The sequence below is a fragment of the Alosa alosa genome, chromosome 6, assembly GCF_017589495.1.
Source record: "Alosa alosa isolate M-15738 ecotype Scorff River chromosome 6, AALO_Geno_1.1, whole genome shotgun sequence".
Lineage (NCBI taxonomy): Eukaryota > Metazoa > Chordata > Actinopteri > Clupeiformes > Clupeidae > Alosa > Alosa alosa.
The window spans coordinates 33,701,471-33,825,304 of NC_063194.1; the positions used below are offsets into that span (position 1 = coordinate 33,701,471).

A 123,834-nucleotide genomic window follows, 5' to 3' on the forward strand; every position below is an offset into this window, starting at 1 on the left:
CATTACACCAAGCATCACATCAGCTAACATTTTGATAAAATCCATTCCCTAGTTTGTAACGTTATACATTAACGTTAAACTCAAAATGTATGTGCTACATAATTCAGCATGTATGCAGACATACATGCTGAATTATGTAGCACATAGGCCTACATTTTGAGTTTAACGTTAACAACCCTTTTCCCAGTTTATGAAGTTGTGCGTCTATGAGCAAATAGACGCACAACTTCATAAACTGTATGATATGTTGCCTTAGACTACGGTAGGCTAATGCAGCTACTGCTAGAGAGACTAACAGACTAGATAGATAGATAGGCCTACTTTAGTCATCCCCAGACGTGTATCGTGAAGTCCTGCATGGATGTGATGTCCTGCAGCCAGAGTGCTCTCAACTCCGCTGCCATGTGTGAATAAACAAATGTCCCCCCCATGTCCCCGGTATAACGTTATTGTGGGTCCTTAGAAGGTATTTGAAATGACCAAATGCAAATGTCATCCGAGGGACCTGACGGTGAAGTCCCCAGAAAGTCCTGCACCAGACGTCACGCAATAACCAAACGATAACTTGCTCCGGACGTCAATAAGGTCACCGGAACGTCCGCTAGAGAACATGACGTTGGGGACCAATCGGGGACGTAGTGAATGTCGGCATGAGGTCCGGGGGACGTCCTGTGTTTGTCAGGGAATACACTGAATACACTGAATACAGTTTCTTCCAGTAGCAGCAACTGGAATCCATGCATTTCCACGGAATTATTTTTGGAATCTGATCCCTTATCATACCTGTTCATTCTTACTCGTGGCTGGACTTGTCGTGACTAAATTCAAGATGGCTGCAAACGCTAAACTTCGTGAAGACACTGTCTGTATAAATCGTCTTGTAAGTAAACTACCAGTGCTTTTTTAAAGTTCTCAATGTCTCGTTTTAAATGTCAGGGCCCTTGGAAGTCTACCAATGAAGTGTGGAGATACACTGAGCCTCGTAAATGGTGTAAAACAGTGATTTATTTGCATGGTTAGCCCGATGCGAAAGCACCACCATTGAAAAAGCTGTTGGTAGCATCGGCTAACTAGCGCCAGATTTTGGAGTGCAGGGGACAAGCCAAGATGGGCTATGAGACATACGTTCACACTCGGTATCATGTTTCTACACACTTTAGGTCAATATCACACCGGAATTCTCCTTTAAGACATTGGGCTGTATTTTGGAACTCGTTTTTCACCCGTGCAAAGTTTAATTCGGTATTTTGCACGTTTATTTTTTAAACATTGCGCCCAGGGGTGTGTTAACAACCTAGGGAGGGGCCTGGCGCGTTGTCTACAAATCGCTATTGTACACCACCTAAACCTGGTCAGAAGTCAATGGCGAGTTGTTCATATGCTATTTTAAGAGCGCATGTCAACAGTCATATTGGCAGGTGCACCATCCTTCTATCATTCATGAACGCACACCAGCGCACGTCCATGCAAAGCATTACAAATTGCACGATTACAATGGGAAACATAATTAGAACAAAGATATTACGAAATACTGTACATCTCATGGTGAGTAGTTATTCACCATCATTTGCAAATTGGTAATGATGGTTAAAAGTGATTAGGGGAGAGGCGAGAGACACGTATGGAGCACAGCTGAAGACGCAGTCACGAGATTTAAGCAACTCCTCTGCAGGATAAATGTTGTTTTATTCAGTCATTTGAGCAATAGGGTAAGTGTTGCTTTTTCCAGCCTATGTTGTCAGTCAATAGTTCAAGTAACTGCATAACTGTCTTGTCGTTGACTGACTCCTTGGTGAAGTTAGTTTCACTTTGCCAATGAGTTCAAATAATAGACGAGTGCAAATGCGTGAAGGCTATGCTAGGTTTTAGTAAAGCATGGTTTAAGAATGACTATTCCATACGGTCTCGCAAGCAGCCTCCTTCAAATGCGCCGTTGAATGGCAACATACCGATGCATTTATTTGACATATCGCGCGTTGCGCCGTTAAAGGGAATGACAGATGTCATTCTCATTGGTTTAAAATTATGTTACGACCCAAACACACCCATATGACTGATTAAAAAACCTAGGAACACCTTGTTGCGCCATGCGCTCCACGTTTGATAACGAAACCCCTCCCAATGTGAACTGGACATCCTACTAAATTTGAATAGACTTTTGAGGAGTGACGATGCCATGAGTGACAGAATGTCATGATAGGGCCCATTAACACATTTAAGACATTAAGACATTTAAGACATTAAGACATTAAGACATTTAAGACATTAACACATTAACACATTTAAGACATTAAGACATTTAAGACTACTAAAAAACTAAAACAGTGACTGAACACCATGACTTTCACTGTCTGAGTTAATTTCCTGCAGAATACTAGCACTAATCCACTGCATGTGTTCGTTTGTAAACCACTTGCTGGTTTCATGATTAGTTACTTCAGTGGACTTAAATTCTCAGCTGCCGCTTCATGGTTACTGTACAGAGAGAAAAGGCTTCAAAGAGCTTACCACTGATGTCTTTTCCCAGAATGCCTTTGGCTTCCTTCACAGTGACCATCAAGCCATACGCAGGAGACTGAGGGAACAGGGTCATAGATTGGTTTGATGCGGTCTGCTGTATGCAATACAGTATGCAAAAACAGCCCTCCTACTGTCATGGCCGACTGGTACAGTGTGTCTGAGGGCAGCATGTAGCGTGTCCTTAGCGTGTACACCCTCACCTGTGTCTCCTGCACCTTTCTCAGCAAACTCTTATGTTCTTCATCTGTCATGTTGAATGCCTGAGGGGAGGAAAAAGAGGTTATAGCTTCTCTGGCCTGGATGGACAGAAAATGTCTGTGGGAGCTTTTCAATGTATTGAGTTTTTTGTGTGTGTATAATTCACCATTTGTGTGTGTGTGTGTGTGTGTGTGTGTGTGTGTCAAGGCCGTAGTCATGATGTCAACATTGGGGGGGGAAGAGAAGGGTGGAGAAGGCCCAGTAAGCCCATTCAGTAATCCATCCCTGGACCTGTATTATGACTCCATTTGTCTTCAAAATGTATACTTTAAAAGGAATTACAAACTAGAGTATCTTTGTTAACCTCTGTATTACACAGAATGTGGTTCTTTGACTTATTACTTACACCTGATTTTTTTTTTTAAACTAAGGCTTAGACTCATAGGTTTGGACCTTTATAGCCTAATAAGATTTTGTCTTTTAATTTAGATTTTATTATACTGGCGGCTAATCACACAATTTTAACATAGTTTGAAAGGGACAGGATTCAGGAATAGGCTACTAAGACAGGCCCCTCTTCTGTCTGACTCACCTCATGTTACCCCCTGCATTATAGACTGGCTTCTGACAGAAATTATGTTTTGTGCAAACATGTAGAAACACTAGGCCTACTACAGCCTTTAACTGGTGAATGGAGGAGCAAATTACTTTCTTTGATTCACATTAACTGTAGGCTATCACCACCAGTGCAAGTTTTTTCCATGTGCCGTCGCCACATTTAATTCCTACGTTTTGCCTGCATGGATGCGCGACTGAGTGCGCATCTAAATAATATGCAAGATGCAACAACCATTTCTAAGAGGCCTATAAACGTCAATTTCTGGCATTACTACTAGCATATGAATGCATTATTTATGTTGAAAGACATGTGAAAGAAATGAATGACTCAGGCTTGCACAAATTCATCATTTAAAATAAAATGTTTCACTTTCGCTATCATTGCGAGAATAGTTAGCTACAATATGTTTCAAAGTTCCCTTTGAGTCTGTGTGTGTGTATATAAGTAAGTATAAGTATATATACTCTTTTGATCCCGTGAGGGAAATTTGGTCTCTGCATTTATCCCAATCCGTGAATTAGTGAAACACACTCAGCACACAGTGAACACACAGTGAGGTGAAGCACACACTAATCCCAGCGCAGTGAGCTGCCTGCAACAACAGCGGCGCTCGGGGAGCAGTGAGGGGTTAGGTGCCTTGCTCAAGGGCACTACAGCCTGCAACCCTCCGGTTACAGGTTCGGAGTGCTAACCAGTGGGCCACGGCTGGCCCCGTGTGTGTGTGTGTGTGTGTGTGTCTGTGTGTGTGTGTGTGTCTCGAGTTCACCTGCTGAATGTAGTGATAGAGCTGGTCGTCGGTGTGGATCTCTTTGGTAGCTGGTTTGCCATGCCTGTGTGCAACAGTGTACAGCAGCTCCTTATACAGGGGCTTCAACTGTAGGAACAAACAACAGAGAGAAAGACAGAGAGAGAAAGAGAGAGAGAAAGATGGAGAGAGAGAGAGAGAGAGGTGGAGAGATCTCACTATCACCCAGATGAAACGACATTCAATTATGTCAATTATGTAATTCAAAGTATCTATTCATACAGCTTTCCAACACAACGCAACACTGTAACTGCAATTACTGAAAAGTCTAGCAACTACTTTGCAATTATTTGTCCACCATTAAAAACAAATCAGTGAGGAGACTCGATTTATTAAAATACTGTTGTTATTTTAGGGTTACAAAAACAGAGAGATGCTATTGGCAGAGAAATGAACCAATGGGAAGGTCACCTCCTGCTCCTTGTGGCGCCGTGCAGCCTCCTCTGGATTCTCCGTCTCCTTAAAGTCCTGTGGAGAAGAACATGCTTATGATTGGCTGTGTGGCAGAGGCTCCCTTTAGAACAACGATAAACAATAAACAATACATTAGCACTGTAAGATATAGTAAATCAACCAAATAAGAAAATCAACCAATAATAAACATTATCCGAGGATCAATTACAGTAAAATAACTAACTGAAAATAAAGAAATGCTCTATAATAATATAATATAACTACTAATAATAATGATATTTTAAAAGATACCATATATCACCTCTATGACAGTGCTCCACTGTAAGCATGTGTTGTGCAATAAGGTTACACAATATATGGCATTACAAAATGACTGCAGAAACAGTCAGCGCATTCAGAGCCAACAAACGGCAAAACAGAAATCAGAGGATAGGTTCCCTTTAGTAGGCTGGTTCCACGAGAACCAGAGGATAGGTTCCCTTTAGTAGGCTAATGTATGGTTCCACAAGAACCAGAGGATAGGTTCCCTTTAGTAGGCTAATGTATGGCTCCATGACAACCAGAGGATAGGTTCCCTTTAGTAGGCTAATGTATGGCTCCATGACAACCAGAGGATAGGTTCCCTTTGGTACTGTATGGCTCCATGAGAACCATAGTACTGTATGGTTAGTAATGATGGTAATCCATCATTATCAGAGAGAGAGAGAGAGAGAGAGATAGAGAGAGAGAACTGACCTTCTTGTCCTTTATCTTCCTGGTTTGCGCCAGTTTACGAGCAGGAGAACCCTGTGGGGAATAGAACATAGTTGTGCCTCACCTTCACTACTATGGCAACAGAAGAGAGGAGAGGAGAAGATAAGAGAGGAGAGGAAGAGAGGAGAGGAGAAGATAAGAGAGGAGAGGAAGAGAGGAGAGGAGAAGAAGAAACTGGAAGTGTACCTGTCTGCGGCGGGTCTTGGTGAGTCCTGGGTCTGCACCATGTCCCTGTTTGAGCAATGAAAAGGAACTGACATATTAATTCAGTGATCTATGCCCTCTCCCTAAAACACACTTACATTATGATTACACACACACACACGCACGCACGCATGCACGCACGCGCACGCACGCATGCACACGCACACACGCACGCACACACAACGCACACACACACACAGCATGAGGGCCAGACCAGAACATTGTCTAGAACCAACACTTTTACACAGGAACATTGGCTTGATGGAGCCAACATCAGTATATATATATATATATATATATATATATATATACCTCACCGCAGTGCAGTAAATGGAAGCTTTTGATAGCGCACACCACCAACGAAAAACTAGGGTGACAAGATGTGCTCTTTTTCTAGGACATGTCCTCTTTGAGTCCTTAAAAATCGTCCAGGAATTTGTTTTTTGAGCCTCAAACGTGTTTACAGTAAATTTGCATTGTGTTTCTCTCTGTCGTTCACAAATGAGTTCAAAATAGCCTTTTGAGGCAGTTTTTTTCTGGTGTCCTCTTTTTCACAAACCAAAAAGAGGACACAATCAGGTCACCCTAGAAAAACAGAAAACCACTAGGACAAACCACTCAGGGGTATAGGCTACTCTGGAACCATCCGTAGGTCACTAATTTGTGCGTTATTTACGTTTGATTACATTTCAGATGATGGTGCTTGTTGGTTTCCTGTAGTATTGCGTTTTTTTTTCTTTATTTATTTTTCTATGTCCGTATATTGGAGGGGACATTATATTTGAATATTGGGGGGGACACGTTCCCCTCAATGTCTATGGTGACTACGGCCCTATGTATACCAGTATACATTTATATATATACAGTATATATACATATATATACCAACAAAATGCCTTAGAGTGGGGGCAAAATTAGTATTAGTGGATTAATTTGCATAACTTTTAATGTAACCTCTGTCATCTGAATACTGAGAAATACTGAGACTTTAATGAACACAAAAAGTGTGTTTTTGAAACTATGCGTCATTTTTGTAATGCATTATGTAGGAAAAACTGGCGTTATGGATGTGACGGTTTCACGTTATGGATGTGACGTGTCTGAACCAGTCCTCGACAAACTACATAAAACACATAATTAAGTAGTGAATTTTGATATGAAACAATTGAAATGGTAATCATGAAAAACTAGCGATGACATTATTGCTTCCTCAGTGCAGTATATATATATATATATATATATATATATATATATATATATATATATATATATATATATATATATATATATACTGTATAGAGAGAGAGAGAGAGAGAGAGAATGGCTGCTGACACAGTCTCATAGGAATCTGGCTCTAATTTGAGATGACAGAATGTAACCTAACTGCTTATGGTGCTAAACTGAGGAATACACAGATGACTAAAGTGTACTGAAGGCTTTTCACCTAATCGGACATAACAAGGTATCAGTATAGTGTGTTACATTTGAGGAAGGTCAACTCATGAGTGGATCTATGACATACCTTCATGCATCTTTTCCAAAATGTCACAATTATAATTGTATATATTTGTATATATTTATAATTATATATTTATATTAAAATTTGTTGCTAAAAACAGAGTGTCACTGCATGACCTCATATTGTATCTGTGGTCCACAGTCAAGCTCATGAAATAATACATTAAAAGAACATTCAGTTAAGAAGATAGAAGTACAACTAGATTGGTGAATATGCTATCTTGATGGAGTTTTCAAACAAAGTAGTGGATTTGTAACACTACAGTTGTCCAGGCAGGTTTAAAGCCCTTGTTTCAATGCAATTTGTCAAGTGCCTCTTCATGTTGAATAGATATGGCATGACATACTCCTCTCCTCGGTTCAGAGGCACGGGTGTCCAAACATAGCACAAACGCCACAGGGCCTACATATGAGTGCAGGACAAACACGGAACAGATGTAAATGCAAATGCATGGCCACCGCTGAGTTGTACCAGGCCACTTCCTTGTTGGAGGCCATCTGAACTAGCCATCACAACATCACAGAGCAGCGTATCAGAGAAACATGGCTTTTCCAACGAGGCGGTAAGGCCTTGAGGAGCTGACTATGACCTGGCTCAGAGTAAGGCCACCTGCTACAGGTGGGACACCATCCACCTGTCCCAACCCATCAGCGCTTAAACGTCTGAAATGAAGCAAAACTGAAATTGCCAAGCTGTCCCGTTCAGTAAGTCTTTTTTTTAACAGGCACTGAGACCAAACATGATTCTAACGTATCACAAATACAGCATACAGTGCCATGGTGTGATTTTAATGCTATTGGTGGTAGTGTGGTGTGTAACGCTTTCTTGGTGATACCACTTGAAATGATTTGACAAAAAAACAAGCAAGAACTGCTATCTTAACACCACCCCCCCCCCCCCCCACACACACACACAATTGTCATAAAATGTTAGTCTTCTTGTCATTTGATGGTCACAACTGACACTTCCATGCTGTGAACTTGCCTGCTCAGGAGGGCGGAGAAGTGCATCGCTGTTTGTGGTCTCTCCATCCTCTGCTGGCACCATGCTGGAGCCAACGACGCGCAGTCCTCACACACAGTCCCGTTGCCCAGCAAACTCCAGTAAGATCAGCTCTGATGATGTATCACCACTGGCGCTGATGGATAAACCCCACGCAATGGTGAATAGGACAGAGTAAGTAGACTCACCTGCTAGACGGACAATGGACAGCGAGGAGCGAGTCCGAAAGTGTCTCTGGGCTTTGCAATCTTCTGATGTCGTCTGAGAAAGCTTTCCTCCAACACTGATAGCCTACAAGAGCGAGGCTCTGGCAGATGGGGTGTGGTGGGAGGGTGGTTTTGGGGTGGAGGAAGTCAGCACTTCCTGTCGAAATACATGAACCTGTGACTTGCAACTGTTTTTTCTTCTCCACGTCAGTGTGCAGTGATGCAGTCATTGACCCACACAAACCCGTTGTGTGCTCTCTTGATGACTCCGGGACATCTTCACAATTACTGCAGTTTTCCAGCCACTATTAAGAAATACAATGTTGCCATAAATAGTGATCTGCTTTACCACTTCCTGTTCAAAATGTTGAGTCTGTAGACGTGCAACTGCGTCTTCTGCTTTAGTGCTGTCTTGCGCGGCTGAGGTGCAACGCTATCTTTTTCAGTTTTGCTGAAGCATCTCTTATTGCTTCATCTCTCATTGCTTCAGTCTCCCATGTTGTGACTCCAGCGCAGTCTCTGATTCAGACCGTCGCAGAACAAACCCTCTGGCATGGAGGGATCGATTGAGCAGTCCGAGATAAGGCCTCCACTCTGTTTGCACACTACCTCATTCTGCCTGGTTGTTTTCGTTGGTGTTGTTGCACATGATTGGCTGCAGAGAGGCCGTGGATGTAAATCTGATTAATGCCTTATTTGCATCCCAAGAGTGGCTGCATGATAGTTGCACAGATCTAGTCCAGATCTGGCCCTTATCAGGTTGAGGCAGATGAAGTTTAACATCAACATAAGGCATAATCTCTGTGGGTGTTTCTCCGAAATAATTTGAAAATCACGTCACCAGACAGACTGAGACAGACAGAAGAAACATTTAGCATGGAAACAGACCCACCCTAAAAGAGAGGGAGACAAATTAAATATTTCATCACCACAGTACAGGGACAAAGCCCTATCTGTTTAATATATTCAAGCTGTCCTTGAATCTAAAATATTACTAAAACTTGAATGGAAGAAAGTAACAACATATTAAGATATGGATTGTAAGAAAACATTTCAATAAGTTTCAAACAGGTTGGACCAATTTGGCAGGGTAATAAGCATTGCTGTTTTGAACTTGTGGGCTATGGGAATTCCATCAGATCAATGTTCAAATTTGTGTCTGATGCATTTCAACAATTACTTTGATACCAACAGCCTGGGAATACCCATATGACTGGGAATACCCATATGACCTTTCAGCAAATTTGGAATTTGCTCTGAAGGTTCATCTGGCCAAGAGGCCATTGAAGCCCCTTTCCAATGTCCCTAAAAACACAAGCACACAAATACAATTGGCAATCCGGCATGGACATGTATTTCTTTGGAATTGAGTAAACAACTGCATTTAAAACCTTCATTTACAAGATGGCTATACTTTTGAAACTATTTGGTAAGAGTTTAATGTACCAATGTACGTTTAATTTCACTGCTAGTTACGCCCCCTGCTGGAAGTCGTAAGTCAATGAACCTCTTTTAGACCCACTTCCAGTTGTACACTTGTGAAGGTCTGGGTTTTTCCAGGCTAGATGCCCACTTACTCTGGGTAACCTATCAATGCTATTGAGGCAAAATGCTCTCTGAGGTAACAGCCCAGGCAAAATGTACTGTGAAGTTCTGGTAAAATTGTGCATGGTAATCAACTCTGTCAGTGCTTGAATCTTCAGTTATTTTCCTGGGAGGCCTGACTGAGACATTAGGGAGTGAATTTATAAAGCAGAATTTGAGATTGGCTGTTGGCTCCTCTTACTTTGAGGTTGAACTAACTAATTTATTAATAAACCTCCATACAGGGGAAATCCCTGTATAAAACCTGTAAAACCTGACACACAATTCAATTCGCATAGGCCACTTAGGCTATCAAGTTGCTATACTGTCCTACAAAGGCAAAATACTTGCCAAAGTGTGAAACTGTGAAAAAATACTTTAAAGTTTATTTGTTGTCAAGCCAAATGTATTATAGGTAGAAAAATGGAAATCTGGCAATTACCTGTTTTAATAAAGATAATGTGTGTACATAAAAAATTATTGGGCTCAAACTTGACCTTTGACCCTTATTTGGAAGTTACTGTAGCCTGTAACCTACTCTGCCTATTATTTGCCAACAAATAGAGTTGTGCCAAAATGCAGTAACTTCCATATTACTTTGCACAGGAAAATTGGCTTAATGAAACCAACAATCAGGCTGATTATGTTGGACAAAGAGAGCCAGAAAAAGGAAGACAGAGAGGGAGAGGGAGGAAGAGACTGCTAAAACTGTTGCTGAAATGACAAACATTTGATGGGAATCTGGCTTCAGTTTCAGGTGACAGAACATAACCTCACTGCCTTTAGAGAACTACACAAATTACTAAAGTGTACTGTAGCATAACGTCTCTGACTGAAGGCTATATAGCCAAGTCAATGGACACACACAGGACACAGGCCTAGGCCTATACTTTGAAGAAGCATTCCTCTGATTTTAGGCATGGGCCTACCTTCATGCATTTCTTCCTACAAGTGTCAGCGTTTTACATGTAATAATTACATTCATTAAGACATGTTGCTTAAACAGGGACTTGCTTGTTAACTTGGTCAGAAATGTATATATATTTCGATGTTATGCGTAGTCTGCTTCGATGTTTTAGTATAACGGGAACATTCGGGAAACATCCACAATGTTAGCTAACCTATGATGTCATATGGTGGGTGTGACTTCGTGCCGGAAGTGCAGGTGCATTTAGCGTTTCACGTTCCTTGGTTTGAGATCAAAACAGTCCATCCATCGACCACTTACTGCGACATATGCACTGAAGATTCTTGTTTCCGGAGCTCGACATTTGGGCACCAAACCATGGCCCTAAATAAGAATAGCTCAGAGTCTGGTGGCGTCATCATAAACAACAGCGAAAGGTAACGGGGATATACTGTTGGAAACCATAACTCGTGAGGATGGGCATTCATTGAAGCTAACGTCAGACTTTGCTAGCTAGCGTCTGTTAACTTTCTAACCTAGCCTGTAAAATAGCTAGCAATACCAAGCTAACGGTTCTCTCAGCATCCATCTAGCAGCCTATAATGTGGATGATCTGAGTGGTTAGCTTTACCATTTTCTTTTCTTTCAATTAATTAGGACACTGCATACAAACTGTAACTTATAACTTTTTTTTATCATGGCCGATGTAACAGCTTAAACATTAACTGATGGCTTGCTAACGCTGGGCAAAGGTAGCCAGTTTGGGAACTACCAATATAGAATCTGCCATATCAAGAATGCACTTTGCCTATTCATTGTGACCAAGTGCGACTGTCTCCAGCTATTCACACATTGAGCAGTGTCAGTCGGGACTCGGGAGCCTGATATAGAATGTTTTATTCGTTATCAAAATTCTCAAGCTACATCATGTAACGTTAAGTCATGTCCTATGATTCCGTCAAGATCCAATGAATATTAGTAGTAAACCTATTACAGGTGCCTTTTGTAACTAGCCAGTCAGCCAATGATGGTGTTCCTGTCATTTAAGCTTCTTAGCTGCATTTTTCTAGAATCCTTTTAGGTGCCGTAGATAGTTGGCTTGTGTAAGGTTAAGAACATCAGTGTAGATACTGTTATTTAAACAAATATCCATCACAGGTGTCATATGTGATGTGGTCATGTGTTTGTGTTAGTCATGGGTTAAATCACAACCAGAAAAACACTATATGGCTGCTAGTCAATTTCATCTAGCCTAGTTATGTTACCTAGTTTTAGACATTAGACATAGATCCTATTATTTGGTAAATGCTATGCAGTAGCCTAGGAAAGTTCCAGAGCCTAATGTTGTACACGTTTCATTGGAAAGACTGATTATTGCAAAACAAAAACATAATATTTATTTTAGCTTTTATTTGGCACGTTCCTTACTGAACATGAATAATTGGCCCAGGACTAATTTGATTTTGTTCCCTAAATATGTGTGTTTATATTTTTAGTGTCTTGATGAGCTATGAGAATGTGGAGCTGGCTTTTTGTGAAGCAGACCGTCTCCCTGATGCCTTCAAGAAAAGCAGGAAGGGAAGTGTCTACCTTACCCCATACAGGGTACGTTAATGAGGCACTTACAGTAACTTCATTTGCAGCTGTCTATATCAGTTCTTCTTTCCTTCATCAGACACACTCACACACACACACACACACAAGCACATATGCATCAGCACATATGCATCAGCCCCACACATGAACTTGTGCACTTAACTTTGCCTACATAACACACACACACACAGTTTGTCAGAGTCCCTGTTTGTGTTGTGCGTTAGGTAATCTTCTTGGCGAAGGGGAAAGAGGCCTTGCAGTCGTTTATGATGCCCTTCTATCTGATGAAAGGCTGTGAGGTCAAACAGCCTGTACTGGGGGCCAACTACATCAAGGGGACAGTCAGCGCAGAACCAGGGGGTGAGAAACACACACACACACACACACACTCTATCATACTGTATGCACCAAAACTAGCTTACATATGCACAAAAACATATTTTTTGCACTCTCATTCTTGCTTGTGAATGAATAACCACATATACTGTATATTCACTCAGAAATAAACACACACACATGGCCACACATTCACATATGTAGGCCTGTACCTGGTGGAATGGGCAGACACACTGACCACACACTCAGTCACTTCACGCAAGAGGTAAAGGCAGAAATGATCAATTTCCTGTAAAAATGCTACTTCATTCAAACTACATAACAGAAAGCTGAGCAGTATAGTTTCAACCATGACACGTCATATTACATCACACCTTCACACCTGTGAGAGTTGCCACTGTTGCTCCTGGTACACGGGTTCAGGCATAATGGCCTTTTCTGAAAACATGTTCACCAGAGGGGAATTTTCCTGGATGCGATTTCCCAGCAACACTGAGGTTGGTGAAACACCGGCGTGTCAGAGCAGGTGCTAGACTGTGCTGGGGAAGCTTTTTCACAGTGACCCACATAAAGGCCAGGGCTTTCATACGTGTCCTTATTTATGGGTCCATAGAGTCAAATACAGTATGTCCAAATTCTCACACTCCTGCGTCTCCCTTTCTGTCCAGGGTGTGTGTTTAAAAAAAGCTCTCAGACTGAGTCAACCGCTATTCCAGTGACCGACCATGTGGCTTCAGGAGGAGGAGGGGAGGAGGAGGGGAGAGGCATCAGTTTTTAAGCTCAGATAGACATCACTTCAAATGTCAATCAACATTTTGCCTCGGCAGCACTGGAGGGAGGGGTGTCATTTTTAAAGCTCAAATATAGTCCATATTGCCTTTTTGGCCAAATTTGGAACCGTGACTTGTCATTGTTACCCACATCGTATTCATTATGTCGATAGAGACCATATGACAGCAACGATCATGTGGACTCACTCTCAGTTGCAATGGTTGCCGTTTGCACACCTAAGTTCAAGTTTAGAAATTACCACAAAAAGGAACCCTTCAAACACTTCATTATAAAAACTAATAGACTGAGTACAATATCAACAGATGCACTGTATCCTGGTCAGTTCCCTGTGTCTGCCTGTGTTCTGTTTTTTTTTTTAATTTTATTTATTTTTTTTAATCTGGGTTCGATTTGTTTGGTCTTCTGCAGGAGGCTGGGAAGGCACTGCCACCTTCAAGCTGATCTTCTCTGCAGGCGGAGCCATCGAGTTCGGCCAGCACATGCTGCATGTGGCCGCCCAGGGTAGGAGGGCCATGGACACTTTTTCCTCTGAACGTTTGTTTGTTTTTGTTTGTTTCCTGTCTTCCCTGTGAAGCTTATTGGCCCAGTTGTGCACAAGACTGTCAGCTTCTTGACAAAGTCCACTCTTTTTTTTTCCATAAGATGATGGAAGAGAAGAGTACTTTGTATGTTTGTTGTGGTTTGGATATACTGCCACCTGCTGAATTCTGTAGGTACTACAGCATGTTGGAGGACACTGCAGTGACTTGTGTATTGGGTTAGCTGGGTTAGGGTTGTGTGGGTTAGGATGGCTCAAAATCAGCTGACGACTAATGCAGGTCAGGGGGCGTATTCACAAAGCATTTTATCGTACCACTAGGAGTACTCTTAAACCACACTAAACGTTTTTGCTAGGAGTTTTCTCTTAAAACCTATTCACAAAGCCACTCAGACCTACTCTCAGTAAGGAAAAATGACAACTCCTAAGATAAGAGAAGAGCTCTGTTGCTATGGTTGACGTCATTCCTCATGCATAAGCTTGTTTGAAGTGACCACCTTCATTGGCTGATGATTATAACGCGGGAATGATGACAAAAACCTCCCCTACGGTGATGAGTGACAGGATGAGAGGAGGATTTTTTGTGAAGTCTTAGTGAGTTATGAGTCCTCTCAACTTCTTTTAAGCTATCCCAGACTTAGCTGCTCCTTTTGGGGCTAAAATGCTTTGTGAATTACCTACTCTTAGTCAAAAAAATGAGGAGTCCTAAAGTTACGAGTGACACGCCCATTATTTTTAGGAGTTTCTCCTAAATTCGCCAGTTAGGAGCTTCTCAGAATCTCAAAGAGAATTACTGTAGAATTCCAGTAATATCCAAGAAAATTCCCTGTAAATGTAACTTTGTGTTTCCTGTGTTGACCCTGCAGCATCCAAAGGGCAGCCAGTTCTGGGCGACTTTGGAAACTGTCCCTACATGGCAGCCAATGGGGCGTGTGCTTACCCCCCTCCTCCAGCCAATGGGATGTACGCCTCTGGGCCCCCCCCTGGCTACAGTTACCCCCCAGGTACGAACACATTCCATTCCAACCCTCTCTGCCTGTGTTCCAGTCAGCTAGTTCAAAAACAAAGAATATCGTTGTTGTCTTTCATATGATTAATATTCATTTTTTTAGTATATTTGATTACAGTAATGCAAGTAAACATTAAGCATAGTCTGTTTGGAGACACAACCAAGATCTGCATAATCATGCACAAGTTTTTATTTCATTGTTTGTCATATTTGTAATTAAGATTTGATGGTGGTAGTAAAATGGATAGTATTTGGCCTCTTGAGTGATTGTCTGACCCCACAGGTGGGTTCTATCCCAACCCCCCAGCGTTCGACGGTCCTGCCGCCTACATGCCGCCCCCGCCGTACTCCGCACCCCTGGGCCAGTCGCCACAGGGCCTGGACCTGCCCCGAACACCCGCCGGTAAGAAGCACAGCCCCCGGGCAACTTACGCGCACAGCTTTTAAACGCGTTCAGACACATACATAACAACCAAGTGTATTATTTGCAGTCATACGGCTCCCACACACCGTTGCGTACGTTGCAGTGCTGGAGACGCCAAGATCCCATTCACATGGGCTCATCGCCATGGGCTCACGCTGAGAAGTTCACAGTTGCTGCACCGGCCAGGGCCGTTGCCCAACTGAATTGTGGGGTCCGTTCAAATTACAACGCGTTGCTCCGGCGCTTATGCTTGAGAAGTTCACTTTTTGCTGCACCGACGGACGGCACCAGACAATCAAATTACAACAACAACACATTACATTTATATAGCGCTTCCATACTCAAATTACAACAACAACACATTACATTTATATAGCGCTTCCATACTCAAATTACAACAACAACACATTACATTTATATAGCGCTTCCATACTCAAATTACAACAACAACTTACAACAACACATTACATTTATATGGCGCTTGTGCAAATTACAACAACAACACATTACATTTATATGGCTTCATACTCAAATTACAACAACAACACATTACATTTATATAGCTTCCATACAAATTACAACAACAACACATTACATTTATATAGGCCCATACTCAAATTACAACAACAACACATTACATTTATATAGCGCTTCGATCAAATTACAACAACAACACATTACATTTATATAGCGCTTCGATCAAATTACAACAACAACACATTACATTTATATAGCGCTTCCATACTCAAATTACAACAACAACACATTACATTTATATAGCGCTTCGATCAAATTACAACAACAACACATTACATTTATATAGCGCTTCGATCAAATTACAACAACAACACATTACATTTATATAGCTTCCATACTCAAATTACAAAAGCAACAACACATTACATTTATATAAACCCGATCAAATTACAACAACAACACATTACATTTATATAGCGCTTCGATCAAATTACAACAACAACACATTACATTTATATAGCGCTTCCATACTCAAATTACAACAACAACACATTACATTTATATAGCGCTTCCATACTCAAATTACAACAACAACACATTACATTTATATAGAGCTTCCATACTCAAATTACAACAACAACACATTACATTTATATAGCGCTTCCATACTCAAAGCGCATCACATGGATGGGGGGACCTCACTAGTAACCACCACCAATGTGTAGCACCCACCTGGCGGTTACGGTTATACCTTAAGCTACCGTCGGGAACACCCACTGGCATGCGTTGATGGAACGCAACTGTGTGTGGAAGCCATTACAAGCAGTCTTCCAAGCAGCCATTACAAGCAGTCTTCCAAGCAGCCATTACAAGCAGTCTTACGAGCAGCCATTACAAGCAGTCTTCCAAGCAGCCATTACAAGCAGTCTTACGAGCAGCCATTACAAGCAGTCTTCCAAGCGGTAGTGTGAGCGTATCTGTGTTTTCCAGTTTGAAATCAGTGAGTGTTTCATGTGTCTCACTTATTTTATCCACTTCTGTTGCAATTCTTCCCCCTCTCTCTCTCTCTCTCTCTCTCTCTCTCTCTCTCTCTCTCTCTCTCTCTCTCTCTCTCCCTTTTCTTCTCTCTGTAGCTGAGGCTAAGGCAGCGGAGGCGGCGGCCAGTTCTAACACCGTGTCTCCATCTCATGTGTATCTGCCAGAGGTGAGCAATAACACACACACACACACACACACACACACACATATCTCATGTGTATCTGCCAGAGGTGAGCAATAACACACACACACACACATCTCATGTGTATCTGCCAGAGGTGAGCAAACAACACACACACACACACACACACACACACACACACCTCATGTGTATCTGCCAGAGGTGAGCAATAACACACACACACACACACACACCCACCCTGCACCTACTGCTGCTTACGCACTCCCACTCAACACCCACTGGCACGCACGCACACACACATCACAAGCCAAGCAGTCTCACACGCACACGTGCACACGCATGAATGCAGTCAGGACTTGGGCCTGTGGTATGCTAACTGAGGCTAAGCTAGTCCTTACCCTGAAATGGGTCAGGCCCAGGTAGAGCCACGGATCTGTTTCAGGCGCTGCTGAGTGCTCAGGTGTTACTCAGGTAAAAGTGAGGTCATTAACCAGACACTTGCAGTGTGCCGAAACGATATCCATTAACCTGAGACCACAGAGGATGGAAATCAAGGCCGAAGGATAGAAGATTATTAATAAATAGCCTAGCCTAAATGACAAAGCAAATAGCCTAGTAGTATAATGAAATACACTACGGACTGGTGCAGTGTCTTTGCAACTTGTTTTACATAATCTGTATGAAGACACATAGCCTACGTTTGTAAATAGGAGAAACAATTCAATTTGATTTAGGCTACAATGAAAAGTTACATTTAGTTTACATGTTGACAATGAATGTTTTTTGTTGTTGTTGGTGGCATATTGCATCCCTTAGTTACAATGCACAATTATTCTCTTGTGATTGAAAGCTGTAGATGTGCATTTCAAAACATTGCGATGTGAAATTCCACAAAAAGCGTCTTTCGAAGAGTCCTTCGAAGTATTTTTGGGGCTTTTTTTTTGCCTTTTATTCAGATCGGATAGTGAAGAGACTGACTGGTAGCAAGTGGGAGAGCCAGATTGGGTGAGATTGTGAAATGACCCGGGTCAGATGCTAACCGGGTCAGATGCTAACCCGGGTCAGATGCTAACCCGGGTCAGATGCTAACCCAGATCCCCATGGGCCCTTGGACCCGAATGTGTTACGGGCGCTGCAGTCAGTTGCGTCACAGCGCCCCCTCGTTAGTTTTGATTATGATGTCATACGTTTTTATTTTACGCAGTCTCTCAGTTTGTTTTTCATTTTTGTCTTCTGTCTTAGTCTTCTGTTCATTTAATAACTTGGAACTTGGAATTGGAACCGTATCCTATAATTCTTGAGTTGGAATTTTAATAAAGTATGTAGTGTTGTTGGTCCTACATGCCAAATGAAAACTCGGTGTTGAATGTAAGTGTAATTCAGTCTTGTGTGTGTGTGTGTGAGAGAGAGAGAGAGAAAGGGATGAGACAAAATAGTGAATATCACCAGATGTTTGTGATATGTGATATGCTAGCACCAAATATTGCTATTTTTTTACTAAAACTGGGTCAAGGCGAGCAGAGCAGAAGGCAGCAGGTCAACCACAGAGCAACACACACACACACACACACACACACACACTTAGACACACACTACACACACCCCACACACACACACACACACTACACACACACACACCCACACACACACACACTTAGACACACACACACACACACACACACACACACACTTAGACACACACATACACACACACTTAGACACACACATACACGCACACACACACAGACACACACACACACACACACACTACACGCACACACACACACACTTCAACATCATTGACGCAGGTTACAAACACTGCACAGTACTGGACAGCTCAGTGTGGGTCCTGTAAACAGTGAGAATACAGTGTTGTGCTGTGTATACTAATGCACTGTGCATACTGCATACTGCATGCTGCATACACACTGTACTCCTACTACCATACGTATAGTATCACTCCTCTGCTAGAGTCCCTCTCGAGGCCCATGGACTGATCCGCGGCAGCTGAGGATAAAGATGTAAGGGGCAGCCGTGGCCTACTGGTTAGCGCTTCGGACTTGTAACCGGAGGGTTGCCGGTTTGAACCCTGACCAGTAGGCATGGCTGAAGTGCCCTTGAGCAAGGCACCTAACCCCTCACTGCTCCCCGAGCGCCGCTGTAGTTGCAGGCAGCTCACTGTGTGTTCACTGTGTGCTGAGTGTGTTTCATTAATTCACGGATTGGGATAAATGCAGAGACCAAATTTCCCTCACAGGATCAAAAGAGTATATATACTTATACTTAATGGATGTGGATGTTAGAGTGTGTTGTGTAAGTGGAGCTGCGTAAAACAGTCAATGTTTGTGTTTTTCCCTCTTCTTATTATTTTTATTTATATTATTTCTCCAGGACAAGCCTCCCCCCTACTCCCCACCTGAGGACAAGAAGAACCAGTAGAGGAGACCTGAGCCACGGTCACTTCCTGACCAGCCCAGTCCAGCCAGCACCCTCCCTTCCTCCCCGATCTCTTCAATTTCTCCTTCCTCCCCTCTCTCTCTCTCCCCTCAGGCCAGAGTCTGTCATCCCTCTCTCCCTCCCTCCCTCACCTTTCCCTCTTCCCTCGCTTTCTTTTCGCATCTCTTTCTTCTCATCCAGACTTCTCTTCAAGCTTCACTGGTGCCGCTCCTCCTCCTCCTCCTCCCTCCTCCCCATCTTGTGATTTGGAATCTGGAACTAATGAGACTGGAATTCTGCCGTTGCTGTGGCAACGATGCAGAAAATAAAGATGGCGGTGGTTGTAGCTAGTCTGGTTGTGGAGCCAGAGACCCGATAGAGAGGGCTAGGCAGATGTCACCATGTCTGAATGACCGGTGGCCTGACCGCCTGGCTTGCTGTTAGTGAATGTACACGACAAGAATTTTATTTCATTTTAATTCTTTTCATTTCATTTCATTCATTTTATTCTGGCTGCTTTGTACCAGATCAAAATTAACACTAAACCAGCTATATTCAGTATTGTCATACTGTTTGTGAATCGTTTGTCCATTTTGTATGTATGTATTGTTAGGAGTTCTTGGGGATTGCCGTCTGGGACCAATGCACTAATGCATAGTAAAAGGCCAGTGTTGAATTATTGTCGTCAGATTGCACGCATGAGGGAACCACTGGCGTTCTGAGACACGGACGCTGATCCAGGATTAGAATTGAAGTGTGGAATGCTGGGAGGATTAATGTCGGTGGGAAGCATGCGTGTGCAGCTGGCATCTACTCCACTTAACCCCTCACTTACCCCCCTTCCCCCCAGCTGGATGAACTCTGACCCCTGGGCAAGCATCACAGTACACATCGCACTGGGGCATTCTGTCTGTCTGTGTTTATGTGTGTTTCCTCTATGTACAGCACCTGAGCATGCTCTGTGCGTGTGCGTGTGTGTGTGTTTTCCTGAATGCCTCTGTGTGTTGTGATGTGTCGTTTGCGTGAAGGCTTGTCCTTCACCTGTCCAGCAGAAGCAACCTGGCTAGAGGCTGACTCCAAAACAGATCCGATCCAGCTCCGGGCCACACCTGGGCTGAGTCCGGTCGGCACCACGGACAGCTGCCGGGTTTGAGCCACCCGCTCTTTGCACTTTAAAAACGCTACGCTACGCAGCAGTGACCAAACTCCCTCCTAACCCTCCCTCCACTCCCTAACCTCCATCTCCACCGCTCCTCGTTGTAAGAGTGATAATATATATCTGCTATATTTATTTCCATTCGAGATGACTACAAACATGTCGTCATTTATTTGAATGTCGAGCTGTACCAGTCTAGCATGGGTTTTGAACTGTGACAATAACTCTGCATCAGTTTGGATTTTAATAAACTAAACTTGTGTGAAGTGAAACAATGCTTGTGGATTTCTTTAAGACAGCAGTTTATTCATTCATTTATTTGTTTGTTTGTCATCCAGCAAACTGTGATGGGGATCATGTTTTCTGTTCCCCAGGAGGCAACATTACAGTACTGTGCCGTTACTACTTGAGTAGAACACTGTTTGGTCTGGAGAGAATGTCTGGGGAAGAGGACAATATAGCACGGGAGGTGGCTCTCATTGTGTGTGTGTGCGCGTGTGTGTGTGTGTGTGTGTGTGTGTGTGTGTGTTGCTCTCACAGAGCCTTCCCAGTAGAGTCACTGTCTATGTGCAATGCTGTCCTGCCCCCCTCCCCTTCGGCTTGTGTCCACTCAGACCACAGGCTCATGTGTTGGCCCGGCAGACAAGGGGACACCTGGGGGGTCTAGTGCTGATGGACAGGGGTGTTGCACCTCTGAGGTGGAGATCTACAGAAGGGGGTTTCTACAGGAGTCATGAGTTTTTTTTTGTTTTTTTTTTTTTTTTTGTCCTTTTCCTTTTGTCTTGTGTTTCTTCAGAAGTGTTCATGAGTTTTTTTTGTGTTGTGTTTTGTCATGTTTCTTCTTCTTGTACCTGCTCACAGAGATGCTACGCACACGATCCCTTTTTTGTTGTTGTTGTGCAGTGTTTTCCCACAGGCCCGTGGAAGCACGTTCGTTTGTTTTGCTTTTCAGAAACGATTGTCTCGGCCTGGTCAAGCCAGCTCAGTCCAAAACCAGGGGGGTCCGATGGTCGTCTTTCCTCCTGGTCCGCCCCACCGGCCCCTGAGGTGGTCAGGGGAGGCAGAGTGTGACGCTGACGCCCTCTCCGATCCAGCATGCCGGAAACAGCTCCTGGGTGAAGACGCAGTGGAAGGCGTGCAGCCTTGCCTGCCCCTCGCCGTAGTACGTCAGCGTGCCGGCCTCGTAGTCCAGCAGCATGCCGATACGCAGCGGCTGGTGTGGCGGGTTGTGCGTCGCCGCGGCGACCGTCTCCCGGCGGCCGGCGTGCCAGGCGCTGAGCTGCCGCTCGTCCAGCTGCAGGCTCCAGGAGAGCTCGTTCATGCCCACCATGCACTGCTTGCCCTTCTCCTTGCGCGGGATGGCCTGGTAGGTGACGCCGAGGTAGGCCCAGGGCTTGGACACCTCCAGCTCCCAGTAGTGGCGTCCGCGATGGAAGCCCTCGTGGCACAGCACCTGCCAGGTGTGGTCGAAGCGCGCCTTGTCCACCGGCACCGGCCACGGACCCGTTGTCAGGTGCTCCGCGCGGCGGTTGCTAAGCGACAGCTGCAGGTGGGAGTTGGCCGTTCGGGGGTCGAAGGTCAGGGAACAGCGATCTGTGCGGAAGAGAGGGGGGTTAGGGGTCGCACATGAGTGGACACTTTCCCAATAAAAACATGATTGACATCAAAACGCCAAAATCGGAGGGATTAAAGTCATTTCAATGTCAATTTTGCTGTTGCGTATTTTTTTTTCTCTCTAAACTAAGCACAAAGGCACTGAGCTCTGGTGAAATGAGACTTACACTCACTCAGTCCTTCCCTGCCCCCGGGGTAGGAGGGGGTGGCAGGGCTCGGCACGACGGCCAGCGTAGGCTTCTTGTCCTGAGGAGATCCTGCAGGCACAGCGGCATCAGAGGTTACATAACGAACTGGCACACGGACACAAGGCGGCATTCTCTCTCTCTCTCTCTCTCTCTCTGTTCCTGGTTTTTCATCCTCTGATTCTCTTTCTGCGGTCTTTATTTCTCTCTCAATCTCTCACTAGGGCACATTATTCAACCCACCACCCTTCCAAAGTTAGGAGACTAAAGAATATGCACAACAAATTTCAGTAAAGCAGAAAACACAAATACACAAACATTTCATTCAAGCACCAGTTTACACTCAACTTGAAATATTCTTATTTCTCAAAATAGTTGTCATTGTAATACATAATAAAAAGATGCATAACTGCAGAACTACCTTTAAAATGAACAACTACAAGGCAGTCAGTTCAAACAAACTGTCTCAACAAAAACTATTTACATTCCATTTTAATGTTACTAGTGCTTAAGGACTCTCTCCCCCTCTCTTTTTCTCTCTCTCTCTCTCTCTCGTTCCCACCTTGTTTGTCCTGTCCGATAGCAGTATCCATGGCCTTTACCAGGTCCTCCAGGACCAGTTTGGATACTCGGGTGAGGATGTCGGTGACACCTGCCAGTCTGTCCTGCAGATTGACGTTGACGTCCACAGGAACGTCTTGCATCTGAGGTACCTCCACCAGTCGAGACTCCTGTGGTACACACACACACACACACACACACACACACACAAAGGGAAGGAGTGTATGATAAGACACTGGCTCAGAGCAGTGCAAACCAGATGGAAAGTGAAACCAAGGTCATATATTACACATGGTTGAAGGAGGATGGGGGAGTCACACTCGTGCAGTCAATCATTGAAAATGATCTGTTTGAATTGTACCGGTACATCTACCAGGCCCACTTATATACACACACGTCACATGAACACACACGCAATATACAAAACCACTCCACATGAACTATATACACAATATACAAAACCACTCTGTGTGTCTGACCTTTATGAACTTACTGTCTGGTAGAGTTACAGACACACACACAAAGACTAGTATGAACTTGCTTGCTGTTACACGCACACACGCAGAGACCTGTATTAGTTTACAGTCTGGTAGTGTTAGATTCACACCCTGACCTGAATGAGCTTGCTGTCTGGTAGCCACACACACACACACACACACACACACACACACACACACTGACCTGGATGAGCTCTGTACATGCTTGCTGTCTTGTAGCATCTATCTCACACACACACTGACCTGTACATGCTTGCTGTCTTGTAGCATCTATCTCACACACACACACACACACCAGACACAGAGAGAGCGAGAGCCTGACCTGTATGAGCCTGCTATGTGGTAGTGTGTTGACCTCTGCGATCTGCTCGTGGCTCTGCTGCAGTCTTTCTGAGCGCTCCTGCAGCTCCTCGAGTCGCTCCTGGGCCTGGGTCAGCGCCGTGTCCTGCTCCTGGGCCAAGTAGCTCTGGGTCACCTCCTGCTTCTCCTGCAGAACCTTCAGCAAGTCAGAGAACCGCAGGTCCATCCACTGGGCCGTCTGCTGGTACGACACCTGCACCATCCCAACCCAACCAGAACACACCAGTTAGAGCAACACTCCCTTGGGCCCTACATGTAATTTGACTGACAGGCAAAGTGACAAGCAAAGGTCTGAATTCTAACTAAAACTAATTTAATAACCAGGCTAAAAATCAGTTTGCTAATTTAACACCATGTGTTAGACCTTAACCACAAATTATGTGTTGGCAGACTTTGCACTTTGCCAACCTTTTAAGTTAGGCCCCCTTGTTTCTCCAACCCACCCCAACAAGAACACGCCAGTTAGAACACTCCTAATTTGTTCACCCCAGCACCACAACAACGACAGCAGCAACAAAAGGCCACTTGGAGGATCACTCCTCTTCATTAAATATGGGGGGATGGAATCAAAACCGGCCAATGAAACCCTTCAATTAATCATATAATTAATCACGATAAAAGAAACTCTTATGAAACATGATTAAGGGCATGATGAAGTGCCCCCCATTTCCAACACATAGTTTCGCCCCTGCTTCTCTTGTTTCTCCACCTCACTCAACATGCAAGCAGCAGTAGGAACACGCCAGGGGAACGAACACTTCTGTCATTTCTACAGCACGTAGTAAGTGGTATACTTGATTCTGTTCAACTAAAGGAAAGTGTCGTGGAACACCCAGAACTTTACATGCAATAGTTCATAAACTAATATGCAATTTTCATATAAAGTTCTGAGAGTTACACAACACTTTCCTTTTGTTGAACTGAGCGTATACCGTCAGTGAGCACCTCACCAAGTGTGCATTTACATTCTGTTTAAATACTTGATTCTGTTGACACCAGGTCTAGAGACACTAGTAGAATCAGTCACTGTCTGTTTTTCCATGACAGAGTCTCACTTAGTGTGTACAACACATCTAAATGGTGTTCTTTCTCTCTCTCTCTGACTGACACACACACACACACACAAACACAGAAACATCTCACACACTTTAGCATTGGCGATGTTCTCCCTGAGCTTCACAATGTTTTTCTCGGTCTCCTCCATGTGCTTTTTGATCTCCACGGCCTTCTTCTTCAGGCCAGCCTGTTAAAGCAATTTGTCCTCATATATTTAGCATTGTGTTCCTCAGTGTCCACTGCCAAACAGTAAACATAATTGTAAACCTTTACTAATGTGCTACATCAGTCTTAACTATATAACAACATGATTATTACTTTATTTATACTAGTGGTGTGTAATACATGCCTAATGTGCCTGCATGGTTTATTACTGATAAATTATGGAAAAATATTAATTTCTTTAATTGTTGTTAGTACTTCTGGTTATATTACCTCTCTACTTCTCCTCTCCTCTTCCACTACCACTTGTTCATGGTTTTTACAGGCAGTGATGGCGCATTCGTAGCACACGCATCTCCCTTCGGTCCTACAGTAGATGACCAGAGGTTTGTCGTGCTGACCGCAGAGCTCCAGCTCCAGATCGGGTCGGTCTGTCCTGGACACCGAGGGCAGCTCTCTGGAAACGGACACCGTGGCTTCAGTCAGCAGCGAAAGGGAGTAGTTCCTCTTCAGCGCCGGTCTGGTCGGAAACTCTTCGTTGCAGAGCGGACACTGAGTCACAATGCCCTTTTCTTCCTTGGTGTCCCACAGCTTACTGATGCATTTCTGACAGAAAGTGTGCCCGCACGGGATGGTAACAGGCACTCGAAATTTCTCAATGCAGATGGCGCAACACAAATTGTCAGACTCCATTCCCTTCTAAAAAAAGCATCGAGTTCTGTAACGTTATGAAAACAAAAGAAAAGACAAATCACTCGGACAATCTTATAATAATGTGAACAGAGAATGAACAGAGCTGGCCATTGCATTTGTATGGTCAATCAAAAGACAAAGGTCTTTATCTGGTTCGAAAACATGTAGAAGCTACAGTGTGACGTTTAGCATTAAGGTCAGTTGTTTTTTCCCCTGACAGAATATGAAAATCCAGCTAATTCCCCATCAATGACGTTGCTAGGAGAGCGCTAGCTAACAGTTAGCTACATTAAATAGTTTGGTTACGTTAATGTTTTTGACCGGTGGACCGCTCAGTCAGCCGAGAGGATACCATGTGTTATTTGTTACTTATTTTCAGAAAATTAGCAAGGTTAATAAACAAATTGTGGCTACCTCGATACCTTACCAGCTAACATAGCTGGGCTAGATAGCTTGGATAGCTTTTTATGTCTGCCTGGCATCCTCAGCAGCACGCTTTGTTCAGCACCATTGTAAGATTAAACGAAGAAGGACGCATGTTTTGTTGTCTTTTTCTCAGAGATAGCTGCTTATAGACTATATTTTACATATTTTTCGATGATATGTTAACTTACAGGGAACCCTGAATGATGGACATCTGATGTTGATAGTTACTCCAGTCTCATCCCCCAAGCCAACAGATGCTTCCATAAATGACGTAAAACATTACGCAAATCAGCCGTACGTCTTTGCCGTAAGTCGATTCCAAAAAAAAAAAAAAATCGATTCCAACATGGCCACCACCATGAGCATGAGAAGGTTAATGTGGATAACAGCAGATGTATGCGTCAACGTTAATAATGTAAGAGGACTTGGAACGACAGGTATGTACTTTCATATATAAGTTTTTTGTGTCTGTGTCAAATGCGTTGATACCACGCAGAGACAGACCCTGGCCTGCACTGCCATAATTTAACGTTACATAGCAGTGGATGGTGTGAGGAGGGATGGTACGAAAAACACCAGTAGAGTTTCTCCTGCTTAAGCAAGATTTAATCTTTAGCAAAGTACAAAGTACCAGCTATCTGAACAGTGCACGTGTCTATCTTGGAATTTCAGCCTCTTTATGTCGGAGAGTTCCTCCCCAGGGACCTATGCCAAATGAAGACATAGATGTAAAAGACCTTGACTCACTAGAGAAGTATCGTAGCTATGCACGGTACATCAGAGCAGCCCAGGAGGCGAGCAAGAAACCAATGTGGTGGAAGACGTATAGGCAATACCTAGATGCAGAAAATCCTAACAAAGGTAAGACTTGGCATTTTAAATCAAAGAGGAATTATATCTGTTGTCATCTGAAAACAAAATGACATACACCTGTTTCTGAATGTGCAGCTGTTATCAATCTCGCCCATTGTGACGTTTGCACCCAATCTCGCCCATTGTGACGTTTGCACCCATGTTTCCTCGACCCCTGCAGATGTAGAGCGCGTTGACGTAGGTCTACCTTTCAGACGGCCATCACGTCTGCAGGAGGTAAGGGAGAGAAACCGAGTGATGGCAGAGAACAGACGCAACCCCGAGTTGGAGAGAGCTACACGCCTGCGCACATGTATGTGTCCTACTCCTAACAGGAGCGCTTAGACTCCTCATTTACACACACACACACACACACACACACACTGACAGCGTCAGTGTTGTATTACTATCACCACACCAGCTTTAGCCTCAGACAAGGTGGCAGATAATATCTTATTCTTTTTTTTTATCTAATAGCTCAGTAATCCATATTAACATTATCTCAGAGTCAGATTATTTATTTGACTCTTAATCGTTTATTATAATACCATACCCATAATAATAGAAAATTCAAACACTGATACAGGTAATGGACCTGCACAGGTTTATATTCACAGGAAGTAGACAGAGGGGTAGGCAAGACCCTAAAACACACCAGAAAAAAAAACACATTGGGACACATATCAAAACACTGACTCTGATAACAGAAAACACTAACATAGGAGGTAAATCATGAGGATGCTCTAAATGGGGAATTACACAGATTAATCCACATTAAACACTCACTCTAACATTTGTACATGGGTTACTCTGTTATTTTACAAACACACAGACCTCACACACTACTTCTGCATGTTGCATTATGCTAAATTCATCCTGACCTGACTGTAATGTCAGACAGACAAAATGGTTGACCTTCGACTTTTGTTTTTGCATCACGTGGGCACACCCCATATAGGAGACTAAGGCGGGGGATCACATTAGCCAGCAGCGAATGTAACGCAACGCAATGGTCAGACCATAATAAGTTTTATCTTGTTCCTAAGCAACACAAGCAGTTTGTCAATTGAATACGCTCGCGTTGCGCTTTGAAAGTTGAACCAGAGACTTTCTAATGAGGTGACACAGCGCTCAAAAAAGGGCTAGTTTGTAATGGCAGTATGGCCGTTGTCTACACATATCACACCCCCTTCCTCGGCAAAACGTCGACATGTGAATACATTGAGCCAATCATATGGTGTGTTGTGAAGACATCGTGCCAATCATGTGTTGTGAACTCGCAGCTGGAGCAAGATTGGTGTCGTGAAGCCTTGCTCACGCGCATTTCTGCCGAAGAGGATGCCCGATGAGTGCCCAAAAAGCATTGCAATATGGCCGCCGAGTGGAGGGACTTGCCTAAAAGGACTTTGGTTGAACCAAGTTCAACGCTCAGCTTGCTCAACCCTAGCGTTACGTCAACGTTGCCACCGTTCTGCTGCCGAACCATAGAGAACAATAGGAAACCTGCCGCTTGCCGCAGTCTAATGTGATCCCCGCCTAAGTTTTGCCTTTCAGTCAAGCTGTGGTTAAAAGAGTGCTGTGATCCTGAGGTTATAGGAGTACTGCCAGTCAGAGGCCCTTTCCAAAACAAGTCCCTACCCCTACCCACTGAAGTTTTATCATCACCTGTTAGGGCAGCCGTGGTCTACTGGTTAGGGCTTCAGGCTTGTAACCGAAGAGTTGCCGGTTTGATCCCCAACCAGCAGGAAAAATGTGGGCAGGGGAAGTGGTTGAGCACTGCTCTCCCATGCCCACATCCACGGCAGAAGTGCCCTTGAGCAAGGCACCTAACCCCTCACTGCTCCCCGAGCGCCGCTGTAGCAGGCAGCTCACTACATCGGGATTAGTGTGTGCTTCACCTCACTGTGTGTTCACTGTGTGCTGAGTGTGTCACTAATTCACAGATTGGGGTAAATGCAGAGACACAGATACACAGAGTATATCTACTATACTCTACTTATACTGATGCTGTCCACTTGCCCTGATTCCTGGCCCCTGCAGCGTAGCGACCCACTACTTGCCCTATGACAACTCCTAATCCCTATGGACAATTCATTCCCTACACTGGACTGTTTGAACTTTCTGACACTAAATAGGATTCATACATATCTTACTGGATATGTAACCATCCCACCTCTTTGTAACATACACCTCAGGTGGCTTTAAACACCATGTTCTATTCTCTACACCTAACTAACCTAACTAACTCAGGCCCTTGAGTCGTGGATCTGCTCGAGGTTTCTTCCTATATGTATCTCCAATTCTAGGGAGTTTTTCCTCGCCCCTGTTACTCATGGGCCATCTCTGAATGTTTAACACTCTGTAAAGCGCCATGAGACGTGTAATGTTTTGGCGTTCTATAAGTGAAATTAAATTGCAAATTAAATTAAATTCCCCTTGGTTACTTCGGGACGAACTTTACTCTCCCAAATGGAAACAGGTTATGACGCGAACTAATGTCTGTATGACCCGTATCCCATGACTGCTGTAATAATTGACACACACCCTCAACAAGTAGGCATCGGTGTTCACTTGGTGTTGAAGGGTTTATAGTACACTACCACGTAACAGTGATTGTTTTCGGAAGGCCGAAGTAACTAGTTTTGGAAAGAGCCAGAGTGTGCCACCTTGAGTTGGAGTATGACCTTGGGCTAAAGGCTGAGGCTGTGACCTGACCCCCAGAGAAGAATGTTGGCCCCCACAAGACCATACATCAGTTAAAGTTGCAGTCAAGGATTTTACGCAATTTCAAGCCCATACATTTTTTGTCATCAACTCCTCACAACCGCTAGCTGCCTATTCTGTCACTTTTTTTTTTTTTTTTTTTTTTTTTTTTTTTTTTTTTTTTTTATACAATGTGTGGAATTTCTCTGGGAATACTGAAGTTAGGAGTGAGCTACCTCTCTGGCGTGCTTCATTTGGTCCTTGGTTAAAATATAATGTATGGCTTTTTTTTTTGCACAAAAATGTCTGCTAAAACATTTAATAATAACATACAATATAAACATAAACACAAACAAACAAATGTGACTTCCTGCACAATCCCTGACTGCACCTTTAAGATTGTGCTTTCAGACCACCCAAAATGTTATAGAAATTCTCCAGCATTGCCCTCTAGAGGGAGCTCTCTCACAAGCCAATAATTTACCTAAAACAACTGTACAACATAACCACTACAAGCAAACTTGTTTACCTACTGTATATCAGACATAGGTCCAACATTGGCCCTAAATTCTACATATTGATGTTTATATTTACAAAATGGCTTGTGTGCTTTTTGAAGCAAATTATATATGTTTATAGAATTGCTATCACACATTACATTATATTACATTACATTTAAAACCTGAATGTCTTGTTCTGCAGATGTCCGCACTAAGAGTTCACAGTCAAGATGTTGTTTGGGATCTTCAAAAAGCGTCTAAAGACTACTCTGTTTACCTTGTATCTAAACTGTTAGTATTACTGTAAATGTAGTGTTTATATAAACAAAAGCGCTGGTTAAGAACTATGACCCTAAACATGCTATTTGTATCTTAAGGAGATTAAAGGGATTGGACAGATCTCATTGTTGGGCACACGACTCCAGGGCTCTAGAGTGGAATGTGAGTTTGAGGAGGCCCAAGTGGTTAGATGACTGGGGTGAGAGATTGTGGGAGAGTTTCGCAGGCTAATTTTGTATTGGCATTGTGTCTTCATTCCATATGGTGTACAATCCCTGGAGATATCAATCTGAGAGAAAGTTCATGATTTGGGAAAGATTATTAAAAGACTGTAGTCTTGTAACTAATTCACCCCCTTCAAGCTTTACTCAAAAGACTGCAATCTTTCAAGAATCTTTCCCAAATCTTATCAAAATCTTTTGGTGTTAAGGATGGCTTTAGATGCAGAGCGGGAATGACAAAGTCTACAGTTGGGTGGACAGCCATTCACAGAGATCTCTACACTTGTGCTTCCTCTAGGCAGGGATCGGCAACCCGCAGTACACCCCTCTCTCTTGTCTCTCTGGCTTGGTTTAAAAAAAGAACCAAATCAGAACAAAGAGCAGGATGACGTGGCCAGAGCAAAACGGCAAATACATCCTTCTTCGAAAGGAATGACTTAAGTGCATTGTTGACTTAAGTGCACTCAACTTTCAAAGAAAAGCACAAGTCCAACTCCTCCAAAGTTGACGCCAACGCCGATTCAAACAACCGCTCTTCGTTCGCCATAGCCACCTTACTTTTTGTTCACCGTCGCAGGACTGTCGTCATCCTGTTAAGCCCGCCTTAAGACTCTCTAACAAAATAGAGCGCTGTGATTGGATGACGTCCACGGCGTCAGCCAATAGAAATCCCTATGGTTTGCTACTAGACGTACCGGCTGAGCAAATTAATTTGCTGCCGCTAGGGTGCTTCTAGATTTCTAGGCTACATTGCCTTATAAAATGTGTAAAAAACATGTTTATTTCAAGCGTCATAGGCTATGTCATATCCTTGTGTCCCTTTAACTATGCTGTGTCTTGAGTGGACAAGCAAGCAATGGTGTCAAACGTGAAATGTAATGTTGAAGACGCCTTGAAAGTCATTACACGTCTCATGGCGCTTTACATCATTCTGAGAGCGCAGATATCAGTGTTTCCCCTAGAAACAGCGGTGCTGTTGATCGTAGGAAGCTAATTCAGACCAAATAAGCTAATTCAGACCAAAAGGCTGAAGACCGTTTGTATTTAAAGGGCTTAAATATTGTTGTGGCCTTTTTGGTCAAAAAGGTTGCCGACCTCTGCTCTAGGGAATCGATCTCTGTGCTCACCCCCACAGGAGCGATCTTACAGGCCGCAGAAAGGTATGGCTCACCTGTAATAAGAAGTCATTTTGTTGAACAGAGAGGCAGCAGAAAGGTATGGCTCACCTGTAATAAGAAGTCATTTTGTTGAACAGAGAGGCCGCAGAAAGGTAGGGCTCACCTGTAATAAGAAGTCATTTTGTTGAACAGAGAAGCAGCAGGCAGATGTGGGTCATCTGTAATTAGAGGTCATTTTGTTGAACAGAGAGGCCGCAGGCTGATGTTGCTTGCCTGCAATAGGCCTTATGCACGAAAGGCTCTTCAGGTAGCTCATTTGTTTCCAGTGGAGCCAGGTGTGTTTGAACCTGCCGCTATTGTTAATGCCACTGATCATTTTTTAGTTTATCTGCAGCTCTGACAAGAGTGCAGAGCCCTTGCACTTTTCTGGGAAAAAAAATAACAATGGAGCTGTTATCTTCTTTGTTGTGACCAGAGTGCTGTCCTAGAGTGCTGTCCTATGTTACAACTTATATTTTCAGAATAGCTCCATTTTCAGTTTGAGCTAAAGTAGCATTATGAAATGGTCAAGGTCGTCTTCATGAATGTGTGGGAACAAAACAAATGTGGGGTATCTTGTGTCTAAATCAGGCTGGGTCCTGACTCTCACTTGTAATGTTTTTCCTTTCCCTGACCAAAAAAGGTTAAACCAGCAGAGTTCCTCATGGTGTCCTTCCAACACTTGTACACTTCTTGGAAGTTGCCCGCATACCGCCTCCCATGGCCGAAACTGGTATTATGACACCTGTTGGGCTGTGGCTAGTTCCTGATTAATCCATTTGTTGCTTAGACAAATAATGAAAATAATGAAAAGTGTTTTTCCTAAATCCCAAATTATTTAAAGTCCTAAAATATCTGGTTTGTCTGCACACCAAAGATATTTACTTTACTTTCATAGAGGAGTAATCAGTTCAAGTAATCACTGCCTTATCAACCCTTAATCTTAAATGGATGGTTTCTCAGGTATACATGCAGTTTAGTGTCCCAAATTATTTTCCAACTTCTTTGTTTTCAAGTAGCAGGGAATTCACGTGGAACCGTCGCCAACTCTATACACGATGTGATTGGCCTGATCGAAGTTTCATTTTTCAGCTCGCAAGCCAACGGAGAGTTGCTAGACTACCCTGGCTGCAAATTACATTGGCTGCCACCAGGGTGTGTCTAGATTTCTAGGCTAACAATCTGCGGGATCTAAGACTGAACGCCTCTAAGTCAGAATCCCTTCCAGACGTAGCGATACCCATGCGCCTAAGTGCTTCGGTTGGTCTGGAGTAGCCCGGGCCCTCGGGTCCGGGTGAGCAGAGCCGTTCGTGACTGGGTCGGGGTGCGGCCGGAAAAGCGCCGCACCTCTCCTGACACTACACCGCATGTTCGTGAAGAACCTGGTGCTAAATCACTCGTAGACGACCTGATTCTGGGTCAGGGTTTCGTACGTGGCTGAGCAGCTCCAATGCTGCGATCCATTGAAAATCAAACCCTCGATCCAAGCTTTTGTCTGCAGCAGCAGACCCCAGGAGAAGGGAGCCTCCTGGGAACAGGGTCGTCCTGCCCTTAGAATAATGCACATTTGCAGCAAAATGACTTATGAAATGACTTTTTGAGCAGCAAACTTGTCACACGCACATTAATTGTTATAAACCACATGTTAAACAGATTGTTTAACTGGTTCATAATTAAGGACACTTGTATAGGGATTTTGGGACACTAAACTGTACGTAGAATCTTCCATGGGGAATTTGGGACTCTAAACTACATACTGATTTCTCATAGATGGACTTTACTTCGGCGCGCTGCCAAGTATTTTGTGACCCATTTTAGTTTGCACATAGCTAAAAAGTGATGTGCACCATCAGATATTTATACTGAATACTGAATGATTAGATGTAATGAATTAATAATGTTTCAAATCTAATTAAGTGTGTCTGTGTGTCTGTGTCTGTTTCTCTGTGTCTGTGTCTGTGTCTGTGTGTGTTTTCAGTTCAGATCCCTCTGGACCGTGTGAAGGAGGAATGGGAGAGAACCAACGGGCCTTATCACATCCAGAGGCTGGCGGAACACTACGGAATCTACCGGGACCTCTTCCCCATGGCCTTCTTCGTGCCACGAGTGATGATGCGTGTGAGCTACGGCGAGGATGCCAGCACTTCTGTGCACTATGGCAACCAATTACCAGCGTCAGTGGTAAGATTTACGTAGACATGGTGCTGAAGAGCTTTCTGTGTCTAAAATGGTGACCATTCATTGGGGCAATTAGACAATTCTATTTTTAATTTACTTCTTACTTCTTTGTGGAGTATTGGCATACGTTTTACATTTTTATTATTATTGTTTTTTATGCTATAATCCATTATGTATCATTGTAGGAACAACTTTTATCAGCCAGATGAACTCCAACTCGAACCTTGATGAATCTCTCTCGCCTTTCTATAATAGGCTGGTGCCCCTCCCAAGGTCACTTTTGAGGCAGAAGAGGGCTCGCTGTGGACACTACTACTCACTTGTCCAGGTACTACCCAGAGAAGGACACACACACTATACACACACCCCCATCCCTGTCATGCATGCTTCTCATGTCAACTCAGACGCAGGAGAAATGTGTGCTGTAGTGGATTGATCACAAAAAATCTTCCCAAACCTGATTTATTTTAGTGCACTTCTGACTTGGCCACAAGGGGGCAGTATGTGTTAAGGCAGATCCGAGGTAGAATTGATGAGCTGCCAGGCCTTTGTGACCTAATTCTAAATATATTCTATACAGTACCTAGGGGACCTCAGTCAGTCTTTTTTCCCCTTTCTGATCCCACAGATGAACATCTGCAGGATGGGGACCAGGAGTACGTTCACTGGCTGGTGTGAGTGTTACTGGCCAGTAGCCTGCGCTTGTGTCTGCCTGTCTGTCTGTGTATTGCACAACCAAGTGCAATAGTGTCAAGTTCAATTTATTATCACACAGTGTATATGTGTGAGTGCAACTCAGCAGCTTTTTTGGGCCGGATGGTGTGTGTGTGTGTGTGTGGGATCCAATGAACTAGAAAGTAAATTGGTTCCTCATGAAGGCTCTCGTCTGGAAAGTCCAGTCTGTGAGGGGGGAAGAGGAAGTTTAGCTCAGAAGAGGGTTTTTCTCTCCCTTTGTACCTTTGACACGTTCACGTCCCTGGATTGTAAACAGTTAAATAAGACGTCAGAGATACGTGGAGAGATTTGGCTGTTGGCCTGTTTGTTACCTCACTCAGATTTAGTGTTTGTTACATTCCAAAATTCTGAACTCTGTTATTAAATGTTGCTCCTGCACTCTCCTATTTCTCTCCATCAGTGGGAATATCCCAGTAAGTGCAGTGGCATCCGGACAGGAAGTATGTCATTACCTGCCGCCCTTCCCAGCGAAGGGCACGGGCTTCCACAGATTCATCTTCATTCTGTTCAAGCAGGACGCTGCAGTGGACTACTCTGAAGACTTCAGGCTGTCGTCATGGTGAGCTGGAGTCCAAAACAGACATCAAAACTCCATCTTTAAGAGTTGTTTACCTTGTTTTTAGATACATAATGATACATATTAAAGCTTACTAACTCCACCCCACCCAAGGATTAAAGACTATCCAATCCAATCAAATTAAATAATTTTAGTGAATTGCATGCTGTAAAGATTTTATTCAAGGACGCTCACGTCAGAGCCACATACACAAAAACAAGTGTTTACAGTGTTTGATTAGATCTTATAATACCCTGTTATCTGTGTGAGTCTACCTGAGGTCCCTGACGACACACCTACGTTCCTCCCTAACCAGCTACAGTCTGAAGGAGCGCACCTTTCAGACTGTCGAGTTCTACCGCAAGTACCAGGATGTGCTGACACCGGCCTCGCTGGCCTTCTTCCAGAGCCAGTGGGACGAGTCGGTGACCAGCACCTTCCACACGCTGCTCAGTAAGTGCTTGGCCTCTAATCGCAGGTCATCAACAGTGTTTCTCGCAAGTCTAAAACCTCGCCACTTGTGCTGGTCCCCCAGCAATGCTGAACAATAACCTGTTGAATGGTGACTTTTGGTTAATTTTGTGGAGAGAAATTGACTAATTGAGACATAAAATATGAGGCTAACGTGCAGTAGGCTCAAGCTATCTATAACTGGCATTGCAGTGAAGAGCTTTCACTGGTAGATGACTCCCTGTGGCTGCAGAGGAGAGGGTAGATGTGCAGATATCTCTGGATCTCTCTAGCCCTCTTAAGCATTTCTGTTCAAGCATCCTGTAAACTGACTAGTAGAAACTGGAGGAGACAGGTAGTCGCACCAGTCGCACAACCTCGGAACACTTGTAGATATCCTTAGGCTATCACTTTTAGATAGCCTTTTAGATATATTGTACTTTGCAATATAGCCAAATTCTTGTGCCACAGTTGCAGTAGTGCAAGGAGGGGTAAATAAACACAGGGGGGCAGTAGTGCAAGGAGGGGTAAATAAACACAGGGGGGGGGCAGTAGAGGGGGCCTTAAATAATGGGAGTTGAAGGACTGTACAGTACCACACATAGCCAAACTATCCATACATGCACACATTATACAGCCATATACGTATACACACATACACATATGCACACACTAAACCACTATACTTGCATGCCAAGCATAAGTAAAACCTCATGGACATGTACATTTAGAATTCTGACAGCTTGTGGAAAACTGTCTCTGAATGGTGTGGTGTGGGTGCTAATGCTCCAGTAGCGCTTGCCAGAGGGAAGCAGAGAGAAGAGGGAGTGAGCTGGATGGCTGGCATCCTTAATGGTAGACTTAGCCCTCTGACAGCGTGTGGAGTAGATAAGTAGATCATAGGGCTAGGGATCGGTCATCTGAGGTCAGTTGGGGTGATCCACTTTGTGTCTAATGGAACACTGTCATGTTGCTAAGAATGCAGGGAATGTTGTTTTGGACAGACTGCCATTAGAAGCCAATTAGCATTTCTCCCAGAAATAAAATGTTGAACAAAGCATGTATTCACTCTTTAACACCAAGAGACAGAATAGCTTCCAAGAATTAGATCTTGCCTCATTGCTCTGCTTCTGCCCCCAGACATGAAGGAGCCCGTGTTTGAGTACGAGCGCCCGTCCGTTTACCATCCCCCCCAGAGGAAGTTCCCCCACCGCCAACCCCTGCGCTACCTGGACCGCTACCGCGACGGGAAGGAACACACCTATGGCAACAGATACTAATACAACATTACCCAGAATGCCTGTGCTGCAACCCCCACAGCCTTTTGTTTTGTCTAATAAATTCTTATTGACGTTGAAAAGAACCAAAGACCTCGTGGTTCCCTGGTACTTGTCATTCAGGAGCTGGTTCTTTGTTGACAAACACAACCCCTTATCATGACCGGCGTTAGCGCAGCGGTCATGTAGGTTTAGATTTCGTTTTTTTTTTTTCTGGATTTTTCTTTTTTCCTTCAGTAATTTTGTGTCAATGATTCCCGGGACACTGAAAGATGGGGCTGCACGCAACTTGGTGAGCATGTAGCCCAACACGGATGACACACCCATACAAACACACACACACACACACACACACACACACATATATAAAGAGACACACAAAGACGTACACACACAGTAGACATGCACACACCAGTGTTGTAGTCAAGTCACTATGCCTCAAGTCCGAGTCAAGTCCAAGTCATTTAAAAAAATTCCAAGTCAAGTCCGAGTCGAGTCCACTACTCATCCGAGTCAAGTCACTATTAAATGCAAAACACAACCTTCGAGGCATTCATGTCTCCAGGCATTTGGCGTTAAAGTTAACGTCTGTTATTGTAGGAACATAGCGTGATGTGTGATGTTTGCCTATGACATGAAGCAGTAACATTCCATTGCACTAATATTAATACTGAGAATAATTTAGATATTCAAATCATATACCAAATAATATTCTAATGAAATATTATAGCCTAATGACATAACAAAAAAAAGTTCAGTCATTCAGTGCTCAAGTCCAAGTCAAGTCACGAGTCTCTAAATTTAGGTCATGACTCGGACTCACACACACACATAAAGAGACACACATAGATATACACACACAGTAGACATGCATGCATATGCACATGCACTCACGCACACACACACACACACACAAACGCGCGCACACACACACACTCATAAAAAAACACATATGCAGGACTCACACACCCCATTACCCCCACACACACTCACAAGCGAGAACACGCACACAGAAAAGCACACATACACAAAAGCAAACACACCCATGCACACACTCATTTACATACACAAATGTTGCAAGAGTAGGGGAGAGTAGGAGATGGAGACAAATGTATTTATTTCTGCGGGGAGAATGTGCAGGACTGAGCAATGGTAATATTGTATACTGTTTTGTGGTACATGTAGCATAAAAAAACCCATACGTAGGCCTATTGAATGATGCATGTGCTTTGTGTATTATTACATATACCCAAAATTATTCATATCCCTTGAAAATATAGGTTAAATGTTGATTTTCTTTTGACCAATATGTTCTGACCGAAAAATGACTGTGCCACATGCCAAAAGGTTGCAAGACAAGCTTTCTGCCTGTGGTAGTGTCATTTTCAGTGAGAACAAACATTGGTCAATAGAAAATCAACATTTAATCAGTATTTTCTAGGGATATGAAACATTTTGGGATTCATGTAATGTGATGTCCCATCTGAAGCATCACGTACCAGTAAGGCACATATGGTCCACCTTTTGTGAGGTCGTTGTAGTGAACACATTAACTTGACACATTTGCTTAGATTTTGGCAGTTAAATGAGCATGACAAAATAGTCAGTTCTTTCAGATCCCAAGACCGATCACCCAGTGGCTTACCATCTAAACTGTCATGTCCTAAGATGCCTAAACACACCCACCAGACGAATAAGATAAGAAATTCCTCACCTTGAGGGAAATTCACAGTGTAACAACAGCATTGTCCAGTGCATACACACAATTAGACACACACAAATAAATAAATTAATAAATTGCCACATCAACTCATGGGCGGATTATGAACTTTCGGGCCCCTGGGCCCAGATGTATTAAGGGCCCCCCACTTATTGTCGTATATGTGGGAGGGGGGGGTTTGGGGGGTCCTCCCCCAGACATTTTTTTATTTGTTTGATGTGATTTCCTGTATTCTGGTGCATTTTGGGGATGGCCAATACTAAATTCAATCAGATTCATAGCCTACATCCTGATTTGTTGATATTGAGGCAATGATTCCATGCAAAGACTTGGGCTTCAGGGCCCCCTGACCCCTTGGGCCCCTGGTAGGTAGGCCCGTGCAGTAATCCATCCCTGCATCAACTTCTCATAACGAAAAAAGAGGGGAGAAGCGGTCTGATGGCCACTGGTATGCCTGCATTTCGACTGGCCTAAATATCTCTGCGTTCAGATTTGGTGCCAAGAGGTGTGGGTAGGGATCGAATACTGCCTTTATATTTTCCTTGCAGGCGTAGAGTTGAAAGAGGAAGCTGGAGACTTAGAACTGTTGTTTTCCGTTCCAAAACATTTACAGGGTACTTTTTTGTAAGGAAAAGATAGAGGGGCAGCCGTGGCCCACTGGTTAGCACTCTGGACTTGTAACCGGAGGGTTGCCGGTTTGAGCCCCGACCAGTAGGCACGGCTGAAGTGCCCTTGAGCAAGGCACCTAACCCCTCACTGCCCCCTCGAAATTGCTGAAGCAGGCAGCTCACTGCGCCGGGATTAGTGTGTGCTTCACCTCACTGTGTGTTCACTGTGTGCTGTTTGTGTTTCACTAATTCACCGATTGGGTTCAATGCAGAGACCAAATTTCCCTCATGGGATCAAAAAAGTATATATACATGCATACTTATACTAATAAAGGCAGTATTCAATCCCTACCCAGACCATGTCATTTCCTTACCTTATGATGGCATAGATACGTTTGGCATGTAGGTTACCGCCCCCACGAAAGGGAAGGAATGCTAAATAGAGTGGTGGAAATAAGTATTGAACTCGTCAACAATTTTTTCAGTACTTCCACTGAGGCCTTTTGCATGAAATGTTCACCAGACATTAGTATTAACTCAGGTAATCTACCCATATAAAAAAATCCAAACATTAAAGTCCATAAGTAGAGTTATGTGTAATAAAATGGAATGACACAGGAAAAAAGTATTGAACGCGCCCACTGAAATTTCTTAAATACTTTGTAGAAAAATCTTTTGAACAATGCGGGATGTGTGCCAAAATCTCTACCCGGGACGAAAGTCCTGAAAATGACCACAACAGATGACACTATTATCACACTAGAGATGAATGGGACTTTTTTTCCCTTTATAGATATCCCCACACATTTCTACCAGATCAATCTTCATATTAAGAGAAATACTTTTTGTATTTCACTTTGCCTAAAAAAATAAAATAAAATATGCAAATGAGGCAATATCTCATTAAATATGCGTACATATACATTTTTGAAGGTACAGATTTTATGTGGTGATCATAATGTTTACAATGACCATGTAGTGTATATGTACGAATTCTGGTTTGATATTTTTAATTGTGTTTTGTGCTGTATTGAATGGAAAATTAATTGTATACAAACAAGGGATGCATAAGTGGGGTCAAAAATGACCCCATCGGTTGTTTTTTTGGTCATTTTAAATTGTTATTGTTTAATCTTCCATGTATTCCTCAAATAGGTTGTCTTTGACATGAGGCCATTTGGATTTGTATCTAATTAGTATATTTTTTAAGTAATTGCATTTTTTGTGTCAGTACCACACTTTTCCATACGTGGGGTCAAAAATGACCCCAAGCATTTTCTATGGAATTTCAAAGGTTAATCCTAGGAACCTTTTATTTTTATCAACTGTGACTATCAGGTATACATTAACCGGGTACTGAGGCAACATTGAACCATAACGGACTTGCAAATGGCCATACCAAATATTCTAAGTAGGGAAGCTCCTGTATATGTGAAGTGCATGAATGTGCTTCATGACATTTTATAGAATGCCATCACTATGGTTGAGTATGTGCCCTGACTATCATACCAACATCCATGACTTTTTGATGTTGCGGTGAAGCTGCAGACTTGCTACCCTGTAGCCCCAAGTTTGAGGCCTGACTGATCCCTCTATAGGCCTACCCCCTGTGTTTCTCTTTTGAGACAAATTGCTTACTAAACTTTTAGAAAGTCAGTTGCAGGTAACTTGCATAAGTGTGCATCAGTACGCATACATGAGTATGCATGAGTGTAAGTGTGCAAACTCATGGATATGTGTGTGTGGTTGTGTGTGTACTGTATTTATACTGTACCGGAGAATGTTTGGGGAGATTTATGGAGCTTTTAACTAGTACATTACAGTGATTTTGATGATTTCCTATGATAATTTGTATTATTAACCTTATAACTTCATATCTGTAAAATATTGATTTTCATTCCGCAATGGTACAATGTTGCCTGGGGACAAAGTTTATATCCAACCTTGCTATTATTATTGGAACGTTAAAATGAAAAATACAAAACAACAGGTTTATGGGATCTGGTAAACCTTTAGGTTTTGAGATTACAATCTCAGGGACTAATAAACTGCCCTTTCTATCAAAACCATAAGCATCTGCATGTAAGATCAAGGTGTTGTCTGTAAATGGTGTTTGGACCCAAAGCTGCTGTTGAATAGGCTCTTTGTTTTCTTGCATTAGTTGAGGTGCAAGTGGCCCTCTCAAAGTCCATCTTAAGGGCATTTACTATCAAACGCAGCAATGCGCAGGTCGTCACATGTCTCCATGTCAGTTGATGGACATTTAACCGAGAATGTTTCTGCCATTTGTGTTGCACTCTGTTAGCTGTGGACAGTTGACGTTGAGAATCAGAAGAGTTGTCTGGTTTGTGGACAGTGTTCAGAGCTGCAAGTTTGGTTGATATTTTGCTGGTTGTATCGCACCCAGTCAGCACATGTAGTGCTGGGAGACACTGTGTCAGCTCGTCTCCCAGTGCTATGCAGATATCATGAAGTGGTAATATTGATCTTTTCACTCCTGAGTTGCGGATTAGCCAGAACAATTGTTATGTGGTATAATAGGCACACAAAGGCATCTGTGTCACCTGATGACAGTGTCAGTGATGTAGATCCATAAGTTGTTCTCTCACTTTCTCCAGATCTTTTGGAATTTTGTAAAATAAGGTTTCAAATATGAGTAGTTGGTTTGTACCAACTTATCTGTTCTTTGTGAGGAATAACTTAATGACATGAAGACATTGTAACTTCATCAACTTGTCTGAGACAATCTGGTGATGACATTTTTCCCATTTTGCAAAAAAACTAAACAAAAACAATAGCAGCTAGCTAGCTACAATACACACCAAATTAAATATAAAACTGATACAAATTTATTATAATTATTTAAATACACATAACTACAACTCATGATAATGACACGTAAGAAGACACATGCCAACACAAAGAATAAAGAGTAGATTTCCTTACTATTCTTGATCTCACAAGTCATCTTGCTTTACAGCCATGTGCTCTGTTATGACCTTAGGTCACTATGGCTGCCAAATAAACTTTTGACAGCAATATTTAGAACAGGTAGGAAATGTAAGTGTTTAAAGTTTAGGTTAATAAATAACTGGCAATTCATGTATGTCACTAGTTGTATGTAATAGGTAGCCATTTTCTTTATATCAAATCAGAATGCTTACACTCTTCTAAGACTTTATTATGGTCACTGTGAACATTGTGATCACCAAATCTGTAGCTTCAAGGGTTTACATGTACGCATATTTAATGAGATGTTGCCTCATTTGCATATTTAATATAAATATTTAATGTTTTAGGCAAAGTGTAATACAAAAAGTATTTATCTTAATATGAAGATGCATCTGGTAGAAATGTATGGGAATATTAATAAAGGGGAAAAAAGTCCCATTCACCTGTAGTGTGATAATAGTGTCATCTGTTGTGGTCATTGTCAGGACTTTCGTCCCGGGTAGAGATTTTGGCACACATCCCACGTTGTTCAATGGGATCATATTAGTCTATAACAGTTGAGATATTCTCCGCTAAATGAAGTGCATACAAATCTTACCCAGGACCTCTACTAATATGACAAAACTAATCAGTCGCAGTATTCAGGTGTGATTTTGGCCCATTCAACAGATAGTCTTTAAATCTTAAAGATTGTGAATTCTGTGATTGTGAATCCTGATCTTTAACTTCCAGAACTGTTCAATTGGATTGAAGTCAGGGCCTTGAATGTCTTTTCTCTGAAACCAATTGAGAGTTTCCTTTGCCAAATGCTTTAGATCATTGTCCTACTAGAAGGTCTAGCCATGTCTCATCCTCATCATTCTGGTGGATGGCAAGAATCTCCCAGAACAAATTGACTCCATTCATCATTCTTCAACTGTATGAAGTCTGCCAGTACCATGAGATAAAAAACAGACTCACACCATGATGCCTCCACCTCCAAACCTCATGGTTGTTATGGTATTTTTAGGGTGATGCACAGTGCCATTTTCTCCTCCAAACATGGTGTGTATGACATCCAAAAGTTCAATTTTGTTCTCTGACTAGACTACATTCTCTCAGTATTTCATAGGTTTGTCCAAATGTTGTGTAGCAAACTTTAAATGAGCTTCGACATGTTTTTCTTCAGCAATGGAGTCATGTGGAGTGAGGGTGCATAGAGGTGGTGGAGTGCATTGCCTATGATTTACTCTGTAACAATTGTATATATAGTATAAGTATAAGTATATATACTCTTTTGATCCCGTGAGGGAAATTTGGTCTCTGCATTTATCCCAATCCGTGAATTAGTGAAACACACTCAGCACACAGTGAGGTGAAGCACACACTAATCCCAGCACAGTGAGCTGCCTGCAACAACAGCGGCACTCGGGGAGCAGTGAGGAGTTAGGTGCCTTGCTCAAGGGCACTTCAGCTGTGCCTACTGGTCGGGGTTCGAACCGGCAACCCTTCGGTAACAAGTCCGAAGCGCTAACCAGTAGGCCACGGCTGCCTGGAATTTGTTTCCACCCAGTTGTACCTGCTGCCTCCCAGTCTTTCTGGTGCTTTGTCCGACTAGTCCTTGGCTTTTGGGCTACTCTTCTGACTTCCTGGCCAGAAATCTTGCGAGGAGAGCCTATGCGCGGCCGACTGATGATGCAGTAATGTACTTGGCACATAATGGCCTCTATGCTGCTAACTGGAAGATTCCAACGTTTTGAAAATGCATCTGTAACCAGTTCCATTGATGTGTTATGGTCTTGGGAGAGCTCTTTGCTTTTACCCATCATGAAATGTTTGTCTGACACCTTGCTAACGAAAACCTTTTTTATAGCCCATCAATATGTACTAATCCAATTTATATTAATTTGCACAGATAGGAGGGATATCCAACTACTTACAGATTCCAGCTCGTTCCTTGCCTTGGTCTAGGCCTACTGCTTTTTCTGAGCGTGTACAATACTTTTTTCCTGTCATTCCACATAACTCTACTTATGGACTTTCATGTTTGGATTGTTTTATGCGTGAATTACCTGAGTTAATACAAACTAAAAATATGCATCTTTTGTAACAAAGTATAAACACACACACACACACACACGACTTGAACTATTAGCAGATTTTTTCCTATTGACTTTAACGCTAATAACAGAAATACGTCATCTGACAGGGTATTCTTCTGAGCGGTGAATTTCACAGAGAATTCTGGGTCAGTATTGCCTGCAATCTCGGTATCTTCTGACTGCCTGGTACAAACCACACGCCCACACACACACCACCTTGGACCTCTTTATCACTGCATATGTGTGGAATGTACGCACTGTTATCTGTGTGAAATACAACTGCTGAAAGAGATGGATGAATTACAATCTGTCACAGATGATTGTTCTGATAGCCTGAGTAGATAGATAGATAGATAGATACTTTATTGATCCCCAAGGGGAAATTCGAGTGACTTAAAAATAAGGTCACTTGGTGGAGAATTTTAGAATCATCTTAAACAGTTAAACATACATGGCTGAAATGCAGTTTTTGATTATGGTGGTTGTCCAGAAAGGGCCTTGGTTGATTTTAGAATCTGTCAAATAGAATGTTGTAAATTCTGGTGAGATCAGAGAGTCTACATTTCCATGTTTTTTTTTTTGCAGACACTTTTTATCCAAAGCGCCTTATGTCACCTATATTTCCAGAGCCATTGTCTCCAGAGCGGTGGAAGCTGGGTTTTGAACCCACAACAGGCTAGTGCATGCTAACCCATCTCCTTAGCCACTACATCACCAACGCCCGTACTTTGCATGTCTTTCAATGTCTTAACATGTAGCTCACCATATCTGTTGTCTTCAACGCAAAAAAAATGTATGGGTCATGACTTGATGAACATGGAAAATTGTGGGTCCAAAGTCATACCAATTAAGAACAACTGGTTTAAACCTTCACAATTCACACAACACTGCAGGAATGGCAGTGACGGAACTCACACTGGTGAATGAATCGCACTGGTGAATGAATGTTGGCTGTCTGCCATTTAAGCACAGCCAAAATATCCTCTTTTGGATTAAGAACAGGGCTTTGTGATGGTCAATCCAAAACTTTTATTGTCCATGAGTCGTTTTCTCATCATTTTGGAGGTGTGCTACTGTTGGATATTTGAATACGCTTTTGACGCAAAAAAGACAGGAGCCAGTGATCCCCAAAACAATACAATTGTATTATCTTTGCAAAGAGAGAGAATGACACAAAACAAATGGTTCGTACGACTCTGATATGTGTTACATGTAAGCTTCCTTTATAGGTTCTGGTTACACAATCAGAGTGTGACAGTGAACACATGACCTAAAGCATCACTTCTGCATCATAAGACATCATAACTTTTACATATTAACTAAGGTTAGTTAAAATGTAGCTTATGTCTGTATACTGCAAAAACTGCTTATCTAACCACAAGTTATCCATATTATAGTAAAAAAAAAAAATCTAAAATGTTGTTGGTATTGTTTTCAGTAAAACAAGATCATTTTGACTCGCAGGAATTGATTCTGTACAAATGGGTAGCACAGCACAGACAAAGCTGCAGAGGCCACAGACACACATACTGTTATGTCAGGATCCGGCTTCATGTGGTCGTTGTGGCCATAGACATAATACACATGTATTGTGTCTATGTTTGTGGCATCCTGATATAATGATAATGGACGACACGGTGGTCTGTTCACAGAAGTTAATGCACGGTCGAATAAACATCTATTATGTCTATGGTTGTGGCATCCTGATATAATGATAAGGAGGGAATCGTGGTCTCACATCAAAGTCTGTCAATCCTAAACATGTGCTACACACACACGTGCTGTTGGTTTGGATATCTTATGATCAACAATTCCGTATCTCATAGTTGTCCGCCAAACAGACACAAGCATGGACACGTTTCCTGTTTCCCTGACAGATGTCAGTGCCTGGAAAATCCAGCTCTATTTTTGTGTGTGCGTGCTCCTATTCAAATATGCCCCACGACCATGGTCTTACATCACTCCCTGGTGCCTTGACCTGGTCAACTATTCAGACGGTTGACGGAATGTTCCATACAATCAGTGTGTGGTCAGTGATTTTGCGGCCATCCTGGGCCTTTGGAACTTCCACATTAGTCCTTCTAGTCTAGTCTACATTTGTAATCTTGGTTTTGAGTTTGACTTTGCCATGGGCTTCAGATCATGCAGTAATACCCCACTACGTCATCAGTAATACCCCACTGTGTCAGCAGTAATACCCCACTGTGTCAGCAGTTATACCCCACTGTGCAGTTATACCCCACTGTGTGAGCAGTAATACCCCACTGTGTGAGCAGTAATACCCCACTGTGTGAGCAGTTATACCCCACTGTGTGAGCAGTAACACCCCACTGTGTGAGCATACCCACTGTGTGAGCAGTAATACTGTATGCCTGGCTCCATAGCGCAGCACAGCAGTGGTAAATACAAATGTCAGTCTCAGTGCAAGGCACAGTGACCAGCACATCTCAGAGCTGCTGCTGCAGCGTGTGTGTCTGTGTGTCTGTCTGTGTGGTCTGTGTGCCTGTCTGTGTGTCTGCCTGTGTTGTCTGTGAGCCTGCCTGTGTGCCTGTCTGTGTGGTCTGTCTGTGTTGTCTGTGTGTCTGTCCGTCTGTCCGTCTGTGTGTCTGTCCGTCTGTCCGTCTGTGTGTCTGTGTGTCTGTCCGTCCGTCCGTCTGTGTGTCTGTCTGTCCGTCTGTGTGTCTGTCTGTGTGGTGCTGTGCCAGTCCAGTCTAAGTGCTCTTGTGATCCTGATAGCAACATGCAATAAGCAAAACCCAGTGTGACAAATATGTATAATAAAAACGGGCATGATATTTAATATAATAATTATTATTAATATAATAATATTTACTCAAATCTAAATTTACAAAAAAAAAAAAAAAAAAAAAAATTCACCCAAGTGGAGATATTACATTTCAGAATAATAATCGCAGCTTCAGCAAAAAAATAAACATTTAAAAATACAGCAAGCATGTGTATAATTCAACAGTGCATACCTATAGAGGCGCCATCGTACGTTTTGCCATATTCAGTCAGTTTCTGCAAGGTGTGCTTAACTGCTTTTCTGGTTTTACAGGAGTACCATCAAAACGGTTGCCATTTAGTTGCATTTACAATTGTATAACACAATATAACTGCTCCAACAATAATATTGCATAACACACATCATGTACCATGTACAGCTATAACAGAGACACAAGGAGCAGCTTCGGCTCTAGCCTTAACAGGCTTCTGGTCCACAAATCAAAGGGCAGAGCAGGATCTGTGTCACTCACTCTCATACACACACACACACACACACACAGGCCTCTGGTCCACTAAGTGGGGTTCTCAGAGCAGGATTTGTGAAACACAGACACGTACGCACACAGAAACACAGACAACACACACACACAGTGATTTGGTTTCACTATGCACAGTTGTCTAATTGATGCGGAAATCTGTGCTTTGTGTATTATCTGCAGGATTGGCCTCGTCTGACTTTCAATTTGAACCAATCTGGAACACCAGAAATTAGGCACTAACTAATCATAGCTCATCTTATTAACTGAATGGCATCAAGTTTATCCCCAGTCAATTAAAATGCAAATCCATAAGCAGTATTTTGAAGGCAATTTGATTGATTTCATTCCAACCATTGAGACATAGTGAGGATACAAGGTTTCATCAGACCCAGGTCAGATCTGTGCTAGAGTGAGGTGCTATCTGAATAATATGTAAACCTACTTCCTGTCCGCACGACTGCTCACTACTGTACCATCACAGAGACATTTGCGAGATCTTTGTGAAACCTTTCTGAAACGTTTGTCAGATGCTTGTGTGATGTTTTTGAGACGTTTGTGTAAGGTTTTTGAGATGTTTGTGTGAGGTGTTTTGAGCAGCTTTTTGTGCAGTGTTTTGAGACAATAGTGAGTGGTGTTTTGAGACGTTTGCATACAGTGTTTTGAGACATTTGTGTGATGTTTGTGAGACATTTGTGTGTGGTGTTTTGAGACGTTTGTGTATGTTTTTGAGGAGTTTGTGCGCGGTATTTTGAGACGTTTGTGTCATGTTTGTGTAATGTTTTTGAGATGTTTGTGAGCAGTGTCTGGGCCCCCCTCAGGACCAGGCGATGGAGAGCATCTCCTGAAGGTCCAGCATCTTCTCTCGGGGTTTCCCCTGCGCCTCTCCTCTCCTCACCTCCTCACTGTTTATCTTCTCCCAGTCACGAAACGACACAGGACGCACCCCTGCAGCGCACACACAAAGCATGAGCACGCCCACACCAAAACATAAACACACACCAGAACATAAACACACACACATACAAAGCATGAGCACGCCCACACAAAAACATGAACACACACCAGAACATAAACACACACACACACACACACCAAAAATATAAACCACCAAAACATAAACACAAACACACACAAACAAAAACACGAACACAAACAAAGAATTACATGAAAATGAAAGTTTTCTTAAAGGAAGCAAACCAGATAAGAGATTGACATGAAATTACAATTACAACCCCCTCATCAATTACTGGAAGAGGTCTAGATTTTAGTGAATCCTCTAAAAGGTCCCTCATGAAGGATGCTCTTTTGATGCCAATAGCCTGGTCATATCAGCGACAATCTTCCCTCTCCCCTTCCAGCCTTCCTGTACAGCTCATTTAGGAAGTTCACTTTCGGAATGACCTACAACTCTAATTATACATGTTTTGTACCTCGTCCATGCAAACCAGATATGCTCCCCTTTTGTGGCAATCCCTCTATGGAGACCCCCTTACTCCAAACTCTCCCCAGCCATGCCCAAAGCCCAAGAACAAATGGCTTCAGTGACCTCATCACATCACAGTGAAAATACTTTTTATAGTTTTTATACTTCGTCAAATCAAACAGATTTCCACCTAATCAGAAAACACAATAATTTATCTGACATGGGGCAGGGTTCTAGCATTTCTACCATTGAGTCACTTTGGAGAACCAATGGCTGCCACTGATTGCGTCAGTGTAAAATGACTCACTCATAAACAAACAGCATTTAATGTCTTTGTTGACAGGTTTGTTGTTGAGTTTAATGCAACAAATTAAAGATGTACTCAAGCCATTTATTAACCCCTAAAACTCATCCTAGTTCCTGAAAGATACAGGAAAGATTTTCATTATTTTGGCCCGGACCCTCTGGGCACCCCAAACTTGATTAGCTCTCCAGGCATTTCTCAGAGGGTTTGGCCTTGGATCAATTGGGAGGTATTACTAAACACCTAGTAAAAAAAATGCCTAACTTTCTCTAACTATAGAGGGACACTCAAGAATGGGTGGGTGAGAATGGGTGTGGCGCTAGCGGACATACCTCTCTTCTCCAGTAGGGGCGCTATACCCTGCGCTCCAGGCTTCGCCTCAGAGAGGTTGATGGCTCCCGAGTCCAGATCCTGAAGCAGCACGCGCCCTGTGTCAAAGCTGTCATTCATGGTGGTTGCTATGACACCGGTGGGACCTCTCTTCACCCAGCCACTGCAGTACAGACCTGCAGCAAGAGAAACGGAACCCGACAGAACCCCACGGAACCAATCAGAACAGAACCCAATGGGATCATGCGAGGCCATTGGAATGGGAGACAGTAGGAGTGGCTGGAGAGGGTAGCCAGAAGGCAGCGATGGGATTTCTTCGGTTGTTTATCATTTTAAAAGTCAAATCTATTCTGGTTGCATTTTCCAGCATCTCCGACTACACCTTTAAATCAAGTTAGAATGTCGTCCACCTCTAATAATAGATAGATAGATAGATAAATAGATAGATAGATAGATAGGTAGATAGATAGATAGATACTTTATTGATCCCCAAGGGGAAATTCAAGGTGAAATTGAATGTTAATTATGTGAAAATTATGTGAATGTGAAAATTAATGTGAAATTGCAATCTTTAAAATCCAAGTTCCGTAACTGGGATGGGGATGTAGACACATTTTCCGACGTACCTGTGGTCTCCTGGACGCGGCCCATGTTGTTGGGGATGATGGCTTTGCGGGGGTCATAGGGCACGGCGGGGTCGATGGCTAGGCTCTTGTAGCCGATGCTACTGATGATGACGCCGCACTGCACCTCCTCCACCTCACCGGTGGGCACAGCACGCGCCCCCTCGCCCGACCCCTGCACACACCGAAACACAAAAAAGATAAAATAGCACACAGCATGGCACACACCCCTTCCTCCCTGCACACACCAAAACATTAGTACACAGGACGTCGGAAAACACCTCCAATCCCTGCACATACCAAAGCCCCAAAACATCAAAGCACACCCCTCTCCCAATCCCTGCACACACCAAAAAAGCCAGGGCATGGCATGTCCCTCCTTTATACTACAACAACAGGGGCTCTTCAAACAGAAATCTCCATCTCTGAGTTAAAATAATCAAATCCACGCGGTCATGTTTTCATGACACTCCAAGCGCTTCCTAGTGAAGAGGAACCTCACTAGCCACCCCCAGCAGGGATGACCTCACGCTGTGAACATTGAACATGTAGCCTCACGGTTATAGTGACCAAAATGATCACGCTTTTCGGTATTATCACGGTATTTCTAAAAGTGTGTTCAATATGTTCAGAAAGCACTGATTGGCCTACACAAGCTGAAATAGTTTCAAAAAGTGTTCCGTTCACTTTTTTCTTCATGTTTAATTGGCTATGTGCTTATAGCTTAACTTACCCTACCATAACCTGGAGTTTGCTATTTCTGTTATTTGGATGCAATGAGTGAGACCAAACTAAGCGTTCAAAATAAAACTTTAGGCTACTGTATTCTCCTGATAACGTGAGTGGAATGGATTTAATGTGGACGGAACATAAAGACGAGAGTGGCTACATGATACAGTGCACGCTTTTATGTGAAAAAGTTCCGCCTTTTAAAAATCAGGTGTAGCCTAATCCTAATCGTAGTTAAAACCATCAGTTAGACAACAGAATCAGTAGGGTACCAGTTTTGTTCCATTGTACCAGGCCTACTGTATGTCAAAAGCAGGCTCGGATGAAGCTGGGAAGGATTAAACACGGTTTCCACACCGCGGTAATCAACAGTGATAATCATGATGTTTGAAATGAAAACGGTAATTATTATCGTCAACATTTTTATCGCGGTTTACCATTATACCGCTAATCGTTACATCCCTAACCACCAGTAAGTGTTGCAGGATGCAGCATAATTCACTGGAACTTAGACTTAGACCAGTCATCCTATATTTTTCTTTGTTAATCACAAAATCACAAACACAAACACAAAATCCAGACCAAAACCATCCAGGTCTGGAATAATGATTCTGTAGAAAGGCTGAGAGGATGTTTTGAGCTTATATACTGGGAAATGTTCTTTTAGCTTCTATTCAGGGTGACAAAACAGAAATTTCTCAGTAATCAATTCCACACTGTCTGATATGTTCCAGGTGTTTTCCTGGGCCTCTTTAAGCACCCACACATACTATGGCATAGCGTGCTTCCTGGGCTATTCCCACTAGCGGAGCAGGGCTCGGAATTAACTTTGTTTCTCATTGTCCCGCAGCTGTCTCGGATTCTACTTGGCACTGTCCCGGACAATGGAGTGGGGCTTTCCAAAGAGACTACGCACTTGTCTGCACGATCAAGTATGAAAATTAAAAAAAAATCATTTAAATCAAATTGCATCATATTTACGGTCTATTGTCCCCATTACTCTCTATCCAATAAAGTTTGACTGCAAAATATTAACGCCATGTACACAAACCAACGCTGCACACCCATTACTATCGCTTGAATTACTCGCAAGGACCCGCGGATCGGATAGATATGCCACGATGTCAGATGAAAGAGGAGACACAGAGCTATCATTTGATATCAAGTACATCCTTCTGGGTTATAAAACAGACGAAGTGACAGCAAAATAATAACTTCCTATAGCTGGACTTACCCCACGTTCTTGTCTGTTTTTGTGGCAAAGCATGTTTATAATCCAACGCTATTGTGTGTTTCTCTATGGCAAAGCATTCATAATCCGGTTTTAAGAGCCTAGCAAATTCCTGCATGGCATCCAATTCAAGGCTCACATTGCATCCCAATTTGTTCAACAAAGAAACACCTTTTTTGCCTTTATTTTGTTCATGGCAATGCAGTAAAAAGTTGAGAATCATTATGAGTGCATACACCACACATGCTAACACGCAAACTTGGGTCAAGTCAGGTCAGATCAGTTCGTGTCACAGATATGGAGCGCAGAAAGGTCATTTTTCATCACTAAATAAAAAATGGCATTTATTTCCGTAAATCACACACTACATATTTCTGTAAATTGCTCAGCCCCAGAGTATCCCACCAACATGGTAATTATATTGCCCGATTCAGGACAGTCTGCCCTACACACACATGAAATGCATGTAGAGCTATGAGCTTGCTGTGGTGAGATACATGTCGAAATATAAGAATTTTTATAATACACTTTTTATATTTTAATTCTTTAAAAATCAAAATAAAATCAATGCTAGTACTAATACATGAAATGATCATCTGGATAGCCTAGACTCTGCTGAAAAAAACAATATATAATATGTGTGTGTGGCACTTACAATGACCAGAATAAATCCTTATGAATAAAGGTTGTGAAAATGCCCTAAAAACAGCTTAGGGTTCTAAGGGTTAATTGTAGCTGCTTTCTGCAAAATCCCCTTTAAGTGCCGCTTAAAAGAAAATAGAAACACAAGATGGGTCTATTCTTATCCTGTGTCTGTTTTGTGTGTTTGTATCTGTTTGTTCTGACTTATGGGTCAGAACAAACACCAGGCTATACACCGGGCTAAATCATATCCTCGCATGGGTCAGAACAAACACCAGGCTATACACCAGGCTAAATCATATCCTCGCAGAATGCTGGTCAAACATGTGGCATGCAAAGACCAACCGGAGCCAACTGCACATTTGGTCAAAATTAAATTAAGACTCAAAATGGGCTTTGTGATGTCTGTTTTCTCATGTGTCAAGCTATTCAGTGGCTCTATCTGAATGAGTACCACAATGTATCAAAGACTGCATTCATAAAAGCTCATTGAATGACCCCTGTTTGAAATGTGCTATAGAAATAAACTTGACTTGTGTAAAAGTCTCCTCCAAAATACATGTATAAATAATCCTACATGAAGATTACATGAATGTACAAGAAATCTACCTACAAAATGTTTGACTTGAGATTGAAATAACTTGAATGGCATTTTTCTCAGTTTCATTGTTTGCATAGTTTCTGCACTTTGCCTTTGTGTTTTTGCCTTTGTGTCTGGTCATAAGGCTACCCATATGCTACAGATTATACCAAACCATGTAGGAGCCACACACTAAGCTCTGGACTACACAGGAAGTGCCACTGAAAAGACAACAGAAACGCAAAAAGGGTCTACTGTATTCTCAGAAATTGCAATGTGATATTTTCCTCAAATCATGCAGCCCTAAATGAGGGGACTTCATGGCGGGCCAGACTCCATACTGGAGTTGTGTGGAACAGAGCCACATGTCCATTGTGAGCCTACCGGTAATTCTTTTTTTTTTTTTACCCTTTAATCCAGGAAGGATTAATCCGTGAAGGTCCCATTGAAATGCAATATCTCATCCGTCAGGGAGTACAAGACAGCACATAAAAAGGCTGGCAGCACATTAAAAAGAAATCCCTTAAAAACCCTTTTATGCGTCACCTTATGGGTAAAACCTATTTAAGCCGGGAACCTCACACACACACAATTTTAAGCCAATGGCATGATCCTCTAGAGTCTAAGACACCACACAGATCTAGCATTGAGGCATCTGATGTTTCAAACTTCAAACATTTCAAACTGAAAACAGACACAGATAAACCCCTGGCATTATTGCCATTACTGCTGGGTGAGTGAGTGACCGAGTGAGTAAGTGCATGACTGAGTGAGTGAGTGAGTGAGTGAGTGAGTAAGTCAGTGAGTGAGTGAGTGAGTGAATGCATGACTGAGTGAGTGAGTGAGTGAGTGAGTCAGTGAGTGAGTGAGTGAGTGAATGCATGACTGAGTGAGTGAGTGAGTGAGTCAGTGAGTGAGTGAGTGAGTGAGTGAGTGAGTGAGTGAGTGAATGCATGACTGAGTGAGTGAGTAAGTGAATGCATGACTGAGTGAGTGAGTAAGTGAATGCATGAGTGAGTGAGTGAGTGAGTGAATGCATGACTGAGTGAGTGAGTAAGTCAGTGAGTGTGAGTGAGTAAGTCAGTCAGTGAGTGAGTGAGTGAGTGAGTGAGTGAGTGAGTGAGTGAATGAGTGAATGCATGACTGAGTGAGTGAGTGGGTGAGTGCATGAGTGAGTGAGTGAGTGAGTGAGTGACAACAGCAGTGGTGCCCTCTGACCTCCAGCCTGTTGAGAGCCAATCGGATGGCGGCGGCTCGTGAACCGTCTCTGCTGGCCAGCACCTCTTGAGGGCTACGCAGGAAACGGAAACCCCACTTCCTGTGTGCCTCTTTAGCAGCCTGCTCCTTCAGCGCCTTCAGCATTAGCTCCGTCAGTCTCTTTCTGGGCCGTGGCAGGTCTGCATACACACATGCACACAAACACACACATGCACACAAACACACACATGCACACAAACACACACACGCACGCACGCACACGCACACACACACACACACACACACACACACACACACACACACACACACACACACACAACATTAGCACAAACAAATACACCTGATTCAGTGGGTGGCAACATATTTAGCAACAGACTATTTTCCAAATTGCTTCATAACTGCCTTTAGGTGTAACAGACACAAACATTAACTCCATTCATTATTGGATTGCAAATTACAACAGGGTGGTGTTTTCTATTCAGAAACATAATTAATGGGGATGGGTACTAAAGCAGGTCATGTTTATATTGTAGGAGGAGAGAGCTTAACAATGTTTTAAATGGTCACGTTACAGTTTCATTCAAAGCAAAACGGGTAAACTGGAAAAAAAAAAAAAACCCTCATGCGCCTCAGACATACTGTGGTATTCATTTTCCACCAAAATACAGTGCCCCTGGAAAGTTTTCAGACCCTTTCAAGTTTTTTTTTTCACATTTTGTTATTTTTCAGACTCATCTTAAAGTGGATTCAATTCATTTTTTTCAATCTACACACAATTCTCCAACACTCCACAAAAAAGCAGGTGTTTGGAGTGATTTGTAAATGTATAAAAAATAAAAGACTGAAATATTCCATTAAGTATTCAGACCCTTTGTTATGACGCTTGCAATTGAGCTCTGGTGCATACTACTTCTATCAATGGTCCTTGAAATGCTTCTACAACTTGATTGGAGTCCACCTGTGCCTAAATTAATTCACTGGAATTTATTAGGAGAGGCACACATCCCTTTATATAAGGGCTCACAGTTGATGGTGTATGTGAGAGTGAAAACTAAGCCACGAGGTGCAGAGAATAGTCTGTAGACCTGCGAGACAGGGTTGTGTGAAGACACAGATCTGGGGAAGGATACAAGAACATTTTCTGCAGCATTGTAAGTGCCCAAGAGCACGGTAGCCTCCATTATGCAGCATTATAAAGTGCCCAAGAGCACGGTAGCCTCCATTATGCAGCATTATAAGCCTCCATTATGCAGCATTATAAGCCTCCATTATGCAGCATTATAAGCCTTCATTATGCAGCCTTATAAGTGCCCAAGAGCACGGTAGCCTCCATTCTGCAGCATTATAAGTGCCCAAGAGCCTCCATTATGCAGCATTATAAGCCTCCATTCTGCAGCATTATAAGTGCCCAAGAGCATCCATTATGCAGCATTATAAGCCTCCATTATGCAGCATTATAAGTGCTCAAGAGCACGGTAGCCTCTATCATTCTCAAATGGAAAAGTTTGGAACAACCAACAGTCTTCCTAGATCTGGCCGCTCAGCCAAACGGAGTAATCCAAGATGGATGGCCTTGGTCAGATAGGTAACCAAGGACCTTTATCGCAATCATGCTAATCACATATTTGTGACCATACTCCTAAACAGGGATAGTTTAGATTAGTTTTAGATTGGAGTCTTGGATGCCTACATTATCGTGACATACATTTATTAGCCCACAAAAGGGCCCAACATATATTGCAGACATGTTTTCATAATATAAAACCTACTAGCTATCTTAGATCTACTGATGCAGATCTGCTGGTGGTGTCCAGGGTCAAAACTAGACAGGGTGAAATGGCATTTAGCCATTATGGTGTCCGCCCACTGCTGGAACCGACTCCCTATGGAGATCAGACCTGCTCCAACAGTTGCTAGTTTTAAAAAGAAATTAAAAGCTATTATTTTTTCTACCAACTTTAATTAATCTGTTGTCTTTTGGTTGAGTTATAAAGTGAATTTATGAATTTATTTTTATTATTATTATTTTTAAAATGTATTTTTTTATTTCATTATTATTATCATTGTTATTTTATTTCATGTCATAATTTTGTTTCATAATTAGTATTATTTTGTCTTCGTAGTGCTGTTTATATTATTTTTTTATTGACTAATCTTGTGTCATAACATGTTAGGCACATTGAATAACCACTGTGTATGATAATGTGCTATATAAATTAATTTACATTTACATTTACAAAAGGCCCACAATGTACAGGCTGCCTAGTGTGACCCACAACACTGTTTGTATGTATTAGAAATCGTAATGGAAATTAATAAAACTGATGAAAAGTGATGGTTTAATGCAAACTTTGTTTTTTTTCCACACAAGCTAGCAACCCTCAAGAAATTCTCGCACTTCCGCCGCTCCCAGCCCACACGTTCAGCATCACTGATCTAAGTCATAATAGATCATATCTGATATGCAACTGCAAACACAGACAGAACTAAGCTGAACAAAAGTATACTGTAAACACTTGCTTTCACTCTCATTTTCCATGAATAGGAAAAAAAATAAAAATAAGATTGCACAGTTCTACACTAGATAGATAGAGAGAGAGAGAGATAGATAGAGAGATAGAGAGAGATAGAGAGATAGATAGATAGAGAGATAGAGAGAGAGAGAGATAGAGAGATAGATAGATAGATAGATAGATAGATGGATAGATAGATAGATACTTTATTGATCCCCAGGGGAAATTCAAGGTCTCAGCAGCATACAGACAACACAAAACACATTCTTCAACAGCAGCAAGAGTAATTAAAGTATATAATATAAAAACACTACTAAGCAATAAGGACAGTAGAAGATAAAGAATATGCTAAATATACTAAAATACAAATTATACTAACTAACACTTAATCTAAATCAATTCTAAAAACAATATCCACATAGTGGTGATTAATCAATCAGAGGCGCTTGCAATGACTAAGGCAGGGACTGAGCCTGTGATTCTCTGTGCTTAAGCCTAGTTCTTTTTCAAAACAAATTGTTCAAATCCATGTTAGTGGGCACTTTATTTTTGCTAAAATAATCCATCTACCTGACAGGTGAGACATATCAAAAGATGCAGATTGAAAAGCATGTTTATTGTGCAGATGTCCCTTGGACAGTTGACAATAATAGGCCACTCCAAAAAGTACAGTTTTATTACACAATGTGAGTAGAGTACACAGAGCAGTTGCTTGTGAACTGAACATAAAGCTCAAATGCTGACTAATACGGATTTGACCAAATGTCTGAACACAATTTGAGTAAAATAAACTTTTGTACTTAAACTCCAAAAGAAATCCAAAGTTCTTGTGAGAGCACAATGGAATTGTCTCTGCGAGACACTCTGGCAAAGAGCAATGATGCTCGTTACTTTTACCCCAACATTCCAGGAACCAGCTAAACTGATGAAGACAGCGCTGCAATGTTGGAGGACAGTACACATTGGTCGTAGTGTTATCCGATTGCATCGAAGTCCGAAATCATTCAGAGTAAACATGGTCTAGTGTTATCCAGGACACATTCTCACCTGGACAAGGGGAAAAGTGCTGTGAGAATCATGTTCTTTGATTTCTCAAGTGCTTTTAACACCATCCAACCACTCAGACTGAGAGACAAGCTCTTGCAGATGGGTGTGGACCTGGTAACCTGGATCACAGATTACCTGACGGAGCGACCTCAGTTCGTCAGACTGAAGAACTGTCTCTCACTGTGATCAGCAGCACCGGAGCGCCACAGGGAACTGTGCTCTCTCCAGTCCTGTTCACCTTGTACACATCTGACTTCTGCTACAACACTGAGTCATGCCACATGCAGAAGTTTTCTGACGATACGGTGTATCAGGAACGGGCAGGAGGAGGAGTATAGGAGGCTGGTGGAGGACTTTGTGCTATGGTGCAAACTCAATCATCTCCAACTCAACACTTCAAAGACCAAGGAGATGGTGGTGGATTTCCGCAGGTCTAAGCCCACTCTGCTATCAGTCTCCGTTGATGGGATCAATGTCGAGGTGGTAAGCACCTACAAGTACCTGGGTCTCCACTTGGAAAATAAACTGGACTTGTCAGCCAACACTGATGCACTCTACAAGAAAGGGCAGAGCAGGCTGTACTTCCTGAGGAGGCTGCGCTCCTTCAATGTGTGCAGCAAGCTCCTCAGGATGTTCTACCAGTCTGTTGATGCCAGCCTCCTCTTCTATGCAGTAGTATGTTGGGGAGGAAGCACAAAGAAGAAGGATGCTGGGCGACTTGACCGGCTGGTACGGAAAGCTGGCTCTGTAGTGCATCACTTCACTATATGACAAAAGGACCCTGAACAAACTGAACATCTTGGACAATGAGTGTCATCCACTCCACAGCACTATTGTTAAGCAGAAGAGCCTGATCAGCTGGAGACTGAGTAGAATTAAGTTTTATTTAGTATAATTTGTATTTTAGTATATTCTTTATTTTCTACAGTCCTTATTGCTTAGTTGTTTTTTTTATATTATATACTTTTAATTACTTTTTCTGCTGTTAGTGAATGTGTGTGTATGTTGTCTGACCTTGAATTTCCCCTAGGGATCAATAAAGTAAGTATGTATGTATGTAAGTAAGTAAGGTATGTATGTAAGTAAGTAAGGTAGGTATGTATGTATGTATGTAAGTAAGGTATGTATGTATGTATGTAAGTAAGTAAGGTATGTATGTATGTATGTATGTATGTATGTATGTATGTAAGTAAGTAATGCATGCTTGTTGCCGCCCCTCGAGTTGGGCCATTACATTGCTCTTTGCCAGACCCTTAATCTAGATTATCAGGGTCTGGATTTTCCAGGCTAGAAAAACTGATGTGCTGCATTTATATTTTTGTTCAGTGTATGGTACTCATTATAACAGACATTCATCGCCTGATACAGCCCAGCCATGCCAACCATAATACCTCTACACCATTTGATACAGGTTAACTACATACACCATGATGTATAAACACCAGCTGAAACAAACCAACCAGGATGTGAGCATTATTTCTAACAAGTGCTCTGAACCCTAAAAGGCCAGGCCGTTCATTGAGCCACTGATTCTCACTGCAACTCTGATCAAATGTCTCCTAAAGCAGTGGTTCTTAACTGGCCTGGCTTTAAGGGTCCAAAATTATATCTGATAAGGTAGCATTTCAAATAGGCACTTTAAAAAAACTAAACAAAAAACAAGCTCTACGACCCACCCAGAACCCACCAGTTACGAAACACTGTCCTAAAGGAAAGCTGGGATGTGAGAGCGAGGGAGGGAAGGGTCCCGCTCGCAGACTGGCCTTTTGGGGAATTGGGACGTTTTTCTGGTGCGCTGGTCTTTCTAAGGCACGTGTTTCTTTCCCAGGTGCAATGTCTCAGACATTACACAGCCTACGTAGACATATAATAGGTCAGGCGACTAACTATACAGCGTCTGCCACTTTTGGAATTTTGCCATCAGCCTTCAGACAGTTTGTTTTGTCTTGTCTTCAAGGCATGTTGAAAGATGGTAGAGTGAGAGTGAGAGAGAGAGAGAGAGATGCAGTGCAGCTCTATTAAGGCCAACAGGTGGCGCTATGTGGCATTAGCTTCTCTACTTGATCAGAGCTATAAAGATTTGTTCATACAGGGGCTGCTGTGGTGCAGCAAGCTCAAATCCAACCTGCGGTCATGTCCCAATCCCACCCCATCTCTCTCTCTCCCACTCACTTCTTGTCTGCCTTCACTGTCCTATTGGAAAAAAAGCAAAAAGCCCCAAATCAAGATTTGTACATCTATTTATGGCTGTGCAGGTGAATTCGAGGAGGAGCTGGCTTCTTGGCACCATGAATAGGAAAAACTCAAAACGAAACTTCAAAACTACTGGGAGGACCAGCTTTGTGGAATTGTTTGAGAGAGAGTGTGTGTGCGTGTGTGTGTGGTGGTGGTGGTGGTGGTGTCGGGGACTGGTAGTGTGAGACCTGGCTTCTCTCCAGTAAAATGTCTCTCCTGCCCACAGGTAATGAAGATTAAAGATATTGGCAAAGAGAAGTACTGTGTTTTTTTTGGACTTTCTCTTGCACAACCTGAAATACAGAGAGCTGAGGGCACTCCTTTACTGAGAGACAAAATAAAAAGGCATACAGCTTAGCAAATAATACGTTTCCTGTTTGAATAGCAAAATGACGAAAGGACAATGGTGTTGAGCATGTGTGATACGAGTGTGTGCTGATGTGTGTGTGTGTGTGAATGTTTGTGCATGGGACCGGGATGCAAGTGGGATGCAAGTCCCCACCATGACCACAGGGCTATCAGCCCAGGTCTTCAGATCTGATACCTCGTTTCCTGATAACCATGAATCTTAGTGGCTATGAGTGTTCTCTACAGTACAAGTGATCTTACAAACATACATTAAAGTTTTACATGCATTTCCCGAACAAGCTCATGTGCTAGTGTGTGCGTGCACTACTCTTAAAAGGTACACTATGTCGGTTACGTATCTTTGGCGACTGTACAGCTCCCTCTAGAGTCGCGATATATGTAAGCAATATAGCACGAGTGAGAGTGGGATTGGTAATGGATATTCCCACGGGTGTTGTTCGGCCATAGGCAACAACAGCCATGGGAATATCCATTACCAATCCCACGATCACAAGTGCTATATTGCTTTTATACAACAATTCTACCACAAACTAAATCTGAAAACACCCCATCATTGTTTAATTTTTTTTTATTTCTACTTTGTTTTTACGCATCAAAAAATAGTTCCGTTTTCAATAGAGTTCGGGCAACTATGTCACATTTGTGTAGCAATGCCAATATTAGCGGAACGCGATAGGAAGATACAGCGAATACTGAATAATGAGAAAGTAGTTAGTGTCCAGAGGACATAAGAAAAGAAATGGACTAAATTGCCCAAAGCAAATGTGAGCTTCTTCACAACGACTGTAGATTGGCTGTAGCCTGGAGATTCCAGACCCTAGTAATCTAGAAAGATTAAGGATCTGGCCTATTTAAATTAACAACTAGATGTACCGCATAGCGGTACAAAATATGACCGCCGCTCAGTCCTGTCCATCCGTTCGGCGAAAATAAATCACACTTCAATTTGTCTCCATATTTTACTCCATCCCCCACTCTTGAAACTTTTGTGTATGCTTGTTTGGCATGCCTGAGTGTGTGTGTGCGGCTGCACAGAAAGTAGCCTACTGGTGCTGAAAAGGTGAATAGATTGTAGAATAGCCAAAGAAGATGTAGCATTGTTATAAAACCTTTAAAATCTCTAAACAATCACAAGTAGTGCAGGTTATCACAGTTCATCCATTGCAACTGGATTGATGAAAGGTCACTTACACCTGTAGGCTACATTGTATTTGGGAAAAGCAAAAGGTATCAGCATAATGTTATTTATTTATTTATTTATTTATAAACAAAAACATCTCTGTCAGTTCCATGCTGTTTTCAACAGCTATCAAAAACAAAGGTCATTTTTGGATGGATGGATTTTTTGTGAATGTTTCTTCTTCTACATAAGATTTTAGTCATCTTTAGTTCATGTAATACTTTATTGTCAATGCATTTGCATATTGTCAAGTAACAGTAGTCTGAAACGAAATGCTGTTTTACATCTAACCAGTGGTGCAAATAACTGACATGTCCAAATGGGCCTTGATGAAATGCGTTAAGCTAGACTGTTCATACACATTTTAATGGGCCAAAGTTGAAGAGCTGTTGTCCGTTATTGTTAAATGCAAATATAGGCTGATTCATGTTCCCTTGCATTGTGTAACTGAGGTCCATGGCTAGTCTGGCTTTCACCAGACCAAGCTCAATCTTTTAAGAAATCAAAAATAAATAGCGGGCAGATCAGGCTGGGTTCACCCAGCCTAGTCCATAGGCACCGATATTGTTTAATTTTCCGATTGAGATATCCACGCTCTGGCTATTCTAAATACAAAAATGCATCAGGGAGTTATGACAAAACTGTAACTAACAAACTAGATCCTAATAGAAAGCTGTTAGCTTCCCTAAGCTACAGGTAGGATTATAAGGTAGGCCTATTTACAACATAAATTGTCAATAGGCTATGCTGGCGACACAAATAAAATCTCCTTTGAAACCAATGGCTTCGCCTTACAGTATCAAGCGGACTTAAACAGCCATATCGCGGGCGAAAAGTTGTAATAAAATTCACGCAGCTCCATGAGTCAAGGAAAGCGAATGAAGTAGCCACTTCTAAATGGGACCCACTACACAGTAGCTTAAGGTGTGTTGCTAAAGCAGCCATAATGAAATGAAGGTGTCATTGTTTGGATACTTCACACACATGTGCTTTTAATTTCACAGACTACAACTACCAAGCTGGAATCAAAGCACATCGATTCCCCTCTCACACCCTGAACGCACTTAAAACAAAATAAACAGGCGCCTCAGTCTCACGCATGTATAGGCAAAACTGTATCAGACCGGTGTAACGTTGGTAAATCTTCCATTGCACAGAATGATTTTTTGTAGCATGTGCAACAAATGACAGTCGAAAGATACAATTACAGTGCTGCTATCAATTTGCTTATATAACCGCATTTATAGTTTTCTATAAATGCAATCAATCAAATTGGCCTCCATCACTCAACCAACGCTAAAGGTAACATTACCTAGGTCCTTATTGATATTATAAGATGAACGTACCTGCAGTAAAAACCAAGCATGTCCGATAAACATCCTCAGATTTATTTCGGCTTCAAGAAGAAATGGGAATTACATTTCATGTGAACATCATCCTATCCTTATTAGACGTTCTCTGCGGTAAACTAGTCCTTGTAGGAAGCGTCCATTGTTTTTCCAACCCACTTTTAACTTCCAACAAAATTATGTCTCACTGCAACGATGCGCCATCTAGTGGACAAACGACTACTTATCGCCAATACTGGAAATGCAGCCATGATGATGATGATGAATATTTATTTTGGCTTTCTTTTAATGCTACTAAATTTGTAATTATGTATCGGCCGTTCTAATACCGATAGTATGTGGGTGCCTGTGTGTGTGCATGTGTATATGTGTGCACCGCCATCTACAGGCCAATGAGTGTACAGTCACTAAATGTACACATAACCTAATTTTTTTTAGACCCCCCCATGGATGAAATTTTACGAAACTTGGCATACCCCCAGAAAATGCCAGGTCAATCATACACATAAAATTTGGTGCAGTTCTGAACATCTTAACTGAAGATAGGGGCGATTAAAGCAGAATAATATTGCATTTTCATTTTTTACCGGGGGGGTGCAAATCACAAATGAGTGATTAAGACCAACATACCATAAAAGATTCTTCATCCTCGGTGCCACGGTTCAGGTAGTTATTTAGGAAAAACTGCTTTTTTTGCGGTTCGGGGGGCCCAGCATGGGGAGGGAGTGGCCCCCGGGGACAAAACAAAATTTTTCCGTAAAAGTCTAGTGGGGCTACATATCCACCAAATTTCATGTGCCCCGGTGGTTCGGTGTCCCGGGTATCGTTAACCAAAAATTCAGGAAGTAGATGACGAGGAAAAAAAAAAAAAAACTTTGACAATCCCTATATGATCGCTTCGCTAGCGGCGGTCATAATAATACCATGTTATCATGTTATCAATAATCATGTTAAACAGGATAAACTGGGCCGTTGATCAGTTTCAGATCAGGAAAGTGGCAAATCGGGCTGAAATCCAGGCTATTGTGCTGCAGTGTGAGCTCGGCATGAAATGGCTCATAAGAGGGACGTTACAAATTAGGCTCACAACACTTTCAGGAAATATGGCAAACAATGGTAATGACGAATGATTTCCAGGTTCCGAAAGAGGTCTCTCAGACTTGGAGTGAAGTGTGCAACTCAGCGACTCAGTATGAGGAGTGTACAGCATTAAGATCAAAGCCCTCGATTTAATACTTTTTAAAATGTGTAAGTGTGTGTTGGTGCAACTGGAATGTGTGGACAGAGAGGGCGATAGCAGAAAGATGCTGTTCTCACAGGAGCCAAGGTCACAGGACGGCCAACCAAAAAATCACACCATTTACAAGAATTTAGCTATCTGACATCTAACACCCACGCATGTACATAAACACGCACACACTCACACACACACACCTCTTTATCATCTGTTTCCCTATGATGACAGCCTGCAAGCTCACTAATAATACAACCGCTCTCTCTCTCTCTCTCTCTCACACACACACTCACACACACACACATACGTACACGTACACACACACACACACGGTGCAGATAGGAGGACAATTTTATGGCTGAGCAATGGCTTGACGTGAAATGAGGTCAGAAAAAAATAAAAGTACAAGTTATTGCATTAAGCAATCAATATAAATATTATACATAAACTGCAAACACACACAAACACACACACACACACACATACCTTTTAAGGCCTCATTTATGCCCTGAAAGTCATCAATTAACATGTCAGGTTGTATCCCGGGCAGATTCACCATCTCACGCAGTTCCTGGAAAAATAAATGACACCTCTTCTTTAAGACATGCAAGCGTGCACATGTACATGTACACACACACACACACACACACACACTTCAAAAGGAGAACTGGCTTGTTTATGTTTGTGGGGGAGTGTGTGTGGGTGTGTGTAAACATAAGACTTGCATATCTCTCTCTCACACACACACACACACACACACACACACATACATACACTTCAAAAGAAAGACTGGCTTGTTTGTGTTTGTGGGGGAGTGTGTGTGGGTGTGTGTGTATGTGTGTAAGTAAACATACGATTTGTGTGTGTGTGTGTGTGTTTATGCCCCTGGGCATTACTGGTAATATAACCCCATTAAGCAATTACACTGTACCCAGTTAGGTCAAAAACAACTAAAAGGGTCATGACCCTTCCTGATCAACACCGTTATACAGTGCAATATCATGCAACCTGGGCATGCATTGACAAGTTCTTGACAAGCTGACAATTTCAGTTGTGATACTTTTCAGTGCATCTCTGATACAGTACTTAGGGTGTAATGAGGTGTAATAGGGAGGTCAGCATAGTTAAGTATGTAAGAATATATACTCTTTTTATTCCTTGAGGGAAATTTGGTCTCTGCATTTAGCCCAATCCGTGAATTAGTGAAACACATTCAGCAAACAGTGAACACACAGAGAGGTGAAGCACAAACTAATCCCGGCGCAGTGAGCTGCCTGCTACAACAGGGGAGCAGTGAGGGGTTAGGTGCCTTGCTCAAGGGCACTTCAGCCGTGGTACTGGTCGGGGTTTGAACAGGCAACCCTCCGGTTCCAAGTCCGAAGCGCTAACCAGTAGGCCATGGCTGCCCCCTGTGTTTTTATTGCACTAGTATGAGAAGTTGTAGACCACTTTGACACGTTAGATCCAACCTTTACCATCCTGAAGTTAGAAAAAATGAAAAACTGAAGGATCTGAAATGGTCATGTCGGTTTCAACTTTACGACTCTTCTCCAAGGACAACGGAGTCCAACCTGTGGCATTTTAATGCCACTCTGGAGACAGATTTAGAACATTAGATGTAACTTGTTTAGTTTCATCCTCCCCTTAGAGCATGTCTAAAAGAAAAATAAAATAAAAAAGTAACTAACTTCAGGAGTTTAAATGGTCAGGTGCTACAGGACTGAAAATGTCATACGATACAGATGAGATATTGAGGAAGAGCATTATATGTATGATACCATGTGACCATGACCTTTGACCCCATGACATTGAGTCCCTAATAGCTGATGGGCATTTGGTGCATCGGGCAATTCTTCAATTAAAGCAATTTACAAAATCACCTGCAACACTATGGAATTGAGTTAACAACTGCAACTGCATTTGAAACCTTCATTTACAAGAAAGATGTGGGTTACACTTCACTTGAAGGTATGTACATAAGAACGACATGACACCATCATGAACGCGTCATATCAGAAGGAGAGTTAACAAAACAACAATTAAATCATCTATAAAAACAGGTTGCCCTAACACCCTAGGGCCTAATCAGTGGATGCCAGAGCGCCAGCAGAGCCAACAAAGCCGAGCAAATGTGTCACACGCTGCTGGGATTTATGTATATCTGTGTGTGTGTGTGAATGCATATGTGTGTGTGTGTGAGTATGTGTTGCTATCAATTTGCTGCACCTGTTCAGCAACGTGTCAGTCATGACCCTGACAAAAACATGCCAGATGCCAAGATGTCAAGTTTAAAGGGAAACATGCCAGATGCCAAGCTTAAAGGGAAACTCCGCTATTTAGCACTTTGAGTCACTTTTCTGGTTTGTTTTGGATGAACTAGAGTGGTGGACATGTCCTTAAAACAACCCTTAACGTTCGTTTTCAAAACTGTGCAACTCACCAAGTGTTTCATCTAGTTCATCCGAAACAAACCAGAAAAGGGACTCAAAGCGCTAAATACCAAAATTTCCCTTTAACAAACATGAACCTGACTCCTGCACGGTCACAACATACCCACTATTAGCCTGATGCCTGTTCTGCACTGTCACAACCTAATTACTCTTAGTGTTCTTTGGTTGAGGCTTGAAAGATAGGAAGGTGCAAGATTATGTTGGGCTTTGAAACCAAGAAGAATATTTTAAATTGAATACGGTAATGTACAGGGAGCCAGTGTAGTTGATGGAGGATGGGAGTGATATGTTGCCAGGGCCTGGTATGGGTGAAAACTCTTGCAGTGGAATAGTGTATGTTTTTGAGATAGAAGAAGCTGTTTTAGTGATGTACTTAATGTGAGAGTCAAAGGAGAGGGTAGAGTCAATTATGACACCAAGGTTTTTGACTTACTCTTGGTTGAGGTAGTGGTGGTGAAATAGCAAGGGATGGATAACTGTGTTGTTGTTTGAGCTTTATCAATCCAGCTGGTGTAGCAATGAGTGTGGCTTTTCATCTTATCCAATCTACAATTCCAAGTTTACTTACACCATATCCAAACAGCCCGAGCGAGCAACTGTCAATGTTATCTGTCTACACTGAATCCATTAACTATGCCCTTCTATTGGGTCATATTTCTCATTCAAAATAGCAGAGCAAAGCGAACGACAGAGAGAAAATAGAAACCGGGCGTCTCTCAGTTCTCTCAAAACATTGTGCATTGCTTGCAGTCAGGACACTCCAATTGACGGATTTATTTAACGCTAATGTTTGTTCACATTGCGTCCGGTTACGACATGGTGTTATTTATCTTGTAGTTGATGGAGGAGTAAAAGGCAGGAAGAGGCCTGAGCTGAGCTGAGCAGCAGAGCAGCAGCAGAGCAGAGCAGCAGAGCAGAGCAGAGCAGCAGAGCAGAGCAGAGCAGAGCAGCAGAGCAGAGCAGAGCAGCAGAGCAGGAGCAGAGCAGCAGAGCAGAGCAGAGCAGCAGAGCAGCAGAGCAGAGCAGAGCAGCAGAGCAGAGCAGAGCAGCAGAGCAGAGCAGAGCAGAGCAGCAGAGCAGAGCAGAGCAGAGCAGCAGAGCAGAGCAGAGCAGCAGAGCAGAGCAGAGCAGCAGAGCAGAGCAGAGCAGCAGAGCAGAGCAGAGCAGCAGCAGCAGAGCAGCAGAGCAGCAGAGCAGCAGAGCAGAGCAGAGCAGAGCAGAGCAGAGCAGGCAGCAGAGCAGGCAGGCAGCAGAGCAGAGCAGAGGTGAGCAGGCGAAAGAGCAGGCAGAGCAGAGCAGAGCAGAGCAGAGCAGAGCAGAGCAGAGCAGCAGAGCAGAGCAGAGCAGAGCAGAGCAGGCAGGGGCAGAGCAGGCCGGGCAGGCTGAGGCGGCAGGCAGGCAGGCAGGCGGCGGGCAGCAGGGCAGGCAGGCGGCAGGCAGGAGGCCAGGCAGGGCGGCGGCAGCAGGCAGGCAGCAGGCAGGCAGGCAGGCAGGCAGGCCAGGCCAGAGCAGGCGGAGCGGGCAGGCAGAGCCGGGCAGGCAGCGGAGCGGCGGAGCACGGCAGGCCCAAGGGCAGCCCAGGCAGGCAGAGCGGAGCAGAGCAGGCAGGCAGGCAGGCGGCAGGCGGCCGGGGCAGCAGGCAGGCAGCAGGCAGGCAGGCAGAGCGGCAGGCAGCGGAGCAGGAGGCAGCAGGCAGGCAGCGGGCAGCAGGCAGGCAGCAGCGGGCAGCAGGCAGCAGGCAGCAGGCAGCAGGCAGCAGGCAGGCAGCAGGCAGGCAGCAGAGCAGGCAGAGCAGGCAGGCAGCAGGCGACAGAGCAGGCAGCAGCAGGCAGCAGGCAGCGGAGCGGCGGGCAGCAGGGCAGGCGGAGGCAGGCAGAGCGGAGGCGGAGGCAGGCAGCGGAGCGGCAGAGCAGAGCGGGCAGAGCAGGCAGCAGGCGGCGGAGCAGCAGGCGGGGCGGCAGGCGGCGGGCAGGCAGGCAGGCAGGCAGCAGGGCGGCGGGGCGGGCAGGCGGAGGCCAGGCGACGAGGGGCAGGAGCGGAGGCAGGCAGAGCAGGCAGGCAGCGGGCAGCGGGCAGCAGGCCAGGCAGGGGCAGCGGGCAGCAGGCAGCAGGCAGGCAGCAGAGCCAGGCAACAGGCAGCGGGCAGAGCAGAGCAGGCAGCAGGCAGCAGGCAGCAGGCAGAGCCGGAGCAGCGGGCAGCAGAGCAGGCAGCAGAGCAGAGCAGGCAGCAGGCAGGCAGGCAGCAGGCAGCAGAGCAGGCAGGCAGGCAGGCGAGGCAGGCAGGCGCGGCAGAGCAGAGCAGGCAGGCAGCAGAGCAGAGCAGGCAAGGAGCAGGCAGCAGGCAGCAGGCAGGCTGAGCAGGCAGGCAGCAGCGGGGCAGGCAGGCAGCAGGCAGGTGGGCAGAGCCAGGCAGGCGGAGCAGGCAGCGGCGGAGCGGGCAGGCAGGCGGCAGGCAGGCAGGCAGGCAGGCGGGCAGGCAGGCGGCGCGGGCAGGCAGCGGGCAGGCAGAGCAGGCAGGCAGCGGGCAGGCAAGGCAGGCAGGCGGGCAGAGCGGGCGCGGGCAGGCAGGAGCAGGTGGGCTGAGGCAGGCAGAGCGGAGCAGGCAGGCAGAGCAGGCAGGCAGAGGCAGGCAGGCAGGCAGGCAGCGGGCAGCAGGCAGCAGGCAGAGCGGCAGAGCAGAGCAGGCAGGCGGGGAGCAGGCAGGCAGGCAGGCAGCGGGCAGCGGAGCAGCCAGGCAGGCAACAGAGGCAGGCAGAGCAGGCAGCAGGCAGCAGGCAGAGGAGGGAGGCAGCAGGCAGAGCAGCAGGCAGCAGGCAGGCAGCAGCAGGAGCAGCAGGCAGCAGGCAGCAGGCAGCAGGGCAGCGGAGCAGGCAGCAGAGCAGGCAGCAGAGCAGGCAGGCAGAGCAGAGCAGCAGAGCAGGCAGAGCAGCGGCAGGCAGCAGAGCAGCAGAGCAGCAGGCAGCAGAGCAGAGCAGGAGCAGAGCAGAGCAGGTGAGCAGGCAGGCAGCAGAGCAGAGCAGGCAGGCAGGCGGCGGGCGGCAGAGCAGCCAGGCAGAGCAGCAGGCAGCAGAGCAGAGCAGAGCAGAGCAGGCAACCGGAGCAGCAGACAGAGCAGAGCAGACAGAATAGAACAGGTGAGCAAGAGCAGGCAGAGCAGAGCCAGGCAGCAGGGCAGCGGAGCAGCAGGCAGGCAAGAACATGCAGGAGGGCAATGAGCAGCAGAGGCGGAGCAGCCAGAACAGGGCAGCAGGCAACCAGGCAGAGCAGGCAGGCAGCAGGCAACAGACAGCCAGAGCAAGGCAGAACATGGAGGCAACCAGGAGCGGAGCAGCAGAACAGGGCAGCAGGCAGCAGAGCCAGGCAGGCAACCCAGGCAGCCAGAGCAGACGGAGCAAGGCAGGCAAGAACGGAGCAGGCAGCAGCCGGGAGCAGAGCCAGAGGCAGGCAGCAGGCAGAGGCAGAGTGGAGCAGGAGCAGAGCAGGCAGAGCAGCTGGAGCGGAGCAGCAGGGCAGGAGGCAGAGCAGGCAGGCAGCGGAGGCAGGGGGCAAGGAGGCAGGCAGGGCAAGGCGGAGCAGGCGCGGAGGCAGGCAGGCAGGCAGGCTGAGGCAGGGCAGGGCAGGGGGCAGAGGCAGGCTGGAGGCTGAGCTGGGCTGAGGCAAGAGCAGAGCAGAGCAGGCAGGCGGGCTGAGGCTGGGCTGGGCAAGGAGGCAGGGGAGCGGAGGCAGAGCGGAGCTGAGCAGGCAGAGCAGGCCCTGAGGCAGGGCGGAGCAGGCTGAGCGAGGCAGGAGGCAGGAGCAGAGCAGAGCAGAGCGGGCAGAGCAGAGCGGTGAGCAGAGCAGAGCTGAGCTGAGCTGAGCTGAGCAGAGCAGAGCAGAGCAGAGCTGAGCAGAGCAGAGCAGAGCAGAGGAGCCCCACGGAGCTCCACTTGCCTTGATGGTGCAGGCCACCTGCATCGGACCGCGACGACCCACAATCAGCACCCTCCGGACCTTGCTGCTCGCCAAGGCGTCCAGGGCAGCTTGGGTAATGTCTGTCTTCTAAGACGAGGAAACAGAAAGATACACACACACACACACACACACACACACACACACATACACAAAAAGAAGTCTTATAATCTGAACATATAAGGAAATTAAACACATAGGGCCACACTGAAATAAATACCGTGTGTGTGTGTGTGTGTGTGTGTGTGTGTGTGCAAGGCTTTGAACCGGTTCACGGAATGAAAACGAAAACCAGAAACTTTTGATGTTTTGCTAGGAACAGAAACGAAACCAGAAACTTTACATTTTTTTGAACCTGATTTCATGTCCATGTCCAAAAAGTTTTTATGTCCCGGAACAGAATCGTTAACCAGTTCGGGAACTTTTTTTCTTTGGAACGTCAGCAACTTTTGTTCTAACCGTTCAGAACGCCAAGTTTAGGGAAGAACCAAAAAACCGAAACGCAAAATACCGTTTCTGTTCAGAACGAACCAATTGGGATAAAATTCTGGTTCAAAGCCCTGGTCCTGGTCGTGAGCAAGTGTCATGTGTGTGTGTCCTGTGCGTGTGTCATGTGTGTGTGTCATGTGTGTGTGTCATGTGTGTGTGTGTGTGCGTATGCATGTGGAGGGGGGGGGGGGGGGGTGTTAGGGGGTGTCCATGCACTGCACTCCCTTGGGTTTTGATACTGTTTCAAATATTATATATATATCGAATAGACTGATATAGATATGATACATACATACATATATATATATCGAATAGACTGATGTAGATATTATACATAATATATATATATATATATATATATATATATATTATATATATATATATATATATATATATATATATATATATATATATATAATAGACTGATATAGATATTATATTATATATATATATATCTCAGTCTATTTGACCTGCCTCCCGTATCATAAAACAGTAAAGAAAGGAAAAAAAGAGGCCCAAAAAGGGGCATGTCACTACCACTTGGGGGGGCAAATTCTCACTATATTTTTCTGAAAGCTACACACAATCTTGAATTTTAGAGAAAAATCACATAATGAGTCAAAATATGTATGCCAACATTAAACACCACATATGCATCAGCAATAATAAGGTTTGGATTATTTCCTGGGCTCTTCTGAGTGTTTTAACAAAAAAAAAGCCAATAGGCGGAATTTCCTTTTTTTTCAAATCAGAGGTCAACTTGTGGCCTGTACAGCCACAAAGCTACAAGATCCAACTTGCCATCATACCATTTTATACTCGAGAGATATATAGCTTTCAGAAAAATATAGTGAGAATCCCCCCCCCCCCCCCTTCTTCAAGTGGTAGTGACTTAATAATGTGGCTCATGGACCAAAAGCACATGAAAACGATCTCTGAGGTGGATAAATCTGAAAACTACGGTTAATGTTGTAGTTGAGAGCAAAGATTCTAGCTCCGCTCTAGAATCTTTGGTTGAGAGCTTTAAATAGGATGACGTGCGGTTGCCATGATACTGATGAAAGTTAGTACTTCCATGGCGTTTCAGTGTTCTAGTGTGGACGCTAAACTTTGGAAAAACAATACCAAAATGACAGTGCCATGACCAGGGGTAGGAATTTCCACCACGACGCCATGGCGCCGCCGCTGTCTTTTACGTTAATATCATTGAGGCCCCCCTTTGAAAATGAGAGGTTTACAGGCCACGGTGGCCTTGGTGCCCCTTCTTCAATAATATCTGCTTTATCCCTACTAATAGCTTATTTTATTTAGCCTGTGGCCCGTCAAAATAATCTTAGCATTCACAGCGCAAATTAATTTAGTCTTTTACGCAGTGGGAGAAAGTGACAGTGCAAGAAATAAAGGCCCAAATTCACCATTCACTGCCTCAGTTGAACTACTCATAGCAGCCTATTCACAGTAGCCATCACACAGACATCACAAGTATCACATGAACAAGCTTTTTCTCAGCTTTTAAACGATGTTAGCCGATAATTGCTGTGTTGAACGGTTCGCGAGAAAATCAGAGGACAGCTGACTAAGAGTTTGTGAAAATAGCCTTAATGATCACAAAATGCTAAGCATGCATCTAGGCTATTTGAGTTTCTTAAAGCTGAGCTGTGCTTAAATTGTTCAATACATGATTTCATAACAGGCTAAATATAAAATAAATGTTATAGCCTAGATATCTGTAAAGATTAGATGATCAGATGATTTACAGTTCTATATAATATGTCATGTTTCATGTTTTTGTAATGTTTCATACAGTGATGCAGGTCTACTGCAGTGAATAGGCTAAATACAACTTTGATCATTTTTATAGCCTACTACTGTATAGTTAACTTTGGTCTTGGTGCCCTGACATATATGCCCAACTGAAGGCCAAGTGGCCTTGCCCCCAGAATGGTGAAATTCCAAGCCTGGCCATGACACTACAATGACAAATTCAGTGCCATGACACCATCCTGCAGCATGTGCACACTGTATGTTTGTGTATGTGTGTGTGTGTGTGTGTGTGTGTGTGTGTGTGTGTGTGTGTGTGTCATGACACTTACCTTCAGCATGTCTAGGGGAGCAAGAAGTATCCGAGCAACATCTAGTGCAACATTTCCCTGACCAAGGATCACAGCTGTGTCATGGCTGAGGTCTGGTTGGAGCTGCGGGAAGATAACACGCACAGACACACGCACACACACACACATAAAAGAGAGAGTGACAGAGAGAGAGAAATATCAAATACACCATCAACTTTGCACACAGACAGTAAAAAATGTTCCTGCCATCCAGTTGAACTGATGTGTTTATCATCCACAGAAATGACCACTGTGAATGCAGCCATCTTTTCAGCTCACATCAGGTCCACAAGACTTCAGGAACTTATTTCCTCTTGTTTATGCAGTCTTTGGTTATGACTAGCTTAAAGGAACACACCACGGTTTTATAAAATTGGGTTATTCACCGTGTCCCCTAGAGTTAGATAAGTGAGCAAAAGCATTGTTGTAGTCCGGCAGCGCCCTCGCTAGGTTAGCTTAGCATAGTGAATGGAATACTTTGTTGCCGGATAGCATGTCGTGAGTATAAGTGAGCCAACAAAAAAAGGATCCCTAATTAGTTATTGTGCCCTCCGTCTTCACAAGAGTACAAATGGCACCGCAGATTAAGGCGATCAGATAGATAGATAGATAGATAGATAGATAGATAGATACTTTATTGATCCCTAGGGGAAATTCAAGGTCTCAGTAGCAATATATATATTGGGGCGAAGCACAGGCGAAGCACTGCTACTTGGGTGCAGAGATTGTCCGTGCTGTGGTGAGAAAGTACTGATGTGTTGCATGATATCTCTGCATCCAAGCAGTTTATGGGCACAGCGGTGGAACTGAACCCCCAACGTTTCAGGCCACTGCATTCTAGCCCAGATACTCACTACGCTACCACGGCCCAAAGGTTTGCATTTCAACCACAAAAGTTGAAAGATTCAAACCCTCAATCGGGTTATCTGAAGTCAGACGTCTTATCCATATCTCATCCAGATCTCAAACCCTACGGCCTGGGACACCAACCCACTGGTACGGCATGGGACACCATTTACAATGGTGGAAGCTGAGAATTGAACCCACAACTTTTCAGACTACTGCATGCTAGCCCAGTGAAGAGACTAGCCAGCCCAGTCGCCTCACTGAAAGCTTCTAAGAGACTAGCCAGCCCAGTCGCCTCACTGAAAGCTTCTAAGAGACTAGCCAGCCCAGTCGCCTCACTGAAAGCTTCTAAGAGACTAGCCAGTCGCCTCACTGAGAGCTTCTAATAGACTATCCAGTTGTGTCCTGGCTAAATTCTCAACCTGGCTCATTCAATCTGGCCCCCTAATCATCCCCCACTGTGATTGGCTCATTCACTCCCTCACTCTCTACCTCAAGCTGGTGTGTGGTGAGCGTTCTGGCGCATAATGGCTGCCATGCATCACCCAGGTGGGTGCTACACATTGGTGGTGGTTACTAGTGAGGTCCCCCCATCCATGTGTTGTAAAGCGACCTTGGGTACCATGAAGGCGCTATATAAGTCCAAGGTGTTATTATTATTACTATTATTATCAGGCTCATATTCTGACTAGAATTTGAGTATGACAACGTCAGGCTATTATTTCAACACACAACAAAAAAAAACACACTTGGAGCGCTCTTTACTGGTGAATAATAACAATTCTGTAAGCAGCGAAAACAGCAAAGCGCGCTGTTGAAACGTGCTAAAACCTGACAGGAAATGGCATGAGATCAGCAAACGCTTTCGTGATGGCTAACTTCCCTTACCCACCTCAGGAGAGTGACAGCGGAACACACAGTGCTATCTGTGTCAGTGCAGCAAGCACATCCGTCAGGCAGAGAATATGGGTCGTGTTTATTTGCCCAGTTTTGCGCATCATGACGACACAAATGAAGTATTCAACAGATCTAATAGAAGGCGCCACAAACGTTTTAACCATGAAGTGCTTTTAAATGTAGTTTCTTGAATTCTTTTAATTGCTTCTGGCAACACAATTATGGTGCAGTGAAAATAAAAAACAAAAAAACATTGCGGCTACAGCACAGTACCACATGTGATGGAGGGCGGGGGGTACTGCGATTACCGCCCTGTTGCTCTCACCTCTGTTGTTATGAAGTGTTTTGAGCGGTTAGTTAAAGATCATATTACATCCTCCCGGTCTTTTACATTACACCCACTCCAGTTTGCCTACAGGCCAAATAAGGGTCACAGGCGATGCGATAGCATTTGCTCTCTCTCACCTGAATAGGAAGGAATTTCATTACTTACAATTCCCTTTATGAGTTTGTTTAATTTAAAGCCATTTCAGCAACTAAGGCTATTCAATGGCCAGAGCATTGTGTGCTTAAGAAGTTTAAATATGTTTTTTTTTTTTTTTTTTTTTTAAATCTATGCTAAGATATTCTAAAACTTTCAAAAGGTGGGACCTTACTAAAAACATCGTTTGATTTTCAGGGCAGGGCAATAGATCAAATTATGTCTCACTGAGATTGGTGTTTTGCAAAATTGGCAAGATGGAGGATCTTCGCCACTCAATAGAAAGCCATGAGTAAGTCTTGAATGTCCTATACGGCATCTATAAACTATTTGTTTGTGTCTGGATTGTTTGTTGTTGGTTGCGTGTTGTTGGTACATTGGTCCCATTCAGATTGCCACTTATCTGTGATGTAAGAATTCAGTGTAGGTTTTCCTTTTATGAGTACATGACAATAAACTACTTGAACTTGAACTTTGTTTTCTTCAGCTCTCAGAGTAAGTGTAGTCACATATGCTGCCCGGATTCACTAGCAAAATAATAGGTTAATTGAGCGCTGGGGAAGTGTACTTTTATACTAGCATTTTACAAAGCTGACAATTGTGTGAATGATCATGAGATTTGTGTGAATGGTAATGTATTGCATTTTGTTGTCTTTGTACTTGTACTCTGCACAATGACAAAAAACTTGAATCTAATCTAGAATTTACCCTTGGGGATCAATAAAGTATCTATCTATCTATCTATCTATCTATCTATCTAATCTAATCCAATGTGCTTCAGGTGGATGTAGCCTGAGAGTCTTGGGCAGAAAAAGAGCACGGCATGCACACACAGACACACACAAACAGACACAGACACAGACAGACACACACACACACAGACACAGACACACACAAACAGACACAGACACAGACACAGACAGACACACACACACAGACACAGACAGACACAGACACAGACACACACACAGACACACACACGGCCTACCTCTTTGTTGTAGGGCAGCCCGTTGTACCAGCCCACAAAGTCTTTGGCGGAGTACACACCAGGCAGGTGCTCACCAGGTACACCCATAGTGCGGTTCCCCTCAGCACCGTAGCTCTGACAGACAGACAGACAGATAGAAAGAGACAGATTTGATTAAAGGTGTTGCTTGCATGCTTGTCACTGCCGTATGTGAGTTTGTGCTAGCTAAAGGGGACAGGCTTTGCAATACGACTTGAAATCAATACAATCTCAATACATAATAATATTAATACATATCTCCGCATATATTCCTATGCAGCTTTAAATGAATAGCCTACTGTAGCCTACTTTCAGAGGGCCAAGCAGAATATTTCAGCACTGGCAAGATCTCTCTACACGCTCATAGATCTCTAAAACACAGCAAATGATATCAACACCAGTCATAGATCTCTATAAAACAGTCATAGATCTCTATAAAACAGTCATAGATCTCTACGATTGTCAGTCATAGATCTGTGCAATCATCTGTGACATAAGAGTCTACAGCTCACAGTCTGTATTCAAAGCCGTAATAATTTATAAAGATAATTTCTTTTCCAGACCAATATGCACGATAGCTCAAATAAGCACTACTTAGCTGCTACTTACAGGGTTCCCACTCTAAATCACATTAGATTAAAATTTAGATTAGATTTTGTGACTTGATTGTGATTGTGCAAAAAACAAAATTGAACAGTGCAATGTGATATATTGTGATACACAATATAGGCAGGTGGTGCAGTATAAACAATATAATACATATAGTGCAGTGTAGACAGTATACAAATAATAAAGTGGTATGGTTTACAGTAATATAAATGAATGTATTTTCTCAAGATGACGTCTGCCTGTATACGTGAACTGTACTGTCTTTCAAAACTATCTTTTTAATAAACTGTCTGTACACTTACAGTTCTCAATGCTTCGATTTACATGTAGGGACCCTCATTATACTACCATGGAATTGTGGTGCTATTTTGAGCTTTGGTAGTGGTATAGAAATAGCGATTTCTTTTTACTTTACCTGTGCCTCAAAGACTAGCATAATTATTGGTTTGCGACAAGGCTTTTTCCGTTCTTTGACAAGATTTCTGTGCAATATAACTTGGTGAGCTTCACTTCCCGTCGTTTTGCTCATCGAGATAAATGTAATAGAGAAGCTTGCCGCAATCAAGTAGCCTAATCAAGATCGTTTCCCAAGCTGCAGCCTGTCTCTCAAGCTCAATCATAAGAGGTAAATATTGTACCAAGTATTTCACAAATGTTTGGTTTTAAATATGAAGATAGGCTACGAATTTCCAATGCATTGTTGTAAAAATCTGCTGGGTCAAGCTAACGAAAATATAGCTTAATAATGTTGGACAGCTAGCATTGACAGTACTTTGCCAATAAACAACATGGCAGAAATGTTCCTTGTCTTAATTCATGTATAATACTGAAAAAAAATGTAGGCATGTCAGAATTACAGTTATGCCACAAAATGTAGCCTATAGTGCTTTTTAATGTTTGATTATAAATAGAGAGTTAAAAGGAAAATTATGTAGATTAACAATATAAGTCCTAATGATAAGCCTACTTATTTGTATGATCCGCAGCTGACATGGAACGTTATTAACCGGTTCGCAAACTTTATTTTTTTTGTTCTAACCGGTTCAGGAACGTCAATCTTAGGGTTGAACCGAAAACCGGAAACGTTAAAATACTGTTTCTGTTCGGAACGAACCAATTGGAAAGAAATTCTGGCTCAAAGCCCTGGTTTGCGATAAAACTGGTCACATTGGATTAGCATGAAAAGAAATCCCAGAGAACGGTTGAACTCGGTACACATGTGTTATTAACTCCTAGGTTCATTTTGCGCTGGAATTGTCTTTTAAATACAAATATGTGCAATGTATTAGCAGTAGCCTTATTAGAGCAGAAGAAACATGGATATGCAGTAACGCTTGGTTGGTTGTCACCAGAGCTAAAGTTCAGTAAGGTGCACTGGGCGGTGCTGTTGTGACAGTCAAATTTTCTTCAAGATGAATAAAGTACTTCTTATCTATTTTTTTTATCATATCTTAAACGGGATATATTAAGATGGGCTAAGTACCTGCAGGTCACTGGTACTGTATTACGGTTCTACTTCCAACAAACAGCTGTGGCTGTTACATTTTCTGTTTATTGAGGCATTTATTTAGATGGAAGATTCACAGTAAACTTGAATTGTGAAATGTCAGGCTTGCTTGCTTGTTGTCAGTTTCCGCAAAACAAAACAAAAAACAGCCCTTATTTGGGCTTCTGTGGAGCGGAAACTGAAGATGTGATGTTATCACCGCTCCCATTCTTCATTCTTTCATGACAGGACGTAATTTACCCTGAGGCAGTGTTGACAGATGGGGGAGAGAAACAAATAAAGAACTAGCTTACCATAATCGGGGCTTTTCCTTGATAATAAAAACCAGACATTTCCATGACCTACTATATAATGCAAGTAGTAATGGAAAAAGCTAATGAGCAGATAATAAAATACCCTGATAACCCCTGACCTGTGCAGAGCAAGGTTCCCTGGGGCCTTTAAGGACATGTGGATGGACGGACGGACGGATGGACGGATGGATGGATAGATGGATACTTTATTGATCCCCAAGGGGAAATGTCAAAACTTACATAACAGGGGACCGGGAAAGCTTGGTAATTGCTTGTCAAATGAGATAAGGTTGTTGCCGCTCTGTCTCAGATGCTTTTCAAACCTTGCCTATATAATGTATGGGTCTCAAAACTAAGATCTGTAAAATACTTCCGAATCTTGGGCTTTATATAAATCAATGGGCATGCGGTACAAACTTATAATAGGCCATCATACTGAGAATATGTCTATTTTTCATCCTATTTGGTTAGTTTAGGAATAATACTTTTAAAGATATTCATGCCCCAATTACAAGTAACAATCCATAGGGCATAGAAAATACATTAGAATTGAACAAAAATGTCTTACCAGTCTTCATTTTGAGACTTTATTAGACATTATGTAGACAAACTTCGTAGACCATCCCTTGGATAAGGGATCCTGTTTTATTTAGCACGCAATGTTCCAGAGGCTGTCTGCCAAAACAAACACCGACTTCCACGAACACAACCACAGAACGAGGCAATGTAAATACACACACAAACACAAGAGAAAGGTGAGTGTAAGACACACACACACACCCACGGGGCAGGAGGTGGCAATTCACTCACACACACACACACACTCACCACTGCATGATAAGCCTGCCTCAGCTCCTCCACACTCACGTCCACACACACACTCACCATCACCACTGCATGATAAGCCTGCCTCAGCTCCTCCACACTCACGTCCTTGCCTACATTGACATTTCCAAAAAATCGGCAGCGCTGGTGCTGGGCTGTCTGGGTGAAGGTGTTTATGACATTCTGTAAAACAACACACACACACACACACACTTATTGAGTGAGTGCAGCATAATCACAGGACATATAATGTGAAAGGACGTGTGTGCGGTTATATGGGAGGAAAGGGCTCTGCTTGTGGAGCGCTTTGGGTTGCGCTCTGTGTATACAAAAATGCACTATATAAATAAAAGTGCCTTAACTGAGTGATCCAAGTGTCAATATGGGAATACTTAAAATCTCTGTGTGATCTGAGTGTGCATTGTGCTCTGTATGTGTGTGGGGGGAGGGTGTTTGTGTGACTGGGTGGTGTCAATATGGGAACACTTAAAATCTCTTCGTTTATACCACATAATGGTCGGTCACTAGTTCTAAAGTTGGTCCACATGAAATTCTTCTCTGACTTTAAACAAGGAGGCCAAGAAAGGAAACTACAGGCAATCAGTAGTAATTACAATGTAATGAAATGGAGTGAAATGTAAACCGATCATATCGTATAGTTAAGTCAAGTATGTTAACTTGTATGAGAAGTATGTAACAATTATATTTGTATACTTGGAATTGGAATGGAAGTATACTTGTGTACTTGACAAGTTTATAACAAGTATGTTAATCTGACAAAGGGTTCTAATAAAGGCTTACAGACTAGGGATCGACCAATTATCGGCCGGGCCGATATTTAGCATTTTTATAATAATTGGCATCAGTCATTTTTTCCACCCATAAGCCGATACTGAAATGGATAAAGAATGAAATGCGCTACTTTGTCTGTAAAGCGTCTCTCACTCCCTGCATTTGCTACTCTGTGGTCGAGAGCACTGTCCCGCCCACTACACCGTCTGATTTGTTAGTTAGCACGAATGCAGCCAATCAGGATCGAAGACTGAACACTGAGAAAGTTTAGAATTCTCACTGAGGCTTACTGTAGACTGGGCTTCAGCTGTACGGAGCTATTTTTCGAAGGTAAGGAAGGTAGGCCTTAACCTGACCCTAGCCAGATGAATTTCGTTCCGCTTAGCTTCACTCACATCCATCTAGGACCTCTTCCATTGAGAGTGATTTCTGCAACCGACTTTATGGTTCAGCCAATCAGGACGCAGGGCGGCAGTTTCATAGATGTGACATAGCGTAGAAGCAACTGTGAGACTGTTATTAGCGTCACGGGTTGGCTTCGATGTGAGTGGTTGAAGTAGCACGTCAATAGATGACGGACAAGTGGCTTGTTCAATCATATGCAAGCATTTTTTGATTAGGATTACTTCAATGGATCGGTTCCAGATGGATGAGTGGAGCTAGGCGGAGCGAAATTCACCTGGCTAGGGTCAGGTTAGGTAGGCCTACCTTACATTGCTGAAGTTGCAATGAATCACAATCATCTACTACACTGAAGTTAGAAAAACACCACTTTGTAAGCTATTGTCTCTTTGATCCAGATCAATAAGTAGCCTAAAGCACCCACCTCCTTCATTTAGCGAATTCCCGATTGATGCACGTTAGTGATAGCCTACCGTTTACTAGTTGGCCTACAAACTCGGGTGCTGCGCGTCGGGAGTTCTTTGCATCCGCCTCGTCCATTAATTGTGAATAACGGGACACCTCGGCGGACGTTATCCCTTAGGCCTACATAGTAGTCCTAAATTATCGCGATAGCTTAACGTCAAAAGTCTAGTTGCTGCTTTTTGACGGACTGTCAGAAAAAGACTACAGGCACCCAGGGTCAGCCGTGCTTAATCAGACCTGAACTAAATCGCGTCCTGAGCTGGCAATTACGTGCCTTTTAGGCTCACAGAAGTGTAGCTTATAGCCTACATATGGACACAAATTGCATGCTTAAATAGCCTAAGAACTATTTTAAAACTGTTTTGTTAAACTATTAAACCGTAACACTTGCCATCACGCACGCACCTCTTCCTCTCCCTATCCCTCTCTCGTGCACTCACATACACGATGGCATAGCATCCTCTTTGTGACAGGTCCCTTACAAGCACATAGCCCATTGTGTATGCCTATGGAAATAATTGCTATCAGTCAGCTCTTGGATTAACATGATACACAGGATTTACACTTGTGATGCAAGTTGATAGACAATTGTGTATCAAAAGAAGAAAGAAAAGTTAGCATAATTAAATGCTTTTGAATGAAAATTTTCAGCATATCACCATAGCCTAGGCTACTATCTACCCCCCTTTTTGACAACTGAAATATCGGTTTTACATATCGGTTATCGGCCTCCTGTTTTGGTAATAATTGATATCGGTATCGGCCCTGAAAAAAACATATCGGTCGATCCCTAGTGAGCACAAGATAAGAGATGGACAGACACACCTTGACCTCGGGGTGGTCAGGGGCTACTCCAAACCTCACAAGGCCGAACGGGACAGGGAGGCGCTCGTAGACATCCACCTGAACATCGGGACGACCCTGGAAGAAAACACACACACACGCACACAGACAGAAGTAGAAGATGAGGAAAACACACTCGAACGAACCCTTTTGCTTACGCGAACGTCAGGGATTATCAAAAGAAAACAGACACACACCGATGACAGAAAGTTACTGATGCAATCTAATGATGGCTAGTGTGCGGCGTTGAGTAAATATTTTACAAACATGATAGCTGACAAGCGATAAAGCACTGCATACACAAACACACACACTCACCTACACAAAGACGCACGCAGTCACGCGCACACACATCTTCCATTGCTGGATACATCCACAATTCAAAATTTTTCCTTTTTTTTTTTTAAAGTATATATTTTTTGGGCTTTTATGCCTTTAATGCGACAGGATAGTGGAGAGTGACAGGAAGTGAGTGGGAGAGAGAGTCGGGGTGGGATCCGGAAAGGACCACGGGGCGGGAATCAAACCCGGGTTGCCGGCGTACGGTGCAGGTGCCCCAGCCAGTTGCGCCACGGCACACAGACAGACACACCATTCATTACTGGATTATACACACAGACACACACCACATACACAACCCTGGCCTGCTATAAAGTCAATACTGAAAACAAAATGTCACTATCGGGCAGCCGTGGCCCACTAGTTAGCACTCTGGACTTGTAACTGGAGGGTTGCCGGGTCGAGCCCCGACCACTGGGCCGCGGCTGAAGTGCCCTTGAGCAAGGCACCTAACCCCTCACTGCTCCCCGAGCGCCGCCGTTATAGCTGGCAGCTCACTGCGCCGGGATTAGTGTGTGCTTCACCTCACTGTGTGTTTACTTTGTGCTGAGTGTGTTTCACTAATTCACCGATTGGGTTAAATGCAGAGACCAAATTTCCCCCACGGATCAAAAAAGTATATATACTTATACTATATATATATATATATATATATATATATACACTTTGTTGTCTTATCAGTGTCATTGGTCAATTTTCATTTTTGCTTTCCTGAGAATATATTTTCTCTGCGTCTAACCAGCAGTCAGAATATATTTTTTTTGGTAAAAGTAAATGACAAAAAAACGTTTTCACTGCCGCTGGAGACCTCTGGGGTACGTGGACTGATTTCAGGGGGTACGCGAAAAAAGATCTAAGTCATATGCCTTTTCAAACGTTTTTTCTATCCCACGTTGGTAACTTAACTTCCGCATTTGCACTGCACATTAAAAACGTATTTTCTCCGCATTAACAAAATATTCGAGAGTGGAGACAGAGAGGGTAAAACAGCGTTTCTCAAACTGTGGGTCGCGGAGACATGCCAGATGGGGCGCGAACTGACTGAAAAACAGGATTTTTTTATTTCTTTTTTTATCTGTAGCCTAGGCCCAGGTAGCACCCGATGCGCAATGGACTCACTGTGTTATTCACAGGGAAGCGCTCGTGTCAAGGCAGCTTAGTTAGTCCCGACCTGAATGAGATTTTGAACAAGGTTGTGAGTTTGGTGAATTTCATCAAGACCCGGCCCTTAAAAGCGTGTCCCCGCACTTTGAGAGGAGATGGGAGCTGATCAAAAGGCTGTACTGTTTCACAGCGAGGCAAGGTGGCTTTCCCGAGGTAAAGTGCTGTCGCGTGTTTGAGCTCCGAGTCGCCTCTTCTTGGAGGAAGAGCGCATGTTTGAATCTGCAAGCACATTCACTAATGAACATTTCTTGACGAAGCTGGCCTATCTTAGCGATATATTTGGAAAGCTCAATGAGTTAAATCTCCAGTTACAAGGCAAAGACAAGCACCTAGCAGATAAGATCACTGCATTCAACAAGACGATTGTGTGTGAGATTAGGTGCAGATCAATTTAAAATCATTATATTCAGCACATTTGTAGGCCTATCATATGTTGACTATTGATGAGATTTGTATCATATGTTTATGATCCTATTCACTGTTCTCGACAAAATTGATAAAAAAAATAAATATTAATAAAACAATTAAAAAAAAAACTTGTTAACAATTGGTGGTATTGGGGGTACTCCGGAAGATCATAATGTCTCAGGGGGTACATGCCTGTTAAAAGTTTGGGAACCACTGCTTTAAAACATTAGGAAACATAAACCGACATGATTTTGCAATAGAAGCTACATGCTCAGAGAAGTTAGGTTGGTCATCAAATACAACACCCAAGTTCCGTGCCGATCTAGTTGGGGTCAGTGAAGTTGAGTCAAGCTGGATGTTAATCTGTTGGAGAATAGCTGTTTTAGATGGAAACACCAAAAACTCGATGTGTGTGAGGTGAGCTCCTCTGCTCGTCCCATAGTGTGCTTCATGGCAGAGACCTTTCCTGTATGTTTCCTGTGTGGCCTTGCCTGCTGAGACACAGACAGCCTATACACAGAGCTACCACTTCCTCTGGAGATCACAGTGACAACAGAGGAAAACAAATCCACTACACAAAGAAGGCCACAGAAGACACACGGGTAGGAGCAGAGAGAGAGAGACTGTGTGTGTGTGTGTGTGTGTGTGTGTGTGTGTGTGTGTGTGTGTGTGTGTGTGTGTGTGTGTGTGTGTGCATGTATGGGTGCAAATAGTCTACATATCAAACACTATGCCATTATTCCGACAGGTGTGGACTTTGCAAACATAATCCGAGTTCTGTTTTTAACTGAGCTTATAACAGTGATGTTAGTGAAATGCTTATATTAACTCTCTGTCCCTGCCTGGCTCTCTGAGGACCTCCTAAACAGCCACACACTAATAAAGATTTGGTCTAAAGTGGTCTAAAAAACGCGTCCTTCCTTCCCACTCGGAGTGCTTGAAGGTAAAAAAACACGTCTTTCCTAGCCCTGACACTTGGAGTGCTTGAAGGTAAAAAAAACACGTTTTTCCTAGCCCTGACACTCAGAGTGCTTGAAGGTAAAAAAAAACACGTTTTTCCTAGCCCTGACCCCTTAGAGTGCTTGAAGGTAAGGGGCATTGTCACTAACAGTGTTGAAAATTTTCCAAAAACAGAATCTGTAGAATCTTGTAGAATCTGAATGTGAGGGAAAAACGTAAGGATACAAACAGCTGTGGGAGAAATGTTTAGACTCTACCCAAATTGCATGTGTTGAATATTACATTGTGTACAATAATGTATGGTTTACATAGCCTACAACGTATTAAGTTGCTCCTTACATCTTCGCTCCGACACTGAATATCTTGTTTGCCCAATAATAAATATTTTAACACACATATATCCTACTTTATTGTAATGTGATGATTCACTAGTGCAACCGGGTCCGTGTAGACACTAATTATATTAACAATAGTGGCAGGTTCTAACACACCTGGCTCCACCGGAAACAAAGAAGCCGTACATGCAAAGACCCTATAGAGTTGTGAGGCTGTGTGGTAAACATTCTTAACAAACAGGCAAGAAAGCCATTCATGGAGAGTGCAAACAGGCAAGAAAGCCATTCATGGAGAGTGCAAACAGGCAAGAAAGCCATTCATGGAGAGTGCAACTTACATTAGTGCAACACTTAATAAATACTGAAGAGCTAAAGCTCAACAAAACGGCCGCATTGCACAAGCAAACAGTCATGTGAAGACCAGCTATTAGCCCATCATCCCCATGCATCAAGCTTAGAAGTAAAGTTTACAAATATAAAGTTATAAAGTTTGGGGGCAGCAGTGGTCTACTGGTTAGCGCTTCGGACTTGTAACCGGAGGGTTGCCGTTTCAAACCCCGCCCAGTAGGCACGGCTGAAGTGCCCCTGAGCAAGGCACCGAACCCCTCATTGCTCCCCGCGCTGGGATTAGTATGTGTTTCACCTCACTGTGTGTTCACTGTGTGCTGAGTGTGTTTCACTAATTCACGGATTGGGATAAATGCAGAGACCAAATTTCCCTCACGGGATCAAAAGAGTATTTATACTTATACTTACTACTTATATATAAGTATAAGTTTACAAATATAAAGTTATAAAGTTTGGGGGCAGCCGTAAAATATACAACAGTCACAAGGTGACAACTGTACTTATCAAGTGATGCACATAAACTGTATTCAGACCGTGACTGAGGCAAGCAGAGTCATGTTAAGACCAGGTTTATTAGTCCGTCATCCACATGCAACAAACAAAGCAAAGTTGGCAAAGGCCATTTAACAACAATCACAAGAAGTACCCATCATCACCCATCAGTTGACTCACATAAACCCTAGACAATGATCTGCAGACTACTTCTTTAAACCCTAGACAATGATCTGCAGCCTACTTTTCAGAAAAGACAGATATGAGAAATGAGTTTTGTGTGGGTGGCCTACCCTATTGATCACAGAGACTCACCTTTATAAGGTGCTGGGCTGTGTAGAAACCAGCCGGACCTCCTCCCACAATGCAAACCTTTGTGTTCGGGTCAGAGGCTGTGGACAGCCCACGCAGTGCTGTGTGAACAAGATAGAGACCTCAAGATACAGTCAGGGATTGTGCAACTGTTGATTCACTTTCAAGCAGCTATTACAGCACCCAAATACCTGCAAATTTAGTGACAGTCAACACTATAATAAGGCCACCTAGCACATGAAATCACTAACAGAATGTTTTACAAGAATACATTTCTGAGTGTGCATTGCAACCTTACATTTAGCCTATATATAAACAGGTAGCATACTGTCATTGTAATAATAGTTTAGCCTACTTACCATAGCCGGCGTTTTTCGGCGATGTCCGTGCTGATTTAACGATGTAAAGCAATGATTTGTGGACTATTTGCCTCATTTTAGGACTGGTTTTAAAACTCGATACTGAAACACAGGGCGAAAATTACTTGACTGCTTGCTGGCCAACAAGTAGCTTATGCACAAACAGATTATATAATGCAGGCAGGAATTAGGCTTTTCATTCACTACTGTATGGATTCTTTGTTTCGTGCAAATCACCTCAACATTGTGAAAGAATGGTGGAGCTATAACGTTAAACGTTGTTATATTTTCACAAGTAAGACATAGCCTCATAGCATTCAATTAATTAGCAGTTTCCTAAATATCCCCATAGGAGGTGAAACGGCCATACGGACTTAAATGACTTAACACAAAGATTGTTAAGGCGGAGCAAAACATTTTCCAACGCTAAAAGTAACTAACTTACTGCCGTAACGTTAAGCTTTTAAGGTCTTGTCAAAACTTTGGCAGTAACATGAGCAACATACTGAGTTCTTATAAGCCGATTTCAAAATGAGAAATAAGCCTTAGTTTGACAAGAAACTTACAAAGATAACAGACGAGTTCACATTATTAATTTGAAGAACAAGAGCATAACTTTACGATGAATAAAACGTCAAACATCCAAGGGAGATTCAAATGTACATCTGTGTGAGTGCACCGGCCTCGATATTCCGTCTTAAAACGAGTTTCCGCCACAAAGGTTCCGCAAACAAACGATTTCGTGTCTCACCAAAGAGGGCTCATACCTCTCTCTCTCACACACACACACACACAAACTCAAACAAGTACAGGCCTACACTGTCTCATGGACATTTTATGTCAAAAATCAAGGTCATTTTGACAACTAGCCACAGACCTAGTAGGAGAAAATTAGAAAGTGTCCTATTGGCTGACCTTCAATAACTTTGCTTGTGTAAAGATCTGGTTGTGCCCTTTTTTTAAATTCACTGTTTTTATTATCAAACAAAGCATTACAATGATATGAAAACAGCACTATAACATCAATACCAGCCCACGCCTTCCTCAGATATATCTCACAGTGGATCATGTCATGGCTAAAGAGAAAACAAAAACAAGCATGATGAACAGAAAATGAATAAACAAACAAATAATAGTCATCTTGACGACAAAGCATGTGATGTATCTCATATGGCTTGCAAGCAAGTCCCCGACTGTCCTTGCACTTCTTATTTGTATTGAAATGTTCAATGAAATTGTAGCATTATGACTCATTGCTGTAGGCCTATAAGGTTCCGTACATAATGTTCGGAAAGTAGACAACCTTTTCTTTTCTTTAAAAGGAAGTTTATGTGGAGGTAACCACCTCTGCACAATTTCTTTGTGACCGTAAACTGATGATTCACAGATTTACTCTAGTAAATCTGTGAATCATCATTAAACAACAACAGACTTGTTTGTAAGAGAAAAGCAGTTTCTCATAACTATGATGGTATTTATGCATGTTCTTTTTCACCCCTGTCCCCCAAACAAGTCGGCCACAAGTCTGCTGGAGCCAAGTTATTAACTGTTAAGAACTACAGTATGACTGTTGTAGCTGATAGTCTAGGTAACTGAGAGATTGTCTGGGTAAATTTTAAATCCGCACATTTATTTATAAGATCATTGAGACAAAGTACACACTTCACAACACAGCACAACACAGTAATGTTAACGCAGCAACACAGCAGTAACAGGCATCTTAGAGACAGGATGAGACACACTGTGACCTATGAAATTCTGTTTTTTTTTCTGTTTTGGAAAAAAATGTGAAAAGCCCTGAGTTTACTTTCTTTTCAAAAAGTGCAATGAGGATGTGGTGAGAGGCAAAGGTGCAGACATTTGCTGACCTAAACCTGATGTAAACATCAAAGACAAAAAGTGCATAACATTACATGCACCTGCACAGCATTTCCCTCGCAGTATACATATGCCACAAATGTACATGTAAGACTACACCTAATGTAACATTTACATACAACATATATACACATACATACAGTATGTGTCAATTTTTTTACATCATATTATATCAGGAAGGTTTGTCAGTTAAATTTCCTCACAATGCGCTTGGATAACTACAGCTCTGGAAAAAATTAAGAGACCACTGCACATTTTTCTGATGTCATCCTACGGTTGCTGAGTGACATTCCAATGAGTTGCAGTGGTCTCTTAATTTTGAATATAACTGTCAACTCATTCAAATGTCACTCAGCAACTGTAGGATGACATCAAAAAATGTGCAGTGGTCTCTTAATGGAGTACACTGCTGGCTTCTCAATGTGCAGTGGTCTCTTAATGGAGTACACTGCTGGCTTCTCAATGACGTATCTGTTGTGAGGACCGGTGCTGGGATGAAAGGTAAGGAGGGTGGGAGTGGTGATGGAGATGATGCTGAGGAAGAAGATGATCGTGATTATGATGAAGATGGTGAGTCTGACTTTGATGAGGAGGAGGATGATGATGATGATGAAGATGGTGATTCTGAGTTTGATGAGGAGGAGGAGGAGGAGGAGGAGGAGGATGATGATGGTAATGATGATGATTTGGAGGAGGAAGAGGAGGTGGAAGACGACGCTGATTATTTTGATGAAGGGCTTTGTGTTGACTACTTTCATGGGGATCATATTTGCCTTTTTTCTAAGGAAAGAGATGACTGGTTTCACTTACTCTGATCAATTCATTTCAAGAGAGTTTCAAACGAATTTCATTTCAGTTGGTTTCAAGTCAAAGCCTTCCCACCCCCACCAATAGTGGCAGCACTAAGTTCAGTCCTGAGATTAGCCTATAGACTTCACCGTTGGCATCTTTTCATTGGTTTGCCCTTTCTGAACAGCACTGTCGTCTCTAAGAATGGCCATTGCAAAACACATTGTGCTGCTAAACTTAGTCAATTGGATTCATTAAATTTGATTTAGCAAGAGTCAGAAGTTTAGCAAAGTGAGCTCTTTCACAATGAGATTCAGATTGGGGTAAAATGTTCTGTAAAACTTCTGAAAACCTGTTTCTAGGACCCAAAAGCTTAAGCTTTCTTTTGTTCGAGAGCCCTGAAAACAGTCCTTTGTGTTACAGCATTTTTCTTGTAATGCAACAAGAACCACAAACACATGGCTGAAATCTAAACATCCTGTGCCCTCTGCTCTGTTCTCTGAAGAACATCATTCACACAGACACACAGACACACAGACACACACACACACACACACACACACACACACACACACACACACACACACACACACACACACACACACACACACAACATCTGTGGTCTCTCACTGAGCGGCCATTCCCCTTTCTCTTTCTGTCTGTGTGCCTGTTCCCATTTTTATCCCAAGATGCTTTTTCCCCCTTTCTCAGGACATACCAGCAAACACCTCCATATCAGGGCCCCAGCAGAGATGAGGAACATGCCGGCACACACCACCCCACTCAGGCCGAGGAACAGCCGCTGCAGCTGATTGCCCGATGGCCTGGTGCAAAGCTCTTCAGGGTCGCGCTCTGCAGTAGAGAACATGAACAAAACAGGATGAGAATAATGTCCAGTGGCAGTGACCCAATCCAGATAGCGCACAAGGCTGCCCCGGATCAGGGCCTTATCTGGTGCGGATGTGGCATATGCTGCACTGCACCCGATATCCACAGTAGATTTCAACAGTGAGGCCACGGGTGAGGATTGCTGTATGTGTGCCAGTGTGCTTATTTGCAGATCAGGTTTTGCAGAGACTTCCTGAGTTGGCCTACATTCATTCTGCTCTACCTGTGCATACCTGTAATATCCTCCTTGGCCTTCATATATAAAATGGTTTGTTAGACAAATAATAACAGCTATAATAATAACAACTAATATTTTTCAAGTGTCATCTACTAAATGTGGCAAAACGTCTAGAAAACTATGAATTCCCTTGTAGTGTTCTGAAACTGAGCTATACACCAGCAAATAGAGAACGTCTTGTGCAGTTTTATGGCATAAAGTTTGTCCAGCCTTTACACAGAGAGGTGTAATATACACACTGAATGCTTATCTAACATAAAAGATGACTCTAAACAGCTGATGCCAAACCAGTGAGAAAAGGCATACTAGCTACAGAAATGTGTCTAGTTGTCGAGTAGTAGTATTAGTAATACACTATGACGATGATGACAAAGTTGTTGTCATAAAATGAAGGACATAAAAACACTTTCTGGCAGAGCGCTTATAGGCCTCAGTAAACATGACTTCTTAGTTCAAAGTGCTGTCCAGAGAGGAAATAGCTGAAGAAAGGTGTATTACTCATAGGCTGATGGCAGCTGGGATCTACCATGATGAAATGTGAATGACACAAAATGAAACACAGAACAGTGAAAGGCAGTAAACGAAACACAGAACAGCTGTAAACATTGGCTCGAATTCAAACAAACCTCAGAGACTAAACTGCAGCTGCAAGCACACATGCACATTACAGTTATGTATTCATTTAGCAGAGGCGTTTACCAAAATATTAATACTACATCTTAATACTACATCAATCAATACTATTACCAGAGGATGAGAGTGCAGGAGTTTGTAAGTACTTATCAAAGTCTAGTGGAAGGATGACACATGATTTTACAGAGGCTTATTTTGGTCAAAGGGGAAGTTTAACAAGACTGTAAGCTATATTTATATAAGACCGAGCATGGTTACATTCACTATGAATAATTCAGCAGAGCCTCACCCCGAACTATGATGAGCGTGTAGTTGCTGTCCAGACTACTTGTTTCCACTTCGTTCTCATTGAAGGTGACCCAACTGCAGTAGTAGCCGTTGGTGTCCTCCTCCCTCAGCAAAGACAGCTGGAAGGTGAACTCACAGCAGTCGCTGGATTTCTGAGTGACCGAGATTCTGCCTTCGAAGTCCCGATGTACCGTCTGAGTCTTGTCGACCATATGCTGGTAGAACACTACTTCATTTCCGCTGAAATACCGCTTCAGAGACAGTCCATGCAGCCCTCGACCAGGCTGAGGATGGACAGTGGTGGAACAGGAGATCTCTGCAGAGGCGTTGAGCTGCATGAGGGTGATGACCTTCGGCCTTTCAAACACCTTTAAAGATGGGCCTGGAGGAGAAACAAACAGTGTTTGGGGTGTTTTTTAGGCCTACATTGATTAAGCCTTGAATGGAGATTTCCATTGAAGAAAATCGTTCAGTGTAGGACTAGGCTTAATCCATGTGTGCGAAACTGACCCTATGTGTCCCCTAAAAGTCTGTATACTTACAACAAATGTTGTGAGGACCAGAGAAAATTGAGGCAGAGAGGGTTAATGTGATCAAGGATCTTTGATTGAGGTGTACGTGGTCTATTACTTGTGGCTGTATGTCTAAAACGGACACCCTGAATGCAGGGCCGGTTCTCCCTACATCTCCCTAAACGCACACTACGCACGCAAGCGTGACGCCCCTCAAGTAAATGAAGGCCCCCTCCACCGTCTCCCCTTTAGTCAAGCTAGTGACAGCCGAATTACGATTCAGGGCATGAAAAACAGAAGAAACTTCATGGGAACAGCAGTCGGGTAAACTTTAGGCCAACCAAAGAGGAAAGTGATCTGTCAGTCATTCCCAGTCACGGTACTTAGCAAAGTTGTGAAATATAATCGCATGTTTTTTCCTTGCATCAAAGCAAACAGCCCAGACCCTAAAACTGGGCATTTATAGCTGTGAAGGTCCTTAATGGGAAAAAACACTATATTTGGTAACGTCCGTAGACATCCAAAATGGGGTGGGATGATTGTATTGGGAGCACTGAGGTGTCAGATAATACATATAAAAAAATGGTTACATTTTGGCCCTCAGAGTTCAGGAGTGCCCCTTTGCCTAAAGGACCCAGGGGCCCAAGGGGTCAGGGGGCCCTGAAGCCCAAGCCTTTGCATGGAATCATTGCCTCAATATCAACAAATCAGGATGTAGGCTATGAATCTGATTGAATTTAGTATTGGCCATCCCCAAAATGCACCAGAATACAGGAAATCCCATCAAATAAATTAAAAATGTTCTGGGGAAGGACCCCCAACCCCCCCCCCCCCACATATGCGACAATAAGTGTCTTGGGCCAGGGGCCCGAAAGTTCATAATCTGCCCATGGCCCCATGGAGGTCTGAACCGGCACTGCCTGAATGAAAGAGTTGCCAAGTAAAATTAGTCAAAATTTGTCATTACCATGGGCTATATTTACTTTAACAATCTGGCTGATGTATCAGAGAGACCCCGTCCCTATAGGTTCCAGTCATCTGCTGAGGACCCGCTGCACTTGCTGCACTGTTGATAGTTACACCCATGCATGCATGCATTAATTTCCGTACAGACTGCGTACCAGCATCAGATGGTACACTGTACCAGCAATCAGCTGGGAAGACCAATTATGTCAGCACCAAATGAGATTGTCAAAACCAGTGCCTTCGTGTATCTAAGGTGGCCTTCATGACCTACAAATATATCCAGAACAGAAATTCTCAAGTAAAACATCACTGTTGTGCTGTCGCTTCTCTAATGTGAAGTACAGCAGGTGCAGTTAAGCAGGCATATTTTCACTACTGATGTGTAACCTCATTACAAAGATGTTTAAATGGGAGTTATATATCAGCCAAGCAGTGCACTTACTGCAGCCCTGGCAAATTATCTGGCAAAAATTATTATTATTATTAAAAATGTGATCAAATGTGAAGATTAACGAAGTACCATTACAGCAGACGCGATCAAAGGGCTCAGCACAACCACCATATCCAGCAGCATAGATGCGAAGGCGCCTCGACAGATCAGCTGATTTCCCTACTCACCGTTTGAAGCCGCCACCGCGATGAAGATGCAGAGGAGCGCCAAGGTGCTGAGGAGCTGCCCAGACATCCTGCCCTCCTGCCCTGCGCCTTTGTGTGCAGACTGTGCAGTGATGCTGCCTTTCTCACAGGCTTACAACGCAAATATCAGGATGTCAGCAGCGTTTGAAAGAGAACAGGAAGTGTTGTTGCTGTGTATATGCTCTGCTTATGCCGTGCGTTGTAGGCCTACGTCAGGCTAAGTCAGATCTCTCACAGAGATACAAATCAACAATGAAAGGACACTCAGGTTGCTCTTAAAAAAGCTCTTTTATTGATGTAGTTTACCCATATAAAACATTATAAACCATATAAAACATTACAAATGAATATAAAACATTTGATGTGGATAAGACAGCCGTTATGCATGGCGTGAGCACTTGTCACATACAGTGACTTTACTTGGTGTTCTCACAAATTAATACTAATAGTCCTTGCAAGCTGAAAATATATGGCAGTATACAGTAAGATGCTACCATCATATGAATGGTGAAGAATGAAATATATACAATTTCTTTCATCCATTAAGTGTCTATACAGCACGTTCACATGATAGTCATTCTGATTAGTGGTTTATATAATTCACAGTGATTTTCACATTCAGTGAATTTGCAGTTTGTCCTTTTAGCAGTAGTGCTTTGAAGCTGATGCTATTCTGAAGATACGATAAAGATGCAATATTGTTTCCAAATATTAATCAGCATTCTTTTCATCTATGGTATCTCTGCATTTCAATTGGATTTTACTTTTCACAGTCACAGTCATATTAGGAAACAACATCATCTTGTTTTTTTTTCTGCAGTGACATCACTATTGTAGGTTTGGCAAAAAAAAGAAAACATAAATAAACTGTATCTTGAGCATGACAAAACAGATTATATCACATAACTAGAAATGCAATTCCAAGGAATTACCAGTGCATGAAAAGTTGTGATGTAAAATATCATGTATAGTTAAAACAGATAATACAGAGATGGTTACTACGGTGATGCTAGGATAGACATGGTGGTTGCATAGCTTATTAAAAGTTGATAGTTTAAAAGTAGACTGTTTAAAAGCTGAATGTAGATAGTTTAAAAGTTGTTGATAGACAGTAGATAGTTTAAAAGTTGTTGATAGGCAGCTAGTTTAATAGATAGTTTAATGATAGTTTAATAGATAGTTTAAAAGTAGACTGTTTAAAAGTTGAAGGTAAATAGTTTAAAAGTTGTTGACAGACTGGAAGTTTAATGAATGTTGATATTCAAATAGTTTAATGGCTGTGTATAGGTAGATATTTGACGATAACTGAAAGTTGGAATGGCTCTAATGTTTGCTAGCAGTTATGCTAAGATTTTTAACTATGCTAACCATGTTACTTAGCTAATGTTTTATAGTAGTGTTAGCAATGCTAACATGCTAACCATGTTACTTAGCTAACTTAGCTAACGTTTTCTAGCAGTTTTGCTAAACATGCTAACTATGCTAGCAATGCTACTTAGCTAACTTAACTAATGTTTTCTAGCAGTTTTGCTAAACATGCTAACTATGCTAGCAATGTTACTTAGCTAACTTAACTAATGTTTTCTAGCAGTTTTGCTAAACATGCTAACTATGTTAGCAATGCTAACATGCTAACTATGTTAACCATGTGACTTAGCTAACCTAGCTTATCATTTTTAGTAGTTATGCTAGCTATGCTAACTAGCATGCTAACAATGTTAACATGCTAACTATACTAATTATGTGACTTAGCTAACCTAGCTAATAATTTTTAGTAGTTATGTTAACTATGCTAACTAGCATGCTAACAATGTTAACATTCTAACTATGCTAATTATGTGACTTAGCTAACCTAACTAATCATTTTTAGTAGGTATGCTAACTAGCATGCTAAAATGCTAACTATGCTAACCATGTTACTTAGCTAACTTAGCTAATAATTTTTAGCAGTTTTGCTTAAAATGCTAACTAGCATGCTAACATGCTAACCATGTTACTTAGCTAACTTAGCTAATCATTTTTAGCAGTTTTGCTAAAAATGCCAACTAGCATGCTAACAATGCTAACATGCTAACTATGCTAACTAGCTACAGTGGGTAGGAGTCATAGTCGATGACAAGTAACAGTTACAATGGCTGAACAGTTAAAAAGTTCAGTAGTTTAAAGGGTTAAATTGTTTAATAGTGAAATATTGTAGTGAGGACTTTTATTTTGAAACAGTTTTTGGCAGAGGAAGCAGTTGAACAGGATGTGTCGTCTTAATAGGGCCAGTTTGTATGCTTAAAGCCTGAGACTGGCAGTTGATCCAGGTGGCCTGAACACCTGCCATAGGATTCTAATTGCTTAACGGCCAGATATGATGTCTGTCGGCAATGTTAGGTCTATGGGGATTTTAAAAAGTTTTTTCTTTAATAGTTTAAAAGTATAAAAGTTTCAAAGTTGAAAAGTCATACCAACCCGATCTGTTTGAAGACCTACGTTACAAAGTTTGAATGAAGTTTCTAAGTTAAACTGTTCAAGAGAAATTGCGTACGGAAAAAGTGGTCAGCGGAATAATAATAAGAAGAAGAAGTAGAAGAAGTTGCCTAGGAAGAACAGGCACTGTAATTAATGTTCACCTACTACAATACAATGCTATTTCAACCTGAGTCCAGATACCAGCTGGAAGCCCTACAAAGAGTTATAGTGTTATAATGGATCTATAATGGATGGCCTGAACAAAAGCTCATCTGGTAGAGATAATGCTAACATGTTGCTATGCTAATAACAGCTGATAATCCATCAGACCAATAAGACCTGATTCAGCCTGGAATAAGTGCAAAACCTGGGGAACATGATCTGGTTCTAGAACATCTCCCCATTCCCCATGCCTTCTTTCACCATTGATTATAAATTATATATATATATTGTACATATTTACAGTGAATGCCTTTTACACTGAACACCAGCAGTTTGGCACTCGATAGAAGTAAGTATGTATTTCCACAACCATTCACATGGGCTACAGATCACATAGCTTACCCTGCGTGCTTATTAACAATTCAGCAGCAGTTCACTTAAAGTTAAACTAAAGCTTATACCATGCAAACACACACACACACATACACACACACACACACACATACACAAAAGACCCAAAACACATACATATTAACCCATTGGGCAGAAATGGCAAATTAAAACATATTTAGGAAAAGAATGGTGCTCGCCAGCAAGCCTCCTCTTGTTTCCCTCACAGTGCTGGAAATTAGTGTTTTAGTGTTGCGTGTGGCTTCACGCGGCAGCTTGTGTGTGCTGTGCTGCTTACACTTGATGGCAGTGTTCACTTTCACCCCGTCTGGAGTTGCACAGTGTCTGGATCTGGAATCAGCTGGAGGCTTCATCTGTGTCTGAGGCCACCACAGGTGTGTGAGTGTTCAATCAGTGGGTTCCTGACCCACTGAGAGTGGCTCACTGCTGTCATTACGCTCCACATCCGTGTCTGCTGATTGGGTCCACATCCTGGACCTCCATAAGCTTGAGTGCCTCCTGAGCCCCATTGAAAACATTAAGACTATGCCAACAATCAATGCTACAGTGAGGATTCCGATGGCCCACATAGCCCCTGTCTGAACTGGGGGATCATCAGTAGGAGTAAGTGCTGAAATGAGAGAACATGAACAAAAATCAGCATTCTTTACCCTCATTAGGGTATTTTGTGCTTGGGATTAAGCTGCACCTACTTAAACTCATTACATTTTATTTAGCCTAATGTATAAAGTTCTGAAATAATTCAGTGTATAGCCTCACATCATCAGCTGTCCTTGGATACGTTCTTTATCAAAGACACTTGATAAAAAGTGCATCCCATTCTTATGGTTATAACATAGTTACTAGGGCTGTCAAAATAACTGATTAATTTTGATTAATTAATTTGAGAAAAAATAACTGATTAAAAAAAATAACGCAGATTAATCGATTCCGTATGACCTTGACCCCGAGCCGTTGTAGTCAGTAACCTTTAGACTGTAAAATGAAGGAGAGAGAAGAAAATGTGCTGCCTGGATCATTGATTGGAACATTTACTTTTTAAAAAACAGCCTGATGGTGTTGATAAAAATAAAGATTTGATTAAAATAAAGTCCTCTGCAATGTCTGTAGCAAGGAATTTGCATATCACCGGAGTTTGTCAACTCTAAAGTCGCACAACAATGCAAACAAATAGTGTTGACATTGAGGGGAGTGTCAATTTATTTTCATTGTGTCCCCTAGGATAGGTTATATCTGTGGCCTGAAATGCGTTGCATGTGAAAAAAAAAAACTTCTTCCCGAAGCACTTTTGAATTCATTTCCTCAGGATATTAGGTCATATCGTAGATTATTATGGCCATTATTTGAACAGTGAAAAAAATAATAAAAGTTTTTGAACTTTCGAATGTCACTAATGCTGATTATTCAATGATTCATTTGAATTTAAATATTTAAAATACTTTCACAGCAAAAATTATATATGCGATTAATTTTAGATTAATTAATCACATATGTGAGTATGTAATTAATTTGATTATTTTTTTTAATCGATTGACAGCCCTAATAGTTACGCAGGATTTACATACAGCATAGTAAGATATCTATAAAGTGGTTTACTCACATTTCCCATCAATGTTTTCATCATGTTCACCTATGATGAAAAAAATGAATTACCAGGATTAATATTGTCAATGAAAATATATTGTTTTATATTTAATTTATTGATAGGCTACTGTTGTCTTGAACTATGTTAAATGTAAGATACCTGATAGTGCATCAACATGTGTAACGTTAAAGTATCCATTTGCTACACCGCAGTTTGTCATAACAGTGAAATACTGCCATCCTTCTTCAACCATGACATCAACAGTGAATGTGTCATTTCCAGAAACAATTGCAGCTGTATTATTCAGGAAGGCATCCATAACCATACAGTTGGAGGCTATCCTTGGGAAACCAACAGTGCAGCTAACTTTCAAAATGTTCCAGTCTGCAATGCAGTTCAGTTGAATTACTGAAAGAAAAGAAGGAGAGGGTTAATCTTTGTGTCTGACATATACAATTCAAAACATGACATATGCTTTACAATTAGCTTAGTACAAACAAGTTAATTATTAATCATTTTTACATATTTCCTTTCATTCTTTTCTGTGTAGTAGTTTGAGATAATATATGTTATGTTTAAAACTATCGTTAAAAGGCCTAATAGTATAGTAGTAGTAGCAGTAGTAGTTAAGAGTAGCAGTAGTAGTTGTAGCAGTAGTAGTTAAGAGTAGCAGCAGTAGTTGTAGCAGTAGTAGTACCAGTAGTAGTTAAGAGTAGCAGTAGTTGTTGTAGCAGTAGTAGTTGTAGCAGTAGTAGTTGTAGCAGTAGTAGTTAAGACTAGCAGTAGTAGTTAAGAGTAGCAGTAGTTGTAGCAGTAGTAGTTGTAGCAGTAGTAGTTAAGAGTAGCATTAGTAGTAGCAGTAGTAGTTGTAGCAGTAGTAGTTAAGAGTAGCAGTAGTTGTAGCAGTAGTAGTTGTAGCAGTAGTAGTAGCAGTAGTAGTTAAGAGTAGCATTAGTAGTAGCAGTAGTAGTTGTAGCAGTAGTAGTTAAGAGTAGCAGTAGTAGTTGTAGCAGTAGAAGTTGTAGCAGTAGTAGTTAAGAGTAACAGTAGTAGTTAAGAGTAGCAGTGGTAGTTAAGAGTAGCAGTAGTAGTTGTAGCAGTAGTAGTTGTAGCAGTAGTAGTTGTAGCAGTAGTAGTTAAGAGTAGCAGTAGTAGTTGTAGCAGTAGTAGTTAAGAGTAGCAGTAGTAGTTAAGAGTAGCAGTAGTAGTTGTAGCAGTAGTAGTTAAGAGTAGCAGTAGTAGTTGTGGCAGTAGTAGTTGTAGCAGTAGTAGTTGTAGCAATAGTAGTAGTAGTAGCAGCAGTAGTAGTAGTAGTAGTAGTTGTAGCAGTAGTAGTTGTAGCAGTAGTAGTTAAGAGTAGCAGTAGTAGTTAAGAGTAGCAGTAGTAGTTGTAGCAGTAGTAGTTGTAGCAGTAGTAGTAGTAGTAGCAGCAGCAGTAGTAGTAGTAGTAGTTGTAGCAGTAGTAGTTGTAGCAGTAGTAGTTAAGAGTAGCAGTAGTTGTAGCAGTAGTAGTTGCAGCAGTAGTAGTTAAGAGTAGCATTAGTAGTAGCAGTAGTAGTTGTAGCAGTAGTAGTTAAGAGTAGCAGTAGTTGTAGCAGTAGTAGTTAAGAGTAGCATTAGTAGTAGCAGTAGTAGTTGTAGCAGTAGTAGTTAAGAGTAGCAGTAGTAGTTGTAGCAGTAGTAGTTGTAGCAGTAGTAGTTAAGAGTAGCAGTAGTAGTTAAGAGTAGCAGTAGTAGTTGTAGCAGTAGTAGTTAAGAGTAGCAGTAGTAGTTGTGGCAGTAGTAGTTGTAGCAGTAGTAATTGTAGCAATAGTAGTAGTAGTAGCAGCAGTAGTTGTAGCAGTAGTAGTTGTAGCAGTAGTAGTTGTAGCAGTAGTAGTTAAGAGTAGCAGTAGTAGTTAAGAGTAGCAGTAGTAGTTGTAGCAGTAGTAGTTAATAGTAGCAGTAGTAGTTGTAGCAGTAGTAGTAGCAGCAGTAGTAGTAGTAGTAGTAGTTGTAGCAGTAGTAGTTGTAGCAGTAGTAGTTAAGAGTAGCAGTAGTAGTTGTAATTGACCATAGTTTGAGACTTTTATTTTGAAATTACACAGGACAGGGGTAAGGAGATTCAGCGCGCGGCAAGCTTTGTTAGACAAGTCAGACATTTTTTCTCTCTTAGTGAACATACACCACATACACATACAGGATTGTTTTACTTGAAGATTTATGTGTACATCACCGTTACGGATTACATTTTAGCATATTATGTTCGTGTTAAGTCTGTTTTGTGAACTACCTGCAAGGAGCTAATGGACAGCTAAATGAACTGCTAGTTTGCACCCTTGGAAAGTGGAGCTATATGAAATCTTTAAGTATAATGTTCAGTTATCCAAGTGAACCTTGTAACGTAAAGTGTTAAATGATATTTGCAGTTTTTTTTGAGTTATGAGTTGTCCACACGGGTGAATTTAATGTGAAAGTTGGCTTTATTGTAGCCTATTGCATTTACACGCATATTCTTCATTTATCATTTTGAGTATCCAGTTAATAATTGCATAAAACTATGCACTCTGTTTGTGTATTTGTATTTACTTGCTCTTGTGTGTATCATACTTTTAGTTTCACGGTGCTGGAAGAGCGACAATAAATGTCATTGCACCCGTTTTCGCGGACTCCTCTTCATTTCGGGTTCGAGGGCTGCTACAGTGAAACTCGTCACTACGCTGAGTCATCTACCATGCTCTGCCAGGATCAGCTTGCAAGACGTCAAAATGTCCATGGTCTACAGATAAGTCCACAATCAGAGACCGACAGAGTACAGGTTAAATTTAAGTGATCGTCAACATTGGACATTTTGATACATTGAACATGGTTTATGGAAATTGTGTATTAGCCTAGGCCTACAAGGTGATTGAGTAATTTCACGTACATTTTGTGACCTGAAAGATGAAAATAGACACTCCAAATAAGCAAGAAAAACGAAGGTGAATGCATTTCACTGTTTATTGTGTTAACCTGATTGAGTTTAAAAGAAGTGTATTGCTTGATTGTACATCATCAGTAATACTGTCTGATATAGTTTTGTTGTTCTTTTGCTTATCTTAGCATATCCTTGATGGGTAAATGTCTGAAGTGAGTGGTTATATAGTTTAAGATTTAGTTAAAGTCATAGATTTGAGTACAGACATACTACACTTACAAGCTTGTAACATAAACAGACACATAGATAAACAAGATGTCAGAACCCTCTGAAGAAGTAGACAAGATATTAGAACCCACTGAAGAAGCAGACAAGTCACACGCAGGTCAGGTCTAGCTCTCGTGGCGCTAATCTAACAGAAAAAGGGCCAAGAATTACATGAACAAGAAGCAAAGAAAAAATGAGAAAGCATTCAACAAGACTTATGAGGTGTGGCGACAGACAGCAAGGGAAATAAGAACACAGCTAAAGTTGTGCTGCTCAGATGAAGAGCTTAGATCATGTAAAGTCAACATTGAATCTAAGCTCAACACAGTTGCTCAACATTATCAAGCTATGCAGAGAAACCATAGTACTACTTCAGACATTGTAAAGTCGAATGGATGCATGTGGCACTATAACAGCAGAGATCTGTGAACTAGCCACCAGACGACTAAAAAATATTCATGAAGTTTTTAACGGTCAACTTGAAAAGGAAAGAGTGAGGATGACTTTAAATAAGCATGAGTACTTCGGTCTTCGGTAAAACAAACACTGAAACTGTGTTCTCTGGAGTCACCTGAAGAATTTGATAAGATCTCTAATGCCAACTCCGCGGCATCTAGCAAACGATGCTGAGGCTGAGCTTGCTGCCAGGTTAGAACAAGCAAAGTCCATGCAGGAACTACATGCTCAACAGTCAAGGCTTGATGAACTTGAGAGTGAATGGAAAGCCATGGAGGCTGAAATTAAATTAAAAATAGGGAGAGAGAAAATAAAGTTACAACAACTACAAGCAGAGAGTGATGTAAAGGTAGCAGCAGCATGCGTGAAAGCTTACAATGACTGCGATAGCCTCATTCATGGTGGTGAAGAAACACACATCCAGATCCCACCAGACCACCAAATCACTGTCAAAACATTAAATGTACAAGCCACACCGTTCCAGCCTCATCAAACATCACAAGGAGCGTCGTCAAATCAGTCAGAAGTCAATCTAGCTCGAGAAATTGCTAGTTCATTCACTCTAAGTCGTCTACCTGTCCCAGAACCTACAACATTCACTGGTGACCCCTTGAAGTTTATCGAGTGGCAATTATCCTTCAACGCATTAATTGATCAGAAGCCCCTTCCAGTCGCTGAAAAAATGCTCTATTTAAAGAGTTATCTTGCAGGAGAAGCACGCAAAGGCTGTGGAGGGATTTTTTTTATCGGCACGCAGATGATGCATATCAGGGTGCTTGGGCAGTCCTTCAAGATAGGTATGGGAATCCATTCATTGTTCAAAAGGCCTTTAGAGATAAGCTTGCAAAGTGGCCGAAGATTTCTGCAAATGACCCAATTGCACTTAGAGACTTCGCTGATTTTCTTAAAGGATGTGCTGAGGCCATTCCCCATGTTAAGGGACTGAGCATTCTCGATGACTGTGAGGAGAATCACAAACTTCTTAAAAGGCTTCCCGAGTGGTTGGTCCGTAGGTGGAGTCGTATTGTCGTGGAAGAATTAGATCAAAGTGGAAATTATCCCAGCTTTGCGCGCTTTACAGAGTTCCTGGCAAGGGAAGCCAGAATTGCATGCAACCCCATTGCTTCACCACTTCTGCTGAACATTAAAACAACAGAAGAGAGGGTTCCACAGCGAGCCAAAGCCCTAAACACAGTCACTCAAACGAAAGACTCTCCCACTGAGACAGTAGAACAGTCAAGGGCATGGCTGCCTTGCTTATGTTGTCGGGATGAAACTCATGGTATTTTTAAATGTCCAACTTTTGCTGCAAAATCCATAGATGATAAAAGGGCTTTCATTTATGAACATCATCTTTGCTTCGGTTGCCTAAGAAAGGGACACGTTACCAAAGAGTGTAAAAGGCGGCACACCTGCAGCACATGTGGTCGACGTCATCCTACATGCCTGCACATAGAAGGAAATATAAACTCAAATGAAAAAGCTACAAAGGACTCTGGAGCTGTAGGAGAACATAGGAATGAAGGAACCCACAAGGTTACATCATTTGCTTTGACACAACATGCCTCAGCCACCTCCAGCATTGTCCCAGTTCTTGTGTCTTCGACGACAGCACCAGAAAAGGAAATTCTCACTTATGCATTGCTTGACACACAGAGTGACTCTACTTTCATATTGGAGGATCTAGCTGCAAGACTCAGTGTGACCACGTTTTCAGTACAACTCAAGTTAAGCACCATGACCGCTGCCAATACAGTAATAGCAAGTAAGACTGTCAGTGGTCTACAGGTTAGAGGACTGAACTTCCGAAACATACATCACAGTAAAACAGGCCTATACTTTCGAGACTTCATTTCCAGTCGATAAGTCACACATTCCCACTAAGGGCACAGCACTCCAGTGGCCTCATTTGAACCACTTAAGAAACAAGATGCCACCATTGCAAGACTGTGAGGTGGGACTACTGATTGGTTACGATTGTCCGTCAGCACTGGCCCCCCTAGAGGTCATCTCAGGTAGTGAAAATGAGCCCTTTGCACAAAGGACTGCATTAGGCTGGAGTATCATAGGGTCAGCCAATCCCCACATGGACAGGCAGGGAAATCAAAGCTTTGTTCATCGAATCTCTGTGAAAGAAATCCCAGTGCCATCTGCTCCAGATGTGTTAAAGATTTTAGAATCGGACTTCAGCGAAAAAGACCTATGAGGATAAATACGTCTCAGGATGATGTTCGATCATTCAGTTTCTGAGTGACAACATTAAGCAAAAGGACAATGGACATTCACGAAATGCCACTTCCCTTTAAAGGCACTGGTTTACCAGTTCTTCCAAAAAACAAGAAGCTGGCCACTGTTAGGCTGCAACACCTGAAGAAAAGGTTGAAGTCAAACAAACAGTATTATGACCACTACATGGCCTTCATGAAAGACATCATAGACAGAGGTGATCTTGGAACCAGCCCCAGCAGCTTCTGAGAGCGAGACTGTGTGGTACATTCCACATCATGGGGTATACCACCCCAGAAAGCCAGATACACTTAGAGTTGTTTTTGATTGCTCTGCCAAGTTTAATGGGATGTCTTTGAATGACACACTACTAACTGGCCCTGATTTGATCAACTCTTTGGTGGGAGTTCTTCTACGGTTTAGAAGAGAAGCTGTTGCTGTGATCTGCGACATTGAAAAAATGTTTCATCAGTTCTCCGTTTTACCCGAATGCCGTAATTACCTGAAGTTCCTTTGGTGGGAGGGAGGTCAGTTGGAAGCAGAACCTCAAGAATATAGAATGACAGTCCATCTCTTCGGCGCTGCCTCCTCCCCAGGATGTGCCAATTTTGGACTCCGGTACCTGGCACAACAACATAAGACTGACCATCCCCTAGCATCAGCCTTTGTAGAGAATAATTTCTACGTGGACGATGGGTTAATCAGTGTTCCAACGGAGGAAGGGGCTAAGGAGCTAATCATCAGAGCACAGGAACTTTGCAAAAGTGCAGGCTTGCGCTTGCATAAGTTTAACTCAAACCGAAGAGAGGTCCTTACCTGCGTAGCTCCATCAGAAAAGAGCAGCAACTACTGACCCTCTCAATCTCAATCCAGACACCTTACCAGAAGGACACATACTTGGCATTCAGTGGTCCATGGAAACTGACACCTTTTCTTTCAATATTGATGCCAAAGACCGCCCTCCAACTCGTCGTGGTATCCTGTCAGCTGTCGCCTCCCTCTATGATCCACTTGGGTTCGTGGCTCCATTCACCCTGAGAGGGAAATGTATCCTGCAAGAGCTGTGTCACCGAGGTGTTGGATGGGATGATCCCATTCCTGTAAGCCTTCAGTCACGGTGGGAGGAGTGGAAGGATGGTCTCAGAAGGTTAAAGGAGATCACTATACCCCGATGTAATGTTCCTCACAACCTCGGTAACATTGTCAGGATTGAACTACACCACTTTGCGGATGCCAGCAGTACAGGATATGGAGCGTGTTCCTACCTAAGGTACAGAAACAACAAAGGTGAGATCCATTGCAGTCTCGTAATGGCAAAGTCAGAGTAGCTCCATCAAAGATCTTAAGTATCCCGAGATGGAACTCTCAGCTGCTGTCACCGCAGCCAGAATGAGCGTCATGTTAAAGACAGAACTTCAGATGAAAATTGATGAAGAATTTTTTTGGACTGACTCTCAGGTGGTGCTAGCATACATCTGCAATGAAGCACGAAGGTTCCACATGTTTGTGGCCAACCGTATCCAACTGATAAGAGGAAGTACAGATCCCAACCAATGGCACTATGTTGACACAACACAAAACCCGGCTGACCACGCTTCGAGAGGCATTAACGCAGAAGAAATCTCCTCATCTAATTGGTTATCCGGGCCTAGATTTCTGTGGGAACAAGAAGTGCTCTTGCCACCTAAACCCTCGACTGAATTGCTTGTCGGAGATCCAGAAGTCAAGGCAGCTCGAATATTTGCAACCCAAGTCAGTGAAACGAGTGATATCCTAAGCCGCTTGAACCGGTTTTCCTCCTGGACAAAGCTTGTGAAGGTGGTTGCAAGAATCAAGAGAGTTGGATCTAAGAAAACCTCACAACATGTTGAATGTGTGTCCATTGGCTTAACGTAAAGAGAGCTGCTGAGGTTGTGATTAAGCTGGTCCAACAACAAGCCTTCTCTGAAGAGATAAAGGTACTTCAAACAAGTCACAAGGGCAAGTGTGTCTCCCAAGTTCAAGTCCCCTTTTTTGCCTGGACCCCATGCTAGATGAAGGACTGCTTCGTGTTGGTGGGAGACTGAAAGAGTCAGCCCTCAGTGAAGAACTAAAGCACCCCATTATCCTCCCAAGGGACAGCCACATCACTGAGTTGGTTATAGCTCATTACCATGCCCAGATCTGTCATCAGGGACGAAATCAAACATTGATGGAGCTACGAGCCAATGGTTTTGGATCCATGGTGGGAGTAAGACTATTGCCAAGTTTGTTCACAGATGTATAAAATGCCGAAAGCTTAGGCGACCTACAGAGGAGCAAAAAATGTCCGACCTTCCAAAGGAACGCTGCCAAGCTTCAGACCCCTTTACATTCTGTGGGATGGACTGCTTGGTCCATTTGTTGTTAAGAAAGGTCAGAAAAGATTACAAGCGATATGGGCTTATCTTCACATGTTTGTATTCACGAGCAGTCCACATTGAAATGCTTGAAGATATGTCTCACGGACTGTCTTATCAATGCCATAAGATGCTTTGTCAGTCTGAGAGGAGCAGTCAGTCAACTCCGCTGTGACCAGGGCACAAATTTCGTCGGAGCTAGAAATGAGCTCAAGGAAGCCCTTAAGCAATGTGATACAAAGGCACTGGAAGCCTTCCTGGCAGACAAACAATGTGAGTTCATCTTCAATGCTCCTTCCGCCAGTCATGCAGGAGGCATCTGGGAGCGACAAATTCAACCATTGGAATGTGTTGAATGCTACTGTTGCGCAGTGTCCAGGTAGACTAGATGACTCTTCTCTCAGAACACTATTCTATGAAGCAATGGCCATTGTCAACAGTCGTCCATTAAACGTGGAAGGAATCAATGACCCTCACTCATTAGAGCCCTTAACTCCAAATCACCTCGTCTTGATGAAATCCAAAGTCAAGCCTTGCCACCGCCTGGGAAGTTTGTCAGGGAGGATTTGTATGCTGTAAAAAAGGTGGCAGGGGTACAATACCTTGTTGAGCAGTTCTGGAGCAGGTGGAAAAGAGAATACCTCCTGAATATTTCCATAAGACAAAAGTGGCACTTACCTCGGCGAAATCTAAAGGTAAATGACCTTGTCATCATCAAGGATGACCTGCTCGCATAAGGAATGAGTGGCGTCTTGGGCCAGTGATTGGCGTCACAGAAGGAAGTGATGGGTTAGTTAAGTTCGTGTAAAGGTACTAGTAGGAGAGATCGAATCTGACAGGAAAGGGACACTACACTTTTAAAACTTCAATTATAGAAAGACCTATCAAAAATTAGTCTTGCTACTGGAAGCTCAGTAAATGATTTCCAACACAAGCCACTTACCTCAGACATGTTTAGGTCACATGTGGAATGTTTTTTTTGTTTTGTTGTTGTTGTGTGTGTGTGTACTAATGTGGCCTAGAAATCATGACTGATTCATTGTTCATTTTCATGTTTGTACCTCATTCATCATAACATGATTTGGTGGGAGTGTAATTGACCATAGTTTGAGACTTTTATTTTGAAATTACACAGGACAGGGGTAAGGGAGATTCAGCGCCAGCGGGCAAGCTTTGTTAGACAAGTCAGACATTTTTTCTCTCTTTGCGTGAACATACACCACATACGCATCACAGGAACACCTTTTCTCATTGTTTTACTTGAAGATTTATGTGTACATCACCGTTCACGGATTACATTTTAGCATATTATGTTAGTGTTAAGTCTGTTTTGTGAACTACCTGCAAGGAGCTAATGGACAGCTAAATGAACTGCTAGTTTGCACCCTTGGAAAGTGGAGCGAGGTATGAAATCTTTAAATTATAATGTTCAGTTATCCAAGTGAACCTTGTAACGTAAAGTGTTAAATGATATTTGCAGTGTTTTCTTGAGTTATGAGTTGTCCACACGGGTGAATTTAATTGAAAGTTGGCTTTATTGTAGCCTATTGCATTTACACGAGCATATTCTTCATTTATCATTTTGAGTATCCAGTTAATAATTGCATAAAACTATGCACTCTGTTTGTGTATTTTTATTTACTTGCTCTTGTGTGTATCATACTTTAGTTTCACGGTGCTGGAAGAGCGACAATAAATGTCATTGCACCCGTTTTCGTGACTCCTCTTCATTTCGGTTCCGAGGGCTGCTACAGTAGTTGTAGCAGTAGTAATTGTAGCAGTAGTAGTTGTAGCAGTAGTAGTAGTAGTCGTAGCAGTAGTAGTAGTAGTAGTTGTTGTAGCAGTAGTAGTTAAGAGCAGTAGTAGTTGTAGCAGTAGTAGTTAAGAGTAGCAGTAGTAGTAGTAGCAGTAGTAGTTAAGAGTAGCAGTAGTAGTAGCAGTAGTAGTTAAGAGTAGCAGCAGTTGTAGTCATAGTAGCATTTGTTACATACCAGGATCTGCGGTCCTACACTGACCCAGCACCCATAAAAGTGATGTCATGATGCAAACTGGGAGTTTCATTATGGCAGCAGACGCAGGCATCCAGCTTGGGCAGACAAGAGACCTGCAGGGGAGAGAAGCAGGCAGAAGCTTCAGTGACACAGCAGCCATGTATGAGACACCTGCTGTTTATCCCAACTTCTGAACTTTAACACAGCAGTCATTTATGAGACACCTGCTATTAACTTCTCAACTGGACTTCATCTTCAGGGGGACTTTTGACCTTTCAAACCAATGACTGTAAAAAATCATGTTTTATAAGATACAATAAGATAAGATAAACCTTTATTATCTCCAGATGGAGAAGTTTGTTTTGGGCAGTCGAGAGATAGAACTATATTGAATGCACATACGAATGTGCACATTTACACATAACCACACATACACAAATAAACATGTAAACATAAAAGTCATGACTATCCTACCCCGACCCTCTCACCCCACCCTACCCCACCCCCTATCGTAGTCCACATCCCACTCATATTTTTTGATCTCTCTCTCTCACAGACACACACACGTACACGCACACACACACACAACCATAACAATCACTGCTTCAAAGATTTTATACAGTACGTCCTAGACCACTCACATCTCGGTTTAACTACATTTCAGTAAACTTCTATATATATGGAGGCCTAAGCTTAGAATAAGGGGGGTAATATACAGTATCACTAATTACATTCCACCCAATATGACCTTAAACCAGCTAAATAATGCAGGTGAGGTTTGCCGATAAGGACAAACATTTTGCAGAACATCTACCTCTGCACCGCATGAGTGACACCACCTATTACACACTCTCTTTTTTCAACCTAAACATATTATGTTGGCTTTGCACAACACAGGCATCACAAAGAATCTGTCAAAATTTTAATTTGAATAATGTTGTTTTTTTAAGGCAGGTAAGGTAACGTATAGGTTAATATAAACCCACAGTAACACGTTCAGTACGTTAATAAACCCGCATTATTGCTCTTCAATTCAACACATTCACTTTACACTTAACTTATTTTCACTCTTTATTTTAACATTTCTTACTTCAATTAGTGCTGACATGCTATACGTCTCTGCCTCTTTTCAGAGCCGTATTTCAAATTAACAGCGCCCTCTGCTGTCTAAAACTAGCAGTGGTTTCTGGCAGCATGAAAAATTAACTAACTCTAGCCTACTATGCAGTCTGCCCCCAACGAATCGCTACGCTTGAAACATAGAACGCCATCGCTTGATGCAATAGCTATGTCTAGGATAATGTTAGGCTTGCACAAACTTTTGATATTTTAAAATAAAACAATATCTATCTTGCTTCAACTATAGCCTAAAGGCTAAGCATGAAATTGTGTCATCCTTGACTTACCAAAAGTTGGCTATCCTACTGCCAAACAATCCGTTGAAAACAGTGAAGTTTAGAGTGTTCAGCTTCGCTTTCTATGGAGAGGTGGCTAACCCTTTGCATATTCCCTGTCAACTGCAGAGCCCTCAGCACTATGTGTTTCTTATAAACCTGGCTCTCTCTCTCTGGAAAGCCCCAGCGAAAGTGAAAGCATGAAGGCTGGGCTGTTGCCCGCATAGACGCTGTTCCCAAACTTTCTAGTATGCATGTCAGTCTCCCCTTTGACAATGAGCTCAAATGAGACAATGATCAATTCATGGTCATCTACAGCATGAGAGCATGTCAGTCTTCGCTACTTTGATATTTGGGGTGGAAAATAAAAATAGCTCATTGTCAAAGGGGAGACTGACATGCTCTCATGCTCTCAATCAAACCAATCGTTTCAACTATTTGAGATTTTCAGCAAAGTTTCACTTCTAGTGCCACCTTGGTCAATAAAAGACATAAAGGCCTATCAATACGCCTAATGATCTGCCACATGCCATCATTACCCTAACCCTAGCCTTCATTTAATTGTGGTAGCTTGTCACCTAAGAGCTCCCTAGTTTACTAATAAACCCTGCATATGTTATCTTGTTATAATTGTATTAGCCTAGTGTCTTACTGTGTCCCATATTAGATTGGCTACTGTCACATTACACTTAATTAATGTGTTAATTAATAATTTCATGCACTTAAAATGTCCAATATTTATTTTTTTCTATTTATTTTGCTTTGTTTTACATGTAGAACAGCCAGTGACTGGAACTGGGAGAGATGGAAAGAACGCACCCAGGAGTCTGAACTAGAAGCCCGACTTTATCCCACAAAGAGCACATGGTCCAGTCTGGAAGCATGAGAGTAAGCATTTGCAGGGAGAAACACACTAAAATATTTCGCATGTGCAAGCAATGCTGCGCTCCCCGATACCTTCTAGCCATAGTGTATATCCTAAGCGATAGATGCAGAATATTGGGTCTGAAAATGTCCACAAGAATCGATAGAAATGGGTCTTCTATATCAGAACCCCTGACATACAATCCAAATAGAAACAAGACACTTCAGATTGTTACCTTTCATTTGACACAGGATTATGCTTCTACACTAAGGGCTAGGTTCATATACAGTACACCTTTGTATTGTCAGTAGGCTAAGCATTTCCAAACGTTTCTATGGGGAGTCTCTATAGGGCATTGAGCTGAACACATGGACATACCTTTACAAATAACTGTGTAAACTACTCATCATTTCTTCTATATTGATCTATACACACAGCTTCACAAGACCTGGTGCTAGGGCTCAGTTCAGTTTCTCAAGTGACTTAGAGGGATGAAATGTGGTCATAGATGTTTGTAATCCGGTAGAAAGAACAAAAAACAATATTCTATAGCTTTTCAGTTTACAGTTTTTCTCGATTGCTTAAAGAAACTGGGGATCCATTTGGTCTTCATGAACACCTTCTTTGCAGCAGAAGTCATCTTACAAACGTGTTTTCTTTGGATTCACACATTCCTCACACCCTTTTGCAAAACAGTTACAGATGTCATTAAGACCCCAAACTCCAGGGGCGTAGATTTGCGTGGGGACCGAATTACAGATCTTGTAATGTGCAGTAGCCTATAAGGGTAGCCTAAATCGCGCTGATTTGAAGTTACCTATAATAGCCTAAATACCAGTGAGCCGCAGTCTCCTGCGCAGCATGCAGCGCTTCAGCTTTACTTCACTACAAGCATGAAGTGCGTCCAAATTCACCCATTCTTGTCTGTTGAACTCCTCGAGAAGTAGGCTACTCATCACACATGTGTCACATGAAAGAGCCTTTTCTCAGCTTTTAAACGGTGCGAGCTAGCCACAGTTTGCTGTGATAAACAGTTCGCGAGAAAAATAACTTCAAGAGATGTAATAATTATTCTCTGCGCCCATCTCCACATCCATTCGTCTCGGTGGAATATCATAGGCCTACACACTCTTCACGCAACACATGACAAACCATATATCAGAATAAACAGCAGACCTTACCGAACACAAAGGTGTAATGCATTCCCGTGTATAGTTAGCTGTTCCAGAATAATCCGGTTTTGAAATAAATTATAACAAAATTCAACATGGTCTTTCGGCTGCATTTCTTAAAACTGAGCTGTGCTTACATCGCCTAGATATCTGTAAATATTAGAATCAGAGATTAGGCCTATACAGGCAGCTCACGGTTAAGAGTTTGTCAATGTAGCCTGATTTCTTTTCACAACATGCTAAGCATGCATGTATTTAAGTTTATTAAAACTGGCCTGTGCTTAAATGGGCATGATTTCATTACAGACCAAATAGAAAATAAATGTTAAATATAGCCTACATATCTGTAGCCTACATATTAAAATCAGATTATGTGCTACACAGTGTAGTTAGATCAAGTTGGACAGTAGCACATTTTAATCATGGATAGTAGTTGGACAGTAGCACATTTTAATCATTTTATATATCTATAGTGTAAAGGGGTTAGTGGGTAGTGTCCCCACCAAAGCTCAGACCAAACCTACGCAAAACAAAAGGAAAACATCTATTCACGGGTGGTAGAGTTTCCTTGCATAAGTCTGAATCTCTGATACACACTCCTTTGCACAATTGTTCAACCAGCAATCATTCATTATCCATAAGAGATACCATGTCTGTTCTGTGTTGCTATTTGCAATATAAGGCATATTTAGAGAAAGTACTGCCTATTTGGTGAAGAGAACTGTATCAAAGGTGTTTACTATTGGTCTATTTCAATGAAAAATGAAAGTCTATAGTATAGTATAAGTATATACACTCTTTTGATCCCGTGAGGGAAATTTGGTCTCTGCATTTATTCCAATCTGTGAATTAGTGAATACACACTCAGCAGCACACAGTGAACAGAAGCACACACTAATCCCGGCGCAGTGAGCTGCCTGCTACAGCGGCGCTCGGGGAGCAGTGATGGTTAGGTGCCTTGCTCAACGGCACTTCAGCCATTCCTACTGGTCGGGGTTCGAACTGGCAACCCTCCGGTTACAAGTGCGAAGCCCTAACCAGTAGGCCACGGCTGCCCCAAGTTGTTGTTCAATGAAATTTGTGTCGTCTTACACACCAATGACAGTTACATCTTGAGAAGAGTGAATACAATTCATTTTTATTTCAATACATTTAGTCTTTTCACGGTTTTTCTGATATAATAAAAATTAGAAAGAAATGGAACAGAAGTAGTGTGTCTGATAGTGTCACGTTTGCAAGGGCTTGACCCAAACGTAGGGCAAAGTACGGCAAGGCACTCTTCAGAGTTGCAAGAATCTTTATTTTAAACATAGACTAATAACCGACGAAGACTGAGGGGAGACAGAGGGTTTAAATACACAGGGGTAACAGGGCACAGGTGGACAAGGAACAAGGTAACAAGACAGGTGGAAACCATAATTAACAGACTAACGCGGATCAGGTGAGGGGCGGAGACACGGGCACAGGGAACAGAAACTCATGGCAAAACAAACAAAGAAACACATGGAACAGGACACAGGAAGTAAACAAGAGATGAAGACAGTCCCTGTGGAACTGCACTGTGACTGCGCAGCCTAACGTGTTGCTGCTTCACATCAAGCCTGATATACTTGAAATTACTGCATACTGCATATCAATGTAAATATACAGGTCACACAAGCACAAGTTTAAACTTCATGTAACTGTTAAGACTATATAAATATATAACACAACTACCTCTATTTTTTTTATATATATGTCCTATATTTCTATTTTGATACATACATGTTCTATATTTCAGTCTTGCACTTTAATTTAATGTTTATTGTCTATGGCTATGTCTATAGTATGTCTATGTCTGTATTTAAAGCATGTCTATGTCTGCATGGGAAAGTAAGAAACGAAATTTCAATTCTTTGTATGACCAGTGCATGTAAAGAAATTGACAATAAAAGCCGACTTGACTTGACTTGACTTGATGAAGGAAAACACTAAACAGGGAAAACAAAACACGACAGGACCCTTACAGTCAGTGTGTAATGATTGATTGAAAGCGAATAGTGATTTGACTACAATTAGTGATTTGACTACAAGTTGTGTTGTTTGAAGGCAAAATTGGCTTTTGCTGTGTGTTTTAAATGTTTTGAGAGAGTTAGTCTTTTGCAAGCAAAATGTGTCATTTTGGCCAGAGTAATTCTGTTTAGACCTGTGTGTTAACTGTTTTGACAACGTAATGTCAGCAATATTGCACTCTATTTTTCAGCGTGTTATATATCTTATCGAATATCTGGCCGAAAGTAGAGACAAATGTGATTGTGTAAAGCGCAAAGTCTTTCAAATGCCTCCTCACTGTCTCAGATCCGGCAATTGGCTGTCATGGTTAAACTGTGCTTCAGTATCGATGGATGAAAGCTCTGGTAGTCCAGAAAAGCGCCGTCCTTAGTCCTTAGCCGAAATTCCAGCGTGCAAAAAGTGTTACTTTTTAATGAACGCATCTAAGAATGCCATGACTTGTGTCATGCCATGACTTGTGCCATGTCTGGAATCAGCTGGAGGCTTCATCTGTGTCTGGATCTGGAATCAGCTGGAGGCTTCATCTGTGTCTCAGGCCACCAGAGGTGTGTGAGTGTCTCTTGGTTCCTGACCCACTGAGAGGGGCTCACCGTCAGGCGAGTCTGGAGATGTGTGTTGACTCTCCACATGGCGGCGTGTGTTATGGCTCTCCACATCTCTGTCTCCTGATCCAGAGCACATCCTGGGTCTGTGTTGGTTTAAAAAGACCATGCAAACAATAAACATTACAATGCAGGTTCCTAGGATGGCCCACATAGGCTTTGAAGGAGCTTGGTGATCTTCAGGAAATGTATCTTCATCTGAAATAAACAAACACGAAACAAATCATAATATTTGTATATCATTTTGTACATACTCTCATAAATAGCTTCATTTGTGCATGGTATTTACTTTGGAAATGTTGTTTTTGCATTGATTGTTCAAGAATAATTAATAAAAAAATGAGACTCCACCTACTTCCTTCTTAAGCACATATTTTTACATTTGTGTTACCAGCTTGATAAACCTTATGGTTCTGTTATGGTTAAAACCTGGTTATACAGGATTTGCTATCTTTTTCAGGTGTTTATAAAGTGGTATACTCACATTCCTTTTCAAACTTGTCAAGTTTGCCTATATGGTGAAAAAATAGAATTACATCACTTAATATTGTTAATGAATAATACATATAGTTTTATTATTGCTACTTCATGCAAAAACATTAACATTTCAGCTGTTAAGGCTCTGAATATGTTACGGGCAAGGTACCTGGTGGTAGTGTGATGTTGACCGATGTTGTTGCAACGCCACATTCCGTATAAGCAGTGAAAGTATACTCTTGTTCTTTAGGATCCATGACATCAACAGTCAGTGCTTCCCTTTTGATGCAGATATCATCCATGTCACAGAGTGTGGCAGATACAACCTCACATTCCGCCATGCCATGAAAAGCAACACTGCATGTAACTTTCCCAATTTCCGCATCATATAAGCAGTTCACCTCAATCCCTAAAAGAAAAACAAAACATTCATTCAAGAACATGTCAGAAGAGACATATTGTTAAAAGACAAAAGAGTCTCATGTCAGAGAAGCAATTGCTTAGCAAGTTATGTCATAACAGAGGTATATAGCCGTTTTGGTAGCACCATTTTTACTTACCTTTTTGTGCTACTTCACAACTGCACTGACCCAGTATACATAACCATGATGTCATGACCAAGTCGAGTGGGCGTTTCATCATGCCAGGACAGTCACAAGCCTCTAGCCCGACCAGCAGCAACCCAGCAGTGGAATGTTTTTCTATCCGGACTTCTAAACTGGACCTCTTCTGGATGACTTTCCTCAAATCAATGACTGTAAAAAATAATTATAGTCATTGCTTCAAAAATGTTATGTAGACTACCTACATAGTGTAGAAGAAATTTTGCTTAAAAAACTATAAATACTGAGAGTCTGAAATAAGGTTTTGTCTTTCTCATTAGTAGTTTATTAACCTCTGCGGAGAGGTCTCATATGCATCAGGCAATCAGATTACTGTGCACCAAAGAGACAATCAGTTGTTTCTCAATTCTCACACACACATACCTCGCATCGTATCATAGTTTCATTATATCACTAAATTAGATCATTACACCTCCCTGCACACACACATGCCTTTGTCCAATTATTTAAATAAGAACCAAAGACATTAAAACTGGGTTAAAAACATTTATATCGTCATACAATACATGATTTGCCATCTACACACCAGGTAGTATCAAATAAGGACTTTAGTTTAGTCTCCGACGGAAGAATGCATTCACAAGGCAAAGTATCAATAAGGAACATTAACTAGGTCAGAAGAGTCCGTTCAAAAGTGTAAGATCTTACAGAAACACAAGTATCAAAGCAAAAACAACACAAGGTTTGAAGTCCATCTTTGTCCTTCTCCCCTCACAATAGACACTTACATTTTGGTGTTGGGCAATTCCATTGGAAATTACGTTTTTTGTAACATCCATAACGCCAATAAAATGTTATGGTATGGTATGATGTGAATAATTACATGAAATTTGAGCATTTGCTATTTTTGGCTGAAGAATGTACATGAGAAAAAAATGCACAAACAATGAATGTTATCATTCACATCATACTAATGCCAAGGCATTTCACTGGCGTTCCGTGGAATTGCCCTGTAATGAAATGCACATTAGCCAACTAGTAGGCTACAAAGTACGCTACAAAGTAAGCTATCACATAATTATTATTATCAGTATCTACATTTCACCCAATATAACCTTAAACCAGCAAAATATTTATATTTTATATTTATTTCAATTAGTGCTGATAGAGTTAACACCGCCCTCTGCTTTTGAACACTATCAGTGGTGTCTGGTGGTGTGGAAATATAACTTCTGAATAAACTCTCTGAAATTCTGGCTGCTAACACACCATTTTAACGCAAATACCTTAACAGAGCAAGCAGCTCTGGCCATATCGGCTCTGGCTCACATGACATTGCTTTAAATGCATTATCGCTTCATAGGCTACCCAACACGCAAACAAGGGAAAGAAAAGAAAAAAAGAAAACAAAGAGCTCATGTCGCGATTTGCCAGATTTGCCAGATTTGCCAGTCTAGGCCTAGAGAAAAGACACTTCTGGTAACACTAAGGTTAAGGCCTAGTCCACACGTACCAAACCGATCTTTTTTCCCTCCGTCTTCCCTGGAACCGTATCAAGAATATTTGCGTCCAAACGGATCCATCTCAACACGATTCAACACGTTACTTCATACCCCAGGCCTATAGGTGGCACTGTTTCTTTACAGAAATTGACCAAAACTTGCGCTTTACAAACAGACAGAATAGGCTACGACGAAATGGCTAGTGCAAGGAAACCAGAATTGTTTGTGTGGACTGATGGTGAACTGTCAACTTTAGTCAACTGTAAAACTAATAAACTTTATTTTACGGTTTGTGAAGGGTGCAGTCCCGTCCTTCATTTGGCTAACGCAGGTAGGCCTACTAATCACCTTTACTTTCTTTGGTTGTAGGATAGTCCGTGATTCACATTAGTTTTGGCTATCACCGCAATTAGACTTAAGTCGCCATGTCGACATTAAACTCGACATTTCGAGAATAAAGTTGAAATATCATATCTACTTTAATCTCGACGTGTCGACAATGCTGACATTAAACTCGCAATACAGTTTAAACATAGCATGCAGTTTAAGCTAGCCTACACTAACACACAATATGTTACATGAATAATGGGCTTCAAATCAAATAGGTGTTATTTCAGATAGATTGCAGATATTCAGATAGATTGCGTCTTGTCTGTTAACTACTCATTGCCGTCATCGTGAAGTGCTGTATTTCGCGGTTGGAAATACCATGCATGCCGTTTAGGCTATATTACGACGGAGTATTAGGGCCACACATGAAGAAAAAAAATATTTTTGCCATGGCGAGATTAAACTCGACATTTCGAGAATAAAGTTGAAATATCATATCTACTTTAATCTCGATGTGTCGACTTTAAAGTCGACATGCTGACATTGAACTCGCAATACTGTTTAAACATAGCCTACACAGTTTAAGCTATGTAGCCTACACTAACACACAAAAATGGGTTTCAAATAGGTGTTATTTCAGATAAATTGCTAGATAGCAGATATTTAGATAGATTGCGTCTTGTCTGTTAACTACTCATTGCCGTCATCGTGAAGTGCTGTCTCGCGGTTATGGAAATACCATGCACTATGCCGTTTAGGCTAAATAGCTAGAATAATGATATAATGTTTCTATACAAAATGTTATTTCACTTTGTTTGCCACTTCAAAAGACAAATTTGCGAGAGAATATTAGTCTGTTTAGATCAGGGGTCTCAAACTCAAATGAGCTGGGGGCCACTCCTGCCAACGTCATCTGATTGGAGGGCCGGCTATTTCTGAAAATGCAATGTTCAGAATCAGAATATACCTAATACACCTAATACAACATTAGGTGTAGGCCTATTTCTGCTTCAATTTGTGCAAAACTATGGCCTGCATCGCTTCCGCGTCATTACAAATGCACGTCTTTGTGTTTCTCGCGTGTAGGCCTAATACAAGTATTTCCTGAAAACTTTGCGCAGCGATTTTGGGTTTGAATCAAGCTCTGGATGTCTAGCACATAGTGGAGCAGAGTAGGCTACAAATGAGATTTGTCACCGTACTTGGATCTATCGTCTATTTTAATCAGTATCGTTGTTTGTCGCAATTAAAAATAGCCTCAAGGGCCGAATTACATTATTATTTTGACATACGTCGCGGGCCGGAATTGGGCCGGACGCGAGCCGGATTTGGCCCGCGGGCCGGGTGTTTGAGACCCCTGGTTTAGATACAACGCAGATCCACAGATCTCACTAGATTTGTTTATGCAGTCATCCTGAAATAAGCTAGCAGTGGCACATGAAAGCATAGCGACAGTTTCTTAATGGTAATGGCAAAAAGTGAAGCACTGCACCAGTGACTATAGGCTGTGCTGGGCTATGCTGTGGGCTGTGCTGCAGGTGGCGGCTCACTGGTAGTTGTTGAACTTTAAATCAGCGCGATTTACGGCTGGTAACGTTACATGATCCCTACAGACACTTTCTTATTTTTAACCGTCAATAACTATGAAAATTAGATCGGATCTGACTATTTGTGGTAGCCTATGCTAGCTCTATTTATCTACCCGCCACAGTGGCTGATAAGTTGACCAAATTCACCCGCCAGCGCACAAAACTACCCGCATTTGGCGGGGGGCGGGTGGCCAATTTCCATCCCTGGTGTTCATGTAGGTAGGCTACTAGCCTACATGGGGTCGGGAGGACAGCTTCATTCGTCCCAGTCATTTAGCAATAGGCTGTTTTGCATCCATTACAAACAAGCAACGTGAAAGTCTATGATTGGGGAGAGCGCCTAGTATGCCTAGTCTAGTGCATACGCATGAAGTTGAACCTTTTAGATGAAAAACACTCTTTAATAATAGGCCTAATAAATAAATAAACCGCTAATGACGTTTAGGCTACTTTTGACCATCGCATTTATCGCCTGTAACTCCGTGATAGGACCTAACAGCAAAGGCTGAGCAACGGAGGTTAATATGTTCTATGTTTTGTCCACATGATATAGGCCTATGTCTAATCATTGTTGCACGCGAACACTCTGAATCATTGCTGCACTTGTTGCATTGTTTCATTCGTCCTCCCTTTCAATCGTCCCGAGCGGTCGTTCTCTCTCCAAACTAACTTTATTCTCAAAATGTTGAGTTTAATGTCGACACGTCGAGATTAAAGTCGACATGATATTTCAACTTTATTCTCGAAATGTTGAGTTTAATGTCGACATGGCAATATGCACACATATTCCCTCACGGGAACAAAATTGTATATATGCTTAGGCTATACCTGTGTTTAGCCTCCTATGTTTATTGCAGGTGAGACATGGAAAAGCAGTTTTAGAGAAATTAGTTAACCTATGGAGAGTGACGGCCTGGTTCATGAAGGGCAGTTATTTGAATGTGCGGTGGCCTTACCCACGTAAAACAGAGTGAAATAGCATTTTGTATAGAAACATATCATTGGATACATGTATTATTCTAGCTATATACTAAACGGCATAGTGCATGGTATTTCCAACCGCAAGATACAGCACTTCACGATGACGGCAATGAGTAGTTAACAGACAAGACGCAATCTATCTGAAAGACGACACGTCGAGATTAAAGTAGATATTATATTTCAACTTTATTCTCGAAATGTCGAGTTTAATGTCGACATGCTGACTTTAAAGTCAACATGTCGAGTTTAATCTCGCCATGGCAAAAATATTTTTTTTCTTCATGTGTGGCCCTAATACTCCGTCGTACCTAATACTCCGTCGTAGTCGTACTAATCTCACTGCCTTCAGCAGAACAGCGCACATTTTTCTGTGTAACCCCTGGAAAATATTAAGCTGCTGTTTTCTTGTCATGACACGCACTACGCTTGAATGATTTATAAATGGAACGTTGCGTTTTTAAGCGCCAGAACTGCTTGACAACGTTTACACCAATCATCATCTTCTAATGTATCCTTATGTTGAGATGTCCATTATCTTTGCCTTAAACATAGGCTATCATTTGTGCGTGACGCATGTTTCAATTAAGACAGTACACAAGCTATTTTTATTGTTGTAATATTGAGTGATTTCATGAATAAAGCGTTGAGAAATTACAGCACAGTGCGTACAGGCTGGCGGCGCCACTGACTTACCAAATAAGTATCCTACTGCCAAAAAATCCGTTGAAAACAGTGAAGTTTAGAGTGTGTTCAGCTTCGTTTTCCATGGAGAAGTAGGCTAACCCTTTGCGCATTCCCTGTCCACTGCAGAGCACTCAGCACTGTGTTTCTAATAAACTCGGCTCTTTCATGAAAAGCCTCAGCGAAAGTGAAAGCATGAAGGCTGGGCTGTTTGCGATAGATAGATAGATAGATAGATTGATAGAGTCTATTATTCCATAGGGATGATCATTTCCACACGTCTTCTTTTCATGTTCCATAGCAGAGCAGCACATATAAACACTAGGGTGGTCCTTATTTTAAAATGTTTTTTTTCGAAGCCTGACCCCTTAAGTTTATTTATTTTTCATAGAAGAGCATGTGACATATCTCATCCACACAGCATAGCATACAGTATAACAGTAACAATCCCATCCTCATTCAATACCAAAAACACATCACAGACACCCACATACTGTACACACATGACATGTGAAAACTACAAAGCAACTGAGGTGGTGTTGGCAGCATTACAGTTTGCCCTATCTTCAGTTGAGATGTTCATTTAGGCTGCATTTCTAGGATTGACATTACGTAGCTTGTCCACCACATGGCGCAGCGTCTTTCTGCAAGACACATGTTCATTACTTGACTTGGTTACACTTCACTTCCTACAGCAACACAAAGGTAGCTTACTGTTCTCAGCTTTGTGGCTTGAGATGATACTGTAGGTAGGATGATTTTCACGTGAAATGAAATTCCCATTTCTTCTTGAAGCCGAAATAAACCTGAGAATGTTTATCGAACATGTTTGTTTTTTAATGCAGGTACATTAATCTTACACCATCTTAATGTTATATCCATAGGTAAAACATTGGTTGAGTGACGGAGGCTAGTTTGATTGTTGGTGTATTTGTGAAACATAAATGTGGTTATACCAATATTTGATAACAGTCTTGGAGAGTCATTAAGCATAAACCGCTCACAGTGTAGTTTGTGGCAATGTGGTTATCACAGAACAAATACCTCTTTTATTCTTACTATTCTATACACTCTTTTATTTCTTAAATCGGTATCCTATATCCTATATCGGTCAGGCTCTATAGGAGATGGAGACAAATTGACATACACATGCAAGCACGCACGCCCACACTATGCACACACATGGGCACGCACATACAATCATACACAAAAGTTGCAAGAGTAGGCTAGAGGATGGAGACAAATTGACAAGCGTGATTTATTTATTTATTTATTTATTTTTAAGTATATTTTTTGGGCTTTTTATGCCTTTAACTAGATAGGACAGTGGAGACCGACAGGAAGCGAGTGGGAGAGAGAGTCGGGGTGGGATCCGGAAAGGACCACGGGGCGGGAATCGAACCCGGGTCGCCGGCGCACGGTGCAGGTGCCCCAGCCAGTCGCGCCACCGCTGGGGCCACGTGATTTATTTTCACTGAAAGGATGTACAGTACAGGACTGAGCAGTGGTCATATTTTGTACTGCTATGCGGTACATGTAGTTGTTAAAAATCAGTTTACAGTAAAGGTATTTATTGGCTACATGTTGTTGCCCCCTCTGTCCCTTGGTGCCTTACGCACAGTGTGTGATGCACATGATGGTAGCGACGCTACTGGCCACATATTGGTTCTGACAGCCTTGGTATCCATCTTCATTCCAGCGAGTGAAGCAGGGTTCACATTGTAAGCGGTGTGCGTTGCGCTCACCACTAGGTTGCTCTTGGTTGAGGTAATGTCCCAAAGATTTTTCTTATGAAATACCTATGATTTACAAAGCGGCACAGTCAAAGTTCAACACTTCGACCGCGGCACATGTAAGAGCAGCAAAGCGGCAAGAGGGACACTTCAAGGACACAGGGAATGGGGCAGCTGGACTCACACCAGCAACCTTCTACTTGTGGATTGACTCCTCTGTCTAGTACCACATGTCAACAATACTGAAGATGTTTGATTGGCATCCTTTATATTTATTTATTCATGTTGAGTGCACAATTTACAGCTCATTCAGATGTATAAAACAAATGGTTAGCAATCCCAAGCTTATAGGGTTGGGTACACACATACATAGGCCCAGATGCCAGATTTCACTTAACTTCAGTGTGAAAAATAAAGAGATGATCATGAAAAAAACAGAACTTAAAAACAATAAACAAACAAAACAACAACAACTAAAAAAAAAGGTAGAAAATAATAAATAATAGCTTTTTACATATAATCACAGATATTTGCAGTTATCTCGTTTAGACAAAGAAAGGAAAAGAGTTCAAATGCATTAAAGGTAGAGTCCCCAGTCCTGGGACCTTTTACATCCCCCTCTAACCCCTGATGCATGTACTTAAGCACAATAGTTTAATACTTTGTTTGAGCCACTTTGTTACCCATTTAAAGCAACACCAAAGAACTTTACGCACACACTATTTGCTTATCCAGCACAGGCTTTGGGAATAACAATGTCCACAGACAAGGTAGAATATGTTGC

At 42.4% G+C, this 123,834-nt stretch overlaps 7 protein-coding genes and 2 long non-coding RNA genes across 11 annotated transcripts in view; 3 read left to right on the forward strand and 6 right to left on the reverse strand.

Moving 5' to 3' along the window:
* unc13d (unc-13 homolog D (C. elegans)) overlaps window positions 1-8,312 on the reverse strand; it is a 48,496-nt gene extending 40,184 nt beyond the window's left edge. The window contains exons 1-7 of the mRNA XM_048244859.1: window positions 8,017-8,312; window positions 5,496-5,540; window positions 5,292-5,342; window positions 4,554-4,610; window positions 4,104-4,211; window positions 2,721-2,780; window positions 2,509-2,575 (exon numbers count right to left, since the gene is read on the reverse strand). Of these exons, the coding sequence (XP_048100816.1) occupies window positions 2,509-2,575; window positions 2,721-2,780; window positions 4,104-4,211; window positions 4,554-4,610; window positions 5,292-5,342; window positions 5,496-5,540; window positions 8,017-8,079 (451 nt within the window). The 5' untranslated portion in view covers window positions 8,080-8,312. The remainder of the gene's footprint in view (window positions 1-2,508; window positions 2,576-2,720; window positions 2,781-4,103; window positions 4,212-4,553; window positions 4,611-5,291; window positions 5,343-5,495; window positions 5,541-8,016) is intronic.
* A 2,660-nt stretch (window positions 8,313-10,972) lies between these two features.
* Window positions 10,973-20,947, forward strand: wbp2 (WW domain binding protein 2). Its single transcript, XM_048245184.1, has 8 exons — window positions 10,973-11,168; window positions 12,228-12,336; window positions 12,552-12,687; window positions 13,864-13,956; window positions 14,860-14,997; window positions 15,286-15,405; window positions 17,037-17,107; window positions 19,475-20,947. The coding sequence occupies exons 1-8, from the start codon at window positions 11,110-11,112 to the stop codon at window positions 19,520-19,522; spliced, it is 774 nt and encodes a 257-aa protein (XP_048101141.1). The 5' UTR covers window positions 10,973-11,109; the 3' UTR covers window positions 19,523-20,947.
* A 13-nt stretch (window positions 20,948-20,960) lies between these two features.
* Window positions 20,961-27,063, reverse strand: trim65 (tripartite motif containing 65). Of its 2 annotated transcripts, none has more exons than XM_048245182.1 (7): window positions 26,977-27,063; window positions 25,384-25,828; window positions 25,040-25,135; window positions 23,855-24,085; window positions 23,037-23,205; window positions 22,457-22,546; window positions 20,961-22,268 (listed from the first exon to the last, which is right to left on the reverse strand). In XM_048245182.1, exons 2-7 carry the CDS (start codon window positions 25,801-25,803, stop codon window positions 21,727-21,729), a joined length of 1,548 nt encoding a protein of 515 aa, XP_048101139.1. In that variant the 5' UTR covers window positions 25,804-25,828; window positions 26,977-27,063; the 3' UTR covers window positions 20,961-21,726. The 2 variants fall into 2 exon arrangements, with proteins under 2 accessions (XP_048101139.1, XP_048101138.1); XM_048245181.1 differs by lacking the exon at window positions 26,977-27,063 and adding an exon at window positions 26,418-26,684.
* Window positions 26,571-37,223, forward strand: mrpl38 (mitochondrial ribosomal protein L38). Its single transcript, XM_048245183.1, has 9 exons — window positions 26,571-26,666; window positions 26,902-27,090; window positions 27,263-27,394; window positions 33,920-34,122; window positions 34,375-34,447; window positions 34,748-34,793; window positions 35,255-35,413; window positions 35,727-35,863; window positions 37,001-37,223. Exons 1-9 carry the CDS (start codon window positions 26,576-26,578, stop codon window positions 37,138-37,140), a joined length of 1,170 nt encoding a protein of 389 aa, XP_048101140.1. The 5' UTR covers window positions 26,571-26,575; the 3' UTR covers window positions 37,141-37,223.
* Window positions 37,224-47,271: 10,048 nt separating this feature from the next.
* On the reverse strand, window positions 47,272-88,186 carry fdxr (ferredoxin reductase). The gene is made up of 13 exons (XM_048246302.1): window positions 88,019-88,186; window positions 87,453-87,554; window positions 87,097-87,194; window positions 82,718-82,813; window positions 80,294-80,416; window positions 76,982-77,095; window positions 73,752-73,853; window positions 71,152-71,259; window positions 65,258-65,342; window positions 54,845-55,023; window positions 50,448-50,619; window positions 49,824-49,997; window positions 47,272-48,709 (listed from the first exon to the last, which is right to left on the reverse strand). Exons 2-13 carry the CDS (start codon window positions 87,526-87,528, stop codon window positions 48,579-48,581), a joined length of 1,458 nt encoding a protein of 485 aa, XP_048102259.1. The 5' UTR covers window positions 87,529-87,554; window positions 88,019-88,186; the 3' UTR covers window positions 47,272-48,578.
* Window positions 88,187-90,748: 2,562 nt separating this feature from the next.
* On the reverse strand, window positions 90,749-94,435 carry LOC125296470. The gene is made up of 3 exons (XM_048246398.1): window positions 94,263-94,435; window positions 92,168-92,548; window positions 90,749-90,971 (listed from the first exon to the last, which is right to left on the reverse strand). Exons 1-3 carry the CDS (start codon window positions 94,327-94,329, stop codon window positions 90,799-90,801), a joined length of 621 nt encoding a protein of 206 aa, XP_048102355.1. The 5' UTR covers window positions 94,330-94,435; the 3' UTR covers window positions 90,749-90,798.
* A 2,383-nt stretch (window positions 94,436-96,818) lies between these two features.
* Window positions 96,819-110,694, reverse strand: LOC125296919. The gene is made up of 5 exons (XR_007193884.1): window positions 110,516-110,694; window positions 109,110-109,222; window positions 99,055-99,303; window positions 98,911-98,940; window positions 96,819-97,920 (listed from the first exon to the last, which is right to left on the reverse strand). It is a non-coding gene; the product is annotated as an uncharacterized LOC125296919 (long non-coding RNA).
* Window positions 108,437-108,832, forward strand: LOC125296920. The gene is made up of 2 exons (XR_007193885.1): window positions 108,437-108,522; window positions 108,787-108,832. It is a non-coding gene; the product is annotated as an uncharacterized LOC125296920 (long non-coding RNA).
* Window positions 110,695-114,496: 3,802 nt separating the features above from the next.
* On the reverse strand, window positions 114,497-121,529 carry LOC125296426. 2 transcript variants are annotated; one of them, XM_048246339.1, is made up of 5 exons: window positions 121,330-121,529; window positions 116,232-116,426; window positions 115,841-116,080; window positions 115,679-115,705; window positions 114,497-115,392 (listed from the first exon to the last, which is right to left on the reverse strand). In XM_048246339.1, exons 2-5 carry the CDS (start codon window positions 116,311-116,313, stop codon window positions 115,124-115,126), a joined length of 618 nt encoding a protein of 205 aa, XP_048102296.1. In that variant the 5' UTR covers window positions 116,314-116,426; window positions 121,330-121,529; the 3' UTR covers window positions 114,497-115,123. The 2 variants fall into 2 exon arrangements, with proteins under 2 accessions (XP_048102296.1, XP_048102297.1); XM_048246340.1 differs by having other exon boundaries at window positions 114,497-115,280; window positions 121,330-121,527.
* Between the last annotated feature and the right edge of the window lie 2,305 nt (window positions 121,530-123,834).

Coding starts and splice junctions, on each gene's coding strand:
- wbp2 (XM_048245184.1), top strand. CDS start 11,110: ATGGCCCTAAATAAGAATAGCTCAGAGTCTGGTGGCGTCATCATAAAC. Junction 13,957..14,859: donor GCTGCATGTGGCCGCCCAGG/GTAGGAGGGCCA, acceptor TTGACCCTGCAG/CATCCAAAGGGCAGCCAGTT. Junction 15,406..17,036: donor CCTGCCCCGAACACCCGCCG/GTAAGAAGCACA, acceptor TTCTCTCTGTAG/CTGAGGCTAAGGCAGCGGAG.
- trim65 (XM_048245182.1), bottom strand. CDS start 25,803: ATGGAGTCTGACAATTTGTGTTGCGCCATCTGCATTGAGAAATTTCGA. Junction 25,136..25,383: donor AGGAGAGGAGAAGTAGAGAG/GTAATATAACCA, acceptor TTGCTTTAACAG/GCTGGCCTGAAGAAGAAGGC. Junction 22,269..22,456: donor CAGGGAAGGACTGAGTGAGT/GTAAGTCTCATT, acceptor TCTTCCGCACAG/ATCGCTGTTCCCTGACCTTC.
- mrpl38 (XM_048245183.1), top strand. CDS start 26,576: ATGGCCACCACCATGAGCATGAGAAGGTTAATGTGGATAACAGCAGAT. Junction 34,123..34,374: donor ACCAATTACCAGCGTCAGTG/GTAAGATTTACG, acceptor TTTCTATAATAG/GCTGGTGCCCCTCCCAAGGT. Junction 35,414..35,726: donor GACTTCAGGCTGTCGTCATG/GTGAGCTGGAGT, acceptor CTCCCTAACCAG/CTACAGTCTGAAGGAGCGCA.
- fdxr (XM_048246302.1), bottom strand. CDS start 87,528: ATGAGGCAAATAGTCCACAAATCATTGCTTTACATCGTTAAATCAGCA. Junction 65,343..71,151: donor AGGTGGCCTGCACCATCAAG/GCAAGTGGAGCT, acceptor TTATTTTTCCAG/GAACTGCGTGAGATGGTGAA. Junction 48,710..49,823: donor GCCCCTACTGGAGAAGAGAG/GTATGTCCGCTA, acceptor TGTGCGCTGCAG/GGGTGCGTCCTGTGTCGTTT.
- LOC125296470 (XM_048246398.1), bottom strand. CDS start 94,329: ATGTCTGGGCAGCTCCTCAGCACCTTGGCGCTCCTCTGCATCTTCATC. Junction 92,549..94,262: donor CGCGGTGGCGGCTTCAAACG/GTGAGTAGGGAA, acceptor TTTCTCCTCCAG/GCCCATCTTTAAAGGTGTTT. Junction 90,972..92,167: donor CACGCTCATCATAGTTCGGG/GTGAGGCTCTGC, acceptor TCTCTACTGCAG/AGCGCGACCCTGAAGAGCTT.
- LOC125296426 (XM_048246339.1), bottom strand. CDS start 116,313: ATGATGAAACGCCCACTCGACTTGGTCATGACATCATGGTTATGTATA. Junction 115,706..115,840: donor CAACATCACACTACCACCAG/GTACCTTGCCCG, acceptor TTCACCATATAG/GCAAACTTGACAAGTTTGAA. Junction 115,393..115,678: donor TGACAAGTTTGAAAAGGAAT/GTGAGTATACCA, acceptor TGTTTATTTCAG/ATGAAGATACATTTCCTGAA.